The following is a 144,179-nucleotide window of genomic DNA, read 5'->3' as shown; positions in this document are numbered from 1 at the left end:
TAAGGGAGAGCGGAAGAAAACTATTTCTAAGCTTTGTCTAGGGCTAGCCCGAAGAACCAGTGCTCCACTGGAGGCCCTTGGGAAACTGTTCTCCAAAAGCCAGTAACTAGGTATTAAGCTGGTAAGGTTGTCCCAAGTAGTGGAGAAAGGATAAGGCAGAAGGGACTGGGCCATGTGCCACCAGAAGTCCCCAACATGATGAATTCTGGTCACTTTCAGTGTCCAGTATTGTCCCAGGCAACAGATGGGCACATTTCTGTCCTTTTAGTACAGTAAAGGTGGACATAGAAGATAGCATTCACCATCATAGGAATAATTATAATAGGAAAATAAGAGGAATAATGATAATAATTAATAATTATCATAGAAATAATTAAGTCCATGCTCTAATTTTATAGATCAGGAAGCCAAGGCACATGGAGGTTAAGCAATTTCTCCAAGGTCACAAAGGTCATAAGTGGTGGAGCTGGAACCAAGCTGCCTCACAGGCAAAGCTGCCCATTCAGTCGGTTTTGATAAATTGTTCTTCTTTGTTATGAGGGAGAAGTGAATGAAGAGGCAAGGGAGCATATAACAATAAATGACTCTGTTGTTTAAAAACAAATGAAAGGCATCAATGAAACTAATAAAAACTTAAAACAAGAAAAGAAAGGAAAGTCAGACTGCGTGTTTTCATTGCTTCTGTCAGTTGTCTTTCGTGAAATAGCTAGAGAAAAACAGTCTTTGGAGGCCTATAGGCTAGGACGCTGTTTTGCTGTTTCAACTCAACATCAGTTAACATTTACTGCATTTCTACAAAGGATTCTATGTCCTCAGAATCATAAAACCAAAATCCCAGACCGAAAAGGGGTCTCAAAAAGTAATCAGATCCAGCTCCTTTCCTGGAGGCCCTAACTGTCTAAGACAAGTGGCAGGCTTTCCCTAACCAACTCCTCCTTTCATTTTTTTAAATAGCTAAGGAATAGAGGAAGGGCTATAGCTACTCCCCAGAGAGTTCCCTCCCACCCACCCCCACCTCAGTCATGGGAAATATCTGGGAAGGGTTGATGGGAAGACATACATATGATGAGAAAGCACAGAAAGACTGCAATCTGTACTGGTGGAGGGGAACATTCACCTTAGGTCATGGAACCGTTGAAGTATAAGGATCAGCATCCCACAACTACTTGCTCTTTTTCTCCACCAGCAAAACTACTACACCTTTTATAGGAGTCGACCTCCTTGCTATAATCTAAGCCTATGTCCTCTGGTTCTCTGTGGAGATAAGAAGTAGTCTATGCCCTTTTTTCAACAACCACAACAATAGTAATAACTGTACAGACACAGTGGAAGTTCATTATAATATGGTTCATTATGCAAGTAGATCTTGAAGAACTATGTGTCGTTATGTTTCCAGAAAAACAACCCACTAAAGTAAGAGTTGGGGTGAAGCCAGCAAGCCCATGATACAGCTTTTGTTTTCTTTTCAGATCAGGCCCTGACTAGTCATTGTGTTCTCACCTTAGCAAGGATATTCTCTGCAAGGAATAAATCCTTACACATTTAGCAAGCCCTCCAGCTGTTGCGCTAAGTACTGGAGAGACGAGGGCAAAAATTAATCATACTCTGTCCTCAAGATGCTTCTTGCTATTGATTGTCATTTATTTTCAAAGAGGACCAATGACATCATGGAGCAGTGTTTTGACTCGAGCATGAATTGGACTTTTAAAAATTTATTTTATTTTTAATCTATGGAATAAAACAAGCATTTCCATAGCATAAATAAAAAGATAATTGCATATGAAACTGCAAAACTATTATGTGCAACTTGGTATTCCTTTTAAATATAGAATAAAGTTATTATGTAAATTTCTTTTTTTCTTTTTCCTTTTTTTTCTTCCCTCCTTCTCACCCCACATTAGGGGATGGCTACCATTAGACACAAATAAGTATATATATGTAAATTATTCTATACATACTTCTATTTATCAGTTCCTTCTCTGGATGTGGACAATATCTTTCTTCATATGTTCTTTTTTTAAAAATTTGTGTAGTTATAATAGTCAAAATGACAGTCACTCAAAGTCATTCATAAAACAATATTGCTGTTACTGTATACAGTGTCCTCTTGGTTCTGCTCACTTTGCTCTTCATTATTTTGTGCAAGTCTTTCCATGCCTTTCTAAGATCATTGAGCTCATCACTGTTTATAGCACAGTAGTATTCCATCACAACTTGTACATCAATTCCCCAGTTGATGGGATCCCTGGAATATCCAGTTCTTTGTCGCTATGAATTGGATTTAAGGGAGGCAGAGCTGCGCAAAGTCATCCGCCTTACTCTCTCCTCCAAAGTCATCAGAGTCTAGTAGCCTGACAAAAGTCAGAATCACTGGCAACGGCCCAGGATGCAGTGGTGTCTTCAATGTCTGACCAAGCTTTAAGCACTCCATTGTGCTTGCTTCAGCCACCTTCACGGCTGTTGGAACAAATTGCTCTCATCTGCCTGTTCTACTAGAGTAAGTGTCCACGTGCTTGGGGTAGACATCTCCCTAACTCACCTACAAGTTTGAGGCTTGTCAGTTAGCCTCAACTTGGTTTAGCCCATCTGCCAAGATGGTTTTACCAGAGTGTGGCCACTGCACATGCTATAGCTTCTTGGAGCCACAGGTGAGAGTTGGGTGACAGGTGGACACCTAAGGTGGATGAATAGCCTTGAAAAAAAGCTCAGCAAGCCCTCACACCAGAGACACTAGTCCTCTGGAACACCCCCCACACCCTTCAAGATGTTTACTTTCTGTTTGAACCACTGTCTCCTATTTGTTCACCCTTTTGACCTGCCTGCCTACTCTCCTCTCATTTAAGAGAAACCGAAAAGTCAGATAGACTTCTGCTATAGCTATCAAAGGGTGCCACAGATGAAAGAGACTTAGGGATATCTAGTCAAACTCTCCTACTTTACAGAGGAGGTGAATGACATCTAGAGATTGAAAGTGACTCACTCAAGCTGACGCAACCTAGAAGTACTAGAATTTGGACTCAAAACTAAGTCTCTTGATTCTAAGACCTCTTTCTACCACGATCAGAAAGTAGTATGGTATAGGGAAGAGAGCACTAGTCTCAGGGTGAAAAGAACTGAATTCAAGTATGAACTCTCTCTCTTTGAAGTTTTGTGATCCTAAGTAGTTACCTTACCTTACCATGTCTCACTCTGCTCCTCTATAAAATGGGGACCGTAATATTTTCTCTACCCACAATACAAAGTTGCCATTAGGAAAGTGCTTTTCAGACATTAAATGTGCTATTTGAATGTGGGTTGTTATTAATTATTAGGTAGCACTGCAGGGTGGGCACAAAAGCTCTTCTCTAATGGGTTTCTCTTGGCAGCCAAGTGGATAGAGCCCAGGCCTAGAGTCAGGAAGACCTCAGTTCAAATATGGCCTCAGATGCTTACTAGCTGCGTGACCCTGGGCAAGGCACTTAATCCTGTTTGCCTCAGTTTCCACTTCTGTAAAATGAGCTGGAGAAGGAAATGGCAAACTACTCTAGTACCTCTGTCAAGAAAACACAAAAAAGGGGTCATGAAGAGTGGGACATGACTGAAAAATAACTAAATGACAACAATGGGTACTTTGGCACTATCTTTGGAAAATAAATACTACAGTGACTGTATCATTACCTTGAACTTCCTAAAATCCCTTGCTTTAAACTGAAAAACAGTGTGGTAACAGAACACAGAATTTGAAGCCAAAGAGCCTGTGTTGAAATCTTTGCTTTGCTACTTACTACGTATATAACCTCAAGCAACTTATCTGGGTCTCAGTTTTCTCATCTTTAAAGTAAGAGATTTGGATTAAATGACCTGCGTTATACCTTTCAGGGCTAAATCTACTGCTGTCGTTCCTGAATTTCATTGAATTCTGGTCATTGGTCATATAATAATTTTGTTTTACTTCTCTGAATTTGTCTGAATTTTTCCACACACCTTCTAAGATACAGAGACCAAAATAGTGATAATTGTTATTTATATAGCACTTTCCTTATCACTAGCAAATGTTAGAGGCAAGATGCAAACTCATGTATTCCTAACTCCATCTAGCACAAATCCCTTATTTTACGGACATCCTCCAAGTCCAACTTTGTATACAGTACTACATGCAGTCTGTAACTGGAGCATGGCAGGGTGATTCCATTTTTAAACTACTGAAGCAGCTAGATGGCGCAGTGGCTGGAGCACTGGGCCTGGATTCCCGAATATCTGAGTTAAATCTTGGCCTCAGATACTTACTAGCTGTGTAACAGTGTGCAAATCACTTAACCAATGTCTACCTCAGTTTCTTCAACTACAAAATGGGAATAACTACTTACCTCATAGGGTTATTGTGAGGATGAAATGAAATAATATTTGTAAAGCATTTGATACAGTGCCTGGCACATAGTGAATGCTTCATAAATGCTTGTTTCCTACTTTCCTTCCTAGTAAAATTTAATCATGCTTATCAAGTGCAGTCCATCTCTCTTACAGTGGAATTACTCAAAACTGGTAGGGACAGCCTCATTTCTCTGGAGATGATAGCTCTACAGAGGTAATTATTTGATTGTCTCCATCATCAAACAGTATTTCACAATAACATATTTAAGCATCACGAAAACTTTATGAGGAAGCAAGACCAGTGGGAGAAAGGATAGCATTTAGTCCCATCTTAATATTTTCAAAGCATAATTGCTTCTTTTGTGAAGGAAAATGAAGCTACATGTTTCCCAGGATGAAGCAAAAATTCATTGAAATATACATGTAAGTTATGGTAATTCCAGGCAAGAGAAAGAGAAGGAAATACCCAGGATCCTGCCAATCCCACAAATATTCAGTGAGAAAAACACCTGGATTCTCCCCAAGCCACAGCTGTTCAGTTGGAAAATGCCTGGATCCTATTGAATCAAGGCATAGTCAGGGAAAAGAGCCACATCCTGCCTCATTTGTCTACTCCGTGCGACGTGCACACATGAATCCTATTTGATCAAGACACAGTTATTTTGGAAATAAATAGATCCTGCTGGATCCAAGCGCAGTTCATGATTAGCACACACAGATGGGGATGGACTGTATATAGATACAATCTATGAGAAAACACTTGAATACACAGACATTTCATAAGGAAACATGTGCCATGGGTTTTTTGGCTATGTCAATATTCAGGTTATTTTTTTTTAATAGAACATCTGTTGATCTGGCAACAAATGTTCCCTGATTAAATTTGCCTGGATTAGGCAGGACCTGGGTGTTTCCTCTTTAACATTTTTGTCCAACAGTACAAATGTGTGAAAAAAAAAAATTTCAAAACAAAACTTCCAAGTTGTAAGCTTTACTCTATTATATGTTTCCAACACTGCACTAGCATGATTACAATGAAATCAGGTCCATGTCCCTCTAAGAGAGAAGCTACTTATTCACCTTATTATAATTTAGACTTTTCCCAAATTTCCATCTTTTTCTTCCAAAATTATAAATTTCTTATTTTGCCAACGAAGTAAATACTTACATATATTTCTTAGTGAGGTTTTTTTTTTTGCATTTTCCAGAAACTTTTCATAAATGGCCCTAATGTATTTGGTAAAACTAGTCCTGAAAAGTAGATAGAGCCTCCCCTCCTTTTTTGATATGATTCTTTTATTAAGGGGATTTGTTCTATGAAGTTTGGATTCAGTCAAAGGGCCACACTTGAGCACATAGAGGGCCATATGTGACCTCAAGGACACAGGTTCCCCACCCCTGTCCCTGGTCCCTCACAGCAATTGATAAGGTTTTACAGATCACAGATCTATAGCTGGAAGGGAACTCAAGGACCATTTAGTCGAACCCAGTCATTTTACAGATGAGAAAATTAAGTAAATTGCCCAGTGTCATATGAGTAATATCAAAGGCAATATCTTGAATAAGGTCCTCTGAATCCTGACCTAGTGCTTTTTCCACTATACCACTGCATTAATCAGTGGAGTCCAATTCGAATGACTCATCATGTAATGGAGGCTATCCTAGGGTCCAGAAAGGAATGAATTAATTGATTAATTTAAAAAAAACTATTTATTAAGTGCTTACAGCATTCAAAGCATTGTGCCAAGCGCAGGAGATACAAATGGAAAGAAAGTGCTTCTTCTTTCAAGTAACTCATATTCTAATGAGGGAGATACAACACAGGAAGTTAAGCTGGAATTCAAATAGAAAAGTCCAGTGGTCCTTCGGGTACAGCAAAATACACACACACACACACACACACACACACATACACACACACACACACATATATGTATGTATATAGACATATACATGGTAAGGCAGTTTCTGTTTTTCATTATTAAATTTTATTTTTAATTTATGGAATAAAACAAGCCTTTCCATAACATAGTACAATAAAAAAGGTGATTTCACATGAAACTTCAAATCTACTATGTACAACCTGCTATTCCTTTCAAATATGCAACAAAATTATCTTGTAAATTTCTTTTTTTCTTCCTTCCCCCCACCCTAGAGATAGCTACCATTAGACTCAAATATGTGTGTGTGTATATCTATCTATCTGTGTGTGGGTGTGGGTGTGTGTGTGGGTGTAAAATTATTCTATACATACTTCTATTTGTTACTTCTCTCTCTGGATGCACATAACAACTTTCTTCATCTGTCCTTTATAATGAATTTGAGTATTTATAATAGTCAAAATAATTTATTTGTTCAAAGTTATTCTTAAAACAATATTGCTGTTACTGTATACAATATTCTCTTTGTTCTACTCGTTTTGCTCTTCATTATTTTGTGCAAGTTTTTCCGTGTTTTTCTAAAATCATCGAGCTCCACAGTGGATAAAGCAGCGACCCTGGATTCAGGAGCACCTGAGTTCAAATCTGGCCTCAGACATATAACACTACCTGTGTGACCCTGGGCAAGTCACTTAACCCCATTACCTAGCCAAAAAAAAAAAGAAAGATAAAAAAAATAAAATCACCAAGCTATCACTTCTTATAGCATAGTAGTATTCCATCACAATCATACCACAACTTGTTCAGCCATTTCCCAATTGATGGGCATCCCTTTAATTTACAGTTCTTTGCCACCACAAAAAGAGCTGCTATAAATGTTTTAGAACATATAGATTCTTTTCCTTTTCCCCAATTGTCTTCTGAAATAGATCAAGTAGTGCATCTTTAATGTAATTTCTACTGATAAAACCCTTCTGAAATTATATTATGCTATGGTAGGCTCTATCATAGTGGAAAAGCTTCAAGTATGGCTCCAAAGGGAAAAAAAAGTATTTGCTCCCTAGGATGAGCTTGGTTAGGTACTGTGATATGATGAATTCTTTGGCCATGGTAGCCTTTGTAACAAAGAAACTCTAAAGGAGAGAATTTAGTTACTGATAAGCTATTTAGAAGTTAATCATCCTTTTTCCTCCCTCAACTAGTTCCAATGACAAGACCATATAACTGTATTTGGAGAGACTAACCTATCTAGTTTCACCAAAGCATATAATGAGGTTAGCTATAAGTTGATTAAATTTGACCATAGCATCTCTTAAAGATTATCTACTTGAAGGAGCTGCTATCTGCATCAGTGATGGGGTACCTATGCCACCATAAAAATAATGGATTATTAAAGTATTATAATATATTTGATGGCTAAGGGGATGACCTTTCCACCATTAGCTCATTTTCTTCCACTAGAAAACTTTTCTTAGAAGATGGAATGTTCATGTAGAACCATTTCTGAAGAAGTGATGATAGAAAGTACTCAATATGTTCTTGTATTCTACAATTTTCTTCCTGGTTACAGTTCTCTTCTAATTACTAGGCTAATCCAGTGGTAGGAAAAAAAACAGAAAAGCAAAATAGCTAGTGACTAACATTTATACGCACTTTAAAATTTGCAAAGGACTTCACATGTATCATCTCATTTGAAATTCCCCAGTCTCTTGGCTCTGACAAGCTGTTTTTAATTAATTCACAATTATTCTAATTTTAACTATGGTCAGCAACTCCCAGTCCATTGTGACCGCTCCCAAATGGAGATTAGCAATAAAAGCTATTTAGTGTCTATAGCAAATGTAGGGGGGTCTGTGCCTCACACTCCACTGGATCCTCACTGCCACCTCTGGGAAGGTCTTAGTTCTAGTGTTGAAGATGTCTCCAATACAAGGTGGAAATATTCATTTCAACAAAAATTCATTAGGTGTCCATTTGCCAAAATGAAATTATCTTTGCCCTCAAAAAGCTTACATTCAACTTAGAGGAAACAATATATAAATGGATAACTCAGTACAAAATATATGTAAAATAAATATGAAGGAACTGGAGGGGTATACTAATAGCTAGGGGGATCAGAAGACACATGTTGTAGATGGTAGAACTTGAGCTAAACCTAAAAATTACGTTAAAGATGCATTACCACATATATGCATATACATGTGTATGTGTATATGTATATGTATACATAGTCTTTTAATGCTAGACTTTTCCATCTGAATTGCCACTGCAACTTTCTATGTCATGTCTCCCCATTAAAATATGAGTTCCTTGAAAGAAGAAACTTTATTTTTTACTTCTATCTCCTGTGCTTCCAGGAGACTGAAGAGAGGAGAGAAAACATTTTAGGTATCTGGAGACAGCCTGTGCAAAGTCGTGGAGAAGGGAGATAGAATGTCACACACAGAAGAACAAGTATGACAGTTTGAATGAAACACAGACTGTATGGTAGGGAGTAATGTGGAATCAGCCTGGAAAAGCAAGATCGCAGCCAAGTGGTGGAAAGTTTTAAAAACTAGCAGGGGAGTTTGTGTTTAATCCTAGAGGCAATAACAGCTTCTTCAGGGCAGTGACACCGCCAGACCTGAATTTTAGGAACATGGATTTGCAGCTGTGCAAAAGATGGATTGGAAGAAAGGTGAGACTGAATTCAAGGAGACCAGTAAAGAGGCTATTTCAATAGGTGAGATTTGGGATGGTTAATTTCATCGAATTCATTCATTTGAGCTAGATCTTGGTCTTTCCCTTTAAAAATGGAACTGAAATCAAGAATGGAGAAAGAAGAATGGTAAGTAGTAGAAGCTTGTACTCCATTCCCTAGAGGGAAGCCTGCTCACATGTGAAGCCCCTACAGGGAACCACATGGTCTCAGAAGAGGAAGAACAAAGTCCATTTTCGTGAGTGACAAGGATTTTTAGACATCATCAGTGCCAAGATATGGCCCTCATCAAAGAGTGGCAATGAGGACCTGGGACAATACCCAACCACACGATGACCCTCTTACCACCACATAAATAATTCTTAAAACCATATTTTTTGGTAGCTTACTTTCAAAACTACTTCCTGTATACACAAAGATAGGTTCTTTTCTGTATGTTTACCGTCCTTTTCCTGTCTACCTTTCCCTTACTCCTATTGTCTTCCCATCCCCCATGTCCAAGCTCCTTATTTCTCTTGATGCTGTATTTTCAGGCTATCATTGGTGGACTCTCAGTCTCTCTGTTGTCAGGCTCTTTCATCTTCAGATCCTCCCATTTTTTCTCTTTGGCTACATTCTCTGACCTTTCTTTTTCTAAGCCTGCCATTATCAGAGGAACTCATAAACCTTAAATGTGATCACTACAGGAGGTAAAACAGGCAGAAGAAATGTTATAGAGGTTCAACCAACCAGGTACCTGAAGGAGTGTAGCCAGAGATGTAATATGTTAAATGCTGAGCTGCCACTACTAGAAGCCTGATGTGCCGCAATCAGAAGTGTGGCGACTCAATCTGAGTAGAGACATTGTGGCGTGAAGCAAGAAAAGGCAGGGATGCACACAGCTGGAATTAGAAAAAAAAAAGACAGCTGCTAATCAGCAGCCTGGCAAACTGCATACACATGAGCCCCATGCAGAGGACTATAATAAGTAGCATGCCCATTCTTTCACAATGAGACTAATGTCATCGTCAAAAACAAAGGACAGGAGATGAACAGATCCCATTACTCCTGCTTCTGGACCTTCATCATTCTCTTTACTCTGTGGTGCAATTGCCAATTCATTCCTTTTCCTGCTTTTCTCTGTAGCAAGTATCCACTTTTCCAGCATGCTCTATTCCCTTTGAACGTCTGAATAGCTATTGGAGAGAAGGTGGGAACTGTCACTCCATTACTTCTGCTTCCAGCCAGCATTAAAATATCATTCAAATCTCAGGAGTCCAGTTTCAGCTGGAAACTTGAAGCCTACAATATTTGGGTGTATTCATCATTTCCAGAGAAGAAGTTTCTGACCATTCCAGGAACCAGTATTTTGTCCTCTGACTTATATTCTCTATCAGAAGTTTTGTCTTTCAGCAAATATACCTATATGTGTATATCTATACACACATAACTAGAGTGAAAAAACAGATGTCATCTAAATGCTAAACAAAATGAATGAGTACTCTGAAAATAAGAAACCTAAATTACAGTTACTTTACAACAATAAATCACTGCTATCCAATTTTTGGTAAGATTTCTGTTACTGTTCAGCCAAGTATGTTTTAGGCAAACCTGAGTGACGTATATAGTTTATGTACCCTCACAGAGAGAAGATACTTCTGGGACAAGGGAAAAGATAAGCAATTAAGTATTTGGAAAGTTGGCTTAGCATTTTTCTTGGGTGGGACTTAGAGGGAAGAATGGAATTGAGAGTGAAAGTATGACAATGTTATGAGAGTAAATCAACTCTAAGTGTGTTTAAAAACAAGCATGAAATATAGTAAACAGGATTCGTTGTTAGGAAAACATTGGGAAACTGTCTTACATTGCAAAGGAATTGGCTCAGTTGAAATCAAGGGATGATTCCTTGAAAATTGGCCCTCATTTGTTCATTTTATGGATACCTTGAGGATACTGAAGGATTCATTCATTTAATAAGTATTGATTAAGCATCCTCTATGCGGACAGGCACTGTGCAAAGTGCTAAGACTACAAAGACAACAATGAAAAAGTCTTTGCCCTCAAGAAGTTTGTGCTTTGATGGGAAAGAGAGGATTGACATGTACACATGTGAGCAAATGCATAAATCTGTGAAGTAAATACAAGGTAGTATAGAATACAATCACTCTTTCAGCAAGTATTGCTAGATGCACTCTTGTTAGCACTCACCAATAAAAGAAGATGATTAGGCTGGACAAGGATTTAGGTGATTTCCAGCTCTCTGATTCCGTGAATCTTTAACTTCCTTCACAAGAAGTCCTCTTTGCTTTTTAAACATGAAGTTCTTCATGCTCCACCTATCTACAATTAATACAGCTGTGGATTGTAAAGGACTTGGAAATGTTCCCTACAGCAAGTATACTCAGGGAACAAAATCCTTCTCGGAGATCCTTCTGGTTCTTTCTCCTCCTACTTCACAGTAAGTTCTGAAACAAGAACAGGCCTTTTCAATACCAGGGATGACTGAAAATGTCATTCTGACTCTTCTGTATAGGTTATTGGTGTCTAGGGGGTTATAATTTGGTGTGATCCAGAATCAAGTCTCTTCTTCTGGCTTTAAGCATTTGGGAATCCTTTGTATGATTTGTGACACCATCCCACACTGAATTTAATGCCCACAGGTACCAAGATTGATTCTTGTCAGGGTCCTACAATGCCAGAGAGAATAAAAACCAAAAGTCATCACCACTAAGCCCATTGATCTCCTCTGTGCTTAATACCCAAGGAAACTCTTAACAGAGGCCATCACATGAAACTTGTCTCAGGAGCACTTATACAAAAACTCAGACACATAGGAAAAACCCACACAGACAGCCAGATTCCCTAGAGCTATACTGTTCTGCCAGAGATTTTTTTTCACATTCTCTAACTCCCTCCAACACAATTATCTCTGCAGTCCCAGTACAATGCCAGTTTAGAAACACTAGCCCAGAAGCCTAGACTGTCCCTACTTTTATCAGTGACCTACAGGCAGCCTCAGAAAAGAGCAGAGTTGAGGCCCTCATTAAAATAATTGGCAATACCTGCTGCCTTCCTGCTCCTAGAAATCAACTGCTTATGTATCAGATTTGCAGGTGACACAAAGCGAGGGATGTTCCCGAAAATGTCCTGACAGTATCAGTGTACCAAAAGATCTTGACTAGTGAGGACTTTGAGCCAAATCTAATAAAGTTAAACTTAGTAGTGATAAATGTAAAGTCTTACACTTGGGTTTTAAAAACCAACTTAGTTAAGTACAAGATTGGGAGAGGTGCATAACTGGACAATAGTTCTTCTGAAAGAGATGAGAGACTTAGTGAATCACAACTTCAGTATGCGTCTGTGGCAACTAAAAAAAAAAATGTTATCTTAGGCTGTTTTAAGACAGGCTTGGTTTCCGGGATCATTATACACTATAGTGGAGGAAAGGAGAAGGGAACAAGTATTTATTTAGCATCTACTGTGTGCCAGGCACTTTGCTATGCACTTTACAAATATTATCTCATTTGATCCTGACAACAATTCTGAGAATTGGTGCTATTATTATGGCCTTTTTACAGTTAAGGAAACTGAGGCAGACAGAAGTTAAGTAACTTACCTGGGGTCGCAGAGCTATTAAGTATCTGAGGATGGATTTGAACTCAGCTTACCTGACTCCAGACCCAGAGCTCTATCCACTTCACCATTTAGTGGCCTCTGAAGTGTCAGGAACCACTATTCTCTGTCCTAGTAGCCGGTATCTAAAGTATTATGTTTAGTTCTAGGCACTTAATTTTAGAAAAGATTTTTATAACCTGGAAAGCATTCAGAAGAGGTCAACAAGGACCTAAAATCATGCTGTATGAGGACTTGTTGAAGGAACTGTGGATGTATATCCTAGAGAAGATGAGTCTTGAGGGAACCTCCAAGTTCTCATCAAGAGCTGATTTATGGAAGAAAGACTGGACATGTTCTGCCTTGGCCTTAGGAGACAGAACTAGTAGCACTGGGGAGAAACTTAATGTGCGGAAAAACTAGAACTTTAACTAGGAATTATTGCCCGCCGGCAATGTTCACGAACTGTGCTTTCCATTGAGTGCGGGGTGGGATGGCACCCCAATGGCAGATGAGAGACCCAGAGATGCTGCCCTCAGGCTGCTTCTGTGGACCTTATAGCAGTCAGGTTGGGGAGGAGAACACCAATCCAGGAGCTTCCCATTTTAAGGAGTTGTTCTTGATAAAGAGCTTCTAAGCTCTATTGATTCTTCACTTCTGAAATCCTGATATTATCATCAAAGTCCTCCTCATCCTCCCCAAGTTATAGCATTGGGAAAATCTTACTAATAATTAGAGCAATGGGCTACCTCAGGAAGTAGAATGTTCCTTCTACCATATACTTGTGGTATATGATTATGATGGAATACTGCTGTGCTGTAAGAAATGTTGAGCTCAGTGATTTTAGAAAAACATGGAAAGACTTGCACAAAATAATGAAGAATAAAATGAGCAGAACCAAGAGAACATTGTATACAGTAACAGCAATATTGTTTTAAGAAGGACTTTGAGTGAATAAGTTACTTTGTCTATTATAAGTACCCAAATTAACTATAAAGGACATATGAAGGAAGACACTATCTGCATCCAGAGAAAGAACTGATAAATAGAAGTATGTATGAACAATTTTACATATATATATACTTGTTTGTGTCTAATGGTAGCCATCTCTAAAGTGGGGGTGGGAGAAGGGGAAAAAAAAGAGAAATTTATATGATAAATTTGTTGTATATTTGAAAAGAATAGCAAGTTGTACACAGTAGATTCACAGTTTCATGTACAATCATCTTTTTTATTGTGCTCTGTTATGGAAACACTTGGGTTTTTTCCAGAAATTAAAAAAAAAATTAAAACCTAACTAGAAATGTTGAAGCAAAGGTTGGATGACCACTTATCAGGTATTCTGTAGAGAAGTTTCCTGCAGAAGCACAGCCTAGACTAGACAACCTCTCTGGTCCCTTCTAGCTCAAAAATTCAGTCACTCTAATTGTGGAAACTGTATATTAGGAAGCTAATCCCATTTTTCCATTCACGTCCCTTCTTCCTTCACCTACAAATGTTCTCTACCATTTGGCCCGCAGAATAGATTTTCAGCTTCTGATCTGTAGAATGGGGTAGTAACATCAAAGTATCATGAAGAATAACTAATAAACCCAGAACTCTGCAAATAAAAAAGCTATATAAATGCTAAATAAGAGCAGTCAATCATGGGTTTGCTGTGAGCTGACAAGGAGTCCTGTTGCATATTTCCTGAAGTAGTCTGTCTTGTTGCCAAGCAAAGCCCATTTGGTTAACTTGTCAGAGATCTATAACGGACTGCAATGATATCATCAGTTTCAGTCCCTGTTGGGGACTCAAGCAGGTGGTACTGAGAGCAGAGGGTTGACACACTGAGACATATCACCCAAATATGCTGAGCCACCAAGCCAGCTAATTTTCCTGCTATTCTTAGTGAGGCAATTATTTTAAACTGCTATAATTCAAAAGTGACTTTATTCTTGCCACTAAAATACAGCAAGTCAGTAACCTATAAAGAAGATGCATGCCCCTGGATGCTTTGACAAGAGGAATGATACCCAAGTCTTGGGGCCTCATTTAGAGTCATTGAATTCTGGGCATGTACAATCTATTTAAAGATTAAGTATTCCAAGGATTTGTAGCATATACAGCTGATTAATATTTGGCCACTCTTCCCTGAATGATGACCAGCTAATATCAGCTTGTAAGGTCTATTGGGTATTTGGTAAAATACTTTATATTTCTCTTTAATATCCTTAAGTTTTGCTTGACATACTAGATAGGATATGATACTGGGAATCAAAAAGATCTGGGTTCAAATTCTGCCACAGGTATTTACCAGCTGGAAAACCATGAGCAAGCCAATTAACCTCTCTGAATTTACTTTCCTTATCTGTAAAATGAGGATAATAATACCTCCCAGGGATGTCATGAGGCCACAGGCAGATCTCTCAACCTTTCTTAGACTGGTTTTTTTATCTATAAAATGGAGGCCTCTAAGATCCCTTTGACCTTGAAATCTGTCATCCTGGGAAGTTAATGCAAAGTACTATACATACTTTAAAGTACTTTACAAATGTCAATTATCATAATGCTGAGTGACTTCTTCATTTATTCCTTATTCATGACCCTTACCAATCTTCTTTTCTTTCCTCTCACCACCAATTTTGCCCTTGCCCTGCACACTTAATAGCAAGTGACTTAGCCCACTTTTTTACAGAAAAGAATATCCTTATTTTCACTTGAACTCTCTCCCCTGCCAACCTCCATGTCTCCTAACCCTGGCTCATTATTCTCCCTCTCCTCCTTCCTTCTGATTTAAAAAAAAAAAAAAGAGATACTTCAACTGTTTCCCAAAGCAGGCATCCTTAATCCTATTTTCTCTCCCCTCCTCAAGAACTTTGCTCCAGCACTCAGCCCCTCTCTCTCATACATCTATATATCCATACCTAAACTTTCCCCTAAGCTTCAATCCCATATGATCAGTTCCTTACTGGACATTATATACTGCCTTACCAGAAGGCATCTCAAACTCAATGTCTCCAAAACAGACTTCATTATATTTCCTCAGAAATTCACCTTCTTGTTGCCTCTTTCTGTTGAGAACACCACCAACCATTCAGTCATCTAAGTTCACAATCGTGGAGTCATCCCTTCCCCAATCTTCTTGGTTCCCAATTGTCATCAATTCTGTCTCCACAACATTTCTCACATCCACCGCATATTATTTTTTTGCACAGATATTACCCTCATTTCTCACTTCATCATCTGAACTGTTTTGATAACCATTCCTAAGTGGTATCCCTACCTCCCTACCTTGCTGTTCTCCCATTTATCCTTCACATAGCTGCTAAAGTAATTTTCCTGACTCTAAAATCAAGTGCAAACTCCTCCTCTTCTATTTGGCATTTTAAACCCTTCACAGCCCATCTCCAACTTTCCTTTCGGACTTTATTGTATATTTTCCTTCATGCCATCCCAACAAACTGGCCTTCCTGTGGTTCCTTACACACAATACTACATTTCTCATCTCCATGTCTTTGCCTTGGCTGCCCTCCATGCTTGGAATACACTCTCTACTCACTTCTTCCTCTTAGAATTCCTGGTTTCCATTAGTATTGAGCTCAAGGGGCAGCTAGGTAGCACAGTGGATAGAGTCCTGGAGTCAGGAGGACCTGAGTTCAAAACTGGCTTCAGACACTTACTAGCTGTGTGACCCTGGGCAAGTCACTTAACCCCATTGCAAAAAAAAAAATACCAAGCTCAAGCACCACCTTTTGCAAAAAAGTCTTTTCTATTTCCCCCAGCTCTAAGTGCTTTCTCCTCACAAAATTGCCTTTTATATGTATATGTTATTTCCTGTGATATAACATAAACTCCTAGAGGGCAGAAATTGTTTCATTTTTGTTTCATTTGTACCTAGTTCATAAATATTTGTTGATTGATTTGAAGGGTGCTCAAAGACCATTTAGTCCAACCCATACTTGACCAAGAATTCCCTCTAATTGGAATGCCCTCAATAGATAGCATACCCCCAAAGTAGTCATCTAGCAGTTGCCTGAAGAACTCTAGTGAAGGATCAGAGAATTTTAAGATTTAGAGCCAAGTTGTACCTTAAAGATCATTGAGTCCAATCCGCATATTTTATAGCTGAGAAAAGAGACTCCAGATAGTCAAATAATTTGCTCAAGGTCATATAAATAATAACTGGCAGGACTCAAATCTAGTTCTCTTTCCAACATACCTTTTCCAATATATAGAGCTGGACCCTACAGGGTGGGTAGAGTTTAGAGTGAAAAAGAATAAGGGCAAATATTTGGAGACAGGAAGGAGAACATGTTTAGGAGACAGGAAAAGGACTGGCCTGGTTGGAGTACAGGTACATCTGAGAGAGTAGTAGAGGATCAAGTTGGATGGGCAGAGTAGGACCCAAACATGGAGGTTCTTAAATGCCCATCTGAGCAGTGTGAAAGTATTTTCCAAACTGTTCTATAGAAGTCTAATTCTCTACATGATGTGAATAGTAGTTCCATGGGAAAATGTTCAATACTACCAATGTTTTGTCCTCTAACATATTAAATATGCAATTATGTATCCAAATGCTTATTACATGTGGCAATTTATTCGGTTTGAAAAAAAATGGTTTAATTTACTTGGTTCTGTGCCAAAATTTCATTAAGTCCCTCTTTCTCCTCCCAAACTCATTCCCACTTCTCTATCAAACATTTCTAGGACCGTCAATACATTCCAACTCTAAATATGATCCATGACTAAACTCATGTGGGAAATGCTAACGTAGGCAATTGGGAACCATAAAATGGCCCTGAACCTATCACACAATTAGATTTATGGAAATAGAATTAAATACATAATATTCTCATACAGTCCTGGTAGATATGGATGTATATCAGCCACTAAATGTTTAAAGCCCTGGCAAACCTCTACCTTCCAATTAAGTCCATTCCATTTTGGGATAGCTCTTCAATCTTTCCCTCTCTATCAGTCACTCTCCAGCTGCCTACAAATGTACTCAGGACTGGGAAGGGAAGGGAAGGCAATGGTGCAGCATCGATGGTGCTAGGGCCTGCAAGGGACAGTTAGGGCCTGTCTCTCCACTGTTTTCCTTGAAGCCAGGCATCACATCATATCTAATTTTGTATATCCCAGCATCAAGTGCATGATGAATGTCTGTTTTTGTTGTAGTGAGCTTTGGGGTTTTTTCTTAAGCCTTCAGGAAAGTGAGGTGCAACAAAATCAACTTAGGCGTCAGTAAAGTTTGTGAATTAGAGGTTGAATTAGGTTGAAAGATAAGATTGCTCTAGATAGTGTCATGAGTCACTATAGATCAGAGTTCGAATTCTACCTCAGACATTTTCTAGCTGTGTAACCCAGCCACATAGCCACTTCAATTCCCTTAGTTTCAGTTTCGGCAGTTAGGTGACACAGCAGATAGAGCATTGGGCCTGGAGTCAGGAGGACCTGGGTTCAAATTCAGCCTCAGACACTAGCTATGTGACCCTGGCCAAGTCACTTAACCCTGTTGGCCTCAGTTTCCCCATCTGTAAAATGATCTGGAGAAGGAAATGGCAAACCACTCCAGTATCTTTGCCAAGAAAACCCCAAAATGGGGTCACAGAGAATCGGGCATGACCAAAACCACTCAACAGCAGCAGTGAACTCAGTTTCCTCCTCTATAAAATAGAGATTGTAATAGCACCTACCTCCAGAGTTTGTATGTGGGTCACATGAGAATGTATATCAAGTGCTTTGGAAACCTTAACACATTTTATGTACATGGTACAAAATAGGGAAGGCCTTCTCCAGAGAAGTTGGGGGGGGGAGAGAATGAGATGGAGAAAGAAAAAGGGGAAAGTAATATCAATCTCTTGCTAGAATCTCCTGTTTTTCACCTTCTGTTTAGGACAAAGGGTCCTGGGAGAGCTCATGCTGCAACCAAGGCAGGGAAACTGCTCCTCTTTGCTTAGAGCTTGCAAAACACTTTCATTCCCAGCAACACACAATGGGTAAATACCATCGCTCCCATTTTAAAGATATAGAAACGCAGGCTTATCGAGGTTTCTTTAGAGATTTTTTTTCCCGATAGCAATCACGAAGGATCCTAGTGAAGAAATGCCAAGCCAGTAACGAACAGCTTGAGCTCATTGCCAAACAATCACATTACTGTAGATTAGAACCAGGAGCGACCTCAAGGCAAAGCAGTGCCCCAGGTAAAACTACAGTGACAGGAGATTGTGAAAAGGGGATGCCAATTTTCCAGACAGTGGGCAGGTTACCTGAGTGTTCAACAGGCTGGTGAAGGTTTTGTTCACGGGCTTGCCAGTTGTGACGTTTTGATCACACCAGCTCACTTGAAGATGTCTGCTTTTAGAATTTCCTGGGCCCATACAAAGCTGGCTTGTTAACAGCAGCTGGTGCTGACCCCAGGGAAATTAGGGCAACTTGAGGGCAGAGGGAGCCTGGGAACCAGGGGAGGGGTACACAGGAAAGGAAGTGTGTGAATGACAAGGGAAAGCTTTGCTCATACCAAAATGTTACCTAGTATTGGCCCCGTGCCCGGGAGAGAGAGAAGAAACTCAATACTCTTCCCAGGACCTAGAATATGATTGTAGGATTTGGAATGAGAGACAACCTATACTTTGTATATCCCATATACTAGTATATAAAGCAATAATTGTTGACTATATTTGTGTTGTTCTATCAAAACATTGCTGGAAGATAAACTTTTTTTTCCACATTGTTGAAAGGTTTACAAATAGGCTAAAATAGACATGCTTATCTTGGTTTCTTCTTGAAAGAATAAATCTTAGACAATCGTCTGGTCCAGGGTGTTGAACTCAAACAGAAATGTTTAAAATGTAACGTTATCTATGTTTTATTGTCTTTTTATTTATTTTGTTAAATAGTTCCCAAATACATTTTGAATTCTTCTGGCCGCACTAGGGAGTGCCTTCTAATCTAGTTCAGCATGTCAGAGGAAACTGAAGATGAACATTTGTCAATTAAAAATTAGTCAACACACATTATATTACCTACTATGTGTCAGGGCAGCTAGGTGACACAATGGCTAGAGTGCTTGGCCTGGAGTCAGAAAGACATATCTTCCTGAGTTCAAATGTGGGCTCAGTTGCTTATGGCCCTGTAGGTCCTCAAGTGAGCCCTTCTGTAAGGTTTGGATTTAGTCAAAGGGCTGCACTTAAGGACCTACAGGGCCGCATGTGGCCTCAAGAATCCCCACACCTTAGTCTCTAAGGGAAATTCCAGGATGAGACCAAAGTTGAGACATGGGCCAAAAAAATAAATAAGCCTACAACAGAAATTTTGGAATCAATTAATTTATAAATTAGGTATTGTCTATGCTTAAATCTAACAGCCAAGCAAGGGAACAGTCTACTGGGAGCTAAGGAAGAGAAAAGCCATGAGAATCAGGAGGGTTTTTGACACCAATTTGTACTGAAGTCTACAAGTCATTCTGAGAGGACTTTCAACTGGCTGAATTGTAAAATGTAAAGGGAATGTAGGGGCCATCTAGTCAAATCAATATAAATTGATTATATTCTACTTAAGTCTAGGAATAAAATGAAGGATAAAAGTGATTATAGTACAGACACACAAACACGCACGCACATACATACATATACATATATATGTATAAGATCAGTGATTTATAATAGTTAAAATAGATAAGAAAGGTATTGAATTATACCTCAATATGTTCTTTCTTTTTAAAATTTGCTCTTTAAAAATTTCACTCTTTATATGTTTTTTTTAATTAAAAGATTATTTTGGAGAGGAGAGGGGAAAGAGTAATTGAAGGAGTGAGCATTCATATCTCTCTCAGTTAACCTTGACTATAGGAAGCCTGGCAATTAGCCTACAAGGTTATAATATAAGCGGGGTACTCGATTGATATCTCCATACCCTAATTGCCAATAAAATACTAAAGTGGGAAATTAACAACCTCTGGTGTGCTAAGCCTATAGCCCTAAATATAAAAAATACTAAAAACACTTTCACAGGATAGAAGAAAAATGTCTAATTATAATTTTATATAGCTCAATATAGAACTGGATCCTAAATCTCAGTTCCTCTCTTAGTTCAACAAATAGATTTGTTTTTGTTGTTGTTATTGTTATAAGGTTTGCCGCTATACTAAAGGACATCTCTGGTCCGATCTTAGTTTCACCTGGAAATCCTTAAAGGAATAGAAATAAAAGCCTACCATGTAAATCTTTGCCTCTGTTTTTTACATTTAATTTTCATCTTGCACCATTTCATTATGTCATCTCATATATCTTGCCAGCAGCTGAGCTATTTTAATAAGCCCTTTTCTTTAGGCTAAGGTATATTTTTTAAATTAGGGTCATATGTCACCTATAAATTAGAAACTGATTTTTTTTTGCTTCCTAGTTACACTCAGGTGTTTTCATAATTTCAGAGAGTGTTGTCTTTTCAACTTTCAGTCTCTATTCATTCCATCAGCACAGAGGCGATAGTTGAAGATATGACAGAAGATGAGCTCATGGAGGAAAAGAGTAGAGGGAAATAAGAGCAGAAATAAGAAATAATGACCAAGACTTAGGGGACTCCCATAGTTGAGAGTAGTGTAGAGAATAAAGAAAGAGAAGAATAAAGCAAAGCTAGCGAAAAGGATAGAGAAGAATGAGATTGAGAGATCAGAAAAAAAAAACAGAAAGACAAAATAGTGTCACAGAAGTGAAGAGAGTTTTAAGGGTGTGTAGTCAAAAAAATTAAATGCTGTAGACCAGAGGTTCTTAAACTTTTTAGTGTCATGAACCCTCTTTAACAATCTGGTAAAATCCATTGATTCTTCCATAAAATAATGCTACTAAATTCATAAAATAAAAGCATGAAGGATTACAAAGGAAACCAATTATATTGACACAAAAATGTAATTTTTTCCCACCCAACTCCATGGACCCCCTAAAATCTATACCTAGACCTCTTGGGGGTCTGTGGACCCTAGGGTAAGAACCCTAAATGTGAACAAATGAAAAAGAATGACAACAAAGAAAAGTCCCTTTGATGTGCACTAAGAAATATTTGAATCATCTGTGTGTTTCAGAAATAAGATTATTTTCAGGGCAGCTAGGTGGCGCAGTGGATAGAGCACCAGCCCTGAAGTCAGGAGGACCTGAGTTCAAATTTGGCCTCAGACTAAACACTTGACATTTACTAGCTGTGTGACTCTGGGCAGGTCACTTGACCCCAATTGCCTAAGAAAAATAAAAAAATAAAAAGAAATAAGATTATTTTCCTTTTCAAGCTCTTAAAATATGAAAATGATGGTCCTAATGAAGAAGAACATTTCAAGCACTTGAATATTAATGATGTGTCCTTTGTCCTTGCAGAGGTCAACCTCTCAACACATTCCCATGGTTCCATTATTTCCTTCCTTCTCCAGAACTATCTCTATCTCTCTGTCTCTGTCTCTATGCCTCTGTTTCTGTCCATCTCAACTCTGTCTCTGTCTGTCTCTCTCTATCAATCTCTCTGTCTCTCCTCTTCCTCCCTCTTTCTCTCCTTCTCTCATCTTTCTCCCTCCCTCTACTGGTTTCTTTCCTGCTCTTTACAAATATGCCCATCTCCCCTATATTCAAAAACATCCCTCACTAGTCTCTACCACCCCTTCAAGCTATCATCCCATTTCTCTCCTCCCTTTTCATAAATAACTCCTAGAAAACACTATATCATTTAATTCTACTTCTTCTCTTCTCACTGCTATGAAGTCTAGTTTCTGACTTCATCACTCACCCGAAACCATGCTCTCCAAAGTTAACAATGATCTCTCAGTTGCCAGTGGCCTCTATTCAATCTTCATCCTTCTTGACCTCTCTGCAGCTCTGGAGCACGTAGAGGTTAAATGTCTTGTCCAGGGTCATGCAGCCAGCATGTGGTAGAACTTCCTGAGTCCAAAGGCCAGTCCCCTATCCACTATAACATGCTGCCTCACATGTAATGATTAAAATAATATAAATGAAGACAACGCCAAAGCCAATAATATTTGGGTCAAATACAGATATAATGTTGGTTCCAAGTTGCTGAAGTTAAAGCATGTGTCTTACCTTCTTTGTAATAAACAATAAATTACAAAAACGGAGAGTTACATATACTGTCAGTCGCAGTTCCTATGTTAGGCAGTTTTGCTTAGCTCTTTTTCATGGGGGCGAGGGTTGCTTACTGGAAAACAACTGATGTAACCAAGCCAAAAAAAGACCAATTGAATCATTTAAAAGACAAAAAGAATAAAAATTTCCCTCTAGCTCAATGTAGCCCACCCAAGGATTCTATGATAAAGGCAGTTGAGGAGGCTAATTTCCAAAGCAATTTATCTCTATGAATTCTACATGCACCCTCCCTTCCAGTCAAGTTGGTTGTTATTATTTTCAGGATAGGGCTGTTTCACATACCATGTTCCCAGCCCGATGTGTTTTTTCTCACAAGATAGTTGTGAGGATCAAATGAAATAAGGTATATGATGTGCTTTTGTTGTTGTTCAGTCATGGCCCCTTGGGCCTTCATGACCTCATGGGCCATAGCACACCAGGCCCATCTCTCCTTCACTATCTGTCATGTTTGTTGCTTCCATGACACTATCAATCTATCTCATCCTCTACCATCCTGTTTTCCTTTTGCCTTTGATCTTTTCCAACATCAGGGTCTTTTCCAATGAGTCTTGTCTTCTTATTATGTAGCCAAGCTTCAGCTTCAATATTTGACCATCCAGTGAATAGTCTGAACTAATAAGTGTTGACTGATTTGATCTCCTTACTCTCCAAGGAACTCTCAAAAGTCTTCTCTAGCACCTGAATTCAAAAGTGTCAATTCTCCAGCATTCAGCTTTCACAGCCATACATTGATACTGGAAAAACCATAGCTTTAAATATATTAATCTTTGTCAGCAAGGTGACATCTCTACTCTTTAGTATGCTGTCCAGATTTGCCATAGTTTTCCTTCCAAGGAGCAAGCATCTTTTGATTCCTTGACTGCAGTTGTCATCTGTGGTCCTCTTTGAGCCCAAGAATATAAAATTTGACACCGTTTCCAATTCTTCTCTTTCTATTTGTTAGGGAATGATGGGGCCAGTTGCCAAGATCAAGACTTTTTTGATGTCAAACTTCAAGTTAGGTTTCGTCAAAATGTTTCTTAATTCTTCTTCACTTTCTGCCATCAGAGTGGTATCATCTACATGTTTGAGATTGTTGATATTTCTCCCAGCAGCCTTAATTCTGGCTTTTGATTTTTCTACCCTGGCATTTTGCATGATGTTCTCTGCATATAAATTAAACAAGTAAGGGAACAATGTATATCCTTGCTGTACTCATTTCCCATTCTTAAACTAATTAGTTCTAACTGTTGCTTCTTGGCCTGCATACAGTTTCCTCAGGAGACAAGTAAGATGGTCTAGTACTCTCATCTCTTTGAGGACTTGCCACATTTTGTTGTAATCCACACAGTCAAAGGCTTCAGTGTGGTCAATGATGCAGAAGTAGATGTTTTTCTGGAACTCCCTTGCTTTCACCATAATCCAGCAAACATTGGCAATTTGGTCTTCAGTTTCTCTGCCTCTTCGAAAACTAGCCTGCCATTCTCGTAATTTTTGGTTCACATATTGTTGAAGTCTAGATTGCAGAATCTTAAGCATAACCTTGTAGGCACATGAAATGAATGCAATTATTTGGTAATTCAAACATTCTTTGGCATTGTCCTTCTTTAGGACTGGTATGTAAAGTGATCTTTTACAGTGCAATGGCCACTGTTGAATTTTACAAATTTACTAGCATGTTAAGTACAGGTCTTTAATAGCAGCATCTTTTAGGATTTTAAATAGCTCAGCTGGAATTCCATCACTACCACTGGCCTTATTGTTAGCAATGCTTCCTAAGGCCTACTTGACTTCATTCTCTAGGACATCTGGCTCTAGATCAGTAGCAAACACACCACCATGGTTATTGGTGATGTTAAGATCTTTCTTATACAGTTCTTAACATTCTTGCCACCTCTTCTTAATCTCTTCTACTGCTATTAAGTCCCTAACATTTTTGTCCTTTATCATGCCTATTTTTGCATGATATTTTCCCTGATATCTCCAATTTTCTTGAAGGACTTTCTTGTCTTTCTCATTCTATTGTTTTCTTCTTCTTCTTCTTCTTCTTCTTCTTCTTTTTTTTGCATTGCTCATTTAAGAAAAACTTATTTCTCCTTGCTATTCTCTGGAATTCTACATTCAATTGGGTATATCTTTCCCTTTATCCTTTACCTGTCACTTTCTTTCTTTCCTCAGCTATTTGTAAAGCCTTATCAGACAGACATTTTGCTTTCTTGCTCTTCTTTCTCTTTGGAGTATTTTTTGCTGTTGCTTTCTGTATAATATCGCAAACATCTGAAGAACCATAGTTGTTCAGGCACTCTACCAGGTCTAATCCTTTAAATCTATTCATCACTTCCACTTCATATTCATAAGGGATGTTATTTAGGTGATACCTATATGGTCTGATGGTTTTCCCTACTTTCTTCAATTTAAGTCTGATTTTTACAATAAGAAGCTCATGATCTGAGGCACAGTCAGTTCCAGATCTTGTTTTAACTGACTGTATAGAGCTTCTCCACCTTTAGCTGCAAAGTAAATTGTCAATCTGATTTTGATATTGACCATCTGGTGATGTCTATGTGTAGAGTTGCCTTTTGGGTTGTTGAAAAGAGTGTTTGCTATGATCAGTAAGTTGTCTTGACAAAATTTATTGGTCTCTAACCTGTTCATTTTGTACTCCAAGGCCAAACTTATCTATTATTCTAATTATCTTTTTATTTTCTACTTTAGCATGCCAATTCCCTATGATGAATATGGTATCTTTTTTGGTGTTATTTCTAGGAGATATTGTAGGACTTCATAGAACTGGTCAACTTTGGCCTCTTTGTCATTAGTGGATGGAGCATAGACTTGTACTACTGTGATGTTGAACGGTTTGCCTTGGATTTGAACAGATCATTTTGTTATTTGAAGATTATACCCTAGTACTGCTTTTTTAATCCTGTAATTGATTATGAATACTACTCCATTTCTTCTAAGGGATTCTTGCCTATAGTAGTACATGTAACAATCACTTGAATTAAATTCACCAATTTCCATCCATTGAAGTTCACTGACACCCAAGATGTCAATGTGGGAGCTTGCCTTGGTTCATAGATCTTACATTCCAGGTTCCTGTGCAATACTGATCTTTACAGATTGGATTTTCCTTTCGTCACCATAGACATCCATTGCTGAATTTCCTTTCAGCTTTCATTAGTACTGAAGCTACTTGTAGTTGTTCTCCTCTCTTCCCTAGTTGCATGTTGGACACCTTCCAACCTGAGAGGCTCATCTTCTGGTGTCATATATTTTATCAATACTGTTTATGGGATTTTCTTGGCAAGGATACTGGAGTGGTTTGCCATTTCCTTCTCCAATGTATCACCTTTTGTCAGAATTCTTCATGATGACCTGTCCATCTTTTGTAACCCTGCACGGCATAGCTCACATAGTTTCGTTAAGCTATTCAAGCCCCTTTGCCATGACAAGGCATTGATCCAAGAGGGTGTATGATGTGCTTTAGCAAACCTTAAAGCATAATATAAATATCAGTTGTCATCATCATCATCATCATCATCACCACCAACATCACCATCATCATCATCATTTTTTCCATGGCATTGCTACCCTAAATAGTGACTAAAGGAAAGCTATCTACCATAGAGCCAAACCTCAAAAGAAGGGCTCTGAGACACTGCCATCTGGTGGTGATGCACAGAACACCAAAAAACATTGTTCTCCAGAATTCAAAAATTATATTTCATAAATTCTTATGGCATGTAAAGCACTGTGCTAGATGTTGGGAGTAGGGAAGTTTGCAGTTTCTTCCCTCAAGCATCTACATCTCTAATAGAGGTAAAAATCAGTAGAATTAGGTAACCGCTCAGATCCTTAGAACTCTAAGGGCCCTTAATAAGTCACAGTCCAACTCCCCTTGCTTTAACATGGGATCCTTTTAGTTCTGTTCTATCTCCTTTCTCCATACCTCTGTATGCAGGCTATTATATGGGGACATGGGGATCATTGTGTTAATTATCCATCAAAAGAGTTTTATTAGCTGAGTATAGTATCTGAATTAGCTGCCAGGGGGTACTTACACTTCAGATACTTTCAGCTAATTCAGTCCATCTTTGGCACTGCCCAAATGCCCAAAGAAATGCCAATGTCCAATGGGCTACAGTATCTACATCTGCTGCTAGTAGGCATTCAGGTATAAAAACATCTGGGTTACTCACAATCTGCCATTATGAGGAGGTGGAGCCAAGATGACAGAGTAGAGACAGCAACCCAGTTGAACTCTCCCAGCAATCCCCTCCAAACAACTTTAATACCAAAAATTGAATTCTGGAGCAGCAGAGCCAACAAAAAGTCAAAGCAAGACATTTTGTCCTAAGGCAATTTAGGAGGTCAGAAGGAAAGACCCATGACATCAGGGTGGGGGCTAGCTTGGAGCACAGTGGCAGCAGCACCAGCTGTGAGCAGTGGAGGTAGCTTTGACAGCAGCAGCAGAAGCTTTATGAGCTCTCAGCCCAGAGACAGTAAAGAGGTCAGACAACTGGACAGAAAGAGATTATAGGGGACCCTTTGCTGGCCCTGGGCACAGGACCCTGGTGCACTGTCCATATGCAATTCCAGGTCTCAGTTCCAAGGCAGAGAGGAGCACTAGTACTCGTGGCTGCAGGGCAGTAAAAGTCCTGGTCCCAATTCCAGGGTCCTGAGGAGTGCTAGCAACTACAGAGGAGCAGGGGGCCTTCTTGGATAAAGACCAGAGTGCAAACCAGGAGAGCAGTAACCACACCCCTCTCCAGATTACACCACCTTAAAAGGACCAAAAACTTGCAGATGCCCAGCAATACCTCTGAAGACAGGAATATGAAAAAGTCTAAAATTTGGGACAGTGCCTCCCCATTCCTGGGTGAATAGAGCCCAACTTTAACATAAAGTTCAAAATCAAGAAAATGGCTGTAAAAAATGAGCAAAACAACAAGAATAACAACATGACCATAAAAAGTTATTACTGTGTCAGGGAAGACCAAGACACAAACTTGGAAGGAGATAACAACATGAAAACAGCTATAATCAAAGCCTCAAAGAAAAATACTAATTGAACATAAGCCCAACAAGAATTACTGGACGAGTTAAAGAGAGGGATAAGAGTGATAGAGGGAAAAAATGGGAAAAGAACTGAGAGTGATGCAAGAAAATTATATAAAAAAAAAGAATTAACAGCTTGGTAAAAGTCACAAAAAATAGAGAAGAAAATAACACCTTAAAAAACAGAATTGGGTTAAAGGTAAAAAAAAAAGAAAGCACAAAAATTTATTGCAGAAAAGAACTTTTTTAAAAGCAGGACAGGCTAAATGGAAAAGGAGGTACAAAAATTAACTGAAGAAAATAATTCCTTAAATATTAGAATTGAGCAAGTAGAAGCTAATGACTCCAGGAAACATCAAGAAACAATAAGTCAAAATTTAAAGAAATAGAAGAAAATGTGAAATATCTCATCAGAAAAACAACTGATCTGGAAAATATATTGAGTGGAGATAATTTAAGAATTACTGGATCACCTAAAAGCCATGATCAAAAAGAGCCTAGACATCATAATTCAAGACATTATAAAGTGAAAACTGCCCCACTATCTTAGATTCAGAGGATAAAATAGAAATTGGAAAAATCTTCTGATTACTTCCCGAAAGTGATCCCAAAATAAAAATCCCTAGAAATAATATAGTCAAGTGAAAAAAAATTGCAAACAGTCAGACAGAATTGAAATATTATAGAGCCACAGTCAGAATCACACAAGATTTAGCAACTTCCTGTTAAGTAAGTGGAGGACTTGGAATATGATAGTCCAGTAAACAAAAGTATTAGGATTACAACCAAGAATAACCTACCCAGCAAAACTGAGATAATCCTTCAGGGGGTAAATGGGTATTTAATGAAATAGAGAGTTTTCAAGGATTCCTAATGAAAATAAGAGAGCTTAATAGAAAAATTGACATTTGAACACAAGACACAAGAGAAACATAAACAGGTAAACATGAAAGAAAACTCACAAGAAACTGAATAATGTTAAACTGTTTATATTCCTATGTGAGAAGATAATACTTATAACTCTTAAGAACTTTTGCATTATTAGGGCAATTAGGAGTCTACATAGATAAAAGGTGTAAGTGAGAGTTGATTATATTGGGACAATCTCAAAATAAATGAAAGGGTGAGAAAAAGGGATGTACTGAAAGAGGGGAAGGGAGAGGTAGAAAGGGGATAAAATACATTAAATAAGTGGGCAAGGAAGAACTTATACAGTAGAGAAGGAAATGGGGGTACTAAGCAATGCTAGAGCCCCACTCTCTTCTAAATTAATTCCTAAAGCATAGAAAACACACACACACACACATACACACACACACTTAGTTGGATATAAAAATTGAACTTACCTATCAGAAAAGTAGGAGGGGGAGGAGATAAGAAAAAGGGTAAGGGTAATAAAAGGGTAGGGGTGAAGGGACAGGGTAAAAAGAGAGAAAGATAAGCAGAAAAAAATAGGATGGAGGGAAATATATAGTAATCATAACTGTGATTGTGAATGAAATTAATTCAACTATAAAATGGAAGCAGAAAACAGAATGGATTAGAAATCAGAATCGAACAATATGCTGTATATAAGAGACATACTTTTAACAGAAACACACACACAGAATTAAAATAAGGGGTTGGAGTAGAATCTATTTTGCTTCAGCTGAAGCAAAAAAAGAGGTAGTAATCATGTTCTCAGAAAAAGCAAAAGCAAAAACAGACTTATCATAATCAGGGAAACGACATTTTGCAAAACAGTACCATAGAGGGGCAGCTAGGTGGCACAGTAGATAGAGCTCTGGCCTTGTAGTCAGGAGGACCTGAGTTCAAATCCAGTCTCAGACATGTGACACTTACTAGCTGTGTGACCCTGGGCAAGTCACTTAATCCTGGTTGCCTCACAAAAAAAAAAGGTACCATAGACAATGAAGTAATTTCAAAATTTTCTACACTTTCTCTGATAAAGGCCTCATTTTTCAAATATATAAGGAACTGAGTCAAACTTAAAAACAAAAAGTCATTCCCCAATTGATAAATGGTCAAAGAATATAAGTAGACAAATTTTCAGAAGAAGAAATCAAAGCTCTCTATAGTCATATGAAAAAAATTCTCTAAAAATTGATTAGAAGAAGGCAAATTAAAACAACTCTGAGGTACCTCCCCACACCTATCAGAAATGACAAGTGTTGGAAGGGATGTGGAAAAATGGGGACACTAATGCACTGTTAGAGTTGTGAACTGGTCCAACTACTCTGAAGAACACTTTGGAACTACACCGAAAGAGCTATAAAACCATGCATACCCTTTGACCCAGCAATATCACTATCAAGTCTTTGTTCTGGGAAGATCAAAGGAAAAAGAAAAGGACTCATATGTACAAAGTAATTATGGCAGTTCTTTTCATGGAGATAAAGAAGTGGAAATTGAGGTGATGCCTATCAATTGGGGAATAGCTGAACAAGTTGTGGTATATGATTGTGATGGAATACTATCATGCTATAAGAAATGATAAGGGGGATAGTTTCAGAAGAACATGGAAGAACTACATGAACTGATGCAAAGTGAAATAAATAGAACCAGGAGATTATTATATGCAGTAACAGCAAAATTGTAAAGATGAGCAACTATGGAAGACTTAGCTACTCTGATCAATGCAATGATGAAAGACAATTTAGAAGGACTCTTGATGAAAAATGCTTTCTATCTCCAAAGAAAAAAGTGATGAACTCTGAGTGCGAATTGAAGTACCACATAATTTTCTCACTTTCTTTATTATTCTTGCTTTTTTGTGACTTGCTAATATGGACATATGTTTTGCATGATTTCACATGTATAATTTCTGTTATATTGCTTGACTTTTCAGTGGGTGCAGAAAGGACTAGAGGGAGGGAGAGAATTTGGAACTCAAAATTTAAAAAAAAAAGAATTTTAAAAATAAATAATAAATTTATTTTAAAAAATAACCAATGTGCCATTATGAGTCTTCAGTACTTACCTGGGAAGTAGCCTTGTGTTTTAACTCCTTGCTGGCCAGGTTTCAATTTAGTCTGTGAGATAAAATTAGGTATTACTCAAAAATTAAAATAGGAAAGCTATCTGATTCACAGCCCCCACCTCATAAGGGGTGGTCTGGTCTCTCAGAGCACTTCCTGCTCTATTCAGATTCAGATAATTAAGCATAATAATTAAACAGGGCCACTAGATGATACAGTGGATAAAGCACTGAGCCTGGAGTCAGGAAGATCTTAATTCAAATTTATTCCCAGACACTTATTAGCTATGTGACCTTGGGCAAGTCATTTAATTGCTGTCTCAGTTTCCCCAACTGTAAAATAGAGATAATAATAGCACCTACCTCTCAGGATTATTGTGAGGATCAACTGAGATAATAATTGTGAAGCTCTTAGCATAGTACTTAGCACATAGTAAGCATGATATAAAATGTTAGCTATTATTATATATTATCACAAATTTTAATAAAGTAGAATTAGAATCAAAGAAATAGATTACTTCTCCTCATCACACCTCTATCTCCCTCCTAGGGCCTTCTGTACAAATGAAGTTTCCTAATCCTTGCTCATCTGAAGTTCAGAAAGAGGGGTAAGGAGAAGTTTTCACTCCCCCATCTCAGGTTCATAGGTTACAGAAAAGTAGGGAGGAGGGGATCCCTCCACATTGCTCATGAGAAAGAGGAATTCCAGTAACATCATCTTCGATGGTTCTAGGTAACACTGGGCCTTGGTGTAGCAAATGATCCTTAGTTGGGTGTTATGTCCCAGCATTTCCCCACTGCCCCTTCTTTGGGTTCTATTTCTGCTTCCTTTGTGGTCACTTTGCTCCAGAAGTTCCAGTTATATGGGAGAAGAGAAGACGCAAGAGAGCATACATTACAGATATTGTTCTTTAATCCTCAGTAGTTGCTCCTGTTTCTGACCCCAGTGATAAATGAGATAATATATGTAAAGCACTGAGCACCATGCTTGACACATGGTATGCTCTTTTTTTTTTTACAGCCAAAGACAAGGTTTATTAGAACATCCGCCATATTGGGCAGACTCTCAGGAATCTAAGCATTAATAAGCTATTGGCTATATTGAAGGAATCTGAGCCCATGGCTAGATTATAAAAATCTGAGCATCTTAATGGAGACTAGATGGATCTTATATACAGAAAGACTATGGCAGGGATCTAGGAGTGGCCAAGTAGTCTATGAGGTAAGAAAACTCCAGGGACCTGGATGTGGCCAAGGGAGAAGGGAGTTTAATAGGATTAAGGGTGGGAAGTGGCCTGGGGCCATAGGGAGGTAAGGCAATGGAGGGCTAGGCTAGGTTAAGGGTAACAGAGAATTAGGAGGTTGGGTGTATTATAGCCTCAGGGGACCACCAGAGATTTGTCCTTTAGAGAAATCCAGGGTTTTTCCTTTTTGGGATCTAGATCCCACCCTCATCATTCCCCCTTCAAACAAATGGGACCCAAATTCTTTTGGGGTAAGGGGCGAAGGCCTTGGCTTCTGAAACTGCTTCCTTCTGGCAAGGGGCATAGAGCTGTCCCTGCCTCAAGGGGGTTGACTGGAACCAAGCACAGGCTGTATCCAGGGAATGATGTGGGGACATTGGCTGGTACCTGCTGTTTGCTATCAACTGTAGGTGACTGGCCTGTAGTCTGGAAGACACAAATCTGACAGAAAAGACTGCAGGGCCCAGATATAAAGCAGGAACTAGATTTAGGGCCCAGCTTTGACAGGATAAAACATCCTTAGCTCTGTTTAGATTCAGATAATTCAGTTTTCCAACTATAAGTATCAAACCCACCTCATAGCCAGACTCAGGAATAGCCAGGTGGGTAATATTCCCTTTCAAAGGAATACAATGGGGAAACTGAGCCAGGAGGATCCCATCTTAGACTGAGGCTAAAATTGTCCTCTCAGCTTTTCCCAAGGCTGACTTCCCACCCATATCATATTCTCTGAGTAGCTTGTGGCATTTCTTTCAGATGGTGGATTATTGATTTTCAATGGATTATGATCCATTAGACAACTTAAAATAAAATCCTATGAGCTTTTACCTCAAACAGCAAGTTTTATTAATTGCAGCTTAGGAAAAACTTTTCCAGGATTTACATCTCAAACTTAAATTTGTCCTGGTGTAAAAAGCCAATCATTAGAGATTTCCATACACTTGCAAATTCTCAGCAAGGCATAACCCAAACAAGCTTTTTTGGCTAGTTTGCACATTAAAACAATAACCAACAATAGCCAAATTATCTTAGTGGTAACCAAATTATGAAAAGTCGCTTGACTTAACTGATACAAAATGTTCACCAATTTGAAACTTGAAACAAACCCATTATCAATCAGGTGACTTCAGTTTTGTTAAATGCACTTCCAAATTACTTTACACAGAGAATCAGCATCTCATTATTAACAGGTAAAACTACAAATTTAAAAGAGCATGCTTACCCAAGTCTGGAGGCTAGCTTCATTACCTTGATCAGGATGTGCTGAACCTGGGTGATGCTTCCAGGCAAAGGCTGACCTAGGGCCCAATGCCATTGCCAGGGGGGCCCAAGCTGTAGCTGCTGCCCCTCCCTCCTCCTTCCTTTCCCAGGCAGGGGAGGGTAAAATCAAAGGTGAAGGGTAAAGGATGAAATTCTCTTCTCCTATGAGACAGGTTAACAGAGTGGGAGAAAAGAGTGACCACAGTTGTAAGGAGGAGTTTCAAAATTCCTTAATGATCAATCACAAAACCTCCAGAATCTGCCAAGAGATTTTTAGCTGTTCTAACTTTTCCTGTAACTTCCTTGAAGGAGGATTCAGAGGTGTAGAGGGAAGGGAGTAAGTAAGCTTCAGGGAACCAAAAAGCAACTGTAGTTTTCCCCAATTCCCTAGTGCCAAGAGAATTGACAGAATTGGGCATACATTTTCAGACAGAGCATCTGTCCTTGTCCTCTATGCTGTGGAAGGTGTACCCAGGTCCACGGCCTCGAAGCAATCCAGTGGAACTAGAACCTAAGAGTGTCAGGCTGAGTGGGAGACAGCCTCATAATTGTCTGCCTAAAAAGCACCTCCAAGCCTCGGTACTTGGGGGGGGGGGGGCGCAGCGGGCTTACATATCTTCCAGTCTTGGCTGGAGAAGAACTCGGGGTTAGGCAGTTTCCCCATACAGGCCACCAAAATGATGAGGTTTAGAGATTTAGGGGTATTGGGACCCCAAAATCACAACATGCAGATCCTGTCTGAAAGAATTTGACCCAAACCTTCTTTCAGCCAAAGACAAGGTTTATTAGAGCATCCACCACATTGGGCAGACTCTTAAGGAGTCTGAACATTAATGAGCTATTGGCTAGATTGTAAGAATCTGAGTCCACGGTATGCTCTTAAGAAATGTTTCCTTCCATCTTTCCTTCTTTCTCTCCTTCCCTCCCTCCTTCTTTCCTTCCTTCCTTCTTTCTTCCTTCCTTCCTTCTTTCCTTCCAGAGTATCATTGCAATCCCAGCCAAGAGGGAAAGGGTGATCATTTCTTCTGTTCTGAGGTCATTAGGAATTCTTTGGCCAGTCCTTCTCTCTGTAGATGACATCATAGAGGTCAGAGAATCTTCATAGAGATAAAAACATATTTTAAAGATGAGTAGAAGCAGCAGACCACAAACAAATAAGGAAACCCAAACCTAACTACTCAGTGGTTCCACAGCTAGTTTATCATAGAATCTGGCCTAGAACCCAAGTCTTCAGGCTCCCGTTTGAAGCTCATCTATAAACTCATGACGCGGAAGAGATGAAAGACAGAGAGACACACAGAGATACAGAGACAGAGAGATTAGTTTCCTGCAATTCTGTACAGGTTTATTTTGTTTTTATTTTTATTTTTATTATTATTTATTTTATTATTTGAAAGAAGTGTGTGAAAAAAATTTCAATTAAAAAAAGAGGTCTGTGATCAGATAGCAAACACATTTGACAGAGACATATGATCCATCATCAGTCTTCATAGTACCCCCAACAAAGCATTCCTTCAAAGACTTAGATCCTAAAGGAAAATTAAACCTAGCTTGTTTTCTAAGTAGGATGTCTTCATCTCTATTTACAGGGAAAATAGAAAGATATGTGGTAGGCATAAATAAACTGCTACATATTACCATGGATGAAGCGCCATAAAAGATCTCATCAAGAAGATGTACAACTTGGGGCAGCTAAGTGGCGCAGTGGATAGAGCTCTGGCCTTGGAGTCAGGAGGATCTGAGTTCAAATCTGACTTCAGACACTTGATACTTGCTAGCAGTGTGACCCTGGGCAAGTCACTTAACAACATTGCCTAGCCAAAAAAATAAAATAAAATAAAATAAGAAGAGGTACAACTTGAAGAAGGAATAGGCTGGTCATGGAGTAAGGACAGACAGCCCAACTGCCATGTGATAACCCAAAGATGCAGAAAGGACCAGAAGACCACCAGCACTTGAGTGGTTCTTCCATGGAAGAATTATGGGAAGATGTAGAGGAAAGGGTTTGTGAGCTACGTGAGTGAAAGGAAGAGCCACAACAATGAAATCACGGTTCTATGAAATAGTGGACTTGATTCTGCTACCTGATAAAGACGATAAAGCAGATTAACTGTGTGAAAGAATTCAGCTTCCGACTCCAGGCAAGCCAATCTCTACAAGGTCCTCCCCACCCCCAGAATGTACTCATTTCTAAAAGTTGTTTATTCCTAGAAATTTCTCCACTAATGGGGAACTAATTACCATTTAAGGCAAGCCATTTTTTTTTCTTGGCCTGCTCTAGTTTTAAGATGAAAGGTAATGATTTGTGTGTAATTTTTTTTTGAATTGTGAAAATTATACTTCTTGGTGGGGGTGGGGAGAGACAAGGAGGGGAAGGCGGTTTGGATTTGTGATTTCATTGATGTGCAGAACCCTCTGGGGTAGAAACTCCTCTCACCAAGGCAGATCACCAGCTCATTATCTTCAGCAAATAGTCTGAGATGTCAGAGTCACTGAGGGGTTGAGTGACTTGCCCATTGTCACCTAGGTGTCAGGTGTTTGAGGCAGGAATTGACCCACCCTTTCCTGACTCTTTGTATATATTGTGAATTGATTCTCTAAAAAAGGAGCTGCTCTTTGGAATTCATTATTTGTGAAGTGAGTATAGAAATACTGTCCAACTTTGAAAATAGAGAAACAAATCTACAACTAATGAGGGTCCAGCTGTGCTTTGTCGAAGGACACTGACATAGAGGGGTATGGGATACACACACACACACTTTCTTCTTCTAGCACTTGATATACCTGAGGTTTTTAGCAGGCCTATACTAGCTAGGCAGTGCTACCCCATCCCAGGCTGACCCCCAGGAGTTTTATTGCCTTGGCACCCCTTTTCTGGAGCCCTCCTTCCTTCCAACCCTGTGAGCCTACCAAGCAGACTCCTTGGGGAGGTAGCTGCTCTCTCTCTTGGCACAATTACACCTAGGGCCACACTGTCCTCTGCACTGCTATCAAGTTCTGCCCTGGCCCTCTCCCCTATCACCACACACACACACACACACACACACACACACACACACACACACACAGAATTTACCCCAAGTGCAATAAATCTGAGTTACAGTTGTGCAGAGCCGTGGCAGTGAAAGAAGGTGAATTTACTTGCCCAGTGACACAATAAAATAGTTTCTAAATGATATTAAATCAAGTGCATTGCAAAGCAGAGGAGTGTGAGTGGGTTTGAAAGAAAATTCAATCACAGATTCTTTTGAATTTGCTTTAGACCCAGAGCACCTTCTAATTCCATCTTTCCTTCTCTGTTCCACTGTCACAGTCCTTACCCTATCATATATCACTACTGAGAGAGACAAAGCCAGAGACAGAGAGAGAAACAGAGATGGAGACAGAGAGAATAATAGACTGAAATATTGTTTGCTTTCTTTAAAATAACTTAACAGAACTGAATTTCAGGTCTGCAATCAAGTAGGAGCCTTGTGGACTCTTGTGAACTAAGACCCTTTGAGAAATTCTCTCTGTATATCTGTCTAAAATTCATTTGCATCTTGTGGTATATGGCTTTCTTAGAATCACACACAGTAAAAAAAAATCAAATCAATAAGAGTAAATGCTTGGTAAAGAATTTGTTTTTCATGTAGTCAATAACTAATTATAACTTAATACCCTATGTATGAATCAATATTGGAAAGCTAGTCTAAGTAGGTTCATCAAGGAGAATATGGGAAGGCTCTAAGAATGCTTCTTTGGTTAGATTGTTTACCTTTCTTCTCTTCCCTCCTCTTCCTCTCCTCGTCCCTCTTCTCTCCTCTCATTTCCCCTTTTTTCCTGTCCTCTCTTCTCTTCTCCTGTTCTCTCCTCTTTTCTCCTCTCCTCCCCTTTTTTCTTCCTCTCTCTCTCTCTCTCTCTCTCTCTCTCTCTTCTCTCTCTCTCTCTCTCTCTCTCTCTCATATCATCACTGTAATAAATGTAACCAGGGAAACAAAGCCAGCATCCCCAGGATGTAGACCTCAAAGGAACAGATAGTGAATAACAACTTGGGTCTGAAGGTCACAGGGTGGATTAGGCCGTCTCCGGGACACTGTACAGACTGCCTGTGAGTGTTCCGCTGGGTTCAGCCTCAAGCTTCAGCTCACACCCGCAGTGAAACACAAAGACAGCCATTGCCGGGATGAGATCATGACACGTAGAGATTCCTTCTGTATTCCCTCTGGCTCATAAGCTTGGAACAATTTGACATTTTCTCTGCAGCCTGATTTTCTCCTCCTCCTCTTCATCAAGAGCCCTTTGCTACTATTTTTTCAAATATGTGAGTGAGACTAAGTTCAGAAAACTTCCTCTCTCAAGGGGAGAATTTGGCTGCCACCACCTTGGTGGCGAATGCCAAAAGAAATGTCTAATTCACATTCTCCCTTCTTTTCTTCGCTCCCTTCTTACCCTTCCCCCCAACCTTTTCCTTTTTTCACCCACACTTCATCTCCTAAAAGAAGCTTCCCTGGATGCTGTACAAGGCTCTCCACTGTCTTACATCACAATGGCTCTGGACATTGCAGGGGAAGCTGGCATGGGTTCCCATTCTTAATAAAGCTATTCTACTTTGAGGGAACCGATGACCAAACAGTCAAGATGGTGATTATAGTATTTAATACTGAGTGAGCACCAGTAATGTGCTGAGCCCTGCACAAAACATAAATGAAATGTGCTCAGTGCCCAGTAGATTTAAAATCCAAATCGAATAACAGACAAAACAAACAAGCGAAAGACTGGCAAATGCCAAACGTTTGAGCTCTGTGGGATTGGGTTAGTTAGCAGGACTCTGAAAAGACAGCAAGGGCTTAGAAACCTAGATTACCTGCAGGAGAGATCTGGAGGAGCCAAAGTACCCTTATGGGTTTCCAATCTTGAATACTAAACGTTCATCTGAAATGTTAATTTCCTACAGCAATTTCAGGCCCTCACCGTCCAGATTAATGAGCCAGCAGATGCCACAGCTGAGGCTGGCATTAGGGACTGGAGGCAAAAACAGTATAGAAGAGGTCCGTACCTCTGAGGGAAAAGAGATTCGGCCAGGAAACAGTGGCATGGGGCGGACTCTCGTGATCAATCTATGACAAATTTTCAGAACTCAAACAGGCAGCATAAATCTCTAAATATTTTTCAAATGAAGCCAGACAGAAGGGCTCTAGGGGCCTGCTACACACCCGCCAACGGATGGACTGGACAGCTCATCATGTCTCTGCCGTCTCTAATTTCCATGATTCTATCCTGGGCTAAAGCTTTACCATCTCCCACATCTGTGATGCGATGCTGCAGCCAATCGGCAGCCTTGGAGACACCTCTAACCCGTCTCTGCTCTGGGCAGCCAATTTAGGCGTTGTCTTCAACCTCAGCATTTTCACTTCCTGCCTGTTTATGGGAAAATATTTCCTGAAAGAGTCTCTTTATGCAGATACAAAGGAGGGGTTATCTGGATTCTGTAAAATGGGTTTGGCAAATCCGGCAGTCTGCTTGGCTGCTGTCCGTGATCTTAACAAAGTATTATAGCGTAAGTCAGAGATCTCTTCCATTCTCTCACAGAGCACTTGCACACAACTCAATATCATTTGATTTTCTTGGACTGTCCAAAGCACGCTAATTTTCCTTGCAAGATACTATTTGTACAGAAGCATATATGTAAGGAGGGTCGTTGAACCAGGAGAGAACCCTGAAGCTGGTATAAAACAGATTGCACTGGACTAAGATGGTAACTAATAACATGTTGGAATTGTGCAGAATCTGTGTTTTCAGGGAAAAGGGTAACCAACTCACACTGCTTGTTTGAAGAGCGTCAGTGCCAACAAGGCTGGTATTTGGCACTCAAAGCCCTTCATAATGGGGCAGGTAGGTGGTGCAGTGGATATAGCACCGGCCCTGGATTCAGGAGGACCTGAGTTCAAATCTGGCCTCAGACACATAACACTTACTAGCTGTGTGACCCTGGGCAAGTCACTTAACTCCATTGCCTAGCCAAAGAAAGAAAGAAAGAAAGAAAGAAAGAAAGAAAGAAAGAAAGAAAGAAAGAAAGAAAGAAAAAGGAAAAAACAAAGCCCTTCATAACCTGGCTCTTCCTGTCTTTCCATTCTTCTTGCCCCTTCCTCTCCTACAAGTGTATTCTTTGAGCCAGTGGCATTGCCTCTTTTTTTTTTCAGGCAATTGGGATGAAGTGACTTGCCCAGGGTCACACAGCTAGTAAATGTCAAGTGTTTGGTCTGAAGCCAGATTTGAATTCAGGTCCTCCTGACTTCAGGGCTGGTGCTCTACCCACTGCCCCACCTAGCTGCCCCCTGCATTGCCTCTTTTAATGTTCCTTGCACAAGAGGTACAATCAATTCTGGGTATTTTCACTGATTGCCCCCTTTGTCCCAGGCCTGGAATTCTCTCCCTCCCTCCATTCTACCCCCAGGCTTCCCTGGATCTCTTCAAGTCCCAGCTAAAGTCTTACCTTCTACACAAGACCCTCTCAGCCTCCCTTAATTCTCGTGCCTTCCCTCTTTGGATTACCTCCAATTTATTCTATATTGTTTATGCACAGTTATTTGTATGTTGTCTTCCCCATTAGACTGTGAGCTCCTTGAGAACAAGGCTCTGCACTGTCTCACATCACGACTGTGGATGCTGCAGGGGAAGCTGGCATGGGTTTCCATTTTTAATAAAGCTATCCTACCTCTAGGGAACCAATGACCAAACAAAAGGTCAAGATGATGATTATGGTATTTAATACTGAGTAAGCACCAGTAATGGGCTGAGCCCTGCACGAAACATGAATGAGATGTGCTCGGTATTGGCTTTGCCTCTCTTTGTATCCCCAGCACTTGGCACAGTATGTAGTACAGAGTAGGTGCCTAATAAATGCTTGTTAACTAAGCCACAGACAAGTCTTCAGAGAAGAGAATGCATGGCCTTCTTATCTCTAAAAGACATGAAAAATAAACAAAATTCAAGTTCACAGAAAATGGAGCTAGATGGGATATCAGAGCTCATCTAATTCAGCCCCCTCATTCTATTTTTATTTGGGAATTTTGAAATTTTATTTTCAATTGCTAAGCATTTATATTTTTTTCTTTCCACCTCCCTCCTCTGAGTGAAAAAAAAGAAGAAAAACAAAAGTCTCGTAACAAACACATTATACTCAAGTAAACATTCCTCCATTGGCCATGACAAAAAAAAAAGTCTCATTCTGCGTCTTGAGTCCATCACTGCTCTGTCAACAAGTTGGTGCCATATTTTATCATCAGTCCTCTGGCATCGTGCTTGGTCGTTTTCTTCAGCTGCCTCCCAAGAGTCCCAATTTTAGTTCTGGCCTTGGCTGGAGACATTGTCCATGTTTGCATGCTCTGTTTCCACCTTTGAAGTTTGCTCTTATACTTTTCTGAGACTCATAACTTCTCAAAGTAGTGAACGATGAGAATTCATGAAGACAAGCAAAGTGAAAGCCAAACTTTTATTTAATTTTTTTTTCTTTAATGAGGGAGAAGAAATCCATCTACATTCCATGCGAATGGGACATTAATTTACCCCTAGACTTAATTAAACAGAAAATATTCAGGAGCTCTGAATAATGAGAAACTCTAATTTGAGACTCCGGTTGTCTAGTGAGTGTCCTTTTTTCTTATTTTCTTATCGATTGGCAGCCGTGTTTTTTCTCTTATGGAGTTTGAAGAGCACTTTATTTGGAGTCAGAGGACTTGGGTTCAAGTCTTTGTTCTGTGACCTTGGGCAAATTACTTCTCATTTTTCTCACCCATTGAATGAGATCCCTTCCAGCTCTGGAGCCCATTACTAAATGCAACATTGGCCAGTAATCCATTAAGCCTGAGTTGTCAATAATGAAGGTAGTCATTTTGGACAACAGTATTGATTGCAAAACGTCTTCCATTAGCAGAAGGACTTGACAGTAAGGTGCTCACGATGGGGAGAGGAATCTTATCTCATCTTTACCCCATTTTGTCCCCTTCCTTCTCCAGGATCAACTCCTAACAAAGGTGCAGGAATAACAAGACAGAAATCTTAACTTGAGAAGGCTGACAAGAAAGCTTACCTTTCTGCTCTTGGAAGAGATGTGGTGGACTACAGGAACAGAAGAAGAAATACATGGTTAGAAACAGCCTGATTTACTTCTCTACACTTCTTTGCTACAAAAGAAGGTTCCGTGAAGCAGGGAGAGATTACTGGGAGACTGACAATGCTGGAAAAAAAGTATCACTAAAACATTTATTTTTTTATAAATATTAAATTGATGCTATGCATAATATAAAATATGTGATAAATATTAAAAAAAATATCAATACCAACATAAAACACTCCAATCTTCAAGCAGATAAATATGAAAGAAAACTACAAGACAAAAATATTTTAGTATCTTGAAGATCTGTGATGTTTATGTTGTTGTACAGTTGTGTCCAACTCTTCATGACCCCATGAGCCATACTGGTTTTCTTGGCGAAGACCCTGAAGAGGTTTACCATTTACTTCATCAGTGAATTAAGGCAAACAGAAGTTAAATGATTTGTCCAGGGTCACACAGGTAGTAAGTGTCTGAGGCTGAATTTGAACTCAGGTCTTCCTGACTCCAGGCCCAATGCTGTATCCACTGGGCCATCTAGCTGCCACCTTATGATAACTATAGGTGAGGTTAAAACTGAAACAGACTGGAAACCCCTCTACAACTTGGCAATTACCCTAGTGAGTGTGAGAGATTAACTCCTTGTGACTAGTCAGATGACACACCTCTTCAAACTTAGCTGGGCTGATCCTTGGAAGACATAATCTTTCACCAGTTTTGCTGTTCAGTCATGTCCAACTCTTTGTGACCCCATGGACCATAGTTCACCAGGCCCTCCTATCCTCCACTATCTCCTGAAGTCTGTCCAAATTCACATTCATTGTTTCCATGATACTATCTATTCTTCTCATCCTCTGCCATCCCCTTTTCCTTTTGCCTTCAATTTTTCCCGACATCAAGGTCTTTTCCATTATGTTGCCAAAGTATTTAAGCTTCAGATTCAGTATTTGACCTTCCAGTGAGTAGCCTGAATTAAATTCTTTAAGCATTGATTAATTTGACCTCTTTGCTGTCCACGGAACTCTCAAAAGTCTTCTCCAGCACAACAATTCAAAAACCTTGATTCTGCAGTGCTCAGCTTTTTTCATAGTCCAGTTCTCATACCCGCACATTGCTACTGGAAAAACCACAGCTTTGGCTAAACACATCTTTCGCCAGACCTAACCCCAGAATCTCTGCACTTTGGTTGGACCTTCCAGAGTCTGGCCTCCCCTGGAAAATCTTTCAGGGTCTCTTCCCTATCAACAACCAGTAAATAAACATTTATTGTTAAGCACTTACTCCACGCGGGGCATGGTGCTAAGTGCTGGGGATATAAAGAAATGCCCTTGAGAGTGGTCTCTGCCTTCGAAGAGCCCACATTCTAATGGGGAGGCAACAATGAATATAGCTACATCTAAGATATCTATGCAGAGTAGATGGAAGGTAATTCAGAAGGAGGAGGCTTTAGAAGCTTGTGGGGAGAGGAGAGGACTTTAGTGGAGAGAGACAATGATGAGAGGGGGCAAAGCAACTGAGAGGCCTGATCTGTTTTAAGTCTTTGTCATTCATTGCCAGGGATAGAATTCCAGCATCCGCTTAAAAGACTTTTCCAAACTCATTGACAAAGTAGCAGGAAGCCAGGAGAAAGCAATAATTATCTCCCTCTTGAGATGCTTTCAGACAACCACATGATGGGCGATCTCAGGTGAAACATGAGTTTTATAGCATCATATTCTGGAATTCAGAATGCTACCATTCCCTATGACTGGTTTGCTCTTTCAATCTTGAACCTGGAAAATAAGCCTTCAGCTCCTCCGTTATGTGAAAATACTTAGCTTCTCTTGGTGTTTTTCTTCATAAAATCTCAGAGCTGGAAGGGACTTTAGAGGCCAAGGAGTCCAAGCTGTACCTGAGGGAATTATACCTACAAACTTCCCAACAAATGGTCACCCAGCTTCCACTTGCAGCCCATCGAGGAAGGGGAGCTGTTTCCAGAGACAACCAATCCTATATTTGGATAGCTCTAACTGTCAAGAAGTCTTTCCTAACTTCAGATCTCACTAACATTCTCTTTAGCTTCCACCTGTCGCTTTTACTTATATCTCTCCTAAGCTCTTTTTCCTTCAGACTGAATGTCCTCACTTCAGTCAGTCCTTCAAGAGCATGCTTTCCATATCCCTCACCATCCTGGTCACTCTCATCTAGGTGAACTTCAGTGTGTCAGTGTCGTTTCTAAAATGTGGCTCCCAGTGTTGAACACAGTACCCCAGGTATGGTCTGACTACACCTCTCTCCTTCTGGACATTATGCATTTATTAATCCAGTTCAAAATTTTGCTTCTTACCACTCTTGTTTTTCTAACTGTAGCGAATTTAAATATAAAATAAAAAATGGGAATGATACTAAAACAATTTACTAGGTTTTCTCTCCCACACCACAAGTTATCCTAAATTGGACTGAATAAAATTTTCTTCCCAAAGAATTGATGTCAAGGAAACCCGCTAGGCTCTAAGATCTGGTCACACTGGACAACAGGTCATTCATTCCCTATATTTGCCAGTAGATGGGAAGGCAAATGCCCCAAGATTGCATCCCCAAGGGTCCTTTTCACACACATCCCCCACCAAGGGGGTATAAGGTATGTGACTGAGCAGATGACACTCTTTGGAGACCATCAATCAATAGTTAGTTAAAAAGCATTTATTATGTGCCTACTATTTGCCAGGCACTGTGCTAAGTACTAGGGACACAAAGTACATACAAAAAATTGTACATACAATACGTATACAGGGTAAATGAAGTGTAATCTGAGAGGGAAGATGATAGCTCTGTGTGTGTGTGTGTGTGTGTGTGATTGACTTGGCTGGCAAGGAAGGAGAACCTGGAAAGCTCTCCTGCAGATGGTAAGATATGAGATGTCTTAAAGGAAGGCAGAGAAGCCAGAAGTTAGAGGTGAGGAGGGTAAGCATTCCAAGCACGGGAACCAACCAGTGCAAATGTACAGATATAGGGAGAATGTATTGTAGGAGTAACAGCCAGTTGGGACAGCTAAGTGGTGCAGTGGATAGAGTGCCGGGCCTGGAGTCAGGAAGACCTGAGTTCAAATCTGACCTCAGACACTTACTAGCTGGGTGACCCTGGGCAAGTCACTTAACCCAGTTTGCCTCAGTTTCATCATCTGTAAAATGAGCTGGAGAAGGAAATGGCAAACCACTCCAGTGTCTTTACCAAGAAAACCCCAAATGGAGTCATGAAGAATCAGATATAACTGAAATAACAGAACAACAACACAAATAGCCAGTAGGCCAGGGTACCTGAATCCTAGCATACATGGAGAGAAGTAAATAATAATGGTAGCTAGCATTTACATAGCACTTTAAGGTTTGCAGAGTACAAATATTAACTCACTTGGCCCTCACAACAACCCTGGGAGGTGGGTAACATTCCCATTTTGCAGATGAGGGAGCTGAGATGAACAGAAGTTAAGTGACTTGCCCGGGGTCTCACAGATAGCATGTGATCTGGGACTGGAATCAAACTCAGGTATTCAGGACTCCAAATCAAGCCATCTATCCTCTGTACCACCTTTTGCCTTTAAGTATAAGGTGTACTACCTGTCATTGTTGGGTCAGTTTTCAGTCATGTCTAACTCTTCATGACCCCATTTGAGGTTTTCCCCAACCGCTAGAGTGGTTTGCCATTTCCTTCTCAAGCTCATTTTACAGATGAGGAAACTGAGGCAAACAGAGCTAAGTAACTTGTCCAGGGTCACTCAGCTAGGAAGTGTCTGAGGTCAGATTTGAACTCAGGAAGACTAGCCTTCCTGACTCCAGGTCCAGTGCTCTATGCACGATGGCACCACCTAGCTACCCACTTTATCTCCAGTAAAGTGTAAGATGACTATCAAGGCAGGGTAATGGGAATTGGCACAGATGCAGAGCATTTATGATAGTGTCTCCTCAGGTAGAGGAGTCATGATGGGGTGCAAATGGAGAGACATTGGCATACAAGTAACTGGTCCTGCTCTGCTAACCACACAGTGAATAGCAACCTTTTTGATTAGTTGCATAGTTAGAACTGGGAATGCTTTCAAAAAGCACTAGCCAAGTAGAACTTTGCTTCATTCATTTTCTCTTTGACTTATAGGGAAAGACAAGTCCTGTTTTAGACATGTGGATTTTGAGATGGCTCTGGGACATCCAATAGGAAATATTCAAAAAGCAATTGGGGATATAGGATTGTGGCTCAGGAGAGAGGTTAGGGCTGGAGATAAGGTCTGGGAAACATCTACATAGAGATGAGAGTTGAACCCACGAGAGCCAAGAAGGTCACCAGATGAGATAGTGTGAGGAAAAGAAGAGGACTCCAGACAGAGCTTTAAGAGGTGCCCATGGTTTGGGTGGAGATAGATCCAGGAAAAGAGCACGAGGTTTGATTGATCAAATAAGAGGGGAAGCAAGAGAATGCAGTGTCACAAAAACATGGAGAAGAGAGACTCTCTAGGATACATTTCAGGGCAGCGGAAAGAACAATGAATTTGAGGTACAAACCTGCCCTTGAATCTGAGCTATGCTATTTACTACTGATGTGACCTTGGGCGACATTTATTCTTTCTGGGCTCCAGTTTCCTCATCGGTAAAATGAGAGAGTTGAACGAAATGGTATCTCAGCTTTAAATTCTGTGTTCCTCTAATTTATCCTTGGGGTTCCTATCTGGAGGGGCAGGAAGATGGATCACATGCCCTCTCAGAGTTTCCTTGAGACTTCTGGTTTTATAATAGCATCCAAATCACTAGGCAGTTTCTCCTGATGTCCTTTCTCCACCCCACCCCACCCCCATGTGTTTTTCTCATCTATTTTGAAATTATGAATTGCTCTAAAATTGTGTATTTTTCCAGGCAAATTAGTTTAGGATGGAAATGAAATTTATTTGGTTTTTCCCTTTTGAAAGAGTCAACATGGTTTATTTCATGGCGTATTGAACTTGGAGCCTTCAGTTCAAATCCCTTCTCAGGCACTTACTAGCTGTGGAACCCTGGGCAAGTTACTCAGTGCCTCAGTTTCATCTGTGGTAAAATATGAGGCATGGGGCAGAGAGGTGGCACAGTGGATGGAGTGCTGAGGCTGGAGTCAGGAAGAACTGAGCTCAAATGGCTAAGTCCCTTAGCCCCTCATCCTGTTTCCTCATTTATAAAATTAGACCCAACAGACTCTGAGGTCTCTTTTAGCTATAGCTCTATGACCATCCCAGTCATGATGCTAGGCACTATAGATAACGAGACAAAAATGAAACAATTCATGCCTCAAGGAGCTAATGTTCTCCTGGCAGGAGGAAGGGAAGAAGGTGCAACACACACAAGGTTAAGCACAGAAAAAAGTAGTGCAAAATAATTTCAAGAGAGAGGGCACCAATAATTGGGGAGATTAGGAAAGGTCTTGCAAAAAATGTAGGACCTGAGCTGTGCTTTGAGGGAAGCTAGAGATTCTATTGGCAGCTAGGTGGATAGAACACTGGGTCTGGAGTAAGAAAGACTCATCTTGAGTGGAAATCCAGCCTCAGACACTTGCTAACTGTGTAACCCTGGGTGAGTAACTTCACCCTGTTTGCCTCAGTTTCCTCATCTGTAAAATGAGCTGGAGAAGGAAGTGGCAAACTACTTTAGTGTCTTTGCCAAGAAAACCCCAAATGAATTCACAAGGAGTCAGACAGGACTGAAAAATGATGAAAAACAAAAGAGATTCTATAAAGTTCTCTACATGTACTTGGGAGCTAGAACTGGAAGGTAACTTTCTCAACTGTCAATGCTATGTTCCTTCCTTTAGTCTATTCTGCCTGCCTGTGAGGCTTCTGATCATTCCTAAACAGAAAGTGGTTTGGAGAACTTGAACAAAATTTCCACAAAATGGTAGGTTAACTCCAGCAGTTGGAGCCAACTCCAACTGGGTGGAGAGCTGGTTGTTAAGTTTTCAGTGTGAGCATTTACACTTCAGAAGTCAGCAAACTCCCCAAGTCAGGGCTCAGTTTATTGTTTTGTTCACCATCTAGGCTTAAAAAAGTGATAGAGAAAATGTTAATAATGCAGATTAAGTTGAAAATTGCACCATACACTCTTTATTCCTCAACTTCCAACCCCCCCAAAAAAACAATAGAAAGGCAGATGTTCACCGTTTACTAGCACATCACTGTTTAATTCTCACAATTACAAGAGGCAACCTAACATAGTGGACGAGAACTTGGAGTCAAGAGGATCTGGGTTCAAATCCTATATCAGATACTTACTAACTGTGTTAGGTAGCTCATTTAAACTCTTCAAGCCTCACTCAATTTTCTTTTCTGTAATAATAATAGCTAACATTTATATAGCACTTATTATGCTAGACACTAAGTGCTTTAAAATTCTTACAACAACCCTCAAAAATCTTCACAATAACCCTGGGAAATATTATCCCCATTTTACATATGAGGAAACTGAGACAAACAGTAGTTAAGGGACTTGCCCAGAGTTACACAGCTAATGAATATCTGAGGTCACATTTGAACTCAAGTCTTCCTGACTCCAGGCTTGGTGCTCTATCCACTCAGCCACTTAGATACCCTATACAAAAAAAGATGACAATAACACCTGTTTTAGAGGGTTGTTGTGAAGCTGAAATGATGTCATGTATACAAAGCACTTTTTAATACTTAAAATGTAATAGAAATGTGAACTACTATTATGCCGAACAAATTCTAATTGAACTCCAGAGAGAAGAGACTGAATGTGGACTCTGCAACTTAATGCTTCTTCTTCTATATCTCTTCCCTTCTTCCAAGGTCCAAGTGTGGTTCTTTTTGTCAACCAAAAAATATAATTAATTATTATTTGGGAAATACTTGGAAGTTAAATGATGTCTGTCTCGTCATTTACCAGGAACAAAAGTAATGAGCAATTTAATGAAAAGGAAAAGAGGAAGAATTACATATATAATGTGTTGAAAAAAATCTAAACAATTATTAGAAGATCAGCATTCCAAGATATCTTTTGGGAGATCATTTTTTTTCTCCTGCTCACCCCTAAGTATCTAAGCATAGGGAAGGAGTACTCTAAGGTAGGTAATCAACTGAGATTGAATTTTTAAAAAGCAGTATGAAAGTACGGTTCCAGGAATGGTTAAATCCCAGAATGAGCTGATGCAGAAGCAAGAAAATAGGCATTCATAGCTAGGATGCAGGCAAGAAGAGGATTAAAGAAGGACTAGGATGGATGAGATGGTGATAACAGATAATGGAGAGAATTCAGAACAACTCAAATACCACTAAGTCCCACTTAGTTTGAATAATGCATTTGGATTTTCACTATTCGAATTTATACTTAAGTAAATTACAGTCATTGGTTCCAGCCAATGGAAATACGCAGTGCAAATTCAAATAATGTGACCACTTCACAGGATCTCCCCCCTTTTTTTTTTCAATAATGGGGACCTAGCTGTATTATTTTACAGCTGCTTTCTCTGCCAAGGAGCCTGGTCTCTGACCTGGGAAGAATAGAATAAAAAAGGGTTAAAAGGGAGTTGAAATTTATAATAAGTGAGGAGCTGATAAGGGCTTCCCTCAATATCTCCAGTGCACCAGGCTTGGATAATTTACATTCCAAGCTGCTGAAAAAACTGGCAAATTTGGTTGCTGAGGGACTGGGGGTGATTGTGGAAAAAAGAAAATGAGCTGCAAGACGGGAAGAGAGCAAATATTTCAATTCTTAAAAAGTGGGAGGGAATAGAGCTTGCAAACTATGAACTTGTCTTTGACTCTTGGAAAAAATTTAGAACACATTGTTAACGGGAACTTATGTGAGCATTTAGGAAGGGAAACAGTAGTTATTACGCGCTAGAATGGCTTCAAAAAGGACAAGTCTTGCCAGACCAATTTCATTCCCCAATCCTCCTTTTTTACAGGGTTTCTAGGCTATGAAATCAAGGGGACACTGTAGATATAATGGACCTAGATTGAAGTAATACATTTAACAAATACTCCCTCTCCTGCTATTCTTTTAGGAGAGATGGAGAGATGTGGATTAGCTGGTGATATAATAGGTGAATTTGAAACTTGTTCAATGATTAGACTCAAAAATGTGTACTTGGGCAAAGATCAGGCATTGAGTGCCCTAGGGATCAGTGCTTGACTCTGTTATGAATGACTTAGATCAAGATATAGACAGCATGCTTATCAAGTATAACAGAAGGAGGAATAATAGTTAAAAGACATTGGATTTAAGAGTCAAGATCTTGACTGACAGTTATGGTTATTACATCAGATGACAGAGGCAGAATCCAAAAAAATTCAAAGTCTAAAAGAATGGACCCAATCTAAGATGACATTTTAGGGATAAATGTAAAATCCAAAGGTTGGATTTTTAAAAAATCAGCTTCACAAGTATTGATGAGGAGGGTATGGCTAGACACAAGATCATGCAAAAACAATCATGCAAAAACAATCTGGGATTTTTAGTGGACAGCAAGCTCAATAGATTCAAAAGTAACAAACTGACATTTATGTATTATTTTATCCCTGTTCTACAAATGAGGAAACAATCTCAGAGAAGTCACGAGTCTGTAATGTTCAAACAACTATTAAGTACCAAAAGAAAGATTTTGTGTGATTCTTTCAACAATTCTTTTTTGCATCACAGCACACTGCTGCTCTTTCTATAGAACAAATATGGAAGCCTAAAAAGTTGAAAGCTACACCAATAGAAAGACTATGTTCCAGAAAAGGGAGGTGATAGCCCCACTTCGTGCTGTCCTACTCAGACCACACATTAGTTGTGGGTTCCACCATTTAGGAAGAACATTCATGAATTTGAGCATGTTCCCAGGAAGGCCACCAGGATGAGGAATATCCTTGAGATCAAGCTACATAAAATGTTGATGGAAATAAGAAGGTGTAACCTGAAGAACTGACAACTTTGATCTGCCTTTGAGAATTTGGAGATATGATAATATGAAAGAGGAATTACACTTTAATTGGCCCAGGAACAGAGCTAGGAACAAAGAATGAAAAGTTGAGGAAAGGAAGATTTCAAGTTTATAAGGAAAATCATCCTAGTACAAGGGGTTGAAGGGAAAAGACTGTATGGAGTGTTCAGGGAGGACCAGCACCTCTGGTATGAGGGTACCGGAAGCCTTTTCAGAACTGCTCATCCACTGTAGGTGTACACCTTCACCTAACTCTACCCTGTGGCTCCAAGAAGCTGTAGTATGTGCAGCAGCCAAACCCCACTAAAACTGTTTTGGCATATGATCTAAAACAATGTTGAGAGTAACCAACAGGTGACTTAGGGAGATGTCTCCCCAAACATGTGAAGACTCCCCCCAGAGGAGTGGGCTGATGCAAACAATTTTTCCCCCAACAGCCATGAAGGCAACTTAAGCAAGCACTGTGTAACACTTAGAACTGGGTCAGATACAGAAGATGTCAAGTTCATCCACTTCATCCTGGGCGGTCAGTCATCCTGACTTTTGTCTCCCCGCTGGACTTCAGTGACTCTGGAAGAGGGAGGCTGATGACTTTGTGTAACTCTGCTTCATTTAAATCCAGTTCATGAGTGAATCAAGACATCACCCTGTGATGTCATTGGTCCTCTTCAAAATGAAGGACAAACAACAGATGAAGGTATATCTCTGATCAACTTGATGAGCTTAGAGGGAGGTGAACCTTTGGGATTGTTGAGAGCATCTCCCTATGAATGATGGCATTTTTCACTTTACTGGTCTCCTCAAATTCAGTCTCACCTTTTTTTCTATCTATCTTTCACTCAGCTGCAAACCAATGTTTCTAAAATTCAGGTCTGGCTGCTATTGCATCTAGGATTAAACATAAACTCTCCTGCTAACACTTCGTTGAGAGAACCAAGAATGTTGCCTGATTGTGTTAGTGATTGGGGCTGCTCCCAAGATGAACTGGTCAGCTTCCACTGTCATGAGCAGCGTATAAGATTAGTCTCCCCTTCCTGCTTGCTTATAAAAAGGAGCTGGTAGACTTCTTTTGACATTTGTTTCTGTAGTGATCATGAACACAACAAAACTAGAAGTAGATTTGTGTCCTTTGAGGGTGGTGAGGAGGGCAATCTGGTGTCCTGTCCTGTCCCCTGAGGATGAATAATGACTGCCTCAGGACAGAGGCACAAGAGGCAGCTATGCTCTGGTCCACTTGACATGAGAGCAGAAGTCTTGACCCCAGACTTGGAAAAGTGGTAGAATAACTCTTTAACCTATAAATTAGCAATCCCAGGGAAGGGAACGGGGCCAGCTGGTGAGAATCCCCAAACTTAGCCTCCTGAATAAAGGAGATATTCTAGGCAGTGCCAGACTAGGGCATTTCCTCTCTAGCAAGCCTATAAGAATCCCATAACCTAGCCTCCTGTTAGAGAATCTTGACTTCCTTAGCTTTCCTGAACAGCTGAGTTTCTTGAGTATTATTGTATACCTGGTCCCAAAGCTAAAGGAATAGAAATAAATTAAACATTACAGAAAGAAGCAAGGGAATTGGCTTTTGCCATCTCCAAAAACACCGGTTATCTGGCCTAACTATTCTGGAGAACAATTTGGAACTATGTCCAAAGGGCTATAAAACTGTGCCTACTCTTTGACTCAGCAGTACCACTACTAGGTCTATACCCCAAAGAGAGCAAAGAAAACAGAAAAGGACCTATTTGGATAAAAATATTTATAGCAGCTCTTTTTGTGGTGGTAAAGAATTGGAAATTGAGGTGATGCCCATCAATTGGGGGATGCCTAAAGAAATTGTGGTATATGATTGTGATGGAATAACATTGTTCTGTAAGAAATGATGAATAGAATGGTTTCAGAAAAACCTGAAAAAGACTTATATGAACTGATGCAAAGTGAAGTGAGAAAAACCAGATTATTGTACATAGAGATGGCAATGTTATGATGATGATCAACTGTGAAAGTCTTAGCTACTCTGATCAAGATAATGATCCACGACAATTCCAAAGGACCCATATGAAAAATGTTATCTACCTCCAGAGAAAGAACTGATAAACTCTGAGTGTAGATTGAAGCATACTTCAAAATTTTTTATTTGTCTTGTTTGTGTGTGTGTGTGTTTTCTTTTGCAATATGGCTAATGTGAAATTTATTTTGCATGATGTCACACGCATAATCGATGTCATATTGCTTGCCTTCTCAATGACGGCAGGAGGGGTTGGAGGGAGAGAGAGAATTTGGAACTCAAAATTTTTTAAAAATGAATGTTAAAACTTTTTTCATGTAATGGGAAAATATTTAACAAAATAAAAATATATCTTAAAAAAGAAAGAAAAATACTATTCACCTCTAGGTAGAGAACTGTTGAGCTCTTTATTTTTCTTGTTTTTTGTTTTTTTGCAACATGGATAATATGGAAATATGTTTTGCATGACTTCATATGTATAATTGATATCATATTCCTTGCCTTCTCAATGGGTAGGGGAGGAGCAGGAGGAGGGAGAATTTGGAACTCAATTTTAAAAAAATGAACATTAAAAGTAAAAAATAAAATTAAAAAGTATCAGTTAAAAAGTGAGTTATCCAAAAAGTGGATACCATGGGACTCTATTCATCTAGCAGCCCTAAGCGTCTTTCCCTTTTATGGGGTGTACAACCCTATAGTGCTATGAGTCTGAGAAACTGAGTCAAAAGGACTCACCAAAGTGTTAGGGGCTTGCTCCACTGGCAAACCCAATTTTGTTTTCCTTTCTCTAAAAAACAGTGCGATACCATGAAATGAGGGGACTGCAATCATCCTTGTGAAAAGAGGGACCTGTTGGAAAGGAAGGAAAATCATCAAATATTCGTGATCTACTAATATCAGGGCTTTCACATTGAGCTATTAGGAGTAGGCTGGACACACATGGAGTCTTTTTAGGAAACATTAAGCAACAACAGTCTCAATAATAATTTACAACCAACTCAAACACATCCTGTACAGCTCAAACAAACTGGTTGCCCATTGTCCCTCTTTCCTCCCAGATCTACTTGAAAACCTTTTTGTCTTGGGCCAGTCTAAAGTGTGCCAGGATCACTGTGCCACCTGGTGGCCAACTCTGAGAACCGTAAGATCCGAACTAAATCTTTCCCTTCTATCAGTAAATTGGATGGTTATACATGATGGTACCCCTCCCCTCTTTTATTTTTTTAAATTACTTAACACTCAGTCAATTCCACCTTAGTTAATCTCGTTCGTACAATTACACATATGTCTTCTTATACCCTCTTCTCTTCTCATTTTAATTATTCCCTTCTCCCCTTTCCTCCTTTCACCCTTCTCTTCTCATTTCCCCTTCCTTCCTTTCTCTCTCCTTCCTAGCTCATCCATTCTGTATCTCCACTCCCCATCCTACACTTTTTGATTTCCCTTTCCCTCTTTTTTTCTTCTCTCTATTCTCACACTTTCCTTTCCCTCTTCTCTCCTCTCTCTTCTCCTTTCCTCTCTTATCTTTACCCTTCTTCCCAGCTATTTTTCTTTACAGCAGTCAAGACAAATATAATACTTTTTCTCATTCACTTTGTCTTCTCATTTTAATGACTATTGCAATAGCCTTGTTTTATCCTATTTTTCATTATACAGTAACTTGTGTTACTTACCATAATATGTAAATGACCTTCAATTTCACTGATGTAGTCTCTCCACTAAAGCAGATCCATGCCCTCCCTAGTAGATAGTCATGAGTTATTCTGGCCAAAATAACTCATCATCTGGTCACCGATTCTATGGTGATGAGACTCCTTACACTTAGGGAAACTGGTCTTTGCAAAACAGACGCACAACCCTCCACTGGATAAAGCCTCTCCAGCATGGCAGAATCTGCTAGAGCTTGTGCTGACCCAAAAAACTATGAAGATAAGCCATTAGAGCTCTTTCTCTCTTATGCTCATATTCACCATCCCACAAGGAGACAATAAAGCAGTACGTTCTGGAATAAATAGGTTTTTATGGATAGGTTCTGAGAACCTAACCACCATTTATAATGTTGGAATTCAGGATGCAGATACATGTCTCTATAGGAACAAACAGCTTTCTTACAAACTAACTTTGGGAACTTAGCCCATTTGTCAATTGGAAACTGTCTGTAATGTAAATCTTTACATTTGTATAGGGCTTTGTACTTTAAAAAGCTGTCTCAGATCCATTATCTGGTCCAAACAATCCTATGTTTCAGTCCAGGGACTCTGCCCTTTTGTTGTTGCTGCCATAAAAGTTTCCTTTGGGGGGCAGGGGATGCAGGGTGGGGAGGTACAAGAATACACAAAGGATCTGTGATTTCTTGGCTGGAGGTGGAAAGGATCTCCTGGGTAATTCCAACCCAACCCTCTAGCCCATAGGAAATGCTGCCCTTTTGACTCTGGTGAAAACATTTAAAAATGTTAGTCAGTTGAACACTAAAAAATGTACATAGGTACATAGGAGTTGGAACTGAAGGGGACCTCAGAAATCACTTTATCTAACCCACTCCTTTTATTGATCAGGAAACTAAGGCAGAGAAGAAAAAATTGAATGGTCCAAAATTGTAATAGTAAGTAGCAGTGCTGAAGCCAAGAGGCTGGGATGCTATCAGGCTGCAGAGGCTAGAGAGATGCAGGGGCTTGTCCTTACAAGGGAAGATTCTCTCCCCCATTCTTCACCGTGGGAGGGATGGCTGGAAAAGAGAGTGACTGTTGGCGATCCCACGTTCATATATGGAGCATTAAGGGGTTGGGAGGTAGTCTAATACTATTGTTGAAGAACAGACAGACAGTGGCAGAAGTCATGTGTATTTTAGATATACATTTTTTCAGAACCTAAACCAGGAACTCTGTTTCCTGGGCAAAATCAATGGAGGATGGCGGGGGGAGGGGGGGAAGAATATCATGGTCTGGGGTATCACTTCCCAGACCATCCTTTAAACACATCTCTTATAGCTTAGCCCTTGTCCCTGGTGGTATCCGGGACTTGAAGTACCCTCACTTTCTGATAAGAAGTTGGTTAAAGAGACTATTTGCTTATTCCCAGGCTACCTGGAAGCCATGCTGCCCCCTTTCCCTGATGGACCTTTCTGAGAGGTCCCTGAAACATCCTCTCTCCACATGAGCTCCAATGCCTATGGAAACAGACAGGGTATCCCAAAAGCCCCAGTGCAGCTTTAAGCTTAAAATTACACTAAAACTAATGGTGGACAAGAATGGTATATGAGTTTCCCATCTTGGGTTCCATGAGAGCCCAGGGAGAATCTCCCCCTGTCTACAAGAATAGGAAAAGAAAAAGATTTATTAACACATTAAGGAAGACTGCTTGTACTGGTAGCAGCTTCAACTTCTTAGGGTACAGATTGGATTCTTCTGTCATTTTAGTTTGCTTAGAGAACACAGCCAATCAGCATTCTGTGGCAAAAAGAAAATGGCAGCAGGGTGGGGGGAATGTGAGAGCCATGGAGCTGATAAAGATCAGGTGAGATCTTCTTGTGGGAAAATGTATTTCATTATAGTTTGTAATCTCTCATATAGTGGAGGTGTCCTTCAGGATAATGATCAAATCAGTCTTACTCATCCTGTTGTTACCAGTAAGGAGAAGAATAGGTCTAGCCTGAAAGACACTTATTCACACAATCCCCTGATTCTGTCTCCTTAACCCCAGAGATGACTTTATCCAGGGAGACGTTTTCCCCAAACTCACAGTACTCAGCTTCATCCTCCTTCTCTACAGAGGAGTGCTGGACCAGAAAGCACTAAAATAAGCCATCAGAACCTTTTCCCATACTCACCAACAGCAGAGCAAAAAGATGATACAACAGCAGATCTCCAGCTCCCTAAGCAAGGAGTGATCTTTGCAAGAGCAACACTTTCTTCTCGGGGGCACGTGGAAAGAGGTAAGATGTCCTCAACACTGGAGAGATGAGGAGAGGAAGATGAACGACTTTGAAGAGTGACACAATTGGGAAATTGGGAGGCTGGGCACACAAAAGCCACCTGGGTGCTAAGAAGTTGGATTCAAAAACAAAAACAAAACCCTGGATCTCTAACTTCAAATTCATTGTTCTTGTCACTGTATCATGTTGCATCCACTATTAGGATCACAGTTGCAGCTGAGCTTTCTCCATTCCAACTCTGAGTGGTTTTTTTTCCCCAGTCTGCCATTAAAAGGCACAGGCCTATGGCGAATTCCACCCATTAGTAGCTGCTTTAGTAGAATGTAAAAAAGTTCTTCAGCCAGTTGACTGAGTCACTCTTAGGACTGGTCTATCCTTTAAATATAGATTGAAACTTGGACCTTTCTTTACAGGTCTACTGCATTCACACAATACCTTAGGATTAGAGAGACTGACTTATTGAGGAACAGGTCTTGAATTGCCTGTCCTAGGAAGCTGTGTATGAGCACAGCACGTGGGATTGTCACTGAGGAAGGAGATTTTGAGAGGTCCTGGGGAAGCTGGAAAGGAAGAAAAAGGAGCACATTTAATTTCCCTCTAGCTCTGCTAGGTTTCAGTTCCACAGAACAGGATGACCCTTCCCAGGACAAGCTGATGGTTTCAGATCTCATTGGCATGCTGCTAACTCAGCCTTGAATAATCAATACCTTCCCTTGGCCTCCTCTCCCTTCCGATTGGAGCACCAGGGGGTAGAGCATTAAACTCCTCCCAGAGCTTTCCTTTATAATTGGCTAGTTTAGGACTTTCCATCCACTACTCTGCTTGGTTTTAGCCCCATGAATTAAGATGCTTCTGTGACAAGTATCCCCTGGTGTCTTTCCCCTCCTTCCCTTTCCCAGCTTCCTTTGGTGTGTTATCTTCCCCCATTAGATCATAAGGTCCTCGAGGACGGGGACTGCCTTCCCTTTTCTTTTTTGCATCCTTAGCACCTGGCACAGTCAAAAGTTCATGTACAGCTGGATTCCATTGGATTCGGTGGTGGTGGTGGTGGTGGTGGTGGTGGTGGTGGTGATGATGATGATGATGATGATGATGATGTCATTGGCAGATGTTTAAAAAGCACATCATTGGATGCTTAATTTATAATTACTGTTATATCACCAAAGACCAAGGAGACACAAGGCATATGAGTTACTCATTGTAGTTGAACGACAATATTTATAAGCCATTCCTCAAGTCCGAAAGGACTCTGGAAGCTGCCACAGGGAGTCAAGCACAGGGTGGCGAGGAAAGCATTAGATCTGGAGTCCAAGGACCTCGGTTTGAATCCAGACTCCGCTATTTACCACTTGTATGACCCTGGGCAAGTTATTTCCTCTCTCAGGGCCTTGGTTTTCTCATCTGTAAAATGAAGGACTGGACTTGGTCTTTAAGGTCCTTTCCAGAGTTAAATCCATGATCCCTATTCAAAATTAAGTAATAGAATTACTAATGGTTTCCTCCGTCTTCTATGCAATAAAATTGCCAGGAAAAAAAAAAAGAATTTGACTCAGAAAATCACCTACTTCATATAAGGTACTAGGAAAATAAAAATAAAGAAAATCCCAGTAATCCTAGTCCCTCACTTCAAGCATCTTGCATTCTTCTAAGAAGGAATACGACGTGTATACAGGCACTTATCATATGATGATAGAGACAAAGGAGATATCTAAAAATAAGGCTCCCAGACAGTTTGAAGAGACAGAGAACACTTTCAGCTACATCTTTATTACACTTAAAATTTCTTTAAAATATTATTTAATGGAATTTCATATGTAGGTAGAGACCAATTTTAATAAGGTTGAAGGAATGAGACTCACTATATTGTACTGAAATGTCATTAAAATGGAAGCCACTCAATACAATGTTCAGAAAGGGGTGTGTGTGTGTGTGTGTGTGTGTGTGTGTGTGTGTGGTATTTCATAATATATAAATTATCAGGAGTTCTGAACCTTTTTTTGCGTCATGGATCTCTTTGGAAGTCTGTTAAAACCTATGAACTCCTCAGAATAATGGTTTTAAATGCATAAAATAAAATACAAAAGGTTGCTAAGGCAACCAATTGTATTTGAAATACAGTTATCAAAATATTTAGGAAAAAATAAAGTTCACTGACCCCAAGTTAAGAACCCCTGGTCTACATTGTTTTTCAAAATAAGTTAGGGGACATGGAAACTTGGTCAAAAATAAATATTTTGTTCATTCCAAAATGGCACCTGAGAGAATACAGTGGTATACAGACAGACTAGCTTAAGATAATCTGACATATTTTCCATTTGGGGAGGTAAGTAGTGTTCTAGGTCACTGATTCAAGAGCAGGAAAAGACTCTGAAACTGATATAAGGTTCTGGCCCAGACCAGAATGATCTCACATGCCTCTAGCTTACAAAAGGAAAATGTCTACAAAATTCCCTCTATTATTTCATGAACTACTCAGTTATGCTCTTAGGTTGTATACTCAGATTGCATTTCGAAATTTATCTTGACGCTGAGTTGCCTAATACTCTATCTTTGTAGAGACTTCACTAGCCTATGTGACAACAGATAGGAAGGGCTCGTCCTCAACCATCTCCCATTTTGTAAATCCTTCCAGAGTTACCAATACATTTTTTAAATGTACAATTTGATTATGAATATTTAACACTGTACAATCTGCACCTTCACAAAGCCTTATTTTAGTGCCTCATTGTGGCATGAAGGTGACTTTGGCTTCTTGAAGTGATTGCAGCAAAGTACGCTAGAAAAGCTCTGAGTATGGTTCCCAAAGAAAACAAGCTATTCCTGCTTTCCAAGCAAAGAAACAAAGAAGGAAGGAAATCAGCATTTATTAAGTGCCTACTGTGTGCTAAGTGCTCACAAAGACTTTCTCTCATTTCACTCTCACAACAACCCTGGAAGGTAGGTACTATTATAATCCTCATTTTACAGATGAGGAAATTGAGGCAGACAGAGGCTATGTGACTTAGCCAGGGTCACGCAATCAATGTCTGAGGCCAAATTCAAACTCATGTTTTCCTGACTTCAGTCAGGTCCTGTGCTCTATCCAATGAATCACCTGTCTGCCTCTAGGACCAGACCCGGTAAATATGGAGAGGATAATTATTTATAGACTGGACACTTGGCGATGGATTCTTCCACTAGGGTAGCCCATAAAACACATGAAAAATACCGAATAACTCTCATGCAGCCCCCTTCCACTTCTCAATGGCAATGGCATGGTGGTAGGAAAGGGGATAGAAGGTGATGATATTCTCACAAGATTGGCAGGTATGGCTGGGTTGGGATCTCCATCACTGAAGAAAATAGCCACATTGGTGAGATCATAGATCCATTGGAGGACTGGCATATATAATCTACACTTTCACAAATATTTAGCAAGTATTTACTAGAGAGATATAGAACATTGGAGGCAAATTGGACCCCAGAGATTATCAAGTTCAAGGGTTCTTAATGTGGAGTCAACTGATCCCTAAGCAGTCTGTGGATAGATTTTAGGGGATCTGTGAACTTAGTGGAAAAAAAGCTTTATTTCAACATAACTTTGTAATCCTATACATTGCATTTTATGCACTAAAAATATTATTCTGAGCAAAGGTCCATAGGCTTCACCAGACTGACTAAGGAGTCGATGACACAAAAAAGGCAAGAATCCCTGAAATGTGACCCTTTCATTTTCAAATGAAGAAACTGAGACCTCATGAGCAAGGCATTCCAATGCAGTAACCCAATACAGGGCTTGTGCATAAATATTTTACCCAAAGGACAGCATATTCATTGCTGTTGCTTAATTGACCACTCAGTGGGCAAGGACCTGTGAATTCATCTGTTCAGAAAATTATTAGCATGGATGCCAGGACATGGAAATGACCTTGCCATAGAAAATTGGATATTATAATGGTATTCATTAAAATGAGCTTCTACCTGCATGTATGTATATACACATATGCACATAAAATGTATTCACTGAAAATAATGCAAGAATTTCAAATCCCTCCGTCCCCAAACATCCACCTACTTCATTCTATTGCTTTTTTTTTTAATATAGCAAAGAAAGAATGGATAATTCAATCCCCAGATTGCAAATTTCCTAGCTAGGTGTTCTTTGCCTAGTCATTTAAAACTACATTTTAATCACTGTTTAATATTAACAGCCTGCTCGCCTGAGTCTTCTGCTTGCAGATTGTGTGCTCAGGTCATGCTATTTCATGCTTGGCTTCTCCACACACCTGGGAGAAATTTCTGTTTTGATTTGCATTCAGGGCTTAAAAAATTCATCACTTTGGCAGAAAACCATTTATCTTCCCTACAAGCACAACTAAATACTATTCTATCACTCAGAGACATCAGAGTAAAGCTTCCCATCCACATTCATTGCACTCCAGAAAACCAAGATTAGCAAGCAGTAGCTTCACTTCTAAAGCCACATAGGTGGTCATTATTTCCATAGGACGGAGTTGCTTTGACAGGTTCTTCTAAGACAAAAGAAATCAACAACCTGGAAACTGATCTTTTTTTTTTGCCTTAAATTGAATCTGGTTTGGGAATTTGAAATCACCCTTCCATTCATGCATAGACTCAAGAAAAATTCAATAACACTCAGTAAATAGATTGTCAGAGTAAGTGAAAAGAGCTTATACTTCTAATGGTCAAAGATGGGATCTTGGGAGCAAAGAGATCTAGGAACACCCAATGCTGGCGACTCCTGAGTGAGACCAACTCTAGGAAGCTAAAATTGAGGCATTTCTTTCATGGCTTTCTTGCAAATTCCCTCTGAGAAACAGATAAATTCCACTGCCAGGGTGGTTGCTAGGATACCTTCAAATTATGATAGCAAAAGTTCTTTTCAAGTAGTAACATTATTTTCCTTAAAGGGTTTAGCAAGATTTTCATTATTGTTCAAGCATTTTTTAAAAACACGATTGTGTGTTCTATAAGCTTTCACCTAAGCACATGAAATAGAAAAATAGCTCTCTTAGTCAGGAAAAAAAAAATGTGTTTATAAAAGGCTTTGCTTAAAAAGAAATTCTATTGTAGAAAAAGAATCGGACTCCTTTCAGCATTTCATTAAAAGTGAATGATGGGAAAAAAGGGTGGGGGGCAGCTAGGCGGCACAGTGGATAGAGCACTGGCCCTGGAATCAGGAGGACTTGAGTTCAAATCCAGCCTCAGACACTTGACACTTACTAACTGTGTGACCTTGGGCAAGTCACCTAACCCATTGCCTAGACAAAAACCCAACAACAAAAAGTGAATGGTGGGCTTGTTCAGGAAGCCTATATTCTCACTTAAAGATAAGACATCTACATCAATATCTCACGGATAACTGTATTCCTCCCATGGCTGCAAATCATACCTCATCGCTGGCTTCTCATCCAATGCAATTTTTGCCCATATTCTACATTCAAACCTTCATATCCAACCCGCTGGAGGCCTTTCTCTAGCCCATTTTTACATTCCATCAACCAGGCTATTTTGTCGCACCTGTTCTTGCATTACTAGCCTACCTCCTTTTCCTATCATACATTTGAACATAATATTTGCAGGGTTTCTGGTAAATGTTTAACAATCAGCTCTCTGAGGAAAAAAATATGCACAACATACTTTTCAATTTAATCTGCATCATTAACATTTTCTCCATCACTTTTTAAAGTCAAGAGAATTGACAAAATAATAAGTCAAACTCTGATTTGCAGCATTTGCTGATTTCCAAGGAGTCAATGCTCACACTGAAAATTTAACAATCGGTTCTCAAGAGCTGGTTAGAGCAGGCTCCAGCACAACCGCAACCCCCCCCCCACCCCTGCCCATGCCACTGCTTGGTCACAAGTCACAATTGGAAACACACTGAAGCCTACACACTGCCATGTCTCTTCACTGATCGTGGCATCCCCTCCAACTTTGGTCAATCATCTGGTGTCACTGTAAAAATATACATGTTAAAATGTGTGCCCAGAATTGAGCTTGAGAGTAAGCTGGATAGCACTTGGACTTAAATGCCTCCAAGGTGTTCCCCATCATTTTTTATCTGTCTTTGAACCCAAGATCTGACAAGGCTGAAAATCTCAGAAAAAGACCGATAGCCAATATGAAATTCAATGGCTTTCAAGTGCTTCATTTCATCCTAACATTGAACTTAAAATAAGAGAGTGCTGGTATTAGCGCCTCCAGCACCCTTCATTTGGTAAATGGGGAAATGGGCCCAGGAAAGGTGACTTACACAAGTCACACAGATAATATATATTGGGGGAGGATTTGAACCCACCAGACTCCAGAGTTGGAACTGTTTCCAGTGTACTAGTATTCGATGGGAATAAAATAGAGGTTTTCCTGATGAAGTCCTTTACAAGTTCTTTTCCTTGGGCCTCATGAAAAGGGGGCATGGCAATGACTACTACCTTTTCAGTCAACCATTGTTGGATTCCCCAAGTAGAGAACCCCTGCCCTAGAATCTAGAAGTGCTAATATGGAATCTGATGTAGGGCTCCTCCCACTTTGTGCTGGATTGTGAATCCAGGGGATACAGTAAATATTAAATGGCCCTTGGGAAAAATCATCCAAAACCTTGATGGATCCCAAATCTCATCAGTGTTAGCATATCTCCTCCTGGTACAGATGGCAAATGGTCCCTGTGCTTTCATCCCACTTGATCTGAGTTCACATCTTCCCATAAATCCCCCATAAAAAGAATCTACCTTATTTGCTGTATGCCTTCCTCTGTTTAATATTTCACGGATATCATTATACTATAAGGTGGCTAAATGGTACAATAGGTGGAGCGCTAGTCTTAGTGTGACCCTGGGCAAGTCACTCAACTCAACTGTAAAATAGGGATTATAATAGCACCTACTTTACAGAGTTGTTGTGATGTAGTGCTTGGCACATAATAGGAACTTAATAAATGATTCTTTCCTTTCTCTTCCCTCCCTTACACTAGACTGCCCATTGGCTGTTATTTGCTTTCTCTTTTAAAGCTAAGCTTTTTTCAAATAACAAGCATTTATTATCTCTCCTTCACCCACCCCATTGAATCAAAAACAATAAAAAGTAAAAAGAATCATTGTAACAAATATGCATGGTCAAGCAAAACAAATTCCCATGTTAGTCATTTCCAAAAAATATGTCTTATTCTGCATTTTGAGTCCATTATCGGTCAGGAGGCAAGTAGCGTACTTCATCTTTTGTCGTTTGGAATCCTGGCTGGTCATTGCATTGATTAGAGATCTCAAGTCTCTTGTTTTTCTTTATAATGTAGTTGTTACTGTATAAATTGCTCATTTGGTTTGGTTCATCTCACTCTGCATTAGCTGATACGGGACTTCCCCTTTCTCTCTGAAGCAGCCCACATCATCATTTATTATGGTACAATAATATTCCATTATATTAACATATCATACTTTGTTCAGCCATTCCCTATTGATGGGCACTCCCTTAGTTTATGGTGTTTTGCTATAAGAAAAAGGACTGCTATGAATATTTTTGTACTTATGAGTCCTTTTCCTCTTTCTTTGATCTCTTTGGAGTATAGACCTAATAGTGGTATTTCTGGGTCAAACGGTATGCACAGTTTATTTAGGGGCAAAGTCCAAATAACTTTCTAGAAGGCCTGAACCAATTAACATTTCTACCAGCAAGGCATTAGTATTACTACTAATCAAACATTTGTCATTTTTTTTGACAACTCTGCCGATCTGATGTGTATGAGGTGGAATCTTAAAGATGCTTTAATTTGCATTTCTCCAATTGTTACTGATTTAGAATATTATTTTATATATCTGTAGATAGCTTGGGTTTCTTCCTTTGAAAACTGCATGTTCATATCCTTTGACCATTTATCTAGGGAACGGTTCTTATTTTTATAAACTTAAATCCATTCCACTTATATCTTGGATAGGAGGTCTTTACCAGAAAAACTTGATGTAAAGACTTTTCTTAGTTCCTGTTTCCCTTCCCTTCCACTGAATTAATTTGTATAAAACTTTTAATTTATGTAATAAAAGTTGTCCATTTTTTTCTTCTGTGATCCTCTTTTCTCCTGTTTGGTCAGGATCTATTCCCTTATTCATAGACTGGAAAGGTAATTTCTTCCATCTTCTAATTTGATTATTATTTCATCTTTTATGTAGAAGTCATGCAACCATTTAGGATTTATCTTGGTATGTAGTATAAGATGTTGATCTCTGCCTAATGTCTGCCAGACTACTTGTACAACTTTACCAACAGTTTTTGCCAAGTCGTTTCTCCAGTAGCTGGGTCTTCGTATCCCTCACTGCTACTACATGACCAGCCTATCTTCTTTTATAGTCATATGTATATTACATACAGTTATATATATGTCTATATATATATGATGTTTTTGTCCTCACCACTTCTTGCATGCAAGTCATATACTACAACCCACTTGTACCTACCAAACTTTCCATTAACCTTAGTGTCGTGTTGAATTCTCTGATTTCATGGTGTTTGTAGCTACATAATATCCCAGAGAGGATGTTGAAGCTAAAATAAAATGAGCTTTTGAAGATAAAAAAAAAAGGCAGAAACCAAACAGAATGCACACTACACCCATACTAAATGACAAGTGAATAAGAATGCGTGAATAAAGATCCTGAGGAAATGATAAAAAAAAAATATGCACTTCATGAACTAAATTAACTTATATGTAAATATTTTACTTTTTTCTTTTTTCTCCATTTTATTTTTCTCTTTTGAACTTGACCAAAAAAAAATGAGCATTTCCGTATACATAGCAGAAGACAAAAAAGAAGCTTGTATATAAAAGTGAATCTCCATTTCATACAACTTGTCCTTTTCAAAAAGTATATAATAAATTCCACATATTGCTTTCAAAACTGTTCTGCTTCTCTGTATTTCCTTCTGAATTTCCTTCTTTTCTCTTCTGTGCATTTTTTGAAAATGTTTTAATAGCCTTCATGGTTTGGCATTACTATTGCTAACTGCAAACGTCTGCCATTTTATCTCCTGTGCTCCCCTATTACCCCGCTGTAAAAACTGAGATGGGAAAAAAAATGCCTCTTGTAACAAAATATAGTTAAGCAAAATAAATTAGCACAATGGCTATGTCCCAAAACAAGGCTCCTTTTATTTTCTTTGCTATCTTTTTTTTTTAGGCAATCGAATTTAAGTGACTTGCTCAGGGTCACGCAGCTAGTAATTGAACACATGTCTCTTTCTGCACCTTCAGCCCATCACCTCTGTTAGGAGGTGGGCAACATGCCACATGACAGGTCCTTTGGAGATGTGGTTGGACATTGCATTGATCAGAGTTCTTAAGCCTTTTAAAGTTGTTTTTCTTGTAAAATGCTGTCTATCTATCAATTATCATCCTTGTTCTGCTTATTTTACTCTGCATCAGTTCATACGTCCCAGGAATCTCTGAAATAAATTCTTTCATCATTACTTATGCACAGTAGCATTCCATTACATTTCATAACACGATTTGTTCAGCCATTTCCCAACTGGTGGTCATCTCCCTGACGTAAAGTCTAGCTCTTTGCTTTTCACTTTTCCTTTTAATCTTCCTTTCAGGATAGGGAATTCTGCTTTGCTTGTGACTATTCCCACTTAGATATTATTCTATCTCTTACCAACAGTCTCTCATCCCTGCTTGTTTCTCTGTTCTGCTTAACGTATTTCCACATCAAACTGTGTTATGTTCAATCTACCTTTGTGTATTTCATGTATGAGTTAGATTCATTTGATGAATGCTCAACCTGTGTTTTCCTCCATGTTTGAATAGTCTTCTTACACACTCCAATTATGAGAAATTGCAAGCTCCACTTCTATATGAGTGAGATTTTATATTGGTCAGTATGCCAAGGCCATGTTCTTCCCTGAGATGCTCCTTTGGTTGGGGCGCTGCTTGATCTGCCATTGGGTCACCTGGGCTTCTGAGCTGACCTCCTGGGTTAGACCCCCCCCCCGGATCTTTGAGTTTCCAAACACTGGATCTTTGAGAGAGCCCTCTATGGCATCCTTTGACAGAGTGCTACAAATTCCAGAGTCCCTGTACATCTGGGCTGTCCTATTCTGAGCACTGCCATGCCACACTGATCACTCCCTCTCCTAATGGCTTCCAAGATCCCCATTGTAAATTACCAATCACTCTAGTGCATTATGACCCTCTGGAGCTTTCTTGGAGTGCCTTCTGCTCTCACTGTCTTCAAACACTAAACCAAGTAGGCTACACATGTCTTTGGTCCCATCTCTGGTTACACTGGCAGGCTGCTTGCTTATCTGCCTACACTGGCACCAGTTTTGGCTGTCTCCTTTACTATTACTGGCGAGCTTCTGGTTGACTTTTTGTGCAGTTCTGGAGTAGCAGGAGTCACTTAGTGTAGTTTCACATTGAACTTCTTGATCATTATTCTGTCTGGTGTGAACTTCATTTTTTTATTGGAGCAGGTCCCTGGGAGTCTGCCTGTGTTCAGGAAGCCATGTTGGCCTGGAATTCTCAATTTAAGTATAACTATTTAAGCAAAGCAAGTTCACTTGGTTGTATAGTGTTCATATGTTAAGTTTTTAATAAACATTTAATTTTTTAAATGAAGTAGATAAATAAAAGATGGGCTTTTGAATTAGTGAACACCTTGGGGTTATTAAAAGCAATGCCAGATTCAACCCAATCCCTGATGTATTTCATATGTAAAATGGCAACATTAATGCTGAGATCCAAAGGGATGTTATATGGACAAACCATGAAACATCAGTTGTTTCCACAGAATAGCCAGGGGCAGTTAAGGTGGCACAGTGGAGAGAGAGCTGGATTTAGAGTGAGAAAGACCTGCCTCTAAGTTAGAGTCCTACTTCAAACACTAGTTGTGACTGAGCAAGTCAACCAAAGCCTCCCAGCCTTCGTTTCCTTATATGTTAAATGGAGGAGGGGGGTTGGGCTCGATGCCCTCGAAGGTCCTTCAAGCTCTAAATCTGTGATTCTGTTACTTTTGTGCCTCCTTGCTGCAGCAGAACAGAGAAGAGGCCCAAGGCTCTGGATAATGTGTTAAAAAAGAAAAAAAGAAAACGAGCTTAAATGGATTATTTTTGGCCATGATTAGCCTGAGCAATAGAAGCCTGGCTTATAAATGCAAAGCTAAGTACTGTTTGGCACTGTCCTCTGACTTTCAATTAGCTGGCAGATGGTTTTTAGGCACCAGAAACGTACAAGTCAGAGGTGCCATGCCACGCATCTTCCATATCTCTCCTATTTGCTTACTTTTGTGAGCTGAACCACACACACAGAACTAAACAAAGCTATCAAGCAAACCAACACATTGGAAATTATTACTTTCAAAGTTGCCAAGAACCATACAATATTTTGGAAGAAGTATAAGTAACCTAAGAATACTGCTAATTGCCTGACCTCATTTTCAAAGACACACTTGCTAATAACAATTCTCAACATCTGATAGTATCTCCACAAATGATACACAAAGGAAAAAAAATCCCCTTTTAATGAGGCTTTTTCTTCCAATTTTTTTTTCAAGGGAACGCAGATGCATGAAGGCCCATCATGATTATTTTTGAATGTAGAACATCAATGCCCGACATTCACAGCTGCTGGAGATAGTAACAATCTGTGCAAATTAAATGACTGGGCCCTATTGTGCACTTGGTATAATGCATTAGCCATATATTTCATCGGCAGCAAAATGCTGAAAACATGACCAAGCCCTCCACTTGTACAGACAACATGAGAACGGATGGTTGATTAGCTTCAGGTCCACTTGCTATGAGCCACAAGTGCAGACTGGTGCTCTAGGCCTTCAACAACTGGATTCCAACCTCCCTTTCCAGCCTTAATATATGTTATTCTCTTTCACATACTCTACCTATCAGCCAAACTGGATGAGTTACTGTTCCCTGAATCTCTTCCTGCGTTTTGTTATTACAATGTATTTAAGGAATTGTAATATCTCAGAGCAGGCAGGTGGCATAGTGGATAGAGTACTGGAGTCAAATCTGACCAGACACTTATTATCTGTGTGACCCTGGGTAAGTCCCTTCACTCTGTTTGCCTCAGCTTCCTCACCCATCAAGTGATCTGAAGAAGGAAATGGCAAACCACTCTAGTATCTTTGCCAAGAAAACCCCTAAAGGGGTCATGAAGATTTGAACATGACTGAAAAATGAGGAAATAACAACCACAAATATCTTAGAATGAAAAGAGATCTCAGAGGTTAGCTCAACCCATGCGTGCTGTCCCCCTGCTGGAGTAAGCAGATTTTTACAGGATTGTCCTTTTATTTTTATATATTAGCTTTAGCCCATGTCCTGCAGTCTGGAGCATTAATATGGTCTAGTCCTCTTTTCTCTTTTATAACTCCAGTAATTCAGTAAAAAGCAATGGCTTGAGAGAGCCTAAATCTCACTGATCTTTATATTTAGGTAGATTTAATAGAGGTCATCTGGACCACAGTAAAAGGTAACTTAAAATATAAAATTTTGAATATTTTTAAAAATAAATGATGCATTGCCTTTGAAATGCAAACTGTAAAAGAAGATCTTGAAAAACATGAAGGAAGAAGGAACTTAATCTTAATCCCATCTTTTCATTCTTGGTGCTTTATCCATTGTTTTTGGACACTGAAAAAGTTATACCCTCCCTACCTTCCACCCCCAGGCCTGAGGAGGAATGCACACTTCTTGGCAGGACTGCACCTGGTAGTAGTTCCACTAAGGTGCTGACATTTGGTTGGCAGGGTAGGGTACTTCCTGCCACAGCAATCAGTAGCTTTGTACATCATTTCACCATCTTCTGCTGGACCATATTGGCACGTAGCACGAGCTGCCTTGGCATTCCTGCCAAGCTGCCATCTACTGGATCCTCTCATTGTGGTACCACTCCCTTGGGGCCTGCCTTCCCTCACAATCTCCATCACAGCCTGACTGACTGTACCCATGGTTGGGCTGTCTTCTGCATTCCTGCTACCTGGCTGTCTTTTCCAAACAGATTTTACCCTAACTAGAATAATTTCTAGTTATGAACCTTCTGCTTTAACATGTATGAAGCATTTTGTAAAAAACATAAATGTTAGTGTGCATGGACCCTTTTGTTCTGAGAGTTTCCTTGTGTGCAAATGTGGCAGAACACCTGTCTCCTTTTGGCAAACAGTTGCATTTTTTTCAGTCTGGCATAGAACATAATGCTCACCCCCCTCCCTCATATTAAATGTGACAGAGAAAGACACACACAGTGCATGTTAATGGTGAAGTAAGCATTAGCTGAATATTAGGCAAAGAAATTCTAATCAAAAGTGTTTGGAATGAGTGAAAAAAAACAATTAAGGGTAAAAATGGTTGATTTTGTTTTTTGGTATGTCTTAAATCTGCCAATTTTTTCCCCTTTATTTTTAAACCTCTGGCAAAAGCAAAACAAAAGAAAAAAACAACCAGGCCTTTCTATTATGCTCTTAATTACTTGATTTTTTTTAATGAAGTCCTTTAAAATATTTCATTATGCTCCCCAGAAATGCTATTTGATAGTCAGAACAGACAACAATTAATCATGTGTTAAACAGTTGCCTAAATTTAAGAAGCAGGCGGTATTCTAATCACATAAGGAAAGCAAGGTCAGTGGGTGTCACAAGGCATATTGCAATCTACATCCGTAGAGAAGAGATTAGAATCCAATCTAAGATGTTATTACAATCAATCCTTTGTAGCACTTTCTAGCAATGTGGAAGTTATAACTACGTGCTCCATTTTCCTGACACTTCTCTTGATAATAAACACTTGCTTGAAACTGTGTCCATAATAATTCTGTAATTTAACAAACTATTGATCAGATGTTACTAAAGGACTACAGGTACTAAAGAGTTTGTATGCTAAATGTGGGAATTTTAAGTGAACATTTTTATAATTTCATAAGCATTTTTAAAATAAAATCAACATTGGCTATCATGGATTAAAAAAATATATTAGTTTTGAACAGAGTTCATTAAAGCCTCCCATACAGTACTTTCAAGGATTAAGAAGCAGTTTTTTCAGTTGTATGCAACTCTTTGCGACCCTATTTGGGGTTTCTTGGCAAATATTCTGGAGTGGTTTGCCATTTTCTTCTCCAGCTCATTTTATAGATTAGGAAACCGAGGCAAACAGGGTTAAGGGACTTGCCCAGTGTCACATAGCTGGTAAGTGTCTGAGGTCAGATTGGAACTCAGGAAGATAGTCTTCCTGACTTCGGGCCCAGCACTCTATCCACTGAGCCACTTGGCTAGAAAATTAGAGTGCTCTAGAATGTTCCCGTTGCAGGGAAGTGAAGGAACCTATACACTCCACGGGGATGTTAGATTGTTAAGATCACCACCCATCCATGCCTTCTCATTCTGTGTAACTTGTCATATTCTCTGAGAAAATCTCTATGGGCTCTCCACCCACCAGGATGGGGACAGGAGGGGAGGCTGAAGGATACCTTTCTGTCTCTTGGTTATTGACCTTACTTCATGGGTTATGTATTCTTACCTCATTTTCCAGTCATTGATCTATTTTTTCAAAGAACAACAACAACAAAATGATCCCCAGCAGTTAGTACTTGTGTCTAATTTGAGCTGAGAACTTTGCCTTATAGTTTACAGATAAAAATGAGGTCATTCACCATAAACTCCCTTTTCTCTCCTCTTCCTCATCTTCCATTGCTCAGATGCCTTCTGCCATGAGGAAGCGGCCTCACTCCTTATCAAGCCTAGCCCCTCTGCTTGTTCAAATGATCCCATTTCATCCTATCTTCTTCAACAGATTGCCCTTTTCTGTCATCCTCTCAATTTCACTTATTTTCAATCTCTCCCTGTCCACTGGTTCTTTCCCTGTTACCTACAAGCATGCTCACATCTTTCCTATTTTGAAAACAAAAATTCACTTGATCCTTCCAACCTCACTATCATCCTATATCTCTTCTGCCATTTATAGCTTTTGACATTATTGATTACTCTCTCCTCCTGAATACTCCCTGTTTCTAGGTTTTCTCTGCTCTTTCTTGGTTTTCCTCCTCTTCCTTCTCTGTCTCCTTTGCTGGATGTTCCTATAGCTCATGCCTTCTAACTATAGATGTCCCTCAGGGTTCCGTCCGGGGACCTCTTCTCTTCTTCCTCTATACCACTTCACTTGGTGATCTCATCAGTTCCCATGGATTTAATTATCATTTCTATGCTGATGATTCTCAAATCTATCTATCCTGCCCCAATCTCTCCGCTGACCCATGATTTCTCATCTCCAACTGCCTTTCAGTCATCTTGAACTACATGTCCAGGCTGTATCTTAAACTCAATATGTCCAATACAGAACTCATCGTCTTTCCCCAGAAACTCGACCCTTTTACTTCCTACCTTCCATACTACCATAGAGAGCAATACCATCCTCCCAGTCCCTCGGGCTTGCCATCTTGGGTCACTATCTCTCACCCCTGCTCCCCACATTCAATCCGTTGTCAAGGCCTCTCCATTTATCTTTGCAACATCCTGGTTTTGCCTCTTTCTCTCTTCTGACACTGCCGCGACTCTAGTGCAGGTCCTTATCACTTCACGTCTGGATTATTGCAATAGCCTGCTGCTGGGTCTGTCAGTGTCAAGTCTCTCCCCATGCCAATCATCCTCCATTCTGCCACCAAAATGGTTTTCATAAAGCACAGATCCAATCAAGTCACCCCAGTGGTTTCCTATTGCCTCCAAGGACAAATACAAAATGTTCTGTTTGGCATTCAAAGCCTTTCATAACCCTGCCCATTCCCGGTCTTTTCCAACCTTACCTCCCAACAAGTACTCTTCCATCCAGTAACTGGTCTCCTGGCTCTTCTTCTAACAAGACTCTCCATCTCTTAGCTCTGGGCATTTTCTCCGGGTATCCCTCATGCCTGGAACACTCTCCCTCCTCTGCTCTGACTACTGACATTCTGGCTTCCTTTAAGTCCCAATTAAAATCTCACCTTCTCCAGGAAGCCCTTCCCTCTTATAATTCAGTATTTTCTCTTTATTAGTTATTTCCTATTTATCTTGTATATAGCTTGTTTTGTATATATGTTTTTCTTTGAGGGCAGGGACTGTCTTTTACCACTTTATATATGCTCCCTGCTTAGCACAGTGCCTAGCTTATAGTAGGCACTTAATAATTATTGATTGATTGATTAACTTTTAAAGAGACTACATTAGAGCTCTCCCAACCAAGACAATTAGGGAGATCTCCATCTAGCCTGTATTAAGTTATTGAGTTAAGTTTCTTTAACATTCATTCATTCAACAAATATTTTTGAGTGCCTACTATGTGAAAGGCACTGATAGATACTGTACTGCAGAGAGGTACAAAGATGAAGTCATGAAAATCAGGGATGTAGCAAATGGCTTTTATTTCTAGGTTTCTAAGCTCATTTTCAGCTCTAAAGCCCATATCCCTAGAAACTAATTCACTTCTTCTCCAGATAAGTCTTAAGGGAAGGGTCTGCTACAGTTCAGACAGTTTTGGGGAGATGGGTTGCCATGTGTCTCCATGATCTCACTTTCATATTGGTGTATGGAAACATCACAGAACCCAAGAATTTTAGAGCTGGAAGGGACCTTAAAATAAACTTAAATCCAAACCTCTCATAAGCAAACTAAGGTTGAGGAGATAATGTGATTGCTTAAGGTCACAGAGCTAATTAATGACAGAGCTGGGACAAGAAGGTGTGTTGCCTCTCAGCTCCAAGTCAAATGGAATGTATGCATTGATATCATTATCCATGATGAGCAAACTAATCATATATGGAATTGTGGGATTTTAAAGCTGGAGGGGACATTATCTAAAAAAAAAAAATCCAGTTCATCCTTCTACTTAACAGATGAAAAAAACTGAGGCTTTCAAAACTTCAAGAATTTGCTTAAGGTGACACAGTGACAGACAGTACTAGAACGCAAGTGTCCTGGTTTTACTCTCCACTACATCATACTGCCTTTCATTTATCTCCTTTTTTATTACCAAAAATCACTCCATAAATACACTGAATTGAAAAAATTGTGAACTCCAGGGAATCATCCATCTTCTTTGGTTGTACTGAAATTTTGCTGCATAAAATACTTTAAAATAAGAAACTTGGAAATAGGTTACAAGCATACTTCTTTTGGTGTATATTATGAGGATCTTCACCCATAAGTTTCTAGTATTAGTAACCAAGGGACAAACAAATAAAGTTATGAAAGATAAACCAACAAGTGCCTTGTGTTTGACCTTAGGCACACACAAGCCAAAAGGGGGGATGGGGCTGAGAACAGATAGATCATTAGTGTAAAAACCACTATATTGATATGAAGAATCCTTTTCCAACTGTAACTACAAGAAACTTGGAGACTTTTTAAACAGAGGGATCTTTGCCCTGGCTTTGGCCTCATGCTGTTTAACTTTTTTTAAAAATCAATAACTTGTACAAAAAACATGCTTATCAAATTTTCAGATGACATAAAGCTGGAAAGGATAACTAACACATTGGTTAACAGTCAGGATCAAAGAAAGCTCAATAGACTGTATAAAATTGGGGCAAATCACATAAAATGAAATTTAATAGAGATAAATGTTCAAAAAAGCAATAGTTCACAAATAGAAATTAGAAGTGAGGCTAGTAGTTCATCTGAAAACAGATTTGAGAGAGGTTAGTGGTTTCATTGACAGCATGGTAGGGTGGGCATCATACTGGATATAGAGACCTGGGTTCAAATCCTACCTGACACTTACCAGTTCTATGACTATGAATAAAGTCACAAAAATTCCTAGAGCCTCAATTTTCTTCTGACAGGAACACTGTAGTATTTATTTCACAGGGTTGCTGTATTGATCAAATGAGATGTTGCATGTCGAGTGCTTTGCGAACCTTATAGTGATATACAAATGTCAGCTGTACATTGAAGATGTGCACAATGGAAGATATACAAATATAATATATGTATCAACAATTAATGTGATTTTAGGGTAAAAGGGATAGTGTTCAGAAAAAGAGAGGAGATAATCCCAATGTACTCTAAGGTAGTCAGACCACAACTAGAGCCCCATTTCCAGTTTGGGGTGCCACATTTTAGGAAGAACATTGATAAACAGGAGTGCATCGTGAAAGGGTAATCGGGTTGGTGAAGAGTCATAAGATCATGTCATACAAGTACTGGTTGAAGGAGCTATGTCTAACCATGCAGAGGTGTTAAAGTGGCAATAGGGGAAAAGCTCCCCAGTGCAGGGCTGCCCAGATTTAAATGTAATTTGGAAATGCTTAACCAAAAAAAAATGCAACATAGATAATATTAATATATGGTTTTCTAAGTCAATATGCATGCAGCCAGCAGGGATCTGTTGTTTCTATGTGAGTTCATGGATGATGATCAAACGAGCTGCTTCATCTGTAGCCTGGCTTCTGACCTCATCACTCAACTTGAAACAACTCTCTCCAAAGTTACAAATGACCTCATAATCGCCAAATCTATTGAGTTTTTCCCACTCTCCATCCTTGATCCTCTGCAGCCTCTGACATTGTCAATCACACTCCTCCTTGATACACTCCTTTCTCTAGGTTTTTGTGACCCAGCTCTCCTGATTCTCCTCCTACCTGACTGCTCCTGTCTCCTTTACAGGATCTTCATCCAGATCACATCTGTTAATAATCATGGGTATTTCTTAAGGCCCTCATCTCTTCTCCTTTTTTACTAGCTTACTTAATTAACCCTGTCAGCTCTGATGGATTCAATGACCAATTCTATACTGACGATTTTCAGATCTACTCCTCCAACCCTAACTACTCTTGACCTCAGTTTCACATCTCCAACTGCCTATTACATAGCCACTCCCCCCCCACCCTACCCCCCACTGCAATCAGGGCCATCTCCAGTTGTCCTGATCTGTATCTTGCACTAGACCCAGATGGCTCCAGAGTGAGACTGGTGACTTTGCACAGCCTTAAATCCATTACACCTTCTTAATGTCATGCTCCTCTTAGAAAACAAAGGATAAGCAACAGACAGCTCAAACTGGACATTCCATAGACATCTTAAACTCAGCATGTCCAAAATAGAACTTATTTTCATCCCCTGCTTCCACATTTATTACCTAGATTCCTGGGTTTCAAGTTCTGGCTGAAATCTCACCTTTTATTGAAAGGCTTATCTGACTCCCCTTAATGTCAGTGGCTTCCCTATCCTATTTCCAATTTATCCTGTTATGTTCCATTTGTATATAGCTATTTTTCACATTATTTTCCCCATTTTACACTGTGAGCTCTTTGAGAGCAGACTGTTTATTTGCCTTCCAGCATTTAGCACAATGCCTGGCAAATAGTAAATTCTTTTTTAAATTTTTTGCATATTTTATTAATTTATATTGATTTATCAACAATCACTTCCATATGCTTTTGAGTTTAAAATTTTCTCCCCCTTCCTTCCCACCTCCCTCCCCAAAACAGTGCACAATCTGATATAGGCTATACATTTACATTCCTATTAAACATATTTTCACATTAGTGAAGTTGTAAGTAAAAATTAAACCAATAGGAAGAACCATCAGAAAGAGGAAACAAAACTCAACAGAAGAGGAAAAAAAAAGACAGCGATTCAACTTTCACTGTTACTGTTACTATCTTTTTCTCCATCCTGTTTTCCCTCATTTATGCTTTTCTTTCTCCTCTCTTCCTTCCCCCCCCTCACCTCTTTGCTTTTGATCACAGCCTTCTTCAGTCTCTCCTCCCTTCTATTTTCCCCCTCCCCCTTCTTCTTCCCTCCCTTCCAACCCCCCTCCCTTTTCCCTCCTAGTGCCCACAGGGCAAGTTAGATTTCCATACCTAACTGATTATGTTATTCCCTTCTTGGGGCCAAATCTGATGAGAGCAAGGTTCAAACAATGCTCACCCCCCTCCTTTCTTTCCCTCTGCTGTAATAGGATTTTCTGTCTTTTCCTGTAATGTAATTTACCCATCTGCCTCCTCTTTTCTCAGTACATTTCCTAAGATCAGACTAATCCACTTACTTGTATCCATTTAACCCACTTGATTAGATTTTTTTTTATCATTACATCAAAGTCAACTAATATCCACTCCCTATGGTGTAATAACGATACAGTTCTCAAGAGGTGCAAGTGTCATCTGCCCTTGTAGGGATGTAAACAGTCTGCTCTTATTAACATTTTGTATCTTTCTGTCCCATTTACCTTTTTATGTCTTTCTTGAATCTTGGACTTGAAGATCAAATTTTTTGTTGATCGCTGGTCTTTTCATGAGGAAGGTTTGGAAGTCCCCTATTTTGTTGAATATCCATCTTCTCCCTTGAAAAATCATGCTCATTTCTGCAAGGTAGCTGATCCTTGGCTGCAATCCAAGCTCCTTTGCCTTACAGAATATCATGTTCCATGCCCTGCAGTCTTTTAATGTAGAAGCTGCAAGGTCCTGTGTAATCCTGACTGTGGTTCCATGACATTTAAATTGTTTCTTTCTGGGGTGCTTGTAGCACCTTCTCTTTCATCTGGTAACTTTGGAATTTTGCTATTATATTCCTTGGCATTGTCAATTTGGGATCTCTTTCAGGTGATGAGCGGTGTATTCTTTCAATGGTTATTTTACCTTCTGGTTCTAGGACTTCCAGGCAGTTTTCCTTTATGATTTCCTGAAAGATACTGTCCAGGCCCTTTTTTTCATCATGATTTTCAGATAGTCCAATGATTTTTAAATTGTCTCTCCTGGATTGATTTTCCAGGTCGGTTGTTTTACAGATGAGGTATTTTAAGTTTTCATCCATTTTTTCATTTTTTTGTTTGTTTGACTGATTCTTGCTCTCATAGAGTCATTAGTTTCCATTTGTCCAATTCTAGTTTTTAACAGATTGTTTTCTTCTATTAGTTTTTGTACTTCCTTCTTCAACTGGCTAACTGTACTTTTTAAGGACTCTTCTACCTCTCTCATTAGACTTTTAAAATCCTTCTTGAGCTCTTCTAAGACGGCTTTTTGGGCTTCAGACCAGTTCATATTCCCTTTTGATGTTGCAGATGTGGATTTGTTGACAATGTTGTTCTCTTCAGAATTTCTATATTGATCTCCACTCTTCTCATAACATGAATCTATGGTACATTTCTTTTTACTCATGGTTTCTTCATTCCCTGATCTTTAAAGAGATTGAGCTCTCCTGCTGGGGAACAAGAGGACACTGACCCAAGCTTCTTGTTTTGGGAGCCTAGGTCTTGGTCACTGGCTATGTGTGCTGGGGCCCTCTTATGTTGGCAGTTGGAGACTGTAGGGTTTTGGCAGCTTACCTCATGGGCTGGAATCAGTAAGGCTAGAACTTTCAGGCAATTCTAGGTTGCCTGCTTTTCCTTTCCTTTAGCTTTCTCCAGCTCCTTTTAGATGAGTGCTGCAGGGTGTTTATCTGCCTGGGGCCCCTTGCAGTGCTGTCTCCCTCATTTCTGCTAATGCACTGCGTAAATTCTTAATAATACTTAATACTTGTTAACCACTTGAATCTCAAGAAGTCAGAATTAGAGCAATAGCAAAAATTGCAAAGGTAGATTTGCCTATTGGGAAGCTGAATTCTGTAATAAATACTTATCAAAAAATGAAAGGGAATGTCCCCTTAACTAGACAGTCATCAAATGATGATTGGATGGCCATTTATTAAGGATGTTAAAAAGTATATTCTTGGTTTGATATGTATTGAATTGTCTTATCCAATTCAGTTATTGTGGAAGCTGATTCCCCTCCCCACCCCATCTCCTCTTTAAAAGTATCAAGAAAATATTTTTAAAATGATCCCAGTTTAAAAATATTCCACTTTTAGGAAATTGTGTTAAAGGGTAAAGACAAAAACTAAAGTTCCAGAAAATGGATAAAGGAAGGTTCCCAGCCTCAGAATGAAAATTTCTCAATCTAGTTAGGGTCACTCCTTATCCTCATGTCTAGAAAAGACTGGGGTAATGAGTAAACTAAAAAAATATTATCTTTGGACAATTCAGTTAATGGAAACATACTGAGTCTATCTCTGACCAGAAGGAAAGGAGAATCCTTAAACAGAATGTCCAAAGAGCTGTTTTCAGGAAAATAATTCTCGAAGGATGCACCAAAAGTTGACTATTCTTCTATTTGATGAAACAAAATAACTGAACACTATCCTGAGTGGTGTTACTAAGCTTTAGCTCACTGTGCTGTTTTTTTTTAATTGTCCAGACAGGCATTAATTTTATATCAAAAATGGCTTGTCAAAGAGACTTTCAGAACCATGAGGCAACTATGCCCCTTGTTAGTATCCTAAGCAGAAATGCTTCCATCAGAATGTCTTAAATAATAAAAATTTGTTTCTGATAGGCTAAAACAAAGAGAGCAGAATTTCATTTTACATTAAGTACATCATAAAAATCTGAGAGATTTGGACTTCATCCGTTCTCCATGCCCATTTATTTCCTTCACAACATGTTCTCTGCTGCTCCCTCTGTATATTTGAACTTTTTCTGATCTCCACCTTTTCCCTGTTCTTGCTCACTTCCTTTCCTCTCCCTTGTTCTAGTTAAGCACATTTCATAAAAGCTCATCTTTACCAATTTCCTTCCCCAAAACCACGCTCACAAAACCAAATTTTCAGTCGATCATCTTCCCTCCACCCCAAGCTTATAATGTCATTAAAAACTGAAGTTTGTCACAGAATAAAAATTTGGAAAGATGATATAATGAATGTAACCTTTCTGAATGGATTATTTCCCATATTAATTATACCCTCTCTTACAGTATAGTTTAAGGTACTTAAAATTAAGAAACCAAAATGACTTATATATGCCTTCGATCATTTGATAACAACAAACTTTGACTACAAGATTCATACCAAAACTCTCTCTACATACATGCATATGCAACCATACATAACCATATTATAGTCTGTGTACATACACATATACAAAACATTTGTGTACATTTATATATACATGCATATATTCATTCCCAGCTATATACAGAAATGTTAAGAACTATACATGTATATACAAATATTTTGTATGTCTACATGTATGCATGTATATGTGCATATGAACATGTGTATATAGTTTTTTTTAAATACACATGGCCTTTTTAAAATTGTGTCACCTTGACTACAGCGTTTCTATACAATTCTGTAGGTTGCAGCTCCTTTAACATCAGAATTTCACATTAATATGTAATAAATACATAAACACATGTTAAGTGGAACTTTGCAATGAAATCGAAACAACTGAAGTGCTTACATATACAATTGCATACTGTGCCTCCTTTATTTTTTTTTTTGAGTGATGACCTTAAACTTTTTAGATAGGAACAATGACAAAGTATATGAAGAAAAGGAGTCAGCATCTTGACTTTTAATCAGTAACAAGTCTGGCCTTTTGAAGAGCAAATAGCATAATTTTTAATATTTACCACAAAGTTACAAAGCAGTAACTTCTTCATGAGCTGCTCTGGCCAAAAAATATCACCAGCTGGTGGCCAGTAATAGGTTTCTCAGGGCAACAACAGCACAGAGAATATTGTAAATATAAATGCACAAATAGATCCACAAGAATGTCAAATTACTATTTCTATATTACCTCTGTTCAACTCTTACGAATTTGCTTTGTAAGTATCTCCACCATGTTTTCTAAGTTTTTCTAGCACTGCAAGTATAACAGACTTAGAGCTAAGACCTCAGAAGCCATGTAGTCTAACCAATCCCCTTATTTCACAGATGAGCAAAACTGAGTCCCAGAAAACCTACTTTTCTTGCCCAAACATGGGTAACAAGACAGAGACAGGACTCAAACCCCAAACTTCTGTCTTCAAATACATCTTTTCACTGCACCACACTTCTTTCCTTATTTTGATGGACAATTTTATATGCCTACAATTTACATTTACTTTCTAACAATTTACAATTTTATTTTCTCCATTCTATGCAAATTGTGAAAGCATTATATGCACTTTCCAATCTCCTGCATGACTACATTAAAATTTGCTGAGCAAAATCTGATTAAAATAGAAATATTACTGAAATTGCATTAATTTCTTACAGCTTTGATTATGAAGGTATGGATCAATTAGTACAATCAACAAAATCATGATTTTAGTAACAAAAAAAATTTTCTTGGAATTATAATGTCCCATGTGTTTTGTAGGAAATTATTGGTTTTTTTGTTTTTAAAGTTGCACAGGATTATTGGCTTACTGGTCTAAAATAAGAACAGTCAGTGGCCAGTGTAGGTCCCAATTTCTAGGTAGTATGTGTTACAACTGAAATCTTTGCTGATAGGCTCAAAACCAAACATTCTGAAAGCATTAAATGTATTTATTCCACTGCGTTAAATATAGGTCGTATTCTTTCCCCAAGTCCTATTTTTATGAAACTGAGTTAAAGCCTATTATCAATGTTATTTTTTAGCACATAATTTTTCTTTTTCAGGTAATTTTTTTTTTGGGGGGAAGGGATGTGTGAAGGGGAACACAGTTTATATTCAACTTTCAACTGGAATGTTCCAGAGAAAGACAACACTAGTAAACAATGAAAATGAAGCAAGGGGTTGTTGCATCATCACTGGCACTGACAAAGCTAATGACATATGGAATTTAAATGAAGGTTGATATTTCAGATTTGAAATACTTTCGTCCTAAAATCCTTTTCAAATTTATAAGGAATAAAATACACAAAAGGGCTGTAGATTTAGAATAAAACAAGTGTATCTTTTTGCCCTTGAAAAAATCCTAAACAACCTTTATGAAAAACCTAGTAATTTGTTCTGTGAATTAAAAATGGGTCTTTTCAGTAAGAAGCTGAGAAAACACAGTATTCTGAGAACATAAATGTTCAATGAACCACCTGCACATTTGCCCTTTTAGTGAACTATGTATGCCTAACATCTGCATCTTAGTTTCCTGGGACCAAATAAAAAAAAAAGAACCAAAGCCTAAGAAAAAAGGGAGTTTATTGTAAAATGTGATGAAGCAGTAATGACTTCTGAGTTTCTGCTTTATAGTCCTATATAGAGCACAATGTGACTGAATGCGTTTATAAAAGCCAAAAGAAAACAATGGCCCAATTACGTACACGTTGCCATTTTAAAATCTTTTTCTCTTGATAATTTCTGGTTTCCAGCTGACCGGATGAGTTTCTTCCGTCTAAAAAAGTAAAGAGTTTTTTAAAAAATTAGATTAAAATTTGACTATGGAAATAATATAATAAAGATTCAATGTGCTGACTGCAGTAAAGTCTTTGTTTCAACTAAACCATTTAGCATTTCAAGTTTGTCTTTTAACTTGAGGAGGAACTACTGTTGTTTTTAAAGGATAAACTGAAGACATCTGATTTGAATCCCAATTTTACCAATTGTTTATTATAAGCCTATAGTGCATAGAACTATGCAAGGGGCTAGAAGAGAATCAAATATAAGGCACCATTAAGTTTTCAAACGGACATTATATCCTATGATAGCACTGATCTCTACATTTCAAAGATAACATCGCTAATTTTTGGTAGTAGCCAATCACAGTGTTTACAAGAAGAATTGTGCCAAGATTTTCCACCAAGAACCACAATCAGGAAAATGACCAAATAACTGGTTGAAATGAAATCAGAACCAGAAATATCTAACCAGGAACTACTCAAAATGATAGTCACTTTTATGCTATAAGCATTTTTCCATTTTGTTATTACTGAAATTTTAATATTGGAAAACATACATTGATATTATGTGATTTTGTGATTTAAGCATAAATGATCATTTAAAAACATACCGCTGAATCATCTTCTCTGTATACTTTAATGGTTTTATCAGCTTCTGCAGTCAATAATCGACTTTCAGACTGGTCAAATGCACATGCAAATATTCCTGATTCACTGTCCAAAGATCCAGGCTGCACAGCTGCATGTACTCTTTGGAAATTATATCCAGTTCTCCAGTCCCAAAGATGCATAGTGCCATTATCCGCTTGAAGCCAAAGAGAGAAGTGATATTAAATACAAATCATGATGATGTCTTTAGGCAATTATGCAAATAGAAAGGCACCTGTCAGAAAATATTAATGTCTTTACTTCTTTTTACTCATGCCCTGTTCAGAACTCCTTAAATCATTCTCAATGGACATGGACCAACCTGTCATCTTGCTCTATAAATATTCAGTCCAGAGTACCGGATCTCAAAACCATTTAGCTCTCTACAGAATCCCAGAGCTAACAATCTTAGAATTAAACCACTGAAATGTGCCTGCTGGTGTAACAAGTGACCAATCCATTTTCACTGTTAAGTATGTGCAAAATTTTCTTGAAAGGCAACACTATTAGATATACCTGATTAGGCAATAAAGAAATTCTTCACTGTATTTAAACTATAGTATATGAACTATATGCGTCTAAAAATTGGAAAACACTTTGCACATGGGCCCTGGACACCCTATAGAGGGCCTACTATCAGAGACCTATCTCCTTATGTTTAGAGAGGCCTATCAAACAAGGGGCCACTTGGTGATTAATTTTTTTTTGGCTATAGCAACTCATGAAACTATCTACTGAGATATGCAACATTTATCATACAGGCTGATGAACTGAGTACTCTACCAATGAAATCACAAGTCTTTTGAAGCACTAAGGTGTTTATTTTGTAACAACTCACTAAAATAATAAATGATACCATAACCATAATGAGAGCCTCTTAGAAAGTTCAGATACAGAAAATATAAAGAAAAGTTTTATTTTACCTCCAGACACCAACACCCCATCTGAATTCACAGCCAGTGTATTAATTATAGCATTATGACCAGAAAGGTTTTGAATGAAGTTTCCATCAGGGAATTTCCACTGTTTAATATTATCTGGAGAACCAGATGCAAATGTGTAACTGAAAAAAGATTAAGGCAGATAAGAAAGGAAAGTACAAGTCTATGAAGTCACACATCATGTTTGATTTAGTATTATCAGGTTAATATCAGGTAGCTTGCTATTTACACATCTATATATCTACGCATCTACAGAAGCCACAGCTACATTCCTTTATTCATGCAGTATACTTTTCTTCACAGAACAAATGGGTCAAATTGTCAAGACACTGAAATTATATTTAAAGCAACTGTGATAAATAATTTGTATTATAAAGGAGTTTTAGTCCTGAGAGCTTACAGTTTTCCTTCCTTACTGAAGACCTGAAGAACCCTACATCACACCAGAGCAATAGGTGGCACAAATAGTTATCTTTGTACAATTGGCAGAGGAGTTTTCAGTTCTGTTTGGTTTCATTTTTTGGAGGGTGGGGGCAGACAGGAAGATGTCAGAGGCTCTGAAGCTAAGGATATCTTTGGGGAAAATACTGCTAGCCGTAATAGTGTGTTTTTCTTCTTCAGGAAGTTTTCTTTTTATCTTCAAAGGCCATTTCCAGTGTTGCTACTACTACTGTTTCCCCATGTTTATTTTCTCTCCCCTCAGGTCATGAGGATATGAAAGACAAGATCTCTATCTACACTGCTTATAACTTAGTGCAGTGTCACACATGCAATGATAACCATAACAAATTCTGTGATTTTTAAAAAATAGTATAAAAATGAAACAACAAATAAAATATAAATTAAATTTCATAAATATGTAATAAAATATATTTTTGGCTACAAAGCCTTCAGAAGTCAAATCTCTGTGCCATTCAATGTCCAAAGAAGTGAAAGCAGTCTTATTTTATTTAGTGCATAACAGTCAACTTTAGAAAAGAAAAATCTTGCCCAAGAAGTAGTTAGTGCTTTTGGAAGTGGTAACTTAGGAAGCCTGAAAGAAAATACTGCTAGACATGAAAATAAGGAATAAAGCCTTTCAATTCACAATTTGCATTTAAATGGTTGAAACTAGTTCTTTTCTCTAGAACAGCTTTTAATGGGGAAAGGCACCTGAAATATGGAAGCAGGGAAAAGATGTAGAGATGACAGACTGGGATGAGTGAGGAAGACTGCTTAGGGCAGCCCTGGTAACACTCTCACCACCTACTGTAATCACAACAAACCAACACTCCCAATGACAATCAACTGACAATCAACAATGCTATAGTATATAAACTTTATGCTTATGAACATAGTTCAACAGCCAACTGTAGGATTCTAAGATTCTAGAGCAGAAACAATACCAATATAATTTTATTTATTCTTTCCTATTACTCACTGGGTCCAATCTTAGGAGAAAAGAAATTACTTAAACTTCGAAGAAAGTTATTTCTGAGTTTCTCTTCTGAAGATATCCATAAGCAGTAGTAGTTCAGAAGTATGTTCAGAGAATTATTTTATTTTACTTAAAAATAGTTCTAACTTTGATTTGGGTAGCTTTAGTTGAATATAATAGCTTCTCTTAGGCTAAAAATCAGCTTTGGATTCTCCTCGCCTCCCCCTCAATGAAGTGTGACAGTTACATTGATGATTCAAAACAATTGATAATTTCACCAACCATTATCTAATAAAAAAAATTAAATTTATTCTATAACTGTCTTTACAGTTTTACAGAATTTACACATATCAGAATTTCTTAATTCTGGTAATCATAAGGACAGCCCTAGAGTTTATCTTAGTCTATAACGTATCTGCATACATGAGCTTCTGTCAAAAAAAAGGTCACTGATTCTCAATTAAGGGCACAACATTAAAATGAACACTGTACAATTAAACCCCTTTTTTGAGATGTAGGACTTAAATTGTAATCAGCTTTATAATTCATTTAGAATGCATACATTTCTTTACTACAGAAGGGATAAAGAACAAAAACTGAAAATGAAAGACTTCAGTCTACAAATGGAACAGTATTAAAAATGATAGTGAGGGAAAAATCTAGGGTGAATGCTGAGAGCGTACTCCTGTGGATCTTGTAGTGTACAGAACCTTTCTGAAAAAGAAACAGAGTTCACACAGCCTGATAAACTTACTGTCTTGGGTGCAAAACCACTGCTCTAACTGATTTTTTGTGATTCGTTAGCGTGACACGTGTTTTTCCTGCCACTAAGTCCCATAATCGTATGGTTGTATCGTGGCTTCCTACAATTAAAATGAATACAGAAGTTAAATATATGAATTGTAAATACTATCACATCAAGTGTCGTACAGACATACATGCAAAAGAACCTAAATACAGACTTACTGATCATGTTATTCATTTCTATCTCCTCTTGGATAACGTAAGATGAACTTCCCTACTGATCCTGGTAATAACTTTAGCCCAGGATGGTCTGTACCACTCTCTCTCAAACACTGAATTCTTAAATAAGTAGCATTATTATTACATATTATTGATGAGAGGTGGAGCAAAATGCAATTGGTAAGAAAAAATGCTTATAAATCTAACTTAATGGAACACAAAAAGGCGAAAGCATTTTTTGAATTGTTTTGTAACATAGTAACAACTACTAAGAGCCACACAGTATAATTTATTCCATGAAGGATATGATTTATACATATTCATAACAGAAACATGAAATCTGCACTGTTTTTTATATCTTTCACTTAACGCAGGAAAATACAAAGCAGGGAAACTAGAAATGATGTGAATTTGGCTGAGCCTTTCTTAAGAATATGAAGATGAATAAAACAAAAATTAACCTGTATTCTCAAAAAGCAATGATGGCATAAACAAAAGCTTCAGAAAGCAAAAAGAAACTGACTGCTTCTCTGCCTGCCACACATCAGTATGATGTACTGACCTTTTCAGCCTAATCTGTAACAGAGGAGATACAAATAATATCAACATTTGACAAAAGACATGAATCCTATTACTGACTGCTGGTTTTGGAGTTAAAACCTGAACCATTACTAAGCATGTCTCCAAAACTCAATTCCTCACAATAAGAGGAAAAGGAATTTATTCATCTTAGTTTCTACTATCATCTGATTTTAAGTCTGACAACAACTTGAAATGCACAACAGTGTTGTGATGGCCAGTTACAAACAAATTACAAATCAGGATTCACAATAAAAGAAAATGTTTCACTAACATATGAATAACCACTTAAAATGTAATTAAGGTTGTCAGTTTAGGAAATATCTACCAGACCTGTAATGATCTGTGGTTCTGCAGCTTGACACTTTACTGTAGCCACTGCATTCGTATGCCCTGCCAACGTGTGTACACTGGCTTTTGTCCTCACATCCCATATCTATGAAGGTATAAAAATGGTTAAAACATGGAATAAAGAAGGTTTCTACTTTTTAATTCTTTTAGTGGGTGAATTGTTTAGAAGAATCTTGAGATCATTTAACATATACCATGACACAAGCATGTTGCAACAAGATAGCATAGAGAATTTTGCAAATGGGAAAAGGAAAATCTAGTAAAAAAATGCTCTTCCAGTTTTAAATAATCAAGACAATAGCTTTCTTATATTCCACTAAGCAATACACAAATGTTTTAGAATCAGTAACTTTCACACAGTACTAGATATAATCTATTTAGAAATAAACATATAATATTGTTCTACTTGCCCGTGCAGTTGAATCTCTACTACAAGTCACAAGTACATCAATTGTTGGGTGCAAATCCAAACCATACACTGCACTCAGATGACCATGATAATGTCTGATAACCTAAACAAAACACAGAAACACGGTATCATATCACAATATTTAAAGAGTCTTTTAGCAAAACTGAGAAGATACAAACATGCTTTAAGACTTCAAGCTGAAATTACCTTATTGTATTCGAGATCCCAGCATTTCACCTGTTTATCTTCTCCACAGGAGAAGAGGTATGGACTTCTTGCACTTACTATCACCCCACGTACAGTACTGATATGTCCAGTCAATGACAGTTTTAATTTGCCACTAGCCAGGTCCCAGATCTACATTCAAAGGGAAGAAAAATCCAAAAGCTAATATTCAGAAGGTCATAAAAGTTTTCACCCAAATCTTATCCATATATCATTCCAGGACCCCAAATAAGATTAAGCAACAGGAAACAGCAAATAAACATTCTATGTATTTTTTTAAGACAAAGATTAAATCTCAAGGCAATTAAACACTTGGCATCAGATTAAAGACTCCAGAAGCAAAACAAACAAAACCCACTAATGCTCAAGAAATTATTAATGTAATAAAATGACATATTAAGATAACAACCAAGAGTAAAAAAAAATATCCTAGCCCATAAAACTGGCACCATGAATGTCAATGGTCCAACTATTATGTATATTGCGTTTCCATACACACATTCTTATGACTTGTTGCCTCACCAAGTTACAAACAGAAAAGAAAGAATGAAATGGTGTTTCAACAACCCCCTTTACCAAGCTATCTACGCCAATCCTCTGTAGACACAAAATAAAATCAAACCCAGGGTATCTATGAAGACCAAGACTAGCTAAGATGAAAAGAAGGCACTGGGAATTAGGAGAAGACAAAGTATCTAGTGCATAGATAGGTTACTGGTCAAATGCTAGTATTATTCATATCCACTCACATAGATTGATAGGCATTCTACACTGCGGCAGAGAACAAAATCCTCTCCATACATGAATATAGTAAGTTGGAAAGAACCTGTTTTGAACCTGTTTTTAGCACAGACAGTTTAATTTAGTAAAAACACAAGGCAACACCAAAGTTAAAAAGGTTCAGGTTTTTTAATCAATGTTTACCTTTATAGTCCTATCAGCAGAACCAGTAACAAACCACTGATTCCCAGGTTCTACTGCAATACATCGGACCCAGCCTAGATGTCCACTGATGACCTTTAAGAGCAAACAAAGCATATATAATCGAGACAAAATTCCATGTTTTTTTCCACTTTAATCAGCTTCATGACTTTCCATAATGCTTGCTTCTGGAATGTGTATAATCTATTATCTGAACATTTGTCTTATTTTCAATCTTATGAATTTATTACTAACAAAGAATACATGACAATGCATTAAACAGTCTTTAAATCTCCATAGTTTATAACCACCACTGACTAACCCCTATTTGTCCAGATATCATCACAGCTAATAAAACTTTTACTTTAGAGAAAAAAATAAAAGAAAATCATTATTGTAAAAAAAAAAAAGAATCCAAAAACTTTTCCGCAAAGTTTTTTTTTTATAATTAAAGAAAGCTTTCCCTCTAGGCTCTATTCACAAGTAGTAAACAAGCATTTCTCATAAAACTTGCAATTAAAAGGTCTACAGGGAAATGTTTCAATGGCTAAACTGAAGGTCACAGTGTCTTCTTAAAAGTTAAGTTACATTCTATTGAGCAGTATGTCGAGTTACCATCTACTTTAGTAAGAGAACTTATTCCTGCTACTGTTGTTCTTCAGTCATTTCCGTTGTATCTGACCCTTGACCCCATTTGGAGCATTCTTGCAAAGATACCAGAGTGGTTTGCCATTTCCTTCTCCAACTCACTTTACAGATGAGGAAACTGAGGCCAACAGGGTTAGGTGACTTAAGCAGGGAGACACAGCTAGCAAGTGTCTGAGGCCAGTTTTGAACTCTGGTCTTCCTGACTCCAGGCCCGCACTCTTATCTACTGCACCACTTAGCTGTACCAGTAACAGAATTTAAGCTAATTCTTAATGATAAACTGGTAATGTAAAGAAAAACTGTCACTTTACAAAATCACTAGTAAAAGATAGAGAGAATTATATGTATTGCTTACATAGAATAACAATAGCTTTTAAACTCACTCTATACAGTTTCCATGGTGGATGCCACTGTGGTTTAGGCATTGTGGGTGCCTTTTTGGCCATCACTGCAGCATTCTTGGTGCCACCAGCTTCCATCATAGCCTGGACGTTGAACCCAAGATTTACACCATTATTACTTCATATTTCAGAGGTTTCACATTACCTTTGTTAAGGGTGATCACAGGAAGATTGACTGAGAGGCAGGACACCTGGGATCTATTCTGCTCCCCTCCCCTCCTTTCAGTGTCTCCTCCTTATATAACCTTTGGTAAATTATTTCTCCTATCTGAACCTTAATTTCCTCATTTGTGGCTAGGATTAGATGATCTACAATCCTTTTTAACTTTAACATTCTACGAAATGAAAAATGAGATGGGATGATTTCCAAAAGGTACTTTTAAATAAGTGAATGGAGTTGGCTACCATCAGCAGACAACTATTCCTGGTGCAAGAAGCAGAAAATTTAAATCAGGTTTTCTGTGCAATCATGAGAACAATCAGCAGTGTTAATAACACAGCACAATGTTATTAAGACATTTTACTTAATGAAATAATATGCCGACAAGCTATTTTCCCAACTGTGTATAAAATTCTAATACTAAAAATTAATTTCAATTTTGCTATTCCAGACTGTATTTTTAAAGTTAATACTTGAAACTGTCTTTAGTAAACTTTTAGTAAACCAAGCAAACCTAAAGATCAAATTTTGAAAACTAAAATACAATTGAAACAGGTTTCCAGGAACTTGGATTCATACAAAAATCATACTGATTGAGCACAAAGGATTATACCTAAATTTCTTTAATCATCTAATTGAAGATTTAAATACCTGCCTTTCAAATGAGAGCATGAGATATTAATATCTCATATTCTCAGAAGAAAGGAGCCACAATGTTATGGGCCTAACCTATGGTGACTGAATTCCTTGCCACTGGAAAAAAAAAATCAGACTATGATAAATAAAACAAATTCACTCTTGAAGGAAGAAGATGTCAGAATAATCTAATCCGTGGATATACATACACTCATACAACCCACCAAAATGTTTCTTAAAAATCTGTATCATGAGTTGCCATAGCCAAGAAATTCAAACAGGAGTTAACATGCTAATGATATACCTCTCTATACTTAGCCAGGCTAATCTTTTTATGGCAAAAAAAAATTCTATGGTCTAAATCCAGGGTTCCCCACCACTGGTTTAAAATATCTATGATATATACATACAGAGGATGTGTATACAAATACCAAAAATGTGCATAAGATAATGTAATGCAACTGAATAGATACAATGCTAACATACTTTAATAAATTTTTTATGTTGGAGATTTTTCTATGAAGACTATAGTTTGAACATACCAAAATGACTATCAAATTTACCTCCCTCTTTTCCGTGACTATTAATATACTTTTAAAGGTACTTAATAAAAATCAGATGGAGTACAGAATAGTGGATAAAGAGCCAGCTTTGGGAAGATGAGCTTCGGTCATGCCTTTGTAACTTGATGGCTAAGTGACCCTGGGAAAATCATTTAACTTCTCACTGTCCCCAGGCAGCTCTTTAAGCACAGAAATTACAGAATAACCTTCAATCTACATGAGTAAAGGGAATTTTGGAACTGGGAATTCCTAATATGTGCATCTTCACAATAATTATAACTTTTTTTAAAAATTCAAGTTAACAAAAACAGGAATTTGAATATTGAGATACACTAACAGCTAATTCAAATTGGCATTTACTTTTTAATATTACCAAAAGGAGTTTCATAAGATCATAGATTTCAATTGAAGTTCACTTATCTAAAGCTTTACTCAAGGTCACTTAGGTACATTCAAATCTAGATTCTTCAGAATCTAAATCTAGTATTTTTTCCACTACAGAATCCTCCACTTAACTTTTCTATTTCTTAGCTATTATAAATAAGATTTGGAATCAAAGAGAAATGAAACAGCAAGCACCAGAGGACTATTATTGTTACAATAATAGAACATCACAGCTACAAAGATTTTATATATAAGAAATTAAGTAGGATGGGGAGGGGAAAAAGTTTAATATGGTACCATGAGAGACAACATGTTTAATTCCATGCTATACTATAATTCAATGTCAGACACACATTTTAGGAAGGACATCAATAAAAATGGAACATGCCCTAAAGAGTAGAACCAGGATAGTAAAAAGACTAAAGACAATGTTGTATCAAGATGTTTAGCTTAGAGAAAACACAATTATGGATTGATCTGATAGCAATCTTTCAAACATCTGAAGGATTATCCAAAGGGCAGAATTAAAAGCAAGGAATGCAAGGTACAGAGATGGAGATTTTGGTTGGAGATAAGGAAAAACCTCACAACAGGGAGAGCTGTCAAAAGCAGAATGGGCCACCTTAGAAGGCACCAGGTTTCCCCTCACTACCTCTCATTTCTCAAGGACAGGCTAACAGACAATTTGGTTAGAGCTACTGTAGAGGGGATTCCTGGTCAGGAACTGGTTAAACTTCATGGAATCTGAAATCTCACCAAACTCTAAAATTGGGTGATTCTGTAAATAACATATCCAGGAGTCTTTGCAATAGGAAAACTTACCATAGCCAACCCAGGTGGCTGTGAACGTTCAGGAAGTCCAGCATGCCGGTAAATATCACCTACACCAGCTGAAGTACGGTTTGCATCTATCCTGAAGAGAAAACAACATTTTAAATATTAAATTTACTTGATTTCTACATAAGTATGTCATTTTAAAAAATTATTTTGGGAAGTACACCATTACGGTTACTTCTTTCCCTGAGAAAAAAGATCAGAATTTAAGGCTGGAATAAACTTAAGATGTGTTCTAGACTAACCCTATCATTTCACAAATTAGGAAAACTGAAGCCTAGAAAAGTTAAATGGTTATCTGAGAATTACAAAGGTAGTAAGGGGTAGAACTGGGACTTGAAGCTAGAAATCCAAATTCCAAATCTAGCTCTCTGTCCAGTGTTGACACATTCTTAACAAGACTAACAGCATCTTTGGCAGGTAGATTCTTAAACAAAATAAATGAACAGCCACAAGAGCTTTAAAAAAATACAACTTCCAAATGTATAAAACAAATTTTTTTCTAAGCTCACGACATCATAAATAAACCCAGTTTTCAATATTCATCAACACAATCCCTAAAGTTGCTTGCTAATAGTATTTATTATCTTGCTGAGTTCCAAGTACCTTTCTTTTACCCTTGAATACACCAATGTAGTCTGTAATTCAGAAAGTTTTTTTAAACCAAAATTTTTCCCAAAATTAAAAGGAAGAAGATGCTTAGCTTCAGTTTATATGTCTAAGAAGACAATTTCCAGCATGATTCAGTATCAGATTCAGTGCTGTGATCAATCACATCCATAAAAAGACACTTAACAAAATCCAATATGGTAAAGGACTGTTAGATGAGCTACCATTTTTGTTATATCACGTAGAGGGCCAACCTTAAGAGTCTGATAAGGGTTTAAGATCCAGGACACAGTTTGACCTCTGCCCAGGCTTTAACCCAAACGGCTCAATAATTAAGAAGCAGGGCTCTCCAAATCTCTCCCTGCTAAGAGGCTCCTAAGACATTCCTTCCCACTCTTTGAACCTTAGATTTACATATTCACTCCTCTATGGGGGGGCGGGGGGGGGGGTGCCAGGTCTTGGAATTTACAACCCTATCTAAGAACTCTGATAAGGAGGAAATGTTATCACATCCTTAGCAGATGTTTCAGGGAGTGTCTCACAGGGAGGACTCTTTGAAGTCAGAATGGATTTTCTCTACATATCCTGTACCCACAGATGAATAAACTGAGTCCGTTCCTACTGCTCCACCTGGCCCACGTCTCAAGTTTATTTCGCGCCTTTCAGTTTGGTGTACTACCTAGTTGCGGGCAACAATATCACATTTCACCTATGTTAGCATAGAGGGATGAACACTGATTATATTAGAACAGAATGGATGGGATAAGAGAAAAGTATCAGATGAAAACATTACTATAGTAAAGATTTTATAAATGTATTCAATACTTCAAATCCTTGTCAAACTGAACAAGACAATCTAAAAATGTCTTTTCAAACGAAATCTGAAATTTTTAAAAGTTGAGGTAGCTTATTAGACTAGAAAAGGTTATTGGGGAAGGAGGGGCAGAAACAAAGACAAACAGAAAAATTAATTTAACACAGCAAAGAAATTTCAAACAGGTAAATTGTAGTACAGGAAGTACAATAGGGTACATAATTTATCATATGATTCAATCTGTAACTCAGTGAACAACAGGAACTAAAGACATAAAGATAGGGATAAGGTCTGGACTTGTGATTTTATTGATTTTTACTGGGAAGAAGAAATGAAGAAACTCTTCAATGCAGGTTAGCACCTTCTCCACATCTAGTCTAACAGAGTTGCTTAAAACATTAAGTGACTTCTCCAGTCATCACAAAGCCAGTATCTATCAGGGGCAGAACTTGAACCCAGATCTTCCCGACTTCAAGGTCAGGTCTCTATCAACCATGCCATGCTATCAGTTGTCTAAGTGAAGGCATACTGTACTCAAATTAATATACCAGGTGCTCTAGGGGAATTCCCCAGCTTTAGTGAGTTAAATTCTTAGGCAAGGTCCTATAGCAAGGTAACTTTCCTTTGAAGAGTAGGATCCCCATCACAGAAGGGAATATAATTCTGTTTCTTTTGGCAAGTGCCTAACAGGAAACAATCACATGAAACAGAATGGCAGCAGGATTATCTCTTACCCCCTTAGTTTGATGTTACAGAAGAATGGTCCCACTAACCTAGACTGACCTACAACATAACTTACTCAAGGATCTCAGTTTCAGAATATATATAACCAAGTACAAAAACATAATAAAGTTTTGAGTAACTAAGGAGGTGAAAATACTAAAAATCAAGGGGGGGAGATGGTATTACTTTGGAAATACTTCATAAAGACCTGAATCTTATGCCACCCAAAGTAGGGATAATCCTTTTTATAATTCAGTAGGGCAAGCTGATCTTCAAAAGTGACAGTTGCTTAAAAAAAAATTTCATTACCCTATGGCATTTGTGGTGATGAACTATTCCAAACATGGCTTAACTGGATTTCGGACAATAGATAATGGTTCATCACCATCAAAAGAATACATTTTTAAAAGAGATGAAAAAATGTGAATGATGGGATATTACAAAATTCCTAACATTTATTTTTTAGTTACAAAGAATAAAAAAATATACTCTCTCTGCTGAGGTTTAGAAGTTTAGGAGTGCTGGGACCTCAAAATAGCGACACACTGGTCCTGCCTGAATGAATTCGACTCAAGCTTCCTTTCAGCCAAAGACAAAGCTGATTACAACACTGGCTGGAGTGAGCGAGATTCCTGATGAGTCTGCTTTATTGGCTGGATCTTAAGAATCTGAGCACCTTAAGGGAAGCAAGATGTATCTTATATACAGAAAGACTGAAAGGGATCTAGGAGTGGCCAAGTAAGTTGGGGTGACTGAGAGAAGGGGTTTAGGGAGGATCTTGATGGGAGTGGCCAGTAAGCTGGGGTGACTGGGAGGTAGAACACCAGGGACCTGGACTACATGGCCAAGGGAGACTGGGATCTAGACAGGATCAAGGAGTGGACATCTAGGGTGGGGCCAGGTACAGACAATGAAAAGGGCAGTTAATTAATTGGGAAGAGCAGACTGTCCCAGGAGAACACCAGGGACCTGGGCCACATGGGAAAATCCAGGGTTTTTCCTTTTTGGGGTCCAGATCCCAAAGACATGATCTTTTCCTTTTAGGGGGTCAGATCCCATCCCCATCATCTTCATACCTGGACTGTGAAGGAGGTAGAGCCACAGCTAAAGATTGTGCAGCAGATTCACTTGGCATTCTTTGAATCTTAGTATCTGCAGTCAAAGCCACACCTTTAATGGAAAAAGTTTAATTAAAAAAAAAATGACAAGCATTTTGCTAATGGTTCTTAATTATTAACATTGATAACGAGTGGTTTGCTAAAGAAATAATAAAGTTTGCTATAATAGAACTTACAAGATCTAGAAAATTTTAAAACAAAAATAAAAAATCTTAAGATATATAGCTTTCCCTGGGTATAGATTTTAGGCTATATACAACAATGAAAATAAAGTATTAAGACAAAAACAGCAGTGCATTCTTTGAAAACTTCTATACAGTACAAAGTAAGCTTTAGACTAACTCATAAGAAAGATGCTAATTATTTCTTTCCAATACTATTTACATGACCCATACCCAAGGGCCCTGTCATCAGATTCTTGGTAACTTCCTCATTTCTCAGAGGTTTACATTTCTTTGTGACAATTTCTATGCCTATTGTATAAACCCAGCCCCATTCTCTCTAACAAACTCTAGTCCTGCAACACCAACTGCCCATTGTACAACTCTAAGAGAATGCTGTCCTACAGGCTTTTCAAACTCAACATGCCTAAAGCAAAACTTGTTATTTTTTCCTCAAAACCCTCTGTCTACCTTTCTTAATTTTCTTATTTCTCTGAAGAAGCTCCAGAATGAAACCACTGTTCCAGTCATCCAGGCCTGCAACTTCAGCATTATCTGACTCTTCACTCTACCTCACCCCATATTTTCAATGAGTTGCTAATGCTAAGTCTTGTCAATTCTACCTCCACAACATCTCTCATATCTATCCTTCTCTAGGCTAGACTGTTTCAATAGCCTCCAAATTGGTCTTCCTTTATCCAGCCTTTCCCCTCTCCAATTCATCTTTCACACAGCTGACAAAGTGAAACTGATATTCTAACCACATCACTTTACTGCTTAAGATACTCCTTCTTGTCCCTTGGATAAAATAGGAACTCCTGTTTGGCTTTTAAAGCCTTTCACAATTTGGCTCCAGCCTACCTTCCCAGATTTATCGAGCACATTATTCTTTCATGTACTTTATGTTCTAGGCAAATAGGTCTACTTGCACTGACTGTCTTTTTTCTTTTGCTCAGGCTGTCCCCTTTATACTCTGAGTGTTGACGCTCTTTCACCTCCACTATGCAGAATTCTTACCTTCTTTCAAAGCTCAGGTCAAGTGCCACCTTCTACAGCACACCTATCTTGATCCCCTAAGTGTATTCCCATCAGAAACTATTTTGTATTAGGCATCTAATTTTGTATCTAGTTTTCTGAATGTTACGCTGCACCCTCACCCTCATCCCTCCAGAACAGAAGATTCTTTGGAGCAGAAACTAGACTTTCTTTTTGTCTTTGTATCCCTAGCACCTAGCACATAGTAGGTGCTGATAAATGAATGAAGCAAAACGATTCAAACATATTCTTCACACCAGTCTATTCCCTAAGAAATTACTTTTATTATGAGACAAGTTATGAGCATCAATATGTGCCACAATGCCCACACACTACAGCTAATAAAAAGTTTTAGCTTTACCTCTCCATATTCTAAATTTTAACCACTAACAAGCCATTAAAAATTTACAAATTTTTTTTCCTAACCACCAGGGTACTTCCCCCTGCCCCTTCAAAATATAATTTTCTAATTCATTCAATCAATTAAAATATTATCTGAGCAAGAGATTAAAAAGACATAATTCCTGCTATATATAAGCAGAGATTCTCTTTGGGGAGAAAATATGTACAAAAATTTTCCCTGTTACTGTTAAGTAATTAAGTATTGCTTTTAAGTAATAATCAAAGGAATATATATGATTAAGCACCAAAATAAATGAGAGAGACAAAGGCCAAATAAACCCAGAGAACTGAAAAATCAGCATGACCTTGAGCAGCTATGGGGAAAGCCAGAGATTATGCAAAGTAGAGATGGAAGGGAACTATGAGATCTGCTAGTACAACATTCATTTTACAGCTGAGGAAACAGATTCAAGTAAATTAAATGATTTGACCAACCTCACACAACGTGGCAAAGTCAAGATCTGAATCCAATTCTTTATAATACAGCACCTTTGACCTTACAAGATGAGTAGAATTTAAGCAGAGGCAGAAATAGCATGAGCAAAAGCTTAAAACTAGGCAAAGACATAGCATATTTACAGGAGACTCAACAAGTTGGAGCAGAATGATAACAATAAAGAGTAATGGAAGACTAGGCTGGGTAAAGAGCCCAAGACTAGGTGAAAGTAGCTTTTGAATGCCAGCCTGAGAAGGGTAGAAAGTTTCTCCAAACTGTACAACCCTACTGCTCTGCAGAATGAGAACACCTGCTTCTGAAAAAATTCTGATGCTACCAACATTACGTCCTCTACAATATTAAATATGAAATTTTGTATCAAAATAATTGTTGCACGTAGCAATCTTTCCAATATGAAAACGGGTTTAACTTCTTATTTTCTGCCACGAATACCAGCTTTTAGCCAGGGGTCCTTCCCCTCTCTTACTCCAGCACAACAACCAGCATTTCAGAGACAGCCAGTGATGGATACCACGGACCTTTCCTCTCCCCAAATCAACACCCCTTGCCCAGTTGCCATCAGGTACATGACATCCACTATCAGCTGGATGAAAATCCTCACATTCCTACCTCTAGAAGAGGTATCTTAGAACTCAGACATTCTGGCCTTGAACATATTTTCCTTTTGGTTGAGAACCATCTACCCTGCCATTGGTCCCCAAAGTCTTTAGGACCTTGACATCTGCTCTCATATTTCCCCTATCAGAACCTAAGATAACTGGGTTTTTCTATTTGCCATAAACTGAACATGAACATGAGTCCTCCTTTATGTGTTGACCCCTGTAAGTGGAGTGTGACTCGCTGAGAACACACTATGTCTCAATTCTCTACTTGTATCCAGAACTTGGGACAGTACTCTGCACATAGTAAGGACTTAATAAGTGCTTTTCCATTCCAGTCCATCAACTTTTTTTTTCATATTTCCATACTTCACCCCACCTCTCTCACAAAACTGATATTTAAGGGTTCTATCAATACATTTCAATTACAAGTGTCCAGTGGCCAAACTGATTGGGAAAATGTAGCTAAACTCACACTGATCCAATCATGCAAACAGCTATATGAAAATAACATACTTCAATACTTCAAATTGATAACAATGTAAACTGCAATCCATTCATGGTCACCACAATCCTATGCAACTCTTGTCCACACCCAGATGTTATTAAAATAAGGATGGACTGATATTAGCTTTGAGATTTCACTGTTATAGTTAACTCCCTTTATCAGGGCTGATCAGCATCTTTTCTATGACTTATAGTTTTAGTTACCTAGAGCAACTAAGGAGTGAAGTGACTTTCCCAGGGACACAGAACCTGTATGTGGTAGGTGTGAAAACTGAACACAAGAAGTCTTCCTGGCACTAAGTATAGCCTTCTATCCAAAATAACGTAAAAATATTTAATAACTAACTCACCAGGTCCTGGTGGATAAGGATGTGTACCAGTTACTAAATATTCAAGTTCTTGTCCTAAAAGGAAAAGGTATTTGTCACTAAATGAAATTAATATCAATACATCTTTAGTGCATCTTCAAGGGACTGGGTTCCCATTTTGCTAGTTACTAGGTAACACACTCTGCCTCAGAAAGAAAGGAAACTGGCAATTTTTCCTTATTTTGGGGGGGATGAGGGAAGCAATAAACACATATAACAGTGTCATGTTCTGCTGCTTAAATGCACATTTATTACACAAAACTGGAGACTTACAAAAATGCTGCTCAAAGGGACAACAAATCAGTACCTTCACCAAGCAACTGGCATCTCGATGTTGCTATCCTTATTAGGACACTCCCTATAGTGGTTTACATGTAGTAGTCTTACTTTATTCTTCCCATCTGCAGCCAGGTTGGCTTCCTCAATGTCTACAAGCATTTTCCCTATACTGCTTTGAGAAGTCATCTTTTTATCTTACTGGAACCATCACTTACCATGGAGATAGAAGTGAGTTACTCACAAAGAATTCTACTCTATCTTCTCTGTGGGAAACAAGGTCTCTACTCTTTTGTCACTAAATCTGTTGAGTTCTACTTGTCTCTGATGGCTATATCCAGGAAGAGGCTAACCAAACTAGGTTTCATATTTATTTTTTATTCACAGGCTTCATTAAAACAACTCTCAGAAAACAGTCTAAAAGCTTTTATAAATGACACACTAACCTTGATTGGCAGGATACTGCTTATGTCCAAATGCATCCACTGTACTCTGAGCACCTTTCTCTCTAAGATTTTCTTTCAAAATGGGCATGTGCAACACAGGACCATACTCTGTATGAAGTTTAACAGCCATCTTTAGCTTGTGACTATTAAAAGAAAACACATATGACTTATTTTCAGTTATTTTATCAAAAATATTCAGTAATTCAGTTTCCCTTTATCAACTACCTCACAACACTTTATCGACGTTATTTATCCAAGCTGCTAAATATTTAAATGAAAGAGATTTGTAATCTTTGTAACCTTTACTTATTCTGCTTTTTTCATATACATTTCCAAGTTCCTCCACTAAACTCTTACTGTGAAGTCTCATCACTGTGTAAAGGTGACTCTAGGTCCCCTATGACTATGCCAGTACAGTACAAGCCCTAGCAGGTCTACCTAAGCTGATATGTACATCTGCAATCTAAGAACCAGGCTATCGAAGGTGAGAGAAGTGGATCATCAGGCTTCAGGGTTATAAATTTTTCCAATAAAAAAACCCATGAAGACTATCTAAGCAACAGAGAGGTTGCAATCTGCTTCTACGGGGACTGGATATTTATTCCAATAAAATTATAAATCCTTGAAACATTGTAGTACTTTGGGGTTTATTAATATATTCCAGATATTTTAAAGAGGGCTCTCTGGATATTCATGTCATCACTTCCCACCCAGCTGCTTTTCTAGACTTCATGACCTCTAGAAACTCATTCTGCAAGATGAAATCAAATCTGAAACCCTCACCTTCTCAAATTAACTCTGTCTCCAGTTATAGGACTTCATCATGCCCAAGTCAGGTAACTTCCCCCCACACTCTCCAGACCCTACTGGCACATAATAGGTACTTAATAATGCTTACTGACTCTGACTTTTTAATAGCTTTGCAATATATTGCTATATTCTTGATCCTTTTTGACCAATTATGAGGAAGTATACTACATTTTTCTATTAATGACTTTTTAAATACTTTATCAGTTATGCCTATTACATACTTTTCCCTGCTTCTTAACATTTATAATTTACTCTCATCAACAATTTTAAGATATCTTAGAAGTGATATTTTAAAAAAATCAAAAAGCTTCAAAAGTCCAATTCTACATCACATATTTATTTCTACTCAACTGATTACAATAGGGTATATCACTCTTTCCCTTCACTGTTAAGTTTCTAGAAAGAGTTGAATACATATGTTATATCCACCTCTTCACCATCCACTCATTCCTTAAACACCTGCAATTTGTCCTCTATCTCTATTACCTTACTAAAACTAGTGTCTCCAAGAACAAGATCTCTTAATTGCTGAATCCAATGTCTTATTCATTATCACCATCCTCTCTAGCTTTCTGTATCTTATGACACAGTTGATGCCTCCTCCCCTTCCTTCTGGTCACCTCACAACCACTCTAGCTCATCTTCACCAATTTTTGTTTAAACTATTCTAACAGCCTCCTCACTGTTCTCCCTACCTCCAATCTCTCCCCTTTCTAATTCATTCATTACACAGCTGCCATGGCTTCCACCAAACTGGCCTATCTCGATCTAACTGCTTCTCCTTATTCTCATTTGCTGCTTCATCCTCCTCCTTCAACTCTCTAAATGTAGATATTTCCTCAATCAAGGCTCTGTTCTTGAGACCCTTTTCTCTCTGATCCTCACCTATTTTCTTGGCTTAAAGTATTACATCTATTCAACTTATCTCCTAATACTAGAAATCTAGTCCTAGTCTCTCTCCAGTTTGTTTTACTACTCTAAATGCCTACAGGATATGTCCTTTTAGATTTCCTACTGGTACCTCAAACTTATCTTGTCCAAGGCTTTAGTGATTATCTTTTTCTTTAAATCCCCTTCTTGATCCAAACTTTCATTTCTTTTCACAGTATCTCCATTTTCCTAGTCACCATGCCTGTCACCCACACTTAGTCATTATTGACTCTTCCCTCTCCCAAACCCATATCCAATCAGTTCCTGACTACTATCGATTCTACCTTCACAATATCTCTGGCTTCTGCTCTATTTCTGAATTTCCTCAGCTGTAAAAAATAGAACCAAACCCACAGGGTTACTGTGCAGCTCAAATGAGGTAACATCTATAAAGTGCTCTGAAAATTTTGCATAGCTATATAAAGAATAATTATTATCATAATAATATCATCCTTTACCATTTTCATTTTGTCTTACATACTACTTGTTTGTATACCCATCTCTTCCTATTAGAATGTAAATTCTTTAATGGAATGCCATATGTAATCTTTTTTGTACCCCTAGAACAGCTTCTTGCCCACATTTAAGTGCTTAATAAATGCTTGCTGAAGTGACACTTTATTCATATGGCTACAAAATCCTTTATACATACAAAAGTAAATGTAAAAAGTTGTTACCTGATTTAAAGATTAATAAATATCTTGTAAGCTTAAAAATTTTTGAAGTTCTACACATTTCCCTAAATCTAAAAAGAATTACAAATATCAAAACCATACAATAAACTTTGTTGTTATTACACTGGAGAATAGGGAGGGAAAGGAGAACAGTCTGAAGTTTGATTTTTAGGAAAAATGAGCTATTTAATTTTGAGCTACAACACTTATTTATAAATAACACATAAATGAATTCAAGAGAGAATTGCAAGGAGAGCTTTTTAAAAAGAAAAATAAAGCAGAGAAAGAGAACTTAGAATGCAGTAATTTGGGACCAAAATGGGAGGCCAGAGAGATTAATGGAAAAAAAACCCAACTCTTTCCAAAGGTCTAATGTCAACGAAGAATGGAACACAGTGAAATGGATTAGAGTAACTTTTGCTCAGCAGAATTCTGAAAGCAATAGGAAGCTGAAAGCACATACATAAAATATCATAAAATGAAGAGTCAGACTGCATTCATGAGATTCTTAGAATTTATGATATTATACAATAGTGTATGCTTTTCTCTAATGTTACAAGGAAGATAAAGTATGAGATCAGCTTAAGTTTTGCCATACAAAACCTAATCTTTTATAGATGTCCAATAAATCTCAATATACTCAGTCAAGTGATAGTGTCCCCATTTCAAGAAGAAATGGAATGAATTCACCGATAATGAGACTCCATTGACTCTCCTTGGATCTTGGTCAGACCCCACTCAACCTTGCAAGGGTCACTCTCAGCCCCCATTGACCACCTACTTTTTAAAGGGCATATAAACTGTGAACCCCTCCACCATGACTGTCTTTGGTCCAAAAGAGGTGGCCAAATGACCATTTTTTTTTATTAATAACCTTCTGATCTTATTAATAAAATGATTAAATTATCCAGAAAAAAAAAAAAGAAATGGTATGAGTTAAATATTGTGCTAACAGAAAAAAAGTTATAGTTACCTCTCTTCATCTAATTGTACTGGCTTTGCATTATCAGCCACAAACATGTCATGGGTCCTCTTCAGCGACCTGAACACAAGCGTGTGCACAGAATGTTTCTGTACTTCCTAAAAAGAAAAAAATTATTACTTTATACAACAAATTACAAATAGGAAGAGCTATAACTGAAATACTGAAATATGAATTTTCAAAATATCAAAGTGGGAAATTAAATAAATCAGTCTCCAGAAAGGATGAATAATTCCTCCCAACCTGGCAATCTCACACTACTTTTATATACTTACTACTTCTGACTTCAGATTAACTCTGCAAATTGCTTTGTTTTGGAAAATGGAAAGGTCTCTAGGATATACCCCTAATCTGTCTTAACTGACTTACCCACTATATTTCCTGTTGCAAAGAGGTGAATTAAATATACATTATAGTTATGCTCGTGTGTTTCATATTTATATAGTCTGTGACCATTCCATTTTGTCTAAAAAAATACATAAGAAGGTCAAAATTATGGGCTCACTCCCTCACATACCAATACCAGCTTCAAATTCTGCTATAATCACTCCTATCCAAACCAGCTATTGTAAAACTGAATGGCATCTATCACAAGGAGGTGTGGCAAATGTAGAGATATAGATCAACAGGCACAGGTATATCACCATCCTTAGAAAAACAATAAAGCACACAGATCAGTAATAGAATACAAGTATGATGCACAGTTCATTAGTATTTACACAGAAGTAACATAACCTTTTCAGTGATCTACCTTCCTGTAAAGTTAAAATTATTGCTTTTTTGGGCAAAGGAACCAAATAAACTCAAGAAACAAAATAGCACGTGAATGATGATATTTGCACATGCCACAGAAAAAGGTTGTTTTTTGGTTTGCTTTTTAAAAAAACACTTGACTACAGTAACATTTCAATTATTTAATAATCTTAACTATCTAGATGACAGCTGAGAACCTGGAAGATTAAAAAAACAAAACTCCTGAGCAACTAAAACAGATGCCATATAATCAACACACAAAATTTCACACATTTTACTCATGGAAAAACCATCCCTTACAAACACACCCCTCAAAGGCTCTTACCCAGAGCTCATTTACACTAAACACAAATTCTTACTAGTCTTATCTGTTTTCCTAGCTCTCTGAAAGACTGAAAACAAAAAAAAACAGGAAAGAGAGAAAGGAGAATCTAGAAATATATATACTGAGAGCAACAAGAAGTTAACAGCTGACAATGAGGGAAAAGCATCTTTTTGGAAAGCAGTTTGGAGTAAGGCAAAGTCCAACGAATTTGAAGGGAGAAGTCCTGAATTCAAATTGCACTTATTATGTAACTGGAATCTATGGTGTAATAAAGTTCTAAACCTATGACCCAATGAATGGACAGAAAAATTTAAAAGTAGATACATGAACTAAGAAAGCATAACTCTAGAGCCACTTTGGAGGTATTCCTAAATAATTAGATAGGTCCTGATGCAGTCCAATATACTGCAGCATAACCGATTTTCATGATTACCTCAAGTCAGCAAGAAAAAAGTTAAAATCTGTTGATAGTGTAATAAAAGTTTCAGTTTAAAGAATAAAGGGAATGTGCAATATATTTTACAAAGATTTACATCCAAAACACTTAAAGTGCAAAATGTATATTAATATCTAAAAGAGTAAATGTCTATTATCTGGAAAATAGCTATGTTAGGGAAAAAAAACACAATAGGTACTACTGTATAAATTAGTTACTTGAAAACATATTCAATGTTTGGCATTTATTTTTAAATAATATTTTATTTCCCCCAATTACATGTAGAAACATTCATTTTTGGTTTCGGTTTTTTTTGGTTTTGTTTTGAAGTTTTGAGTTCCAAATTCTACCCCTTCCTCCTCCCTAAGAAAGTAAGCAATCAGATACAGGGTTTTACGTGTAATGCTTGGCATTTATCAAAAGGTATTTAAATATAGAAGTAATAAAAGGATACTGTGGCATGATGATGTAATGTTGCCTCACTGTATCCAGTTCCCTGTAGTCTGATGAAACTCTTATCAACTGAACATTTATTACCCTACCAAAATCCAAACTGGAGGTAGGCTAAGGAGATGAGAAAAAGGCATCAGTAGGGCAAGGAGGATTTTCTAAGCTGCCTCCAAAAAGCAGGTTTTGGCCTCAGAGAGGAAGCTAAGTGTTACAGTGGATAGTGCTAGACTTGGAGTCAGTAAGACCTGAGTTCCAATCCTGCCTCAGACTATTACTACCTGTGTGACCCTCTCTCAGGGGGTTCCTCAGTTTTCTAATTGGTAAAACGAGTATAAACAAGAGCATCTACCTCATAGGTTTATTGTGAGGATCAGATGAGATGACACATGTAAAGAGTTTTGCAAACATTAAAGAGCTATGTAAATGCTAAGTATTATTTTAGGCACTCATATTCTAAAAGCAAAAAGTAACAATGAAAAACTATACTGAACAAGGTTACCCTGCTATACAAATGGATCAAAGTCTTAATCCATGTCATTTGCACCAGTGTTCTGCTAAGAGTAGCAAAGCTACATAGGAGCCTCTGAACAATGTTCTGAATTGTTCACATCACTGCTTCCTTTCAATACCACTGATAGCCTTTAGGTGACAGCAATTTCCTTCACATGTGGTAATGCAGTCATTTAATGTTTATTAAACTGAAATGGTATAGCTCTGCTGACAATCTCTGAAGTTTTCTCAGAATTTATATGTGATTGCAAATTGATTTCATAAATATTGTAAAATGTCTAAATTTTGTCTCAGTCTAATTTTAGGGAAAATAGCAACAAACAAATTCCTTGAAAAATACTGTCTATTTACAAAAAATACAGACTTAGTAGTCAATGATAAATATCACATACAAAATGGGAAGGCAATAATTTTATACTGCAAAGCTAATGTGGAAGTACTGATGATGAAACAACTTAAAGAATTAACAGAAGTGTTACTGGTAGAGCTGAACCCCAAATTTCTAATGAATAACTTGTAACTGTTAGTTTTCCTCTTGCTTTTAAAGATTCACTCTGAAATTACTGTAAATAATAGTATCACATTTACAGATTATTATTCCATGTAGTGGGAAAAAGTTTTACATGATGAAACTGTAGATACAAAAGGGTAGCAAATATAATTTTTAAAAATTAAATTTTAACAGGGCTTGCAATAACAAATTCTAAACAAAAAAGTAAAAATTCTTGAAATCACTGTGATTTCATCTACATGAAATGTGATTTATAGATATTCCAGAGTTTAAAGTTTAATCATATACCTAAGAACCACAGCAAGTGACACCAAATAGGGACAGAACTGATTGTACTTCACAAATATGGCATAAATTATAGAACCATTAAACTCTAAGGACCACTTTATGAAATTGTATTCCAAGCCTGTTCTGCCACAAATGAAAAAAATCTTGTGTGACAGCTCATTGGCAGGCCCTATAAATTAAACGCCTTCTCTCATTCATATTTTCACTATAATAGTGACTACATAAAGCACATCACAAACAATGCTACAACCCCAGCACTAGTGATAAAAGACTGCCACCTCTCCAGGTAGGGAGCTCTGCACTGCGGTTTCCAGGAATGGACCTACGCTATAAAAATTCCCGCGGATCAGAGAAGGCAATCCAGCTCCCTTTACAGCTGCCAGTAATGCATTTATCTTATGAGTGGGGAGAAAAGGAGGAGACTGTCGATCTAGTCCCTTTTATACTCACTAAGCAGGTGCTAGTAATGGATCTATCCTATGGATAGAGGAGTTTCGCAGCTATTTCACACTGTAGCTCGGTAATCAAAAGCGGCAGACTAGACAGAAGAATGGAGCCATGCATGACATTTCCTACAAAAGAGGCGAACCTCCCGTAGCAGCAAGACGACCTCTGATGCCACTCACCATGCCCACCTGCACACTAGCGAAGGGGCAGAGTGCACGGACGAGGAAAACAGGCTGCTGCCTCCGTCCAAGTTGAGTTAGGAGAACCGAGGAACGAAGGCAGGGGGCGAAGGAGTGCGGGTGTGGAGGGGGTCACAAGCCGATCCCTGCATGCCCGCGATCACGCAGGAACGGACGGCAGCATCTTCCCGAGAGGAAGACGCGAAGGTGCGGCTAGGGTGGCCCGGGCTGGAGCACCGCCTCGCTCCCCGGAGGAGGGAGGGAGCTCGGGCTCGCGGCACCCAAGAGAAGCCACGCCCCGGGAGGGACCGAGCCCGCCGGGGCCCCGCGAGCTCAGGCCCGGAGCGCGGGGGTCTCGCGAAGCCGCGCATGCCCACTCCTCCAGCCCCCGCGGGCTCCCCTCCTCCTTTCCCCTCTAGCAGTGCGGGGGGGCGGGCCTGGGTCACGGCCTCCTCTCACTTTCGGATCAAACCGCCGCTCCCGGGGAGCCCGAGAGAGCAGGCACCGGCGGCGGACAAACAGCTGGCCGAAGCCTCCGCTGCCGGGCGGGACCCTCGCGCGCCCAGAGGCCGGCTGCTCTCTCTCACGCGTACCCGTCACTCACCTCCACCATGACGCCGACCACGTCGCCCGCCCCGCGAACGGAGAAAGGAGGTTCCGGAGTCCGGCTAGAGCTCCCGCCGCCGCAGCTACGTAGCTGCTTCCGGAGGCCGGAGGCGCAGGCGCCGGATGTGACGCCAGGGGAGCGCATGCCCATTGGGTGGCAACGTGGTTTCGGCTGCGCTCGTGCGGGCTCGGAGGCGGCGATGGAAGGTGCGGCGCTTGCAAAATCCTCAACTGTCCGTCAGTTGGAGGCAGCCGCCGGCTTAATGGTGGCTCCAGCTAACGCACTCTGCGTTTTCCTTAGAGGCAATAGAGTGTCCTGGATAGACTGGTGACTTGAAGTCAAGAAATCCTGGCTCCGAATCCTGTTTGTGAGAATTGCTAGCCTCTCTGAGTCTCAGTTTCCTCATCTGTAAAAATGAGGGGTTGGTACTAGAGGCTCCCTTCCAGCTCCAAATATGTGATCCTATGAAACCCACCATATAGACTTACCCACCCTGTGGCCATGGGCAAAACACTTTAGTGTAATGCAGAACATTATTTTGCCATTTAGGTAGTAGGGCCTTTTAAGCCATGAAAAGCAAAAGTTGGTGCTTAATCTTGCCCCAGACCTCTTTCCTCCTAAATCTAAATAATAGTGAAATGCACTCTTGCATAGCTCAGCATAGCCTGTACCTCCAACACGAATGGATAAGAAAAGCTTGCAATATAATTGCTTTAGATAATTATGTTTATACCAGAGACCAGGGCACCTGGTCTGGTTTGTGTGATTTCTGACCCGTAATAATGGGGTGCTCGGGTGCTTGTGCTTGTACTTGTGCCCCAATTTCTCCCTAGTCTCAGAAACACTGTCTCTAACAACTATTCCCCAGCTCAAGGACACTGTGCCTAGCAGTTATTCATGCATGGGCCTCAGCATGACCCTTATCTCTCTCCCTGGTACAGCTACACAGAGCTGGGCTGCTCAGGCCCCAGCCCTCAGATCATGTCTCTGGAAGCCTCCCAATTCCTCGGTAAGTTCCTGTGTTGTGAGAAAGCTTTCCCTTGTTGCAGAGCATTCTCATGTCAAGACAGAGGGAGAGGGGTGTCCTTGACCAGCCCAAGAACTCTTCCTCTTGCCACACTTCAAAGATCCATCCCCTTCCCTGTCCTGTATACTCCCTGTACTTTCCCATCCATAGCCCCCAAAGACACCTGCATCTTTGGATTACCTCATCAGTGTTCCTCGCATTTCTTTCCCATGCTCTTTTCTATGTGAACCCTAGCTCGACCCCTGATGGGGGCTGCTTGATTTGGATGTGCATACCCCCGCACTAATAAATCCACATCTTAAATTATGTCTGGGTCTCACTCGCTGATTTCTTGGTACAACATTAGCTCTTTCGGTGCCTAGTTTCCTCATTTGTAAAATGGGTATAATGTTACTTCAGAAAGCGCCATGTTTTTCAAAATTAGACATTAACCTTTGCCTGCATCCTAGTCTTAATAAATGGCCAGCGGTGAGGGGGGTAGGAGGAGCGCGTGTTTGCCTCAGAGTTTGGCCCCTTTTGCAGGAGAGAGAAACTTATCTCATGTTGTGGTAGCCCTAGAGTTGTAGTCAGAGGGTTCCTGGTTCCCTGAAGTGCCACCATGGAAGACACCTTTTCTCTTTCTGGCCTGAGTTTCTTTTTTTTTTATATTTAAAATTTGGGGATTGGGCTAAGTGATTTCCAACATTCTTGTCTCCCAATCCTGTGATCCTATAAACCTGATTGCAGTGGAACAGTGGTTTCAAACAGGATCAAATCCCTGGACTGTGAGAAAGTTATGACTCTGCTATAGGAGGGAAATTAAAGTGGAGGTAGAGCAGACAACCCTGAAATTTGGAGTCAGATATTGTATTTCTTATTTCTTACATGACTGTTGACAAATAGTTTCATTTCTCTGGACCTCAGTTTCGCCATTTGTAAAGTGAGGATAGACTGAGTTTGTAAGACCTTTGTATGGATTTAGATGAGGAAGAGGCCTTAGAGGTCATATATGACTAATAAACTGCCATTAGTGATCTTTGAAAACTTGAGGAGGAGAGGAGAGGTTCTGACAAATGGAGATGCAGATCTCTTAATTTTATGACCCAGCAAGTTAGCAAGACCCCTCCCATGAACTTCCATCTCCCAGCTACTTTTCAGTAGACCCCTTCCCTCTCTCTTCATTTACCTATTGTCTCTGTTGCAATTATGCCCTCTCCTTTTTCTTAACCTACCTAAGCTATAATAAAGTAAACCAGATGTTTATGGAGTCTAATAATTGCCAAAATAGGTGGAACAAAAAGAACAATGATACCTAAGTGCAAGCTAGTGTTTGCCATTAAGAGATGACATTGTAGAATTGTGCTGAAGACCTCAGTTTAAATCTTGCTTTTACAACTTAATTCCTTTGTGACCTTAAGCATCAACATGACATAGCCTTTCTAACATCCTCTCTAGTTTCAATGTTATATCATTCCTTGCAATGACCTTCCCTACCTCCTTAATTTTGAGGGGGAAATCCTGTTCAAAAAAAATAATGAAATATTCCCATTTATTGAAGTCATAGGATCATACAAGAAGTGGAAGGGATCTAAGATGTCAATTAGTCTAATCCCTACCTTTCATATTTAAGAAGACTGAGGTCCAAACAGATTAAGTGACTTACCCCATGTCACACAGTATGTACTAGAGCCATTATGGTGTGGAGTTATTGCTGGTTTTTCAAAATCCATGCCAGTGGAGCACAAGCATTGGCAGGTTCAACCAGACTGGTAAAGCTCGGACTACTGACCAGAGGTGAACTGTGTTTGTCAACTGAGGACCAACCTGGTCATGTTCAGAGAAATTTATCAGATGTTTGTCCACCTGATGATGCTTTTTTATTTTTTCGTTGTCTGCAGGTTTTAATGGTTTGCAAATGGTGGGAGTATGCAGGTAAAATCAGAACTTTGAACTATTGAGATTTGATTTAACAGAGTCATTTGGTTTAATACCTACCTTGTAGTAAAATATTCTCTTGATTCACCTTGCTTTCTCTACTTTCCTTGTCCCCCACTTTGTTTCTATCCCATTTGCACACCTCTGTGCCCCTCTCTTCTAAGGCCTTCTCTCTTTTCCTGCCCTCTTAGCTATCTTGGTATAAAGGGGAAAAGAAGGAATGAGACGTCATAGAGAGTCTATCAGTGGCATAATGACTGTCTGCTTCTTCTGTGTCTGCAAATACTCCATTCACTGAGGTTCATTTCTTTTGTTTTAATCATTACACTCTTTGTAATTTTTCAGATACAGGGGAACCTTTGGTTTTGTGTACCCTTCCAAGGAATTTTAGAGGATCCTCATAGCTCCTCTTTCTATTTACAAACCATAAGTGAAAAGAGGGAAAAAGAAAGAAAGGAGGAAAATGGATCAGAGATCCAGTGCAGACAAGAAAGAGATGGGGTAGAATTGGAAGTGGAACATTAGCAAGAAAACCTGTAACCCTTGACTAAATAGAAAACAAAGTCGCTTTTACCTCTATGATTCTTAGGATTCTGAAGTACTACCACATTCTTCAAGATTCAGCTGTGCTCCGACATAGATCCCTTTGTGGTTCAGTAATCATTTATTAAGCCTTTACTATGTGCCAGGCATTGTGCCAAGTCCTGGGAATAAAGAATGGTGATCTCTGCCTTCAAAGAGGTTCCATTCTGCCAAAGGAGACAACATGCATTTAACTTTATACACAGAACAGATACACAATATAAGTGGAAGGCAGTCTGGAAGGGGAAGTACTAGCATTGGAGGGTGGAGACTAGAAAAGATCTCTTGTAAAAGGTGGGGTTTGAGCTGCTTTCTCCATCTTCCTAGAGACCCAGGACTTTACATTCTTGGTGCTCAGTATGGGTCTGCTCTCATCCAGCTGTTGTCCCTTGATGTCCAATTCCATGTCCCTTCTTCCCCCCCCCCTTTTTTTAGCAGAGGAGGAAAGGCACGTCCAAGGTCACACAGCTAGTAGGTATCAAAACTGGGCCTATGACACAAGTATGCTTACTTGAAGCCTTTTATAACCTTACTTCCTAACAGCTTTCCAGTCTTCTTATTTCCGGCTCTCCTCCATACATTCTACAATCCAGTGGCTTCTTTGCTGTTTGTTCCTCTACCAAGACATTCCATCTCCCAACTCCAGGTATTTTCACTGACTCACATGCCTGGAATTCTCAAATCCGGGTTGTGATGCTAGTTAGGAATTTACTAGCTGTGTGACTGTGTGCAAGTGCCTACCTATCTAAGACTCAGATTTATCATCAGTAAACAAGAATATTAATACTTGCACCACTTAACCCACAGGATTGTGAGGAAAGCAGCCTAAAATGCTGTATCAGTGCAGGGTAACATTTAACTAGAGGCAACATGGAACAGTGAAAAGAATGTTAAATTAAGGCAGAGGCTCTGAGTACAAATCCTGTCCCACTACCTGTATCTGACCCCCAGTTAGACAAGATGACCTCTGAAGTAACTTTCACCTCTAAGTCCATGATCCTATAATCCTGTGGATGAAAATATAAACATTGCCTTAATCTACATTGGTTGATATAGTAGTTGTCCTTTCTTGCTATATTTTTTCCTTTAGCAGTGTTAGGAGGAATAGCTTAGCCATGGCATGACAGACTTAAAATTGAGAAAGGTCTTGATAGTCTAAAACATTGGGTTAAATATAATGAAAAGAAGTTTAACAAAGATAGACATAAATCTTGCACAGGTTCAAAAAGTCAACTTCATTAGGAAGGCAGGGTTGGCAATTTATCTGAAAAAGAGCTGGTAATTTTAGTGGACTGCAAGCTCGAGATAAATAAAAAGTATAAGACAGTAGTCAAGAAAGTGAACGTGATCTTAACCTGAACTAAGCAAGGCATGACACCCAAGAATAAGGAGTTGAGAGTCTTGCTCTATTATGCACTGTCAATACTATTTTTGGAGTATTATGGATAGTCCTAGACGACCCATTTCAAAAAGGTCATTAATAAGCCGGAGAGTGCACAGAGGAGGGCAGCCAAAAATGGTGAAGGGCTTTGAATACATGCCATATGAGTATCTGTTGAACAGAGTATGTTTGGCCAGCTGAGGAGAAAATTTAAGAGGGACAAGATGGTTATCCTCAAGTATTTGAAGGATTTTCCCTGTAGAAAAGGGATTGGATTTGTTCTGTTTAGCTGTAGAGAGTAAAGCTAGTAGTAGTAAGTAGAGGTTTCATAAAGACAAATTTAGGCTTTAAAAACAAAAGCAAACAAAAAAAATGGACCTTCCTAACAACTAATACTATTAAAAAGAGGAATGGACTGCCTTCTAAGGTGATGAGTTCCTCCTTTCTGCATCATACGCAAAGGGTAGACAACTACCATTGGAGTGTTTTGTAGAAGGAATTCTTGATTCCCAGGTACAGGTTGGAGTAGCTGGCCTCGCTGTCTCAGCTCTGATGGTCGTTTGTCCTTCATTCTCTAAGAAAACGATGACAACAGGAAGGTGATGCCATGAGTTGCAAGTGAAATGGATTGAAGTGAGAAATGGCAGTGTAAAGTCATCAGCCTCACTCTCTCTTCCAGAGCTATCTGAGTCCAGTGGCAAGATATAGATCAAAACGACTGGAGATGTTTCCCCCACCCCACCTCCCCACCAGCTCTGATATTCTGGGATCTCAAACCACCTTTTCCTGTTGTCTTTTCAAGTTTGACCAGTGGGTGTCAGTGTAACTATTCACAAGCTCAGAGAATTTCTCTTTAAGACTAGTATGATGAATGTTTTATTAAAATAATACCAAAGTCTAGGGAAAAGAGTGAAAACTGTTCAAGTCAGACTTTCATGGAATTTTTTATCTGAACTAGACTAGTGAGTTCCACTACTACTGAATTTCCCTTTATTTTCAAAAATCCTTGTGATATTTTGGTTTGGGGCAGTGGTTAGTGATAGAAAACTACTTGAATGTTTATTTCAGTGCTATTTTCTTCAGTATTTCCTCAAGGAATTTTCGCTTTTTTTGTGTGGAAGTTCATATTGTTAAAGGGACCCCTGAACTTGTCTTCTTGAGTTGCCATATTTTCTAGACACACTGGACCCAGAGTATGCAGGAGGCCCTGAACATGTCAAGGATGAAGTCCTCCCTAAGCTGATACAATTTGTTATTTGCACCCCACGCAGGACTCCCTGTGTGTTCTTGGGGGTCAGTATTCTAGTACTCATTCGAGGTCACAGAACGTAAGGAAAAGAACGTCTCTAGTCCTGATCTTTGTCAGTGGCCCCTTGAGCAGCCTTCAGGATGTCAGGTCACTTCTATGAGCCTCAGGTTTCCCAGATGTAGGAGTAGGGATTGGATTTAATGTTCTCTAACATCCCTTTAGACTAGTCTTAAAATCATCTCATAGCAAAAGGATGCTGATCACTACTGTCTTTTTCCCCCTAGGATCTTCCTATTTTATACAGTTTTAATTCAAAGTTTAGGGAAAGGGGCCAAGTAACTGAAAAAAATCACATCTTCATTTTTACTACTTATAACTAATATTTAACATTTCCTTCATTTATTAATTTTTTTTAGTTAAATCACTATTCTAAGGAGGGGTCCATAAGTTTCACCAGACTACCAAAAGGATTCATAACACAAAATAGGTTAAGAATCTCTGGTTTAACATAACTTTTGGATGTTATAATACCTCATATTGGTTTTTAAATTTACTTGGCACAATATTTCATCCCACCCACTTATCTTCAACCAGAAATTCCTGCCCTGAGATTCTTATTTATACAGGATAGCTGATAGGATAAAATATTAATTCCTTACCTTGGCATTTAAGGCCCTCTATGATCCTTCAGCCTAACTTTCTCTTCTTAGCTCATATTACTTCATGTGGTTTGTATTCCAGTCAAATTGTGCTATTATCTGTTCCACCAACTCATTATTTTTAGTGTTGCTTTCCCTTTGTTCCAAAATTGTTTTGCTCCTCAGTCCTGTGGAGTACTTTGAAATTCATGTTTTATAGATTAAGTGGTGGGGTCTAGTAGAATGAGCATAGGAAGAGGAATTAGGCACCTTGGGTTCTACACCCAATATGGCCACTTAGAAGCTAAGTAACCTTGACCCTTTGGCCTCAGACTCTTCACTTGTCAATGAAAGAGTTAGATTATATGAACTCTAAGGTTTCTCACAGCTCAATAATTCTGCAAATAATAAAATGATAGTATTTGAAATTTCTCCCAGATCTTGCATTCCATCTGATGCTCTTTAAAAAAAAAAAGTATTTTCCTACAAAATGCTGCAGGATGAAATTATGGTAAACTGCATTGAGAAAAAGATATTCATTGAATAACTGAAGGCCTCACATTTTTCTGAGGGTAGATCACTGTGACAATCTAATGTATGTAACAATTTTCTCATTTAATATGGTTTTTCCAGGTGTTTAATGAAAAGTCATTAGCCTTCTAACATAATCCAAAGTTCATCCTAATAAGATTACTAGCCTTATTGAAATATGAAAAATGAATCCTTAGTATTTTGGCAGTCACTAATGAAATCTCCAATTTAGTGTAAGGATTATTAGGGAAGATTACTTATAAGAGAACATATTTCTGGTTTTTAAAATCATTGTAAAAGTATATTAAAAGACCATATTGCCATTTTCAAAAAAACTTAAGTATTTCAAGATAAATTCTGTACATTAAAAAAGTATTATTTCCAAAATGCTGAACACTAATTTTTAAAATAAAAATAAAGCAAAACTTTAAGCTCTAGTAATCAAAGTAACATTACCTGACATGGATATTTAAGGTAAAATATCTTTGCTATATTTTAAGTGCCTTCTAAAAATAAAACTTCAGTTCATTTTAAACACCCATTGTATATTTAATCAACAAGCATTTATACTGAGCTTACCATGTGTAGGTATGATACTAATTACTGAAGATGAAAAGAAGGACAAAAACAGTCCCTTCCCTCAAGGAGCTATTCTAATGGGGGAGAAAATAAATAAATCACAGGGTACATACAGTACGTATACAGAGCAGAGGGAAGGTGATTTCTGAAGAGCAGACACTGGCAGGTGGACCAACAGACTAGAAAGGGCTTTGTGCAGAAAGTAGGATAGGAGCTGAGTCTTGAAGGAAACCAGGGAACCTGAGAGACAGAGGTGAGGAGGGATGGCACTCCAGTCAATCAGCAAGAATTTTTTTAAGCTCCTACTATATGCCAGCCACTGTGCTAAGCACTGGGGATGCAAGAAAGGCAAAAGAAGAACATAGTATACAGTAACAACAAAATTGTTTTAAGATCAGCTTTGAGCGAATAGTCATTTTGACTATTATAAATATCCAAATTAACTACAAAGGATGTATGAAGGAAGGTGCTATCTGCATCCAGAGAAAAAAATTGATAGATGTATAGAATAGTTTTACATATACACACACATATTTGCATCTAATGGTAGCCATCTCTAGGGTGAGAGTGGGAGGGAGAGAAGAAAAAAGGGAGAAAAAAGAGTTACATGATAACTTCATTATATATTTAAAAGGAATAGCGAGTTGTACATAATAGATTTTGAGTTTCATATACAATCATCTTTTTTTCCTATTCTATGATGTTATGGAAATTCTTGCTTTATATATTAATTTCAGGCCAAAATAAATACAATTTTTTAAAAAAGGCAAAAAGTCTCTGCTCTCATGGAGCTCACAGTCTAAAAGGGGAGACAACATGAAAAGAACTATATAAAAACAAAATATGTACAGAATAAACATAGATTTTCAAAAAAGGAGATGGAAACAGGAGAGTGTCTTGTGTGAAGAATAGCAGGTGAGCCTTGGTAGTTAGATTGCCAGAGTAGGGTGGGGAGGGGAGGAAGGTAAAAGGTAAAAAGATTAGAAAGGAAAAAGGGGCCAGGTCATATAGAGGCTTAAATATCAATCATTTTGTATTTGATCCTGGAGGCAATGGGAAGCCACTAGAGTTTAGTGGGGGGGGGGGGGGGGGGAAGAGAGAGAGCACAGGGTAACGTGTCAGACCTGCACTTTGTGAAAATCACTTTGGCAGCTGAGTGAAAAATAGCTTGGATTGGGGAAAGACTTAAGGCAGACAGGCAAATTGGAAGGTCACTGCAGTGGTCTAGACAAGATAAGAGTGTACTAGTACCCCATACTAGGTAAGTGGCTATGCTGATGGAGAGAAGAAAACATAAATACATACATACATACATTATATATATCTAGATATATATCTAGATATCTAGATATATATATATATATATATGAAGGTAGAAACAGGAGATTGTATATGTAGGAGAACGAAAATGAAGAGTCAAGATTGACCACAAGTTTGGGATCCTGGGTAACTGGGAAAATAGTTGTGCCTTCCACCTTAATATGGAAATGGGGAAGATTAGGAAAGAAATATTTTAGATAAATGCCATTGAAAATGTCATAAACATAAAATTGAATTCTTCCATTTTTTGGCTTACAACTTTACTGTTGATACCACCTCTGTAGCATGCAGTGTTTTGCAAGCTAGGAGAGCTGCAGAAAGAAAATTTTTTAATATATTGAGATGTAAGACTATAGTTCCTCTTGCCATCATACAGTTTATACTCCAAATGTATGGCAACCAGCTGGACATATGAAATATAGGGATTGATTTTTCCCTCTTACTTAGGAGGAGGCCAAAAAAAGACTGTCCTACTATTTTCTTTGCCTTTGTACCAGGTCGTCTGGTTGAATGAGAAATGTGGAGATTCTCAGAGAAATCTGGGAAGACGTGTAGATAACTCGTGCAGTGTGGAGTGAGCAGGACTACGAGGACAATTTGCACAATAACAGGATAAATACCAGCAATTGCAAGAGGTGCAGACTGTCATCCGTGCAGTGACCAGTCATGATCAGGGTAGATGATGAAACACGCTGTCCGTTTCCTAACAGAGAGGCGAAGCCCCCACTGTGGAGAATGAGGCCTATATCTTTTTGGACATGGTCAATGTGGGAGTTTGTTCTGCTTCGATCTACATACCGATTTTAGGATGTTGCTTTTCTTTCTTTTTTTTCAAAGTGGACATAAGGAGGTAGGAGAGAAAGATCTTTGGTAATTGAAAAAATTAAATTACACATACACACACATATATACATGTGCACACCTAGGTATGCATACATGTGTATATGTGTGCCCATATACATGTACATATACTTACACATACATAGATGCAGACATATGTGTACGTGTATTTACACATACATAGACACAGACATACATATACTTAAACACATATAGATGTGCCATATACATATACATTATCCAGCACTTGCAAGGCTACTCTGTCACTGTAGCAACTGAAAAAGGAAAAGTTTAGTGATACACTTTCCTCTTTCAAAGATAGGAAAACAGAACACCAAGGACTGCTAATAATCTCTATTCCAGCGGCACCACCATGGCCCTTGTAGTTGCCGGCCCTGCCCCTAAGAGACTTTAGCCTCAGGAATTCTTGCTCCTCCCACAGAAATTGTTGTGCTGAGCAGATTTATCTTTGTTTTCTTTGTCACTGATTTACTGCCCTTGACTTGTGTAATGGTGTGGGCTAATGCATACTCTGCTTGCCCTATTGATCAGAAACACGGCAAGGCAAATAGTACTCCCATTTCTCCCTAACAGAACATCCTTTTTAGTTATTTCTGTAAATGTAATTTCAGTTCTCCATTTCTGTTTGAAAACAAAATAAGTTGCTTTATCTTTTTGCTACATGTTAAGCATATTGGGATGTAATTACAACAGACAGTTCAATTGGGTTAAAACCAACTCAGAAGACAAAACTTCTACCACCAGATGACAGGAACCTGAAACAAGAAACATTCATACGTGCTGATACATCAGTACCCAAATTTGCTCTTCAAATATATGTGAGATTAGTCTGAATGATTTCTGAGACCCTTTCTAAACAAATTCTAGGCTTCTACACTCCTTCACTCTCCTAAATATTGTCATGACATGATAATCTGTATTTGCTAACAAGCTTACTTGTAAAAGGTTTGAGAGGAAGCATGAGCTAAGGAATGAGGTGCTTGTCTGAGCTTCTGTAACCCCAAGTTCTATTGTTAAAGTGAGGTCATTATTTTTTGGCATCTTCAAGCTGCATTTACCCTTTGTATCCTCTTTTTCCTTCCTCACAGTGTGGGTAATATGTGAGTAAAAACATGCAAGAATTTATGTCTCAGAGTTGAAAAGAATTTTTAATACCCTAGGGAAAAAAACAGTGAAGTGAAAAATTGTTAGAAATTAAATTATGCCCTCCACTCCTACTTGGTAGATAAGAAATCAGGGCTCATACAACTAATTAAAATATATAATTAATTCAGTGGTAATAATTACCACAGAAACATAACTGATCCCAATGTAGATTCTTTAAAATGTAACAATGATCAGATGACATTATGAAAAAGAGAACTTTGTTTTAGTCTTTATCCCAGCTTCTTCTATCATTAAAAAACTGCATTTTACATTCAATTAATACAGTTCATATCTAGGGTGGGTTCATTTTCTTTTGTTTTAAAAGCAATGCTTTTGTGTCTTATATATATTCTTGAGATTTCAATTACTGCACTAAGTAAATATGAAAGCATAATAACCCAGAATCATGTCAATGCAATAATCACAGCAGCTAATAAGTAAGTGGGGCATAAGTTAAGAAGAATTCCATGGGGTTTTAAAACTGACTTTTTTGTTTCAGTGGACATTAATTTAAAAGACTAAGGGATATGTAATAAGATATAAAGAGAAGAGACATTAGTGTTTTCCTGATATTATTGTTGGATTATCTTTTTGAAGCATAGCTTTTAAAGGACATAACTCACCCAAATTCTCATATTCTCATTTTCAGTTTAAAAAAGCAAATTAATTTAGTCCTAATGGGCCTTTTGTTGCCCTGTATTGTTGCCTCCAAAATAAATAAATATACACATGGTGCTGTGTATATGTGTGTGTGTTACATGTGGTATGTGTATATGTATATTTCATAAAGAATTCATCATTCAATTTTACTTTCTAGGTTTTAGCGTTATTTAATTTTTTATTGATTTATGTATGAGCTTATAGTAATAGGTAGCATTTAATATAGTGCTTGAAGGTTTGAGAAGTACTTTACATGTTATCCCCTTGAATCTCTCAATAGACTTGTGAGGCATGTGTTATTATGCACATTTTAGAGATGAGAAAACTAAATCTGAGAAAGGTTTAATGACTTGCCTAGGTTCACATGGTATCTGAGGAGGATTCAAACTCAGGTCTCCCTAACTGCGAGTGCAGTGCTCTACACGTTGTGCCACCTAGCTGCCTGTTTATTCAGATTGTACTGATCGAAACAACAACAAAGAAGATGTGGCTGATTAGAAATTAGAAAGGTAATGATCATTTTTGATAAGTTGTATGTACAAAAACTCATGATTATGCAAGCTAAAAAAAAAAAAAGTAAGGATTAGACCACTCTCGATGAAAACATCTATTCTAGGTGTATCATGTTATCAATCCATTTGCTTACTGTAATCAAGATCTTGAATTAGATGCCAATTGTCAACTACCTGTTTTCATCAATATACATTTTTATTAAACTCTGAAATCTTATACTAAACGTTTTCATTTACTTCAAGAAAGAACAAAATAAAAGATTTCCTAATAAAAACAGAACTCTCTTAACCTTTTTCTCCATAATATTTGTTGATAAATATTAAGAACTGTGTTTTCTTTGTAGAAGACTTTTAGCTGCAAAAGAATAAAGCATAGCATTTGTGACATAGCGTTACTAGTGGTTAGAAATGTGATGTCCAAAACTGTGCATTCCAGTCTTTACCTGTATTGTTTAACCCACTGCTACTCTCTAGCCTGGGCTAACTCATTTGTAAAATTAGGGGGAAGGGCATGAACTATGAACTCTAAAGTCCCATCTAGTTCTATTATTTACTATGCATATTTAAAACTTAAGTGGTAGCCCCTGAAAAATAAACATTTATGGAATATAAATAATGAATTTACAATTTAAATCACTACCTTGTGAATAGCTCAAACTTTTGTGAGCTGATTTTTGAAATTTCTACATTTTGGGAGAATATTTGGAAATTTTTTAGCATATCCCTTTCTACACATATGCCTGAATCCATATTAGGGTAACTGGAAAGTGACACACATTTTTTTTAAGAAACTCTTGATTTTGCTTAATCTTTTCAAACTGGAGGATTTGCCGAAATTTTTGTGGGGCATCTAAATTGGGCCATTGTGGGGAAAGGGTTTCCTGTATGACAGGAAAATACAGCTTGCTGGGAAGATGTTGCTCAAGTGTTTAAAATGGCTCAGCCAACAAGATTAAATATTAACTGGAGACTTTAACTAGTTCTAAAATCAGGCCTACCAAACTGCCTAGTGTATATATAAGATTGAGGATCTCACTTTCAGATCCATTAGCAAACGATGGTTACTTGGGCATTCACAAAATCTTCTGCCATGAAACGTCTTTTGCTGCTCCTGCTCTGTGTTTCCATAGTTAAATCCGACTCTGACTATGATGAAGAGGTGATTATTATAAAAATATTCATGATAATTGTATTAATAGAGTTAATGTAAGTTCTGATATCTGTACATAATGTTATGTATTGTATATTCATGCTTATTTTTATGAGAACTAAAATTAATTCGTAATAGTAAATTTTATAAATGAAATTGAAATAATTTCAGGAACAGTTTTATTTTAAGAGTTTTCATGGAAAATATGATTAATTCATTTCTTTATGTAAAAGAAAGGTATTTTTCTACCTTTTTATGACTTTTCATATCTCTTTTCTTTAGGGAGAAGACAATCTACATAAAGTAAGATATGCTTTTGTCATTTACTTGTTCTACTGTATGTTAAGACTTTAGTGTGTTAATATTAACAGATAAAAAAAATTATGAAAATGGTACAGAGTAGAAACCAGAAAACTTGAGCATAAGAAACAGCCAAATGTGAGCAATGGTTGTATAAAATTTACCTGTCAATGAAGAAAAGCAACATACAGTAACTGAAAGGAAGGAGTAGTTGTAATAATGAGTAGTGATTTAAGAAAATAGAATGTCATAATAGAAAATGAATACTGTGATTTTTGTTGTGTTTCCCTGTAAGTATAAAGAATATTATAAAGCAAATAGCTTAATCTAATTAATCTATTTATAAAAAAATATATTTCATTTAAGTATCATATTTTAAGTCACTTTGTCAATAAAAATTGAGGAATAGATTAGAGGGAATAAAACCGAAATAACATTTTGACACAACCTCTTGAGATAAATCCAAAAGCCAGTTTTATGATCCTTGTTTCATAGATGAGGATAATCAGTAGTAGAGAAGGAAAAGTGACCTCTTTCAGATTCTTTAATGAGTTAACATTAGGAACTGGAAAAGAGTTCAGTTTTTCTATGTGTCATTCAAGTAAAAAATTCACTTTGAAGCCTGACCTCCAGATTAGCTGCCTCTATGAATCAAATTAACTACAAAGTGAATTTTTTTTACTTAAATTATTTAGATAGTTGTATTCATTGATTAAATTAATTGATGCTACAGTTGTGAAATCTATACTTTATTTTTTACTTTGCCACTGCTACCTCAATCTCATTAACCCATATTAAAGCTACTTTAACTTAACAAAAAGCAAAAAAAATTATTATTCAAAATCTGTCTACTATAAAGTGATAAGATAAATCTCACCACTTTCCTATGAACAGGACAATACAATTTCTATAAGATTGTTAAGTTCTTTGACAGCAGAGACCATGTTCTATTTTTTTCCCATACAATGGCTACTATACTTTGTTCTATAAATTAAGTGCTTAAAAATACATGTGGAAGAAATACATGAATGACATTACAGAACTGGTTATTCAGTGGCTTCTGTGGTCAATGTATAACAAGTTCAATTGATACACCTGATAAAGCTTGATGAAACTTTTGTGGGATGATGTAACTAACAAAAGAGACAAGATTTTGAGACTCTTTCCTCTATTTTTCTTCTTTCTTGTTAACTATGAGAAGCAATTCCCTTCTAAAGTTAGCAGATACTTTCAAGTGCAGCATAAATTCAGAGTTGCTTTAAACAAGAAAAAAAAATCATTGTCTTTCATCCAAAGAAAGTAACTAAGAAGCAGCAGATCAGGGCTGCCATAGGAATGGCTTAGAGAAGACATTTTGATGGTAGACTAAAAGACTCAAGATATCACTTACTGAAAATTATAGGAGCTACTGTTAGCAACATTGAGTGAACCATTTCTCTTCATTACATGTTAGGGTATCCATATGTTAGTAAGTTTTCCCCTTAATAAATAGATTGCCTTCTTGATAAAGTTGGTATGTACAGAACTTAGACAACCCTCATGTTAAACGTATTACACCTTTCTGGGAATGTAACAATCAAGTATGGGAACTTAGTAAATAAAATTGGCTAAATGACATTAATCCTTGTTGACAGAATAGGTTCCTCACCACTCTCTAGTGAATTTCTGGTGGTTTAGATTCAAAGAATTGGTCTCATCGCCTTGTAGTCAATCTAGGTACAAGGTGTGCCTAGAAATACTTTCTATTTACAGGTGTAGTGACTGCTCATAGAGACTTCTGAGGTTTGGGGCTCTGTTTGCCTAGTTCCTTTGTCCAGGAGTTACCTCATCTTCAATAACTACATGCCCAGCTGGTCTATGTCAAATTGAGCTGATCTCTTAGTTGTTCCTTAATTTCAAGAGAAGAAAGTTCAATTCAACAGACATTTATTAAGCACCTACTAAGTATAAGGGGCTATGCTGGACATGCAAAAAATAATACAGACCTTAATGGGAGGGAGACCCTTGTACACAAGTTAACTATGGTATTAAGTGAAGTCCTATCTGTGCAAAGGATAAATCCAGATAAAGTCCTCTGATAAATTTGAAGAGAGGGGGATCACTTTCACTTAGAATTGTTAGTAAAGTGTGTATACGTATGTGTATATATCAAATAAATAAATAAATGAATAAATATATCCATGCTTAATTGTAGCCTCAGAGTGAGGACTAGGGGGAGGAAGGGGAGGAAAAAGAACAAAATAAAAAATGTACAACCGAGAACAAAAGAAAACCTACAAGGAAGAAAAGAAAAGATGGACAGCTTTTAACATAATGTGCAGTATTTAATATATAGGCTTTCTTGAAATGAAAAGTTATTGCAGTATATTCTGAATCCTCTCCTATGTTTTGCTGTGTGCATGACATGTTTTTTCTTTTTTTATTTTATATTTAAATTTATAGTGTTTCTTTTTCTTTTCTTATGTATTTAAGTTTTAGTATTTGTCTAAAATTAAAAAAATTAAAAAAGAAAAATTGTTAGTAAGGGCTTCTTGGAGGAGAGGAGCATCTGAATCATCCAAGGAGGAGGGAAGAAAGGAAGGAAGGAAGGAAGGAAAAAACAAGCTTCAAGAAAAAGTGATAGCTGGATTAGGAGTCGGAAGAGAAAGGAAGTCTTATCTCTTTTTTTTTTCCATTAACAACACTTTCTTTTCTCTCTCTCAAGGGGAATCTTTTTCCAGACCTGGGGTATGGAATGATCAAAGGCATAAAATATGAGCAAAGGCCTGGAGGGTAAAATGAGTGCAAGACAAAGAATTTCATTTTGGCTGGAATTCAAAATGCAGGATAGGAAATTGTATGAGAAGAGATTCAGGAAGTAGGTTGGAACCAGATCATGGAAGGCCTTAAATGTCAATATCAGAACTGTATATTTTAGACAGTAAACAATTAGAGTCACTGAAGGTTTTGGAGTATCATGACATGATCAGAATAATGCTTTGGGAAGTTTACTTAGTCGGTGGTGTGAGAGGATGGTTGGAACCTTGAAAACCATATGGGAGGCTATTGCAGTAATCTCAAGGAGAAGAGATCAGGGCCTGAAGCAAGGGTTTGTGCCAGAGGAATAGAAGGCTGCTAGCAATATTGCAAAAGTAGAGTAATCAACGATTGGCAACTGATTGAATGTATGTAGTAAGGGAAAGGGAAGAGTCAAAGATAAATGAGGATACAAATCTCAGTAACTGAAAGGATAGCAGTGCTTTGAACAGGAATAGAAAAGTTAAAAGGGAAGCACAAATTTGAGAGAAAAGATGAGTTCAACTTTGGACATGTTGAATTTGTGGACCTGGTGGGACATCCAAGTGAAGTTATCTAATACATAGTTGTAAACATAAGACTGAAACTGCAAAATGTTTGGTGGGTTTGGAAAAAATAGATTTTTTTGAAGTAATGAGTATAGAGGTGATGTTTGAAGTAATAGGAGTAGGTAAATTCAACATAGAAAAGGGCCAAGAACAGAACCTTGAGAATCACTCATATTTAAGGGGCAAGAAGCAATTGAAGAGTCAGCAAAAAGAGACAGAGGAAGAGCAATCAAAGAGGTAGGAGGAGAAGAAATCATGACAGTAGTGTCACAGAAGCCAATGGAAAAGAGGAAGGAGTGGTTGTTAATGTCCAATGGCACAAAGAAGTTGAAGAGGATGAGGATAGAATAAAGGTCATTGGATTTAGCATTAAGGAAGTCAGTGGTGACTTTGAGAAGAACTGTTTCAGGACAGTGGTGGGAGCAGAAGCCAAGCTGCAATGGATTGAATAACAATTGGGTTGAGAGTAAGAAGAAGTGTGTAGACTGCTGTTTCTCAAAAACTGGATAATGAAGAGATGAGGGGAGAGAGAGAGAGAGAGAGAGAGAGAGAGAGAGAGAGAGAGAGAGAGAGAGAGAGAGGCAGGGACTCAGACAGAGAGAGAGATAAAATGTTAGTTTACAAGAGTTCAGAGTTAAGGGGAGAGTTTTTTTTTTTAAAGGACTAATTAGATTGGACTAGTTCTTCACCTGTCTTCTATGAACTTTTAAAAATATGTATTTTGAAAGCCGTATTTCAGCATAATTGGTTTCCTTTCATAATCTTATGTATTTTACTTTATGCAATTAAAGCATTATTCTGAGAAGGGGTCCATACGTTTCACTAGAGTGTCAAAAGGTGTCCCTGACACAGACAAAAAGTTAAGAACTGCTAAAGTAGATGATCTTTAAGGGTCCCTTCCAGCTTTAAAATGTGATGACTCTACAATTATGGATCTTCGTTTTACCTTGTTTCATGAAGCCTACAGTGGATGTGCGGGGTCATCGGCCAATAGATAGGAGAAAGGAAGCAATTCCATCTCTGAGACCAGCTCCACCTCCCATCAGTGGGGGAGGATACCGAGCACGTCCTCCCCAGCCTCAATCTATTCAACAGAAGAAATTGGAAAGAAAAGCCCCTGATGCTGGAGGCTGCATTCATGCTGATGCTGATATGGTAAGTGAATTAAAATCATTGGCAAAATTGGTCATGGCCAGTGAAGAGAATCAGCGCTGGGAAAGGGGCTCAGTGCTACTGAAATGCATTCATGTCCCTCATTACATTAAGGATTTTGCTTCATTTTCTTTGGTTTTACTATCAAATGCTAGACATGTTCCTGCTTCTGGTTCAGGGTTGCATTTTTATAGGAATCACACTTGAGTGATACAACACAGCAGGAATCCAGAAATTCAGCCCTAAAGATTTACTGGTTTTGCCACATTTGAGCAAAATACTGAGTTGACTGTTTGATGGGAAGGGGAGAATTAGTAAGAAGAGGAGAGAATTTCAGTAAAACTGTTTTTTGGAATTCATAGAAAACAGCAGAAGGAAAGCAGTTTCATTGCCACCAGGTTAAGTTTCATAGGTACTGAAGAATACTCTACATTATATAAGTTCACAGTTTCATATACGGTCCTCTGCTATTCTCCAATCCTATATTGAAATGTTCATTTGTCCAATTCATAATAAAAAGGAAAAAATTAGTGAGTTGTAGATAATCTATAGTTTCTTCCTCTGCTGTGGTGTATTAAAAGGTCTTTACTCTCTTAACTTGGTCTTTAATACCTGTGAACATTTATTGTCGTAGCTTGATATGATATGAAAATAGCTTTGTTCTTGATTTTAGAGATAGGTGGGCCATAGGAGAATCAGCTGAAGGAGCTGAACTAGAGATGGACAGCCTGGAGAAAAGAAACCCAAAGGGGTCACAGTTGTTGTCTTCACATATTTAAGAGCAATCGCATGCTAGACAGATTGGCCCTGGATGGAAGCTGAAGAGATGGAGTTAGGTTTAAAGTGACAGAATTTCTACCAATTGGAGTTCTCCAAGATTAGAATAGACTTTCTTCCCTGGGAAATAGGAGGTGCTCTCTCTCTCTCTCTCTCTTGAGGCCTTCAAGAGAGGATTGGGCAACTACTTCTTGTAGATACAGCAGAGGGGATTCCTGTATTCCTGTAGCTACTATTTGGACTAGATGACTCCCAGCTCCTTTACTGCTCTGAGAATCTGTGATCCTCCTGGGAAGGGTCAGAGTCCTTGTTATTATTGAGGTGAAGCATGAAGCATTCCAATGTGTTCATTTTATACCATCTTTAAATAAAATATTTCAAAGAGTCAAACTCAGAACTGGTGGTTATATTTTTTAAGCCAGTGTGATATGACAGTACCATATGTGAAAGCAGCCAGGTAAATGTGGGGACAGAGGCCCCTTTCTCTCCATGCTCTCATCCAACGATTATAGCAATTCCTTAGTTAGCAATAGATAGAAAATGTACATTTCTGCTACTCATATTTAGGAAAACTTACAATAAGCAAACTCTAAAGATTTCTTTTTTATTTAAGATTAAGTTCCTGACTTGCAAATCCATAAGATAAAAAAGCTGTCACTTCCTTACAGAGTGGCTAAAATTGGCTTTGATGATAAGACTATTTTTATTTCTGGTGTTTCCATACAATACACTCCTTTAGAGACAAACAAAAATGGTCTATGGTGGCAGTGATATTTTCACATTTCATCTATGTAAGGCCAATATTGTGTTTTGTTTGATCTTTTTATTTTTTAACTAAACATTAAATTAACAACCACCATGCTAAAAAGATTAAAACTGAGCTTTCATTCTGTGCTGTTTTGATAAAAAAAAAAAAAGAAAAAAAAAAGACCTGTCTCAAATACCTCTTCTAAATGCATGTTCTACAACCTTTGCTTTTCTTTGCTTTTAGGGAGTGTTGTGTCCAACAGGATGTGTGCTACAAGACACATTAGTGAAACAGGAAAGAACTGTGAAAACCAGCGTTAAAGAGCTAGGAGCTGAAGTGGACTCCTTTTCTGAGAGGACTTCCACCAGCTTCCAGTATGTTGGCATCCTAAAGGACATGTGGGGTAAAAGACAGAAGCAAGTAATAGGTAGCTATCATTTCTTTTCCATCTCATATTGAAAAATGAAAGTTGGGGAACAGTTGTGGTTGGGCATATTTATAAGTGTGAGGATTTGGAGGCAAATCCCAATTCCACCCCTCTGTGACTTTGAGCATATCACGTAATTTCTCTGGGCCTCAGTTTCCTCGTATGCAAAATCAGGGAACTGGATTAGATGATCATTAAGGTATGTATTTTAAAAAATCCCTCACTTATAAAAGTGAATGTTGAAAACTAAAAATAAATAAATAAAACAAAACAGAAAAAAAAGTTTCCTTCTCACACTTAAAAAGAAAAAAAAAACCAGGGCAGCTAGTGGATAGAGCACCGGCCCTCAAGTCAGGAGGACCTGAGTTCAAACCCTGCCTCAGACCAAATACTTGACACTTAACTAGCTGTGTGACCCTGGGCAAGTCACTTAACCCCAATTGCCTTAATAAAAAAAAATAATAATAAAATAAAATTTTAAAAAACCCTCAGAAAATGAACACAGCTTCTGCTAAACCTGTTGGTGCTATCCCTAAGGCTTTCTTTTTTCTTTCTTGCTACTACTAGGTTCCCTCAAAATCCTGAGGGAAGTCATCCCCTAGGCCTTCCAAGCTAGATATTAGCAAAACCTCCTTCCTTTAATTCAACTGAGATAAGATCATACTTTAAAGGCTTTACTCAGTTATGAAGGGAAAAAAATAAAAATACTATACATTGCAAGATTTTGATACAGAAGGGAAAAACCCTCCTTTATTTTAATCTTCTCTGATTTTGTCTGTATATTCCTGTGATCTCTGAACCATTTTTATCTATATACTGGCCACAGCCTGACATATACCCTCTGTATAGACAAGCCTTGTTCTTCTCTTAATGAAATTCTGATCCTTCACATATTATGTCTCAATCTGCCTAGACCCAGACTAGTCTATCGGACATTAATGACTGAGACATTTTAAAGCCATACGGCTCACCTTTAAGGTGACTCCTAGGATTATAGGGAGAGAGCTGGAAGGGACCTTAAAGGTCATTTAATCCAATCCTCCTATTTTACAGATGAGAAAATTGAAGCCTACAGAGGACAAGAGAATGATTTGCCCAAGGTCATATAGCTAATAATTGGCAGAGCTGTGATTCAGACTTAGGCCCAGTGACTCCAAGTCCAGGCTTCTTTCCTGTTACCACGATGAATCTCTACCTAGCCTTAAGAACCAATTGGCCTGAAGCCAGTGTACACTCTGATTCCTCCCACCCTGTTTCAGTTTCCAGTTGTCAGTAGTTCTTGGTCATTTTGCAGAACTGGACAAGTTTACATCTGCTGTCTCCAGTTAATATTACCTTATACCCTTCTTAGATCTATCCACTTAAGTTCTCAGGTAATTTTTTAGGTTGGTCCCCATCTAAAATTTTAGCTTGTAGTTTGTTTATACACTATTATAATAATTTAAAGTTTAGTAACAATAACAGATACTTTTTTAACAGCAAGAAAAATTTCATTTCATCAGCCCTCTGATTGTTCAGTTGTCCTTAGCTGCCAGTGTCATCCCACAATTTGTGACAAATTTGTCTTTCATTTAATTCTCATACCCAACTGGACGCCAGCATTAGTATTTTTCTCTGAAGAATTTGTCTCTGATTCCCTCCTACTTTTGTTCCCCAATCAACTTGTATTTTCATTATAACTCAGAAGACAGTACATATATTTTCTTAGAAGGGGAAATGCATCAAATTTTTCAGACTTTAGAAAGTTGAAAATCAAGGGTAAGGGGCAGCTAGGTGGCATAGTGGACAGACCACCAGCCCTGGAGTCAGGAGGACCTGACTCCATTCAGACACTTGATGCTTACTAGCTGTGTGACTCTGGGTAAGTCACTTAACCCTGATTGCCTCAAAGGAAAAAAAAATCAAAGGTAGAAGATACAGATCTGCATTTTCCACAGTTCCTAACAAAAGACAAACTTCAGTTAATTCTAATGGATCATAATTTTTATTCAGACTTAGTACTAATGAATCTATTATAATAGCTCATTAGTACATGGATTTATACAGTACTACTTCTCTTCACGCCCCCATCCATTCAACATTAGAATTATGTATATTCAAAGACTGGTTAACAGGTTAAGTTTATGGGCAGATTATAGTCACATGTGCTATACCCATCTTTTACAAGATTTCAGTGTATTCAGTGTTTAACAGTGTTTGGCACACAGTGAATGTTTAATACGTGCTTGTGAACTTGTATTTAAAATAAAGGGAAAACAATGACCTTTCTATTTTCCTTTCTTACAGACAACGAAAACGCAGTAAATGGGTTTTCTTCTGAACTGGAAAAACATCAAATTTATATCCAGGAGACTGTGAACACTCATATCCCAAATAACCTTCGAGTGCTTCGTTCAATCCTAGAAAACCTAAGAAGCAAAATACAGAAATTAGAAAGTGATGTTTCCGCCCAAATGGACTACTGCCACAAACCATGCACTGTCAGTTGTAATATCCCAGTGGTTTCAGGCAAAGGTATATTAATAAGCACGGGATCTTGGGACTTGGGTAAAAGTTTACATTCCCTTACAGCTAGAAAGGAGCTTAGGAAATCCCACTTTTTCTCAGCTATTTTCATAGCTCTTTAGCACGTGATGATCTCCAGGGTTATGTTAGATGCCCATTTGAAGTTTTCTCATCGCTAGCTACCCATTTTCTGATGGGAAAGAGGGTATGTGAGGGGTAGGTTGCGTATGAAGGTAGCGGCAATAATGTGAAATAGAGGAGAGAGTTTGTAAGAAGTGGGGGGGGGGGTGGAGGCTGCAGAAGGATTTTGAGAATGGACAAATGAGTGATGCTTAGATAGAGAGAGATGTGAAGTCTCTCTGTCTTGTATGTTACTGTATATTGGTGACCAACTTATAGGTAAGTTATAGACTGAAAAAGATTAAAAAGCTTTGATTTTCAAATGCCTATGCAAAGTATGAGTTTAGTTAGTTGCTGCATATAGTCACACAGATCTATGTACATGTATACATTTATGTGTAAATATATTTGTATACATATGTGGGTGTATTTGAGACTGAGTTTCCCCATCTCACCCAGATTGGAAGTGCAGCAGCCAATCATGAGCTCATTCTCTATACCAGTCAGCTTGGGAGCTTTAATTTGCTCCATATTTCTAACCTCGGCTAGTTTGTCCTCACAAAGCCTGGTGGACATACCGTATTGGTGTCAGACTTCATGAAGACACCGGATTGGTTTTAGTCCTATTATAGCTCAGAACTCCCAAACTCAAGTAATCAGCTAGTCTCAGCTCCCCCTTAGTAATGATTACAACCATGTGACAGCATGCCTAGCTTATATATTGTTCTTAAATATTGACAGTGGAAGTTTCTTAATTACCAGTATTATAAGCAAGTTTATCTTATTACATTATTACAGTATCGAAAGCTATAGACACACATTGTTGATTTGTTGCAACGAGCCACTTGCAAATATCCAATTTTTAATAACAACCATTTGTTCTTCTAGATATATCATCAATGAACAAAAATAATTGTGGCATTATAGATTCAGAGGTAAAGGATACCTTAGAGGCCACCTGGTCAGCTTCCTTCATTTTATAAAAGAGGAAACTACGGCTCAGGAAGGTTAAATGAGTTACCCAAGAAAATTTATTTTTCTTTTTTTTTATATGTTTATTGATAATGATTTTAAGTGAAGCTACTGTGAAATCAAACCAATAGCTTTCTTTCTTAATTTTTCAGATTGTATATAATAATCTCTAGGCAAGGCACAAGAAGGTTATATGTTTTCTTAAGAGAGTGAAATTCCTTGCATAACCTGTGTCATTATATGTTTGCAGAGTGTGAAGAAATTATTAGGAAAGGAGGTGATACATCTGAAATGTATCTCATTCAGCCCGACAGTTCTGTCAGACCATATAGAGTTTATTGTGATATGAAGACAGAAAATGGAGGTAAGTACATTATTTTGAGGTAATCATGGAGTAAAATGTGTTTATGTCAATCATATGATGTTAATGTGCATGAGACTTGGGTTTAAGAATTGTAGAAGTTTTAACAATTTTAAGCACTTGTCAAGTTGTTGATATATTAAATAATTATGATATTGCAAACTATCCAATTTCAAAGTATCATTAAGTACAGCTTTGGTATGATAGTATGATCAGTGGGATATATATCAGTGGGATAGGGTTAACTTTTGCCAAAGACTGTAAAACTTGTTTTTCTTTGAGCATTACTGTAAGACTGACTTTTCATATTTACTAGCATTATTATGCCCAAAGGATCTGAAATTTCTCCAAAGTGGTTTTAACCACACAGAATGACATCTAGCCATACGGCTCATCTACCTATGACTAAATAGATAAGTCCAAGGGAGCCTGAAAGATTATGTAATTTGCTTGGGTTACAAGGCTAGTAAGGGTCAGAGATAGAATTTGAATTCAGAATTTCTTAACTCCAAGGCCAGGAATCTGTCTACTACTCCATGTTGTCTCAACTATTAATTACTATGTCAGAAATAATCTGAGTCCTACATGATTATGTTCTTGTGTCTATCCTTTTATCCCAAAATTTTATAATCTACTACTTTGAATCTATTTATAAAGAAATCATTAAAATATTTCAGTGTTGTTTAAAAGATTATTTTATTATAAAGAGGAAGTCTTTTGCCAAAGCTTTAGATTTGGTTTAATACTTTGGTTTGGTTTACACCAGTCTCCCCAAAGACATAAAATGCCCTTGACTTTTTTGTGCCCTTGAATACAGTTATATTGTTTGTAAAACAAAGGATTGAAGCTTAGTTTTTAGGGGTATATTTTGTTTTGTTTTAAGTATTAACTTTTAAATTATTTTCAGTGATTTTTGAGGACCTACTCTTGGTGGGCTTTAGGTATCAATGATGAAAGGATACAAACTGTGAAGAAAATTATTTTAATGGTTAATGAAAACAATCTTTGTTTCTCTCTCATTGTAAGGATGGACAGTAATCCAGAAACGTCAAGATGGTAGTGTTGACTTTGGCAGAAAATGGGATGCATACAGAAACGGATTTGGAAATATTGCAACCAATGAAGATGCAAAGAAATACTGTGGTTTACCAGGTAAAATCATTGTCAAAAATCAAAGAACTTTTTTTTAAAAGTTTCTCTTTTTCATTTTAAAGAACGTATGTGCTTATCAACATTTTACTACTTATCAGTGCACCATCAAATATTACTTAAATGTCATTGTCTCTATACCATTATGATGGCCTTTTAGAAAGCAAACCAATTATCAGGCATTTACTATGCGTTTGTTAGTGTTGGAGAAATTAAATTGTCAGGGAAATTATGATCAGCTGGGATGGGAATATTGGTAGTTTTCAAATATTTTAATTTTCATATGGTCTTGTATTATTTTAACTTTTAGGTGAATATTGGCTTGGAAATGATAAAATTAGCCAGCTTACCAAAATGGGACCCACTGAACTTTTGATTGAAATGGAAGATTGGAAAGGTGATAAGGTGAAGGCTCATTACGGAGGATTCACAGTACAGGATAAAAGCAACAATTACCAGATCTCTGTTAGTAAATATAAAGGAACTGCCGGCAATGCCCTTATGGATGGCGCATCCCAGCTGGTGGGAGAGAACAGGACCATGACGATTCACAACGGCATGTTCTTCAGCACATATGACAGAGATAATGATGGGTGGTATGTCTACATTCATTCCTTCTTTGAAATGTAGCACCTAACCATGTCTGTCTGAATCATTTACAGTGAACACACGTGTTCTGGCTACAGATGGTCTCTCATCTCTAATATTTTTGTTTAAGAAGGTATCCCCTTAGTGATCAAATGTTTAGAACAATTCCAGTGTCTCTGATAGTCCAATACAGGCTTTCAACCTATCATTCAGTTTTTCAGTCACCTAAATAGTTCCATAATGACCTGCAATTTATTGTTCCTTTAAAAGACGATGAGGTTGCTACTCCCTTACTGAACTTATAACATTAGCTTCATCAGTGCAATTCTTTCACCATCTTATTACAGAACAAAAAAGACCTCTGGTTTCTCATTGTAGAAACTGGAGAAAAGAAAAAGTCCTACACAGGCTTAAAGAGAGTGACCCCTCTGGGGCATTACTGTGCCCACGAATTACTCTACACACTGAAAGCAGACACAGTTGAGGAGCAGAGGAGCAGAACTAAGTATCTACCATGTATAGACAATCACTCTGAAGGTTTCATGGGCAGCTTCTTTCTCAGTGTTGCTGGTGAGGAAGCCAGCTGGGACAAAAAAGGGAGAATCAAAAGCGGAATCTTGCTCATCATTACCGTTCTCTTCATGGAATATTTTAACATCAGCTTAAGGGAAGCTATTTGAAGTTGCCAGCAGAGCCATAACTTGGATGGAATGAGTGGGGCTTTACCGTAGAGCATGGAAATTTCTAGGGGACGGACAGCATTTACAAATCTCAGGAAGAAAATAATTGATCTTAGCACACAGCAAGAATAATTCATTAAAATAGGAAGTTAGTTTCTCCCTGCCTGGCCTGGCTCTATTGCTTTTCCAGCAGTGGCCTCACGGTGTCTTTGGTCTTTTACCCAGAGGACTTCATGTGCCAGTTCTCCCCGCCCCCCCACACTCAATTTGTCTTAAAAAGTTGATTTAGGGGCACACTTTGTGCTGCTTACTCCCACTGTGTTTTATGAAGTTTGCTCCATCGAGGGGCCGACCTCATGCTCCTTATGGCTTTAGTTGCTATACATCTTGCTCCCTCTCTCCCAGGAGCAATAAACAGTATGTTCCCGGAAGTCGCCCAACCTGGAGTGCTCATCGTTAAGATTCCAGAGCATCACCTTACCAGGATCTAGAGGCCTAAAAAGGAATTTGCAAAACAATACTTAAAAATCAGATGTTTCTTTGTCAGTGCTAAAAAATAGGGAAAGAAAGGGAGAAAGGTCTGGAATTAATGCTTCTTGAAAAGAAAATAATTTTACATCTAGATTTTCTGACACATCAACAGTTTCCTTCAGACTTAGCAAATGAACACAGAATTCTCCTTCCTCCATATGATTTCTATGTAATATATGCCATTGATAAAATTCACGTATTATGATTAACTACTAATATTTCTTTTTTCAGGGTAACTACAGATCCAAGTAAACAGTGTTCTAAGGAAGATGGTGGCGGATGGTGGTACAATAGATGCCACTCAGCTAATCCAAATGGCAGATACTATTGGGGTGGCCATTACAGCTGGGATATGGCAAAACACGGCACAGATGATGGAGTAGTGTGGATGAATTGGAAGGGGTCATGGTATTCATTGAAGGCGATGTCTATGAAGATCAGACCATTCTTTCCACAACAGTAGTCCCAAAAACTAACAGATTTTTAAAAATCTTCCCACATGGGACAGTTTTTTATATGTTTTATGAGAATATTCCTTCACATATTGGAAGCAAATCTCCCAAAGGGTATAAGTATAACATAAATTGGAAAGGCTATTCAGGATAAAAGCCATTAAATACTGTATAACTCTACTTCATAATTTTGATTTGTATTTCTTTGTCAAAAAGCTACTAAAAGGAAAATTAGAGAAACAGAGTCATTTATAAATTTCAACAATACCTGGTCATGAAAAACATTAAAATAGGTGGGAAAATGTTATATAGTTGTGAAAAATCTACAAGGCAAACTAAAAGCTGATGTTTAAAATTCTATTTTATCAACCATATTTATTTATGCAAAGTTCTGTGCGAAAGTTTTCCAAAGATGTGTTCATTAAACACCTTACACTGTGATAAGTAAATGTGTTCTTATTTCTTCTCACATAGAATCATAGATTTAGAGCTAGAAGTGACCTCAGAGGTCATCTGGCCCAACACTCTCATTTTGCAGATGAGGAAACTGAGGCCCGTGGAAGTCAAAGTCACACTAATAATTGACAGAATCACATTTCTAACCTAGGTCCTTTGAATCAATGTGCTTACCACACTGCTGCTTCCCTGAGCTTAATGACTGAGGCTTAGTTTATTCAAGAAAGGAGGATACAAAACTTCAAATATGTAGGTAGTCTAAGCATTAAGCGTTTGAAAATCTAAAATTACTATTTTGCCTACACTAAAAACTGCCTCTTTGCCATTTGCCTGGGGGGAAGGGGAAGTTTTAAGTCATCAGGGCAATTAGGATGAAGCTTGTCATTTTTGTACTTTCCAAAGGAGATAGTAGAGCCAGCAGTAACTTGCTGCCTAGGACACTGTATGGTAACCCAACCCAGAATTTTTTTCTTCTCTTTACCAGCCTTCCTTTAATGGTTTCCCTCTTATTGCTCCCCTAGCTCTTATTCCCACTCAATCATTATCCTAGGTGGTACCTCACTTACCTAGCACCCAGCTCTTGACATTATTAGGCTCACTCTTTAACCCTCAATCCCACTGAAATTTATTTGCTCTATCTATCCTTGGAGCCAAAGTCTGGGGCACAAAAACAATTGACCAGCCACATGACCAAAAACAGCATGGTCATTGAATTAAGCACTGATTACTACTCCAGATAGTCCAGATTTACAAACCAAACACTAGCTGAACCCACACTCCAGAGTTTAGGACTTTATTAGTCACCCTTACATCATCAATAGCTGCAATCAGTGAGCCCAACTATGCTAGCTAGAACATAAAAGCAGCAAAAGCTGAAATAGAGGGATTATTATCACACATCCTTTTAAAAGACAAGAAAATTGAGGATGAGAGAGGTTAGGTACTTTTAACAGTGTCATATATCAGTCAAAATAAAAGCTAATGTGATCTTAATCTGCATTAAGCAAATCATCCAATCTTACTGTTTCACACCACGTATAAAGAAGGGTGTTCCACATTGAATAATACATTTTAGTAAACTCATTGACAAGCTGGACAGTATCAAAAGAAGAGTAACCAAGAGAATAAAGGGGCCTCATGATCATACTATGTAAGAACTGCTTGAAAGAACTGGGGATGTCTTACTAATCTGGAAAAGACTTAAGAGGAAAGAGCAGCTGGGTTGCACAGTGGATAGAGCAGTGGCCCTGGAGTCAGGAGGACCTGAGTTCAAATGCGGCCTCAGACATTTGACACTTACTACTATATAACTGGGCAAGTCACTTAACCCCAATTGCCTCACAAAAAAAAAAAAACCAAAAAAAACTTAAGGGGAATATGATAGCTATCTTCCAATATTTTAAGGGTTTTCATGTAGCATAAGGAAGAACCCAGAAGAACATCTGGGTCCCAGAGGGCAGAATTAGAAACAGTGGCTGGAAGATGTAATAAGATTTAGGCTGTATGTAAGAAACACTTTCAACAATTAGAAATATCACAGGGCTTCTAGCTGCCTCAGGAGATATTTGTCAGCCCAGATCACTGGAAGTCTTTGGATCTTCAGGGAAAGAATGGATTTCCACTTGGTAGCCATATTGTAGAGGAGATTCATTTCAGGTATGGATTGAACTAGAAAGTATTTAGGGTCCCTTCTAATTCACACATTTATGATTTTGTGACTTGCCCAAGTTCACATAGCTAATGAGTTTTAGACCTGGAATTTGAATCTAACTCTCCTGTCTCTAAGTCTGGTGCACTTTCTACTATCCCAAACTGTTACTCTTTACCTATGATACTGTAGACGCCATTAAGAGTTCATCCATCTCAACAGAAGGTTCCCCAGCCCTTACTCCTAGCTGAGTTAGGACAACTGAATTTCATTCACCCCTTCCCTTTTTGGAGGAGAAATCAGTGCTCCCTGCATATGGTTAGAACTTCCAGCTCAGTCTTATTTGAGTCTCAAGATAAAATACTCAAAGCCTTTTCAGCTTAATACCTTAAAAATACTTTTATGCTATAAAAAGGCATTGGAATAAAACTTTAGCAGAAGAATAATACGTAATGATAATGAAAATAATAATAACAGGTTCAATCTACTTTATAGCTTGTAAGGCTTCAATGAGATGATGTATAGAAAGTGCTTTATAAATATGAAATATTTTTATTCTTGGGGGAATATTAATATAGAAAATTTCTTCAGCATATTCTAAGATTAACTTGTAACTGTACTCTAGGACTGGTTTAACCAATTGTTGGCTAAATCACTGAGCTAAATGAGTTCATGGGTATGATAGGAAGGTGGGCAAGTTAGCTTTGCTTTTTTCTATAGATAGCCCCCCCCAACCCCAGACTCAACTGGTAAATGCATTCTGTGGGAAAATTGAATTCCCCTCACAAATTTATCAAGAGAACTGGAATAATAATTCAAAATGTGTGGGGTAGTCATTAATGTTGTCTTCATATGAGAAAGTCATTATTTTCCTAAGAATAATAACCTGGTTATTTCCTCTGGTTCAAAAGCTTTGCCAGTACCACCAACATTGTAGGTTTAATCCACAGATGGGACAGTAAATTTCCTGGAAAGGAAAGCAGATTCTGTTCTACAGAAGCAGAGATTACTTTTAACCCTGGCCAACTGTTTCACAAAGGGTTGATGTCCTTGGATATGAGGGACTGAGCAAATGAATTCAGATAACTCAGTGGGGTTAGAAAAACAATTCCCTGAGCCTGACATCATGGTGGTCAATAAACCTTCTTATCTCCCTATTTGAAGGACAACTGATGGATGCAACAGCTTACTTAAGGTTTTACTGTAAGAGGCATTTTGTGGGTGGTTTTTTTTCATTCTTTTTTCTTTGTAGCTAACTGAGCCTTAGTAAGAGCTAGTCTCTGAAAAAGATCTAAAAAATGTGGAACAAAATTGCACAGCATTTTTAAAGGCAATTTTTAAAGGCTGTCTTATAATAGCCAACTCATATAGTGAGCACTTTTAAGTTTATACAATGCTTTGACTTATCTCATTTCATCCTCCCAACAACCTGTGTGAAGTGGGAGCACCTATTTATCTGAATTTTATGGGTGAGGAGCTGGCAGGTGAGGATAGTTCATTTAATTGCTCAGCTAGTAAGTGTCTCAGGCAGGATTCAAACAGACCTTTCTACCTCCAAGATCAGTGCTCTGTTTGCTATGCCTCTTAACAAACATATATTTTATCTTAGCAAGAGTTGCTGTCTAATTTTCTTGCTCTAAAATTTCCAACAATCCTACTCTCTACCTGCTCAAATTTCAATAACTTAGGAAATTTCCTCTTGGGTTGATGTTTAAATTACTTATAACTCATGTTCTTCAAAGTAATTTGGGTGTCATCCAAGAAACACACTTGTGGAACACCCTTGCTGTGCCTTTATTGCTTAAAGACCTTATATAAACTCTATTTCTGTTTGGCAAACATTGATAAACGAAACTCATCTGTTTTACAGAAACAGGATTTAGACCTATGAGGTGATGTTTTTCAAGTTTTTTATGGTCTGTGAATGTAAGATATGAAAAAATGATAAAAATGGGAAGGATTATCTGAAATGGGATAAAGATTATCTAGATTTCTCACAAGGCCCAGAGAGTTCAAATGTTTTTTCTAGAAACATACAGCAAGTCAACTGCTGACATAGGATTAGAATCCAGGTATCCTGACTGTCTTTTAACTATAGTGTACCACACTAGAAATATAACCAAAAACTGCCACAGAAAAAATCTAATAATTCAACATACAACATAAGACTTTCTAAATTATAAAATACCCTCAAATGAAGGGAGATATATAAAATATATTGCTGAACATGGTAAGAAATAATGTTTAGTAGGAATTTAGTTAAAAAAAATCTAATGAACGTGTAACACTTCTAAATAAAGTCAGAGTTCCCAGGGCCCATGCAAAAGAAATTTGTGGAAAATAGCAAAAAACCAAAACAAAACAGTTTAGCTTTAATACAGAAGGTATGAAGGGGCTAAGGTATAGAAGGGAAATAAGCCTAAAGCAATAAGCCAAATTCAGGTTATGAGGGCCTGAAATGCAAAATATAGAAGCTTGAATTTGATCTTTGAAGCAATATGAAGTCAGTGGAGTTCACTGATTATGGCACCCTTGACAGAAATAGGGACATTCAGAAGAGGGGTGGATTTAGGGAAAACACTACTGAATTTTTTTTTTGTATGTGTTGAGTTTCAGACACCTATGTGACCTCTAGTTTAAAATACACAATAGACAGTGATTTGGAACAGGAACAGAAGAGAGACTGAAGATAATATGTGTATATATATATATAGATATATATCTGTATCTATATATATATATATATGGAGAGAGACAGAGACAGAGACAGAGAAAGAGAGAGACAGAGTGATAGAGAGAGACAGAGAGAGAGACAGAGAGAGAGAGAGAGAGACAGAGAGAGAGAGAGAGATGGATGATAATTATTTCCATGGGAGCTGATGAGGTCACCAAGTGAGAGTGCAGAGAAAGAAGAAAAATCCTCTCAGTCAAGAGTCTTGGGGTTCACCCATGGTAAGCAGGCATGATATGGATAATAAGCAACAAAGGAATGGAGTACAGAGTGGTAAGAGATGTATACTTATTGGCTGTCTCAATTGGCTGTCCGCCCAGCAGTGTATCATAGTCTGGACAGCCAATGTTGGCTAGCTAAGTGGTACAGTGAGTAGAGCACTGAGCCTGGAAGACCTGAGTTCAAATCTGGTCTCAGACACCCTCTTTTTGCCTCCATTTCCTCTTATGTGAAATAGGGATAATAATAGTGCCTACCCCCCACAGTTGTTGTGAGGATCAAATGACATAATATTTTAAAGCACTTAGCAGTGTCTGGCATATATATATAAATGTTACCTATTATTATTCATTCAGCTTTTCCTGTGTTGTTTACTAAGCTGAATTCATTTTTTAATAGTACTTTATTTTTCCAATTACATGTAAAGAGAATTTTTAATATTCATTTTTAAAGAATTTTCTCCATACCTCTGCTCCCTCATCCCTAAGACAGTAAGCAATTTGATATAGATTATATAGGGGCAACCATGTAAAACATATTTTCATATTAATCATGCTGTGAGAGGAGAAACAGACCAAAAGAAAAAAAATGAAAGAAGGTAAAATTAGTATGCTTTAATCTGCATTCAGACTCCATAGTTCTTCTCTGCATGTGGATAGCATCTTTCATCGTGAGCCCTTTGGGATTGTCATGGATCATTTTATTGCTGAGAAGGAGCCATCTATCATAGATCATGTTGCTGATACTGTGTACAATGTTCTCCTGGTTCTGCTCACTTCACTTTGCATCAGTTCGTGTAAGTCTTTCCAAGTTTTTCTGAAAGCGTACTGCTCATCATTTCTAATAGCACAATAGTATTCCATCACAATCATATACCACTTGGTCAGCCATTTCCCAATTGATGGGCATCCTCTCAATTTCTAATTCATTGCCACCACAAAAAGACTGCTATAACTATTTTTGTACATATCTTTTTTCCTTTTTAAATCTCTTTGGGATGCAAACACACTAGTGATATTGCTGTGTCAAAGTTTTATAGCTCAGTTTATATGTTCTTTGGGCATGGTTCTAAGTTGCTCTTCAGAATGGTTGGATCAGTTCATGACTCCACCAATAGCATTAGTGTTCCAATTTCCCCATACCCTCTCCAACATTTATCATTTTCATTTTTTATCATATTAGCCAATCTGATAGGTGTGAAGTGATATGTCAGAGTTTTAATCTGCATTCCTCTAAATCAATAGTGAGTTAGAGTATTTTTATATGATAACATTGATTTCTTCATCTGAAAACTGCTTATTCCTATCCTTTAACCACTTACCAACTGGAGAGTGACTTATATTCTTATAAATTTGACTCAATTGTCTATATATTTGAGAAATGAGACCTTTATCAGAGACACTTGCTATAAAAATTTTTTCCCAGTCTTCTACTTTTCTTCTAATCTTGGTTGCATTGGTGTGTGTAAAAATTTTTTTTTATATACTCAAAATTGTCCATTTTATATTTTGTAATGTTCTCTATCTCTTCTTTGGTCTTAAATTCTTCCCTTCTTGATAGATCTGACAGGTAAACTATTTCTTGTTCTTCTAATTTGCTAATGATATCACCCTTTATGTCTAAATCATGTACCCATTTTGACCTTATCTTGACATACAGTGTAAGATATTGGCCTATATGTGGTTTCAGCCACACTGTTTTCCAGTTTTCCCAGCAGTTTTTGTCAAATAATGAGTCCTTTTCCCAGACACTGGGGTCTTTGGGTATATCAAACACTAGGTGACCATGGTCATTTACTACTGTCTTGTGTACCTAATCTATTCCACTGATATACCACTCATTTCTTAGTCAGTACCAGATAGTTTTGATGATTGCCACTTTATAACAGAATTTGATATTTGGTATTGGTAGGCAACTTTTCTTTGCATTTTTTTTTATTAATTCCCTTGAAATTCTTGACCTTTTGTTCTTCCAGATAGATTTTGTTGTTATTTTTTTCTAGCCCTATAAAATAATCTTTGGTAGCTTGTTTGCTATGGCATTGGATAGGTAAATTAATTTACATAGAATTGTTATTTTTAATATATTGTCTTGGCCTACTCATGAGTAACTGATATTTTTCCAATTGTTTAGATATGACTTTGTGTGAAAAGTATTTTGTAATTGTATTCATATAGTTCCTGGGTTTGTCTTGGAAGGCAGACTCCTAAGTATTTTATATTGTCTGTAGTTATTTTAAATGTAGTTTTTATTTCTTACTGCTGGGCTTTGTTGGTAATATATAGAAATGCTAATAATTTTACATGGGTTTATTTTATATCCTGCAACTTTACTAAAGTTGTTAACTATTTCAAGTAGTTTATTAGTTGATTCTCTAGGATTCCCTAAGTATACCATCATATCATCTGCAAAGAGTGATAGTTTTGTTTTCTCATTGACTATTCTAATTCCTTCAATTTATTTTTCTTCTCTTATTATCATAAATAACATTTCTGTTACAATATTGAAAAATAGCAGTGATAATGGACATCCTTGCTTTACCTCTGATCTTATTGGGAAGGCTTCTACCTTATCCCCATTGTAGATAATTCTTTAGATAGATACTACTTATCATTTTAAGGAAATCTCCATTTATTCCTATGCTTTCCAGTGTTTTTAATAGGAATGGGTATTGAATTTTGTTAAAAGCCTTTTCTGTATCTATTGAGATAATCACATGATTATCTTGTTATTGATATGATCAATTATGCCAATGATCTTCCTAATAGTGAACCAGCCCTGCATTCCTAGTATAAAACCCACTTGCCATAGTGTGTAATCCTGGTGATATATCACCATAATCTCTTTGCTAGTTTTTTATATTTAAAATTTTTGCAACAAAATTCATTAGGGAAATTGGTCTATAGTGTTCTTTCTCTGTTTTAACTCTTCCTAGTTCAGATATCAGCATCATATTTGTGTTGTCAAAAGAATTTGGTAGGACTCCTTTGCCTATTTTTCCAAATAGTTCATATAATTAATTGTTCTTTAGGTGTTTGGTAGAATTTACATGTGAACCTATTTGGCCTTGAGGATGTTTTTCTTAGGGAGTTGATTGATGATTTGTTCAATTTCTTTTTCTAAGATAGGATTATTTCAGTTTTGTATTTCCTCTTCTGTTACTCTGGGCAATTTATATTTTTGCAAATATTTGTCAATTTCACTTAGATTGTCAGATTCATTGGCATATAATTGGGCAAAATATTTCCTAATAATTGTTTTAATTTCCTCTTCATTATTGGTGAAATCACTGTTTTCATTTTTGATGCTGGTAATTTAGCTTTCTTCTCTTTTTTAAAGCAAATTAACCAATGGTTTATCTAATTGGGTTTTTTTTTTCATAAAACCAGCAACTAATTTTATTTATTAGTTCAATACTTTCTTACTTTCAATTTTGTTAATCTCACCTTGGTTTTCAGGATTTCCAGTTTGGTGCTTAATTAGAGATTTTTAATTTTTCTTTTTCTACCTTTTAAATTGTATACTCAATTCATTGATCTGTTTTTTCTCTATTTTATTGATTTAAGAGTTTAGAGATACAAAGTGCTGAATTACTTTGAGTGTTAATCTACTTCAATGAGGTGATAGTCCTATATCCCTAAAACACCTGTTCATTTTCTTTTTCATGTCTCAAAAGAAGCTCCCTAGAATAAAAACTTATTTATTTTGTTACAAATTTTTTAGAAATGACTAGTGTTGTGTAAAGATCCCTGCTAGTTGCTAGAAAAGGGATGTCATCATTTATGCTGGGGGAAATGTGGCTTTTCATTGTGGGAAGAAGATTCCACTTCTAAGTATATATTCCAAAAAGATGAGTGGCAAGACAAAAAGTCCCACATAAACCAAAATATTTACATATCATTTTTATAGTAGCACAGAACTGGAAACAAACTAGATGCCTATCAATTTCTGAATGGCTACATGTTTGAATGAAATGTTATTGTGCTACAAGAAATGATGAATATGAGAAACATAGAGAACTATGAGAACACTTATATTGGATTATGTAAAGTGAAGTAGGCAAAACTGGGAAAACAACATGCGAAATGACTACAGCAATGTAAATGGAAACAATTCCAACAAAATATTCAAACTAAATGCTATGAAATTCTAATGATAAAACTTCTAATAAAATTTCTAATGAAATTCTAATGACAAAACAAAGAAGACATATGAAGAGGCACCTCTTTCCTTTCTATGCAGAGGGTGGGGACTAAGGGTGTGGAATGCTACAGACAATGAGCAATGTTTTTTATATATGTTACTTTATGTTACTCTATATGTTGTTATTTTTGTTGGGTGGTTTTTTTCCATCTTGTTTTAAGGTATGACTAAGCCATTCCTTGGGATGTAGAGGAGAGGGCTATACTTAAGAATGATCACAATAACAGCTTGCTTTAAGGTTTGCAAAGCTCCTTACAAATACCTCATTTAATCCTTACAGGAACCCTAGGAGGGCAGTACTATTATTATCCACATTTTACAGATGTAGAAACTGAGGCAGATGTAGGTTAAGTGACTTGTCCAACATCACACAGATAGCAAATCTCTGTGTCTGGATACAAGCTCAGGTTTTTCTAGCTCCAGGTATGTCCTTTTATCCACTGCTGATTGTCTTGTATGAAAGTGATGAAAACCAAAACATATCAATCAAAAACTTTGTCA

The 144,179-nt window shown here is 38.1% G+C and overlaps 2 protein-coding genes across 3 annotated transcripts; one reads left to right on the top strand and one right to left on the bottom strand.

The window, feature by feature from the left end:
- Positions 1-81,054: 81,054 nt before the first annotated feature.
- Positions 81,055-106,870, bottom strand: PLRG1 (pleiotropic regulator 1). Of its 2 annotated transcripts, none has more exons than XM_020994061.2 (15): positions 106,763-106,870; positions 102,251-102,357; positions 98,864-99,006; positions 98,124-98,177; positions 94,571-94,664; positions 91,337-91,427; positions 88,754-88,855; positions 87,726-87,818; positions 86,784-86,933; positions 86,578-86,679; positions 86,150-86,252; positions 85,029-85,137; positions 82,840-82,979; positions 81,880-82,073; positions 81,055-81,264 (listed from the first exon to the last, which is right to left on the bottom strand). In XM_020994061.2, exons 1-15 carry the CDS (start codon positions 106,769-106,771, stop codon positions 81,205-81,207), a joined length of 1,551 nt encoding a protein of 516 aa, XP_020849720.1. In that variant the 5' UTR covers positions 106,772-106,870; the 3' UTR covers positions 81,055-81,204. The 2 variants fall into 2 exon arrangements, with proteins under 2 accessions (XP_020849720.1, XP_020849721.1); XM_020994062.2 differs by lacking the exon at positions 106,763-106,870 and adding an exon at positions 106,159-106,241.
- A 13,313-nt stretch (positions 106,871-120,183) lies between these two features.
- On the top strand, positions 120,184-134,601 carry FGB (fibrinogen beta chain). The gene is made up of 9 exons (XM_020994071.2): positions 120,184-120,324; positions 120,598-120,618; positions 124,920-125,114; positions 126,880-127,063; positions 129,350-129,577; positions 130,911-131,024; positions 132,048-132,173; positions 132,481-132,766; positions 134,201-134,601. The coding sequence occupies exons 1-9, from the start codon at positions 120,223-120,225 to the stop codon at positions 134,430-134,432; spliced, it is 1,488 nt and encodes a 495-aa protein (XP_020849730.1). The 5' UTR covers positions 120,184-120,222; the 3' UTR covers positions 134,433-134,601.
- The last annotated feature ends 9,578 nt before the right edge of the window (positions 134,602-144,179 follow it).

The sequence above is a fragment of the Phascolarctos cinereus genome, unplaced genomic scaffold (genome assembly GCF_003287225.1).
Source record: "Phascolarctos cinereus isolate Bilbo 61053 unplaced genomic scaffold, phaCin_HiC Scaffold_9;HRSCAF=440, whole genome shotgun sequence".
In the NCBI taxonomy this organism is placed as follows: Eukaryota; Metazoa; Chordata; class Mammalia; order Diprotodontia; family Phascolarctidae; genus Phascolarctos; species Phascolarctos cinereus.
This window is presented reverse-complemented; position numbering and strand designations above follow the sequence as displayed.

Excerpts from the sequence above, each read along its gene's own strand:
- PLRG1 (XM_020994061.2), bottom strand. Across the intron at positions 91,428-94,570 it reads CTACCTCCTTCACAGTCCAG|GATAGATGCAAACCGTACTT; the intron begins GTATGAAGATGA and ends TTTTCTCTTCAG. Across the intron at positions 86,934-87,725 it reads CTGCTGATAGGACTATAAAG|ATCTGGGACCTGGCTAGTGG; the intron begins GTAAACATTGAT and ends CTTTGAATGTAG.
- FGB (XM_020994071.2), top strand. The coding sequence starts at position 120,223 with ATGGTTACTTGGGCATTCACAAAATCTTCTGCCATGAAACGTCTTTTG. Across the intron at positions 120,619-124,919 it reads GAGAAGACAATCTACATAAA|CCTACAGTGGATGTGCGGGG; the intron begins GTAAGATATGCT and ends TGTTTCATGAAG. Across the intron at positions 131,025-132,047 it reads TATGAAGACAGAAAATGGAG|GATGGACAGTAATCCAGAAA; the intron begins GTAAGTACATTA and ends TCTCATTGTAAG.